Source organism: Trichomycterus rosablanca, chromosome 25 (assembly GCF_030014385.1).
Source record: "Trichomycterus rosablanca isolate fTriRos1 chromosome 25, fTriRos1.hap1, whole genome shotgun sequence".
Classification (NCBI taxonomy): Eukaryota; Metazoa; Chordata; class Actinopteri; order Siluriformes; family Trichomycteridae; genus Trichomycterus; species Trichomycterus rosablanca.
Genome location: NC_086012.1, coordinates 9498472 through 9642500, shown reverse-complemented (window position 1 = coordinate 9642500; position 144029 = coordinate 9498472). Strand labels below are relative to the sequence as shown.

At 41.1% G+C, this 144029-nt stretch overlaps 1 protein-coding gene and 1 long non-coding RNA gene across 3 annotated transcripts; one reads left to right on the top strand and one right to left on the bottom strand.

The window, feature by feature from the left end:
* Positions 1–19362: 19362 nt before the first annotated feature.
* Positions 19363–20288, bottom strand: LOC134302746 (uncharacterized). Its single transcript, XR_010007577.1, has 2 exons — positions 20048–20288; positions 19363–19761 (listed from the first exon to the last, which is right to left on the bottom strand). It is a non-coding gene; the product is annotated as an uncharacterized LOC134302746 (long non-coding RNA).
* A 26629-nt stretch (positions 20289–46917) lies between these two features.
* Positions 46918–129135, top strand: camsap2b (calmodulin regulated spectrin-associated protein family, member 2b). 2 transcript variants are annotated; one of them, XM_062987448.1, is made up of 19 exons: positions 46918–47424; positions 64203–64462; positions 80735–80896; positions 82695–82775; positions 84188–84329; positions 87072–87211; positions 95334–95424; positions 97704–97788; positions 97893–97915; positions 101629–101698; positions 107660–107905; positions 108001–109840; positions 113946–114082; positions 114384–114604; positions 121076–121172; positions 122037–122102; positions 125936–126045; positions 126363–126481; positions 128263–129135. In XM_062987448.1, exons 1-19 carry the CDS (start codon positions 47286–47288, stop codon positions 128557–128559), a joined length of 4326 nt encoding a protein of 1441 aa, XP_062843518.1. In that variant the 5' UTR covers positions 46918–47285; the 3' UTR covers positions 128560–129135. The 2 variants fall into 2 exon arrangements, with proteins under 2 accessions (XP_062843518.1, XP_062843519.1); XM_062987449.1 differs by lacking the exon at positions 122037–122102.
* Positions 129136–144029: the final 14894 nt, after the last annotated feature.

The window sequence follows — 144029 nt, the reverse complement described above, 5'->3', positions numbered from 1 at the left end:
AAACCTCACACCATTAGAATTTCCAATAAGTCTCTGAAAGCCCTTTATTATTAGACACAACGTAGGAATTACGTGGACGTTCCAGGTTAGTAGAACTAAACAAAGAAACGACATGCGATGCAATTGATTTGTTTAACTGACTGGCATAATATAAATTTAATAATAAATCAATTGTATGGACAAAGACTGGAAGACGTTACAATACAAATTAAATAGTGACTGTTAATCATGATTATCATTTTTAGCCTGAAGACTATACCTTGCTGTAAGCTGTAATTTATATATATATATATATATATATATACATTTCTGCAAATATTTTATTATATCTTTTCATGGGACAACACTATAGAAATAAAACTTGGATATAACTTAGAGTAGTCAGTGTACAACTTGTATAGCAGTGTAGATTTACTGTCTTCTGAAAATAACTCAACACACAGCCATTAATGTCTAAACAGCTGGCAACATAAGTGAGTACACCCCACAGTGAACATGTCCAAATTGTGCCCAAAGTGTCAATATTTTGTGTGACCACCATTATTATCCAGCACTGCCTTAACCCTCCTGGGCATGGAATTCACCAGAGCTGCACAGGTTGCTACTGGAATCCTCTTCCACTCCTCCATGATGACATCACGGAGCTGGTGGATGTTAGACACCTTGAACTCCTCCACCTTCCACTTGAGGATGCGCCACAGGTGCTCAATTGGGTTTAGTCCATCACCTTTACCTTCAGCTTCCTCAGCAAGGCAGTTGTCATCTTGGAGGTTGTGTTTGGGGTCGTTATCCCATTTTCGAAGGCAGGGGATCATGCTCTGTTTCAGAATGTCACAGTACATGTTGGAATTCATGTTTCCCTCAATGAACTGCAGCTCCCCAGTGCCAGCAACACTCATGCAGCCCAAGACCATGATGCTACCACCACCATGCTTGACTGTAGGCAAGATACAATTGTCTTGGTACTTCTCACCAGGGCGCCGCCACACATGCTGGACACCATCTGAGCCAAACAAGTTTATCTTGGTCTCGTCAGACCACAGGGCATTCCAGTAATCCATGTTCTTGGACTGCTTGTCTTCAGCAAACTGTTTGCGGGCTTTCTTGTGCGTCAGCTTCCTTCTGGGATGACGACCATGCAGACCGAGTTGATGCAGTGTGCGGCTTATGGTCTGAGCACTGACAGGCTGACCTCCCACGTCTTCAACCTCTGCAGCAATGCTGGCAGCACTCATGTGTCTATTTTTTAAAGCCAACCTCTGGATATGACGCCGAACACATGGACTCAACTTCTTTGGTCGACCCTGGCGAAGCCTGTTCCGAGTGGAACCTGTCCTGGAAAACCTCTGTATGACCTTGGCCACCATGCTGTAGCTCAGTTTCAGGGTGTTAGCAATCTTCTTATAGCCCAGGCCATCTTTGTGGAGAGCAACAATTCTATTTCTCACATCCTCAGAGAGTTCTTTGCCATGAGGTGCCATGTTGAATATCCAGTGGCCAGTATGAGAGAATTGTACCCAAAACACCAAATTTAACAGCCCTGCTCCCCATTTACACCTGGGACCTTGACACATGACACCAGGGAGGGACAACGACACATTTGGGCACAATTTGGACATGTTCACTGTGGGGTGTACTCACTTATGTTGCCAGCTATTTAGACATTAATGGCTGTGTGTTGAGTTATTTTCAGAAGACAGTAAATCTACACTGCTATACAAGCTGTACACTGACTACTCTAAGTTATATCCAAGTTTCATGTCTATAGTGTTGTCCCATGAAAAGATATAATGAAATATTTGCAGAAATGTGAGGGGTGTACTTACTTTTGTGATACACTGTATATACTGATCAGCCATAACATTAAAACCACCTCCTTGTTTCTACACTCACTGTCCATTTTATCAGTTCTACAATTACTGAATGTAGTCCATCTGTTTCTCTACTTTTTTTTTTAACCTGCTTTCACCCTGTTCTTCAATGGTCAGAACCCCCACAGGACCACTACAGAGCAGGTATTATTTAGGTGGTGGATCATTCTCAGCACTGCAGTGACACTGACATGGTGATGGTGTGTTAGTGTGTGTTGTGCTGGTATGAGTGGATCAGACACAGCAGCGCTGCTGGAGTTTTTAAAAACCGTGTCCACTCACTGTCCACTCTATTAGACACTCCTACCTAGTTGGTCCACCTTGTAGATGTAAAATCAGAGACGATCACTCATCTATTGCTGCTGTTTGAGTTGGTCATCTTTGAGATCTTCATCAGTGGTCACAGGACACTGAACACACACTAACAGTTACAAGGAAAAATAATTTAACCAGAAGAGCAAAAAGGGTTCAAGCTGAAGAAACAATGAAGGAAGTGGATGTGTTTAACTTTCATATGCTTATCATATGCATCTTTTCTATTCTTCAAGCTATCAAGAACAAGGAGTGTCATGAAATAAAAAGTAATTAAAAGAAACTGAAAGCTGAGGTGGACTGGGAAAAATGAAAGGGGAAAAGGGGGAAAAGAACATTCTAAATGTGGCGTATGGTTAAATTAGAGAATATTTTAATAAAGGAGATTTGAGCAATCAGCTCACTTGATACTGTATGGGAGCAATGGTAACTATGATTAAGATCATCAGAAGTTTGAGGGTTATCCCAGATCCACCAAGCAACCGCTGTTGAGCATTTAACCAAAGCCCTTAAACCTTTCTGCTTCAGGAATGACATAGAATGACTGACCTCATGTTCTGACCTCAACCTCAGAACAAGCTGGGATACGCAGAAAAGGGTATTCATCTTCTACAACACATGTGAAACTCAAGGCCCGCGGGCCAAATCCGGCCCGCCACGTCATTTTATGTGGCTCGCGAGAGTTTAAAAGACGTATGATTGTTTTTTTTTTTAACCCCTTTTTCTCCCACTTTTTAGCGCATCCAATTTCTGCCCGTCAATCATCCTCTCACTAATGCTGGTCCCTGCTCCTGATTGGGGAGGACGAGGCTGCTCCACGCCCCCCCCCCCGAAACGTGCACAGCAATCGAACATCTCATCACCTACACTTGACGAGCGCAGTGCGGAACAGCACTGTGCAAGGAGGGCCACACCCCCTACCACACTCATTCCCCATCGCCGTGCAGGCGCCACCAACCAGCCAGCAGAGGTCGTAATCGCACTAGTCTGAGAGAGAGTCTCCATCCGGCTTTAGTCCCGCCCCTTATCTGAACAACAGGCCAGTCGTTGTTCATGTAACCACTCAGCCTCAGCCGGCAAGGCAGCGCCGAGATTCGATACGATGTATTCGAGATCTCAGCTCTGGTGAACAGCGTGTGTTTGACCGCTGCGCCACCTGAGCAGCTAAAAGACGTATGACTGTTGTGATGGTTCGAGTAGTTACAGAGACATACTTATAATCTAATGGGACACTTGCGCCTTTAAGCGGCAACTGTTGACATCGTAGTCATGGCAACTAAGCCATGTCACTTTTACGTTTTAGCAGCAAAAGAATGCGGGGTGAAGGAGTCAGTTTGTTTGTTTGTTTATTTTATTGTTTAACGCCATGTTAACACATTGGTTACATTAATGGCAGGAACATTGAAGTTTTTTATTTATTTATTTATTTTTCCAAGTCATAGTCTTTCTTGTTTCATTTTTGTTTTATTTATCTTCGTATGCGAGTCCTCAGTTTTATATTCGTGAATGATTGGTTGACTGAAGGGTAGTCAGTAGCGTAAAAAATAATAAATAGAAGTTAATTCTCTTGCAATCCAATACAGAAGCATCGCCTGTAAGTAGTAGACGTTTATATTCTCAGTTGTTTGTAAATGTTTAGCGAGTATGTCACAGCGTTTCAGTTACAAATTTACTGTAATTTCGCAATTAAATACGTTTGTTACTGTTACTATAGCAACAGGTACAGGTATTTTTACACACAATGCTAACTCGTTACGGCTATTTTATGTTTGGTTAAATTTCACATTGTACAAGATGTAACACTTAACTACAGCTATGTGCATGTACTGTATTAAGTTTTTTATGTTGTTTGTAATTTGTAGTTTTACTCCATTCTGATGCACACAGTGTACAGATGGGAAGCAAAAGAAACCGAGGTAACTGTATTTTGGAGGGAGTCGTCTGTCTGAGAAAGGGGGAAAAATTCTTAGCGAGGGCAGAACAATTGTCTTAAAATACACTGTAAAATACCCAAAATGTACAAGAAGAGATTGAAGCAGAAGGAGGTAATTTAATGAAAGATGGGAAAGTGAATGAAGTTTGTGCTTCAAGAAGAGAAACCGGTACGTCTCATGTGTTATGAGGCCGTGTCTGTGGTAAAGGAGTACAATATAAATGTAGATATACATTATAAATATACAGTATAAACACCAGTATGACACCAAACACAGAATTTAGCCTCCAAGAAAAACAACAAACTGTCCAAGACTTAAGTCAAACTGCAATCACAGCAAGATACAGTAGACCCTTGACTTACGAATTTAATTGGTTCTGAAGGGCTGTTCTTAAGTCAAAATGTTTGTTAGTTAAACCTATTTTTCCCATAAGAAATAATCTAAATAGAATTAATCTGTGCCAGACAACCCAAAACCCCCCCTTACCTAACCTTTCTAATGTCTTAGAGTCTTTTTTGTTATAAATACAAGTATATTTTCCCTTAATCCTAAATTATAGAATACACATTACTGTAATAAACAATAATGAACAATACACAGTAGTACTGTACTGTACATAAACACACATCACATTTAAGTACAGTACGTGTGCTGTACCATCCACCATAATAAATTTCCTTCTTTTTTTATAAAATTTATCTACCAAAAAACGAACGGTTTACCATACAAACATTTTGGGTTTCGAACGATCTTTTTCAACTTAGTGTACGAACAAAATTCAGATTGCGAAGAGAAATTTGCGAAACGAGAGAGAGAGAGAGAGAGAGAGAGAGAGAGAGAGAGAGAGGTGACCCCCCTTTGCAGCAATAACTGCACCTAAACGTTTCCGGCAACTTTTCCAGTCCTGCACACCGGCTTGGAGGAATTTTAGCCCATTCCTCTGTACAGAACAGCTTCAAATCTGGGATGTTGGTGGGTTTCCTCACATTAACTGCTCGCTTCAGGTCCTTCCACAACATTTCGATTTTATTAAGGTCAGGACTTTGACTTGGCCATTGCAAAACATTAACTTTATTCTTCTTTAACCATTCTTTGTAGAACGACTTGTGTGCTTAGGGTCGTTGTCTTGCTGCATGACCCACCAGCTCTTGAGATTCAGTTCATGGACAGATGTCCTGACATTTTCCTTTAGAATTGTCTGATATAATTTTAGAATTCATTGTTCCATCAATGATGGCAAGCCGTCCTGGCCCAGATGCAGCAAAACAGGCCCAAACCATGATACTACCACCACCATGTTTCACAGATGGGATAAGGTTCTTATGCTGAAATGCAGTGTCTTCCTTTCTCCAAACATAACGCTTTTCATTTAAACCAAAAAGTTCTATTTTTGTCTCATCTGTCCACAAAACATTCTTCCAATAGCCTTCTGGCTTGTTCACGTGATCTGTAGCAAACTGCAGACGAGCAGCAATGTTCTTTTTGGAGAGCAGTGGCTTTCTCCTTGCAACCCTGCCATGCACACCATTGTTGTTCAGTGTTCTCCTGATGGTGGACTCATGAACATTAACATTATCCAATGTGAGAGAGGCCTTCAGTTGCTTAGAAGTTACCCTGGGGTCCTTTGTGACCTCCCCGACTATTACACGCCTTGCTCTTGGAGTGATCTTTGTTGGTCGACCACTCCTGGGCAGGGTAACAATGGTCTTGAATTTCCTCCATTTGTACACAATCTGTCTACTTTTAGGACTCGTGTGAAAATCTGATGATGTTTTAGGTCATATTTATGCAGAAATATAGAAAATTCTAAAGGTTTCACAAACAGTGCTACCCACCTAGCCACCGTGCCGCCCTCATATTACCATGTAATGTCTTATAATATCATACAATCATATTAAATAGTGTTGTTCTTATATCTTGAGTTTCTATTGCTGTAGAGAATATGTAACGAAAACGACAAAGTTGTAAAGCTTATTTACAAACCTCACATTTATCCCTCAAGCTATGCAGAACAAGAAGTGCCTCGAAACTGAAAAAGAAAGTAGTAAAAAGAAAGGTAGATGTAAGAATAAAGAAAACAAGAAGTACTTTTTAAGAGTTAAATTTTATAACAGAAGCAAAAAAGAAAAAACAAGAAATTTATTTTATTCAACAAGAAATGACACACAAAAAAGTGTAACAAAAAGAAAAGTAAACAAGAAAAGTAATGTTAAAAGTAAAAAAAAAAATTTTTTAAAGGATTTAAATGCTTTAAAGGACAAAACCACGAAAAATTTAATATATTTAAAGATTAAATAGTAAACAAAAAACAGTAAGAGGAATTATGGAAATTGACACAAAACGTAATGGTAAATGAAAAATAATAAAAAGACAAATTAAAGTATTATTAAAACCATCCGATTTAATCGGATAAATTAAATTAGATTATGACTTTCTCAATTAAGTTATATTTACACTATATTACATTATGAACTACTTTAAGCTACATGCTATTATTTATTTTCCGACTGTTTAACTGAATGGCAGTTCCCGTCCTATTTGACAACTAAGCTTACAAACAATATATTGATAAAACGATATAAAATTGTAACTGTTCATATAAAAACACTAATAGGAACAAACGTATTTTATGTGTATTTTAAGTGTTGTTGAAATTAGTCGGTTTTTGTGTTCTGGTTCGAAAGTCGGTGCGTTTAAAAAAGTTTGAACCGGTAAACAAGGTACTTACTCAATTCAGTCCTTTCCGCTTAAAGCTGAAGAAAACTTGACTCAGAAAAGCAGAGTCCATTGTTTAGTAAATAAAGGCTTTAATTTCTTCATTCCTTTTCTATTTTATTCTGCAGCACCTGAGCTTTCACTTTACGGCAGAGTTGCTCCTCACGGCTCGACAGCTCTCTGACTACTCACTGCTTTGCTTCTCTCCGCCCATTATCATATATCGTAGGGCGGGATGATGTGTCACATGACCAAATCAAGTCGTCCTATTGGATGGAAGTGTGTCTGTCGGTGAATGGTGAATGCGGTATTAAAAGCTGGACAGGAATGTATGGAGGAGCTGTTCTACTGTTGTTGTGTAGAGGCTACAGCTCTAGTTCCATTCACATTTAGGGCATCTTTATTAACATTTACCCCCTTCACAGCGGCCTAACATTCTATTGACTTTTTTCAGTAAATTCTACTATGTATGTACGATTTGAAGGTAATTCATTAATTCCATTAATTCATTCATTCGTTGTATGTTTTACCACCACTTTAACCCAGGGGTGTCAAACTCATTTTCACCAAGGGCCACATCAGCATTATGGTGTCCCTCAAAGAACCAATTGTATCGTATCCTGCTGTGATTGCAGTCTGCCTTTTAAGCCCTGGACAATTTGTTGTTTTTCTTGGAGGCAAAATTCCATGTTTGGTGTCAAAATGGCAAATTTATACTGTATATTTATAATGTATATCTAAATTTATATTGTACTCCTTTACCACAGACACGGCCTCATAACACAAGAGACGTACCGGTTGTTCTTCTTGAAGCACAATCTTGTACTCACTTTCTCATCTTTCATTAAATTCTCTTCTTTCTGCTTCAATTTTCACTTCTTGTACATTTTGGGCTTATTTGTAAATAATTCTCAACATCACTTGTTGGGCAGTGATAGCTCAGTGGTTAAGGTACTGAACTAGTAAACAGAAGGTTGCCGGTTCAAGTCCTGCCACCACCAAGTTGCCACTGTCAGGTCCTTGAGCAAGGCCCTTAACCCTCAATTGCTCATCGTGTTCAGCTCATTGTGTAAGTCGCTTTGGATAAAAAGCGTCTGGAAAATGTAAATGTAAATGTTGGAAAAGTACCTCAGTTAAACACTGATGTGGAAACACTTTCATCTAGTGGCGGGATGCGGTCACTTTCTGGGTCACAAAATCGGCATGCATTGTGGGAAATGCAGTTTATGTACGATTTTACAGTGTATTTTAAGACAATCATACGTCTTTTAAGCTCTCGCGGGCCTTGAGTTTGACACATGTGTTTTAACATATTCAGGGTCACAGTGGGTACAATTTACCAGGCAAAAGACAGGAAAACACCCTGGTCAGGTCACCAGTCTATCACAGGACCAGCACCTGCAATTTACCTGACTGCATGTCTTTGGACTGTGGTACGAATCCTGGGAGATCATGCAAACTCCACACAGAAAGGACCTGGACTGCTCCACCTGGAAATTTAATCCAGGATGTTCTTGATGTGAGGCGACAGTGCTACCCACCAAGCAACTCTTCTTTTTAATAACGAATGTCAATATTTATGCCTGACCTTTATCCAGGTCAGGGGCCCAGGGTGCCCGGTGCCATTTGCAAACAGTGGCCTTGACCTGTGCTAAGTAAAAATTAAGACCCATACCAAAGGTTTATTTATTTATAAAGGGGGAAATTTTTATATATTTTGGTTTTCAATAACTGGTCACTGGGGAATGAGGGCAGCATGAGGCAGATGGGGGCCTGCATTGGGTGAGTGGTTGGGGCTGATGGGGTTCAAGTAAGTAGTGCATTCATGACTATCTGCATGTATGTAGGATAGAACATTGACACACCTTCAGAACCATGCCACATTCTAATTTTCCCCTAATTTAGTTAACCTATAAATTATTTAAAAATTAAATTTTAAACAGTTTAAAATGCTCATCATTTAAGTCATTAAAACCAACTAGTCTCAGTTTCTTGTTTGCACATGTATAATTTCTAAGATCTTCCTGCAGGCCTTAATTCTGAATCAAGTAGGCAGAAAGTCTTTGCTAGATGTGTTTACAATTGTACCCCAGTGACAAGCAATTTTAGTACATTTGATTCTAAGAGTGTACATTATTTTAGCTATATTAAAAAATTATGTGAAGAAGTTAATCTCTATTCAGTTCTTCCCCAGTCTTCTGCTGCTGGGGGATCCCTGATTGCAGCAGAGGTGGGTATATTGCTGCTCACACCTCTTCCGACCCACGCACAGCCCTAAGCGGAACCCCTTTTCACCTATGCACTCTGCACAGGCGCCTCTCTATCTGCCAATCACGGTCCTTACCCAGCATTTGAAGACCCCACCCACATAGTCTGCTCATTCCGCCCTAGCAGAGACATGTCTGCTGCAGGCACTGCCAATTATGCCCTCTAGATGGCAACTGGTGGCAGCGTCGAGTTTCGAACCGAGGAGTCCAGAATCTCGGCACTGGTGTGCAAGCGAAATATCCCGCTGCGCCACCTGGGCACCCAGATTATATTTCTTGATGCATCAGTGGACAGTGTTAAGTCACAATGGGTTTCTGAAGTACTCCAGAGCCCATGTGGCTATATTTAACACAGTAGCATTATAGTTTCTCATGCAACAGGGTTTAAACAGTGATTTATGGCCTTGCCATACACAGACTGATTCTGGATTCCCTGAATGTTTTCACTATATTATGTATGGTAGATGGTATCTACTAAACTTTCTCCTCAACCAAACACAACCCAGGCTCTACACATTCAAGTCTAACTCGAGTGGTACCTCCATCAGAAAGTACAGAGTAAAGATGATAATAGAGTCCTCTATTTACTGGCACCATAGATGCAGAACCTGGAGGCAATGACAAGGGATAGTTAGAACATTGTTGCACCCTACAGAGCACCAAATGGTGTTGTTGATGAAAGCAATTACATTGGGATGTCACCGTAGGCACCAGGAGGCATATTGGAGACAGGCAGGGTAAAACCCTCACCAGCGGTGTGGTGTAAACTTGTGGGATGCAGTCAAGACTCTCCTGGAGCTGCTGATTACTGGAGCACTTTATTTAATTTCCTAAGCTTGATGAGTTTACCTAAAGCAGCAGCTCTAACAAATATAAAAAAAGACACAGACAAAAGTAAAAGATATACACCGATTAGACATAACATTATGACCACCTCCTTGTTTCTACACTCACTGTCCATTTTATCAGCTCCACTTACAATAGAGGAGCACTTTGTAGTTCTACAATTACTGACTGTAGTCATCTGTTTCTCTACATACTTTTTTTAGCCTGCTTTCACCCTGTTCTTCAACGGTCAGGACCCCTACAGAACCACTACATAGTAGGTATTATTTGGGTGGTGGGTCACTCTCAGCACTGCAGTGACACTAACATGGTTGTGGTGTGTTAGTGTGTGTTGTGCTGGTATGAGTAGATCAGACACAGCAGTGCTGCTGAAGGTCTAGAAGATGACCAACTCAGCAATAGATGAGCGATCGTCTCTGACTTTACATCTACAAGGTGGACCAACTAGGTAGGAGTGTCTAATAGATTGGACAGTGAGTGGACATGGTATTTAAAAACTCCAGCAGCGCTGCTGTGTCTGATCTACTCATACCAGCACAACACACACTAACACACCACCACCATGTCATTGTCACTGCAGTGCTGAGAATGATCCACCACCTAAATAATACCTGCTCTGTAGTGGTCCTGTGGGGGTCCTGACCATTAAAAAACAGGGAGAAAGCAGGCTAAAAAGGTATGTAGAGAAATAGATGGACTACAGTCAGTAACTACAACTTTAAAGTGCTCCTATATGGTAAGTGGAGCTGATAAAATGGACAGTGAGTGTAGAAACCAGGAGGTGGTTTTAATGTTATGGCTGATCGGTGTATATCAAAGCTCAATGTGGATGTACAGGGCCATTTACCAGCTAAAGAACATGCAAGATGCTTCCTTAGCGGTGAAGGCAATACCAGCATTCAGTGCGGCACAACTTTTCTCACAAAAAAATAACAAATATGCCGGACGATACGGGGCAACGAACGCAGTTCTTTTCAAATGTAAATGAATTTTTATTGATTTTTAATTTGTATAAACATGTACAAATGTTTTATTTGCAAATTCGAGCTTGTCAGTGATAATTTAACCGTTTTCGGTACACGGAGAGAGACGTTATTTGACATGCTAGCGCGTTGTGCCACCTCATCCCATTGGTTTGAATGGCATGATGCTAACTGTGTTAGCTTAGTAAGCGAAAACCGATTATCACTGTCTAAGTAGTGCGTTCGAATAACCTGACTTATAAGTCGATGACTTATTAGAATCCTCTCTACTTAGGAAGCTGCCTATGTAGACAGTAAGACAGCAAGGCAGCTCACTAGGTTTTCGAACAGACCCTTTGTCATTGTGTATAGTACAACAAACCTCTGTATCCAAGCTGATCCATGGACTTCTGACTAAGTCAAGATTGTGTAATTTACATTTTTTTACATTTACAGCATGCAGCAGATGCTTTTATCCAAAGTACCTTACAATTGTAACTGCAGGGCAGTTGTAGCCTAGTGTTTGAGGTACAGGACTAGTAAGCATAAGGTCACTGGGGCAAGGGGCAAGCATTAGCCTAGTGATTAAGGTACAGGACTAGTAAGCATAAGGTCGCTGGTTCAAGCCCCACCACTGCAAGGTTGCTGCTGTTGGGCCCTTGAGCAAGGCCCTTAACCCTCAATTGCTCAGACTGTATACTGTAACTGTAATATAAGTTGCTTTGGATAAAGGCGTCTGCTAAATGCCGAAAATGTAAATGTAAATGTCACTGGTTCAAACCCCACCACTGCCAGATTGCCACTGTTGGGCCCTTGAGCAAGGCCCTAATCCTCAATTGCTTAGACTGTACGTCACTTTGGATAAAAGTGTCTGGCAAATGCCAAAAATGTAAATACAATGCAAGCAACTGAGAGTTAAGGGCTTTGCTCAGGGGTCCAAGCGGTGGCGATGGGTCTTGAACCAGGAACCTTCTGGTCACTCCTTCTTTTGTATTTGGTAAGATTTCCCCTTATTGGCCACTGTTCAACAGACATGATGCCATCCCTGGGTGGTAGGTTTTGCTGAAAGCAATCCACTAAAACATCTTTCTACAGCTGTTATAAGATCTTGGATAGGTTAAAGAAGTGCGGGCTGTACGGTGACGCCCCAGTCTATTGCTCAGTTTATCCTCAGGCTAAGGTATCTCCTACTGTGATCATTGCTCAGACTTTAAGAGTGAGAGAGCCAAAGTGAAAGAGCCAGAAAGAAAGAAACAAAAAGAAAAAAGAGAAGAGGAAGTCACCACAAATGACATTGTTTATGAAAAATCATCCTCCAGAAGAGGCTTCCTGTAACACTGCGGTGTCATTTTATCTTATTTTAACTGATAATACTCGCCATTGACTCAACTAACACAAACACAAAACATCTATAGGAAAATGGCCATGATTTAGCGTTTCAGGTCTAATTTTGTCCAATTCTTCCTGCAAACACGTCTTAAGATGTGCAACAGTACGGGGTCGTCGTTGTCATATTTTTTGTTTTTAAATTCTCCACACATTCTCTATTGGAGACAGGTCAGGACTGCAGGCAGGTCAGTCCAGTACCCGTACCCTCTTCTTCCACAGCCATGCCTTTGTAATGTGTGCAGCATGTGGTTTTGCATTGTCTTGTTGAAAAATGCATGGACGTCCCTGGAAAAGATGATGTCCTGAGGGCAGCACATGTTGCTCTAAGATCTGAATGTACTTTTCTGCATTAATGCTGCCATCACAGAAGTGTAAATGACCTTTGCCAAGGGCACTGACACACCCCATACCATGACAGACCCTGGCTTTTGGACTTGTTCCTGATAACAGTCTGGATGGTCCTTTTTCGCCTTTGGTTCAGAGCACATGGCGTCTATTTTTTCCAAAAAATACCTGGAATGCTGATTCATCTGACCACAATACACGTTTCCACTGTGTGATGGTCCATCCTAGATGCCTCCGAGCCCAGAGAAGTCGACGCCTCTTCTGGAAATGGTTACATAAGGCTTCTTTTTTGCACAGTAAAGTTTTAAGTGGCATTTGTGCATGTAACTCTGTATTGTAGTGCTTGACCAAGGTTTGCCAAAGTAATAACTTGCCCATGTGGTTATATCAGCTATTGTTGAGTGGCGGTTCTTGATGCAGTGCCGTCTGAGGGATGGAAGATCACGGGCGTTCAGCTTAAGCTTGAGCCATTGGCCTTTACACACTGAAATTACTCTCAATTCCTTGAATCATTTAATGATATTCTGCACTGTAGAGGGAGAAATATGCAAATCCCTCCCAATCTTTCTTTGAGGTACATTGTTTTTAAATATTTAAATAATTTTCTCACACATTTGTTGACAAACTGGAGATCCTCTGATCATCTTTGCTCATCAAAGACTGAGTAGCATTACTGGTGGCACACTTCTCTGGAGGTTAGTCGTAAATGTGTTTTGGCGGTATTTTGTTAAAGCTCTGGCATTAAACAACATCTTCCAATTTAAAAATAGTTAAATATGTAGATGCTTCTTTAAGAAAGCTTTTTATGCCATCAACATTAAATAAAGTCGTAAATCTGTCGGGTGCAACCTTTTTTTTTTCATTCGAATCCATCATAATAAATATTCCAGTATCAACTGTGGGGGAGTAAAGAGATTAACGCACTGAGGCAGAAGTGCCCGGGTGAAGCCTACGCTCTCATTTAGCTGCCGTCTTCAATTGAATGTGAGACCAGCTGGAGACAGAGACCAGCTGTTTGTTAATTGGTGTGATTAACTCTTAACGAGGGACAGGATTTCAACAAAGCCCCTGCTGTTTTAGAAAATTGCACATCATTCATGTCATCGGCTGAATACAAATCCTGCTACGTTCTCGCAGGGACCACGGCACAACAGATTGCGAGTGTGATCGCTTTGACGATTTGAAACTCTAAATCTCTAGCTGGATAACCTAACCCCTGCGAGCACCACAGGAAAATTTAACCGGTTGCCACAATAGATGTTTTTTATATAGCGTCCCTTTATTTAAAGCAAAACAAGCGAGTTTTAATTTATCAAAGCATAGTAACACGACTAAGAGGTGAATTAAATGCTCTAATGACACCATCCATCTATCATTACCCACATTGTATTTACACTTTTTACTACAACCCCAAATCAGAAAAAGTTGGGACAGTATGGAAATTGCAAATAAAATAAAAATGCAGTGTTCCTTACATTTACTTTGACTTTTATTTAATCGCAGACAGTTTGAACCCAAGATATTTCATGTTTTGTTTGCTCAACTTCATTTCATTTGTTAATATACCTCCATTCCTGCATTTCAGGCCTGCAACACATTCCAAAAAAAGTTAATTATGTGATTCTAAACAGGCGATTGTAATCATGGTTTGGTACAAAAGCAGCATCCAGGAAAGGCTGAGTCTTTGATGAGCAAAGATGATCAGAGGATTGAGAAAAGGATTGAAATATTTAAAAACAATGTACCTCAAAGAAAGATGGGAATGGATTTGCATATTTCTCCCTCTACAGTGCATAATATAATTAAATTTTTCAAGGAATTGGGAGTAATTTCAGAGCATAAATGCCAGGGACGCAAGCTTAAGCTGTGATCTTTGATCCCTCAGACGGCACTGCATCAAGAACCACCACTCAACAATAGCTGATATAACCACATGGGTGAGGGATTACTTTGGCAAACCTTTGTCGAGCACTACAATACAGAGTTACATGCACAAATGCCACTTAAAACTTTACTGTGCAAAAATGAAGCCTTATCTTAACCATTTCCAGAAGCGGTGTCGACTTCTCTGAGCTCGGAGGCATCTAGGATGGACCATCACACAGTGGAAACTGTGATCAGATGAATCAGCATTCCAGCTCTTTTTTGGAAAAAATAGATGGCGTGTGCTCCGGACCAAAGATGAAAAGGACCATCCAGACTGTTATCAGCAACAAGTCCAAAAGCCAGGGTCTGTCATGTGCAGCATTAATGCAGAAAAGTACATTGAGATCTTAGAGCAACATGTGCTGCCTTCAAGACGTCATCTTTTCCAGGGACGTCCATGCATTTTTCAACAAGACAATGTAAAACCACATGCTGCACACATTACAAAGGCATGGCTGTGGAAGAAGAGGGAATGGGTACTGGACTGGCCTGCCTACATTCCTGACCTGTCCCCAATAGAGAATTTTGAAATGAAAAATGCAACAACGACGACCCCGTACTGTTGCACATCTTAAGACGTTTTTGCAGGAAGAATGGGACAAAATAAAAGCTGAAACACTAAATCACTTGGTATCCTCGGTGCCAAAACGTCTTTTAAGTGTGGTGAAAAGGAATGGCAACATTACAAAGTGGTAAATGCTTTACTATCCCAACTTTTTTGGAATGTGTTGCAGGTCTGAAATGCAGAAATGGATGTTTATTAATAAATGAAATGAAGTCGAGCAGATAAAACATGAAATATCTCAGGTTCATCCTGTCTGCAATCAAATAGTTTTTTTTATTATTGGCATTTTCCATGCTGTCCCAACTTTTTCTGATTTGGTGTTGTATTTAAGGACTACTACTTAAGGAGTTTTACACAGGGTATGTGTTTCTAATAATGAGGCCAGTAAGTTTAAACAGATTTCTGAGATCCTAGCAAGACTGCTCCATCTGATACACCCACCCACCCACACACCCACACACACACACACACAGCTTACCATGTTATTACTACGTTAGTGTCACTGCAGTGCTGAGAATAGTCCAACACCCAAATATCATCTTGTCAGTATGGGTCCTAAGGTTGTCCTTTTCTATTAATAAATAGGGTACAGGGCCAGGTGGCGCTGCGGGATATTCCGCTAGCACAACAGATCTGAGTCATCTAGCGGGCACAATTGGCAGTGCCTGCAGCAGACACAGATTGGACACCGTGTCTGCTGGGTGGGGAAATGACCCACACTAGTGAGTGGGGTCTTCAAACGCTGTGCAAGAACATGGTTGGTGTGATATGACCCTAATAGTAAAAGAGCTTCAGCTATCATAAACATCTAAGAAAAATTACTGGACCATAAAGAACATCCTACAACTATGCATGTGTTTCTAACTGTGTGTAAATGAATTAGTCTTACGATGAGCATGTGCAAATTTTTTGCATGCTTTCTGAGCATTTGCAAGGTTGCACATTATCTGCATTGGTTTGAGTTAGCCTTTGTTTTAGGGCGCTAAAAATCTGTAAAAAAAAAAACGCGAATTGCTAGAAAGGAACATGCTGATTTTGATTATGACAGTATGTGTTTTTTACCAGCTGATCTATAAAACATTGTGTATAGGCTCTATGCACGCAAGCTCTGTGACGCGTTTCCGTTTAGCGTTAGTCGGGCAGTCTAGCTTCCGGTTTGTTATAAACACCGGCAAATTTCTAATCACAACGTGTCGTATAGCGGCGAATATACGAGTTTGAGTTCTAAAATTAGTAAGAAGGTTTTGTGTTTTCAAAAACAAGATCGGGGTGGATCGGTACATTCTCAGGGTTCATGTTGAACGCTGCATCCGACGGGTTAAAAAGAATAAGTTGTTTGACACAGTGATCGCTATCAGAGCATAAATCAGCTGTTTACTGTATCGTGAGATTGGACCACTTGTCAAGGGATGGAGCTAAACATTCGTTTTTGACTGTAATTTTTTAAAGAACGTGCACATTTAAATATTGTAAATATATATATTATAGTTTATACTGTTTTTAAACAAAAGCATAAAAAGCCAACAAAAGCCTCTTCATTATGTAAACATACCTCTTGTCTACACTCTTTGATTATTTTATTAGTTCTACAATTACAAACTGTAGTTAATTTGTTTCTTTCTATACTGTTAGCCTCCTTTCTGTTCTTGATGACCAGGACCCCCACAGAGCAGGTATTATTTAGGTGGTGGATGATTCTCAGCACTGCAGTGACAATGACATGCTGGTGGTGTGTTAGTGTGTGTTGTGCTGGTATGAGTGGATCAGACACAGCAGTGCTGCTGGAGTTTTTAAACACCGTGTCCACTCACTGTCCACTCTATTAAACACTCCTACCTTGTTGGTCCACCTTGTAGGCATAAAGTCAGAGACGATCACTCATCTATTGCTGCTGTTTCAATTGGTCATCTTCTAGACCATCAGTGGTCACAGGACGCTGCCCATGAGGCGCTGTTGGCTGGATGTTATTGGTTGGTGGACGATTCTCAGTCCAGCAGTGACAGTGAGGTGTTTAAAAACTGCAGCAGCGCTGCTGTGTCTGATCCACTCATACCAGCACAACACACACTAACACACCAGCACCATGTCCGTGTCACTGCAGTGCTGAGAATCATCCACCACCTAAATAATACCTGCTCTGTGGGGGTCCTGGGAGAGTCATTGAAGAACAGCATGAAAGGGGGCTAACAAAGCATGTAGAGAAACAGATGGACTACAGTCAGTAATTGTAGAACTACAAAGTGCTTCTATATTGAGTGTGTAAAACAGTTTTTGCTGTTTCTTACGTTTTGTGAATCTGGCAGTTGTTTAACATTCATTTCACAATGAATAGACCACTTGAATGGCGTTAAAAAGACTTGAAATAAAATCTTTTTACATTTAACTTCAAATGGACGTTTTTTTTTTTTCTCTTTTGTAACATGATACAAGGTTTTGAACTGAACAGCATATACAGTGCCTTGCAAAAGTATTCAGCCCCCTTGAACTTTTCAACCTTTTGCCACATTTCAGGCTTCAAACATAACGATATGAAATTGTAATTTTTTGTGAAGAATCAACAACAAGTGGGACACAATCGTGAAGTGGAACGAAATTTATTGGATATTTTAAACTTTTTTTAGAAATAAAAAACTGAAAAGTGGGGCGTGCAATATTATTCAGCCCCCTTGCGTTAATACTTTGTAGCGCCACCTTTTGCTGCGATTACAGCTGCAAGTCGCTTGGGGTATGTCTCTATCAGTTTTGCACATCGAGAGACAGAAATTTTTGCCCATTCTTCCTTGCAAAACAGCTCGAGCTCAGTGAGGTTGGATGGAGAGCGTTTGTGAACAGCAGTTTTCAGCTCTTTCCACAGATTCTCGATGGGATTCAGGTCTGGACTTTGACTTGGCCATTCTAACACCTGGATACGTTTATTTGTGAACCATTCCATTGTAGATTTTGCTTTATGTTTTGGATCATTGTCTTGTTGGAAGATAAATCTCCGTCCCAGTCTCAGGTCTTTTGCAGACTGCAACAGGTTTTCTTCCAGAATGGTCCTGTATTTGGCTCCATCCATCTTCCCATCAATTTTAACCATCTTCCCTGTCCCTGCTGAAGAAAAGCAGGCCCAAACCATGATGCTGCCACCACCATGTTTGACAGTGGGGATGGTGTGTTCAGGGTGATGAGCTGTGTTGCTTTTACGCCAAACATAACGTTTTGCATTGTGGCCAAAAAGTTCGATTTTGGTTTCATCTGACCAGAGCACCTTCTTCCACATGTTTGGTGTGTCTCCCAGGTGACTTTTTATAGATATCTTTGAGAAATGGCTTTCTTCTTGCCACTCTTCCATAAAGGCCAGATTTGTGCAGTGTACGACTGATTGTGTCCTATGGACAGAGTCTCCCACCTCAGCTGTAGATCTCTGCAGTTCATTCAGAGTGATCATGGGCCTCTTGGCTGCATCCCTGATCAGTCTTCTCCTTGTTTGAGCTGAAAGTTTAGGGGGACGGCCGGGTCTTGGTAGATTTGCAGTGGTCTGATACTCCTTCCATTTCAATATGATCGCTTGCACAGTGCTCCTTGAGATGTTTAAAGCTTGGGAAATCTTTTTGTATCCAAATCCGGCTTTAAACTTCTCCACAACAGTATCTCGGACCTGCCTGGTGTGTTCCTTGGTCTTCATGATGCTCTCTGCGCTTTAAACAGAACTCGGAGACTGTCACAGAGCAGGTGCATTTATACGGAGACTTGATTACACACAGGTGGATTCTATTTATCACCATCAGTCATTTAGGTCAACATTGGATCATTCAGAGATCCTCACTGAACTTCTGGAGTGAGTTTGCTGCACTGAAAGTAAAGGGGCTGAATAATATTGCACGCCCCACTTTTTAGTTTTTTATTTCTAAAAAAAGTTTAAAATATCCAATAAATTTCGTTCTACTTCACGATTGTGTCCCACTTGTTGTTGATTCTTCACAAAAAATTACAATTCCATATCGTTATGTTTGAAGCCTGAAATGTGGCAAAAGGTTGAAAAGTTCAAGGGGGCTGAATACTTTTGCAAGGCACTGTATATTTGATACCCCATTGCTGCCAGCTTGACACTGATAAATTCTGTAATGACTTTAATTCTTGATAACCTGCTGTAATAAACATAAGAATAAAAAAATCAAAGTTCCTCCTCGCATTTACAACAAATATGTTTTTGGAGAAAGACATGTTAATACTGTAACATCAAATTAATCAATTGACAGGAAATTTATTATGGTCTGACATATAACATTTGATAATGAATAAAAGATAACTCATTCATATATTGGTGAACAAAACTTTTTACACTTAATCAAAAGATTGAGGGTAAATTGCTAATATATCCAGTCAGATATGTTTAGTTTGTTTTATGTTGTATTAGGATTTTAACATCATGTTTTACACTTTGGTTACATTCATGACAGAAATGGTAGTTACTCATTACACAAAATTCATCAGTTCAAGTTTTAATATCAAACAATTTTGTATCTCCAATTCACCTCACTTGCACGTCTATGGACTGTGGGAGGAAACAGGAGCTGCCGGAGGAAACCCACGCAGATACAGGGAGAACATGCAAACCTCACACAGAAAGAACCTGGACCACTCCACCTGGGAATTGAACACACAAAGATATATATATTTATTGTTGTTTGAACATCATTAATACATGGGATTTGACACTATCTTAAAGCTTGCCTAACCTGGCACTGTGCAAGCAGAATATGCATAAAAATGAAATTGTAATGGTATGCTTCAAAGCTAACTAAAACATGAATCTTAATACTGGTCTGTCAAGCTAGATGTAGTGTTTGTCTAGTCTAGCAAAACAACCACTAACCAGTTTACAACTACCCTACTTGCATGGTTCTAAGGAAATGTTTGCTAACGTACTTACCTTCATATTTGTCAATGTCGCTGGAGTTGTACATTTAAAATCCTTTTTCCCGCTTGTTAGAAGAAGCAGTACAAACCATGCGTCGGTCGGTCTAAATCGTTCACTGTCAGACGAGGTTAATCTTGAAGACAACAAGTGTAAAAGAGAGCCATGCCTAACGTTATCTGCTTGTTGACGACCGGCAAATGAATACCGGAAGTTGATCTGCCAGTATACGAGAACCCGGAAGACAGTCGTGCATAGAGCCTATTGTGCCATTTTAAATAATGTATATAATGAAATATATATAATTATGTATAATTCTAAATAGAATTCTCTCTTGTAAACTGTACAATTATGAATGTCAGTTGTGCTACATGTGATGGCTATCCATGGATGGATGGATGGATGGATGGATGGATGGATGGAGACAGAATCTCAACAAAAAATCCAGAAAAAAAACATTAAATAAAAGTTATAAAATAATTTGTATTTAATTAAGGGAAATAAGTATTTGATCCCCTACCAACCAGCAAGAATTCTGACCCCCATGAGGCACACAAATTAGTCCTGTCCCTGTATAAAAGACTCCTGTCACAGAATCAGTTTCTTCCGTTCAAATCTCTTGACCACCATGGGCAAGACCAAAGAGCTATCAAAGGACGTCAGGGACAAGATTGTAGACCTGCACAAGGCTGGAATGGGCTACAAGACCATCAGTAAGAAGCTTGGTGAGAAAGAGACCACTCTTGGTGCGATAATTCGAAAATGGAAGAAATACAAGATCACAGTCAATCACCCTCGCTCTGGAGCTCCATGCAAGATCTCACCTGGTGGGGTAAGAATGATTCTGAGAAAGGTGAGGTCAGTCCAGAATTACACGGGAGGAGCTTGTCAATGATCTCAAGGGAGCTGGGAGCACAGTCACCAAGAAAACCATTAGTAACACACTTCGCCGTAATGGATTGAGATCCTGCAGTGCCCGCAAAGTCCCTTTGCTCAAGAAGGCTCATGTACAGGCCCGTCTGAAGTTTGCCAATGAACACCTGAATGATTCAGAGAAAGCTTGGGAGAATATGATATGGTCAGATGAGACCAAAATTGAGCTCTTTGGCATCAACTCCATTCGCCGTGTTTGGAGGCAAAGAAATGCCCGGTGGGGATGGTGTTCTTGGGGTCTTATCCAGCATTTCTCTGCTCCCAGCTCCCTTGAGATCATTGATCCTTTGATAGCTCTTTGGTCTTGCCCATGGTGGTCAAGAGATTTGAACGGAAGAAACTGATTCTGTGACAGGAGTCTTTTATACAGGGACAGGACTAATTTGTGTGCCTCATGGGCACATAACCGGTCTGTGGGGGTCAGAATTCTTGCTGATTGGTAGGGGATCAAATACTTATTTCCCTTAATTAAATACAAATTAATTTATAACTTTTATTTAATGTTTTTTTTCTGGATTTTTTGTTGATATTCTGTCTCTCTCTGTTAAAATAAACCTTCCATAAAAATTATAGACTGTTCAAGTCTTTGTAAGGGGGTAAACTATATATATATATACAAATACTTATTTCCCCCACTGTATATATATACAGTGTATCACAAAAGTGAGTACACCCCTCACATTTCTGCAAATATTTGATTATATCTTTTCATGGGACAACACTATAGACATGAAACTTGGATATAACTTAGAGTAGTCAGTGTACAGCTTGTATAGCAGTTTAGATTTACTGTCTTCTGAAAATAACTCAACACACAGCCATTAATGTCTAAATAGCTGGCAACATAAGTGAGTACACCCCACAGTGAACATGTCCAAATTGTGCCCAAATGTGTCGTTGTCCCTCCCTGGTGTCATGTGTCAAGGTCCCAGGTGTAAATGGGGAGCAGGGCTGTTAAATTTGGTGTTTTGGGTACAATTCTCTCATACTGGCCGCTGGATATTCAACATGGCACCTCATGGCAAAGAACTCTCTGAGGATGTGAGAAATAGAATTGTTGCTCTCCACAAAGATGGCCTGGGCTATAAGAAGATTGCTAACACCCTGAAACTGAGCTACAGCATGGTGGCCAAGGTCATACAGCGGTTTTCCAGGACAGGTTCCACTCGGAACAGGCTTCGCCAGGGTCGACCAAAGAAGTTGAGTCCACATGTTCGGCGTCATATCCAGAGGTTGGCTTTAAAAAATAGACACATGAGTGCTGCCAGCATTGCTGCAGAGGTTGAAGACGTGGGAGGTCAGCCTGTCAGTGCTCAGACGATACGCCGCACACTGCATCAACTCGGTCTGCATGGTCGTCATCCCAGAAGGAAGCTGACGCACAAGAAAGCCAGCAAACAGTTTGCTGAAGACAAGCAGTCCAAGAACATGGATTACTGGAATGCCCTGTGGTCTGACGAGACCAAGATAAACTTGTTTGGCTCAGATGGTGTCCAGCATGTGTGGCGGCGCCCTGGTGAGAAGTACCAAGACAACTGTATCTTGCCTACAGTCAAGCATGGTGGTGGTAGCATCATGGTCTTGGGCTGCATGAGTGTTGCTGGCACTGGGGAGCTGCAGTTCATTGAGGGAAACATGAATTCCAACATGTACTGTGACATTCTGAAACAGAGCATGATCCCCTCCCTTCGAAAACTGGGCCTCATGGCAGTTTTCCAACAGGATAACGACCCCAAACACAACCTCCAAGATGACAACTGCCTTGCTGAGGAAGCTGAAGGTAAAGGTGATGGACTAAACCCAATTGAGCACCTGTGGCGCATCCTCAAGTGGAAGGTGGAGGAGTTCAAGGTGTCTAACATCCACCAGCTCCGTGATGTCATCATGGAGGAGTGGAAGAGGATTCCAGTAGCAACCTGTGCAGCTCTGGTGAATTCCATGCCCAGGAGGGTTAAGACAGTGCTAATAATGGTGGTCACACAAAATATTGACACTTTGGGCACAATTTGGACATGTTCACTGTGGGGTGTACTCACTTATGTTGCCAGCCATTTAGACATTAATGGCTGTGTGTTGAGTTATTTTCAGAAGACAGTAAATCTACACTGCTATACAAGTTGTACACTGACTACTCTAAGTTATATCCAAGTTTCATGTCTATAGTGTTGTCCCATGAAAAGATATAATGAAATATTTGCAGAAATGTGAGGGGTGTACTCACTTTTGTGATACACTGTATATATATATATATATATATATATATATATATATATATATATATATATATATATATATACAGTATATATATATATATATATATATATATATATATATACAGTATATATATATATATATATATATATATATATAATATATATATGATCAGCCATAACATTAAAACCACCTCCTTGTTTCTACACTCGCTGTCTATTTTATCAGCTCCACTTACCATATAGAAGCACTTTGTAGTTCTACAATTACTGACTTTAGTCCATCTATTTCTCTACATACTGTTTTAACCTGCTTTCACATGGTTCTTCAATGGTCAGGACTCTCACAGGACCACCACATAGCAGGTATTATTTAGGTGGTGGATCATTCTCAGCACGGCAGTGACACTGACATGGTGGTGGTGTGTTAGTGTGTGTTGTGCTGGTATGAGTGGATCAGACACAGCAGCACTGCTGGAGTTTTTAAATACCGTGTCCACTCACTGTCCACTCTGTTAGACACTCCTACCTAGTTGGTCCACCTTGTAGATGTAAAGTCAGAGACGATCGCTCATCTATTGCTGCTGTTTGAGTTGGTCATCTTCTAGACCTTCATCAGTGGTCACAGGACGCTGCAGACGGGGCGATGTTGGCTGGATATTTTTGGTTGGTGGACTATTTTCAGTCCAGCAGTGACAGTGAGGTGTTTAAAAACTCCATCAGCACTCATACCAGCTCAACACACACTAACACACCACCACTATGTCAGTGTCACTGCAATGCTGAGAATGATCCACCACCTAAATAATACCTGCTCTGTGGTGGTCCTGGGAGAGTCCTGACCATTGAAGAACAGCATGAAAGAGGGTAACAAAGCATGCAGTAATTGTAAAACTACAAAGTGCTTCTATATGGTAAGTGGAGCTGATAAAATGGACAGTGAGTGTAGAAACAATGAGGTGGTTTTAATGTTATGGCTGATCAGTGTATATTCAGCAACATGCACATCTCCAATGCCAACTTTTCTTTTAGAAAGAAAAAAGAGGCGTTCATAATTTAAGAGGGTGCATTAGGGAAAATAACTGCAAGCTGAAAATGTAGGGCACATTAAACACGGTAAGGATTTGGAGCAGCACAAACATGCACACTAACACTCAAGGCTGAACTTCTAATTGGCAAGTTAAAACGGTGATGCATGCATTGTGCATAAAGAAAGAAAATATAATTCTAAAAAGAATAAACAACAACCGTGCAATTCTTTTCTTTATTTCTATTAGCTCAGTGTAAGACTGTTGCCAGCCATCAAAAAATTACCACAGCACTACTGCAAACCTTTTTACTCACGGCAGCACTGTAAAGAATATCACTCGAGACAACATGAGCGTATTCTCCCACTGCCAGAATCTATTTTTAATAGTCTGAAGGAACTGGTATGGGATTTTAATTTAAGGCTGGGTGGGAACAAAGGCTTTTAGACTGAGACTATTTTATAAGCCTATTTCTCTTTCCTAAAGGCATAGTGTAACGGTTTGTGGGCTAGACGGACAGGAGGGGCGGACACAAACGCGGAGATGTGTGACAGAAACTATATTTAATAATAATAAAGACAAGACAGGGTAAACTGACAGAACAGGACTGAACAGGACTAACGGACAGGCGAAACAAAGACTAAACCGGCTAAACCGACTAAACAGGCTAACGGACAGGCTAAACAGGCTAACGGGGCTAAACAGGCTAACGGACAGGCTAAACAGGCTAACGGGGCTAAACAGGCTAACGGGGCAAACAAACAGGCTAAACAGACTAAACAGGTTAACGGACAGGCTAAACAGGCTAACGGGGCTAAACAGGCTAACGGACCGGCTAAACAAAGACTAAACAGGCAAAACAGACTAAACAGGCTAACGGACAGGCTAAACAAAGTCTAAACAGGCTAAACAGGCTAACGGACAGGCTAAACAAAGACTAAACGGGCAAACAGAGCAAACAGAGCAAACAGAGCAAACAGAGCAAACGGAGCAAACGGACAGAGTACCAGGAGCAGAGCAAACAGACGCAAACAGAGTTACCATGAACAAACAGACAGAGTTACCAGGAGCAAACAGACAGAGTTACTAGGAGCAAACAGACAGAGTTACCAGGAGCAAACAGACAGAGTTACCAGGAGCAAACAGACAGAGTTACCAGGAGCAAACAGACAGAGTTACTAGGAGCAAACAGACAGAGTTACCAGGAGCAAACAGACAGAGTTACCAGGAGCAAACAGACAGAGTTACCAGGAGCAAACAGACAGAGTTACCAGGAGCAAACAGACAGAGTTACACTCAATAATCTCCAACCAGCCTTTCCCTGAGCCTCTCCTAAATAGTAGCAGCTGGGGCTAATTAGCCCCAGCTAACCAATCAGGAGAGGGAGGCTGGCTGGAGACTGGGGAGAGAAGGGCGTGGCACACTGGAGCACAGGATCACCCTGAGGCTCCAAGCGTGACAGTAGGCCCCTCCCCGAAGGCACGACTCCTGGCGTGCCCAAATACAAAAAACAAAAACAAAAAGGAGGTCCTGGACCCTGAGGGGCAAATTTGAAGTCATTTAATATGCCTTGCGGTAGGCATGATAGGAGACCAGAAGCGCTGTCGGGGAGCGCTGACGAGAGTTCAAAAGCGCCGTCGGGGGGCGCCATCGTGGGAACAGAAGTACCATCGGGGGGCGCCAACACGGAAACAGGAGCGCCATCTGGGGGCGTCATCTCGGAAACAGGAGCGCCATCTGGGAGTGCCGACGAGGAAACAGAAGCACCTTCGAAGGACACCAACTCTGGAACAGAAGTGCCGTCGGAGGACACCAACTCAGGAACAGGAGTGCCGTCGGAGGACACCAACTCTGGAACAGGAGTGCCGTCGGAGGACACCAACTCTGGAACAGGAGTGCCGTCGGAGGACACCAACTCTGGAACAGGAGTGCCGTCGGAGGACACCAACTCTGGAACAGGAGTGCCGTCGGAGGACACCAACTCTGGAACAGGAGTGCCGTCGGAGGACACCAACTCAGGAACAGAAGTGCCGTCGGAGGACACCAACTCAGGAACAGAAGTGCCGTCGGAGGACACCAACTCAGGAACAGAAGTGCCGTCGGAGGACACCAACTCAGGAACAGAAGTGCCGTCGGGATGCGCCAACTCAGGAACAGAAATCAACTGCGGTGAGCCTGGCGAAGAGGCTTCGGGAGTCAGCTGCGGTGAGCCTGGCGAAGAGGCTTCGGGAGTCAGCTGCGGTGAGCCTGGCGAAGAGGCTTCGGGAGTCAGCTGCGGTGAGCCTGGCGAAGAGGCTTCGGGAGTCAGCTGCGGTGAGCCTGGCGAAGAGGCTTCGGGAGCCAGCTGCGGTGAGCCTGGCGAAGAGGCTTCGGGAGTCAGCTGCGGTGAGCCTGGCGAAGAGGCTTCGGGAGCCAGCTGCGTCGAGCCTGGCGAAGAGGCTTCGGGAGCCAGCTGCGTCGAGCCTGGCGAAGAGGCTTCGGGATTCAGCTGCGTCGAGCCTGGCGAAGAGGCTTCGGGAGTCAGCTGCGTAGACCCTTGAGAAGAGGCGTCCGGAGTCAGCTGCGAGGACCCTTGAGAAGAGGCGTCCGGAGTCAGCTGTGAGGACCCTTGAAAAGAGGCGTCCGGAGTCAGCTGTGAGGACCCTTGAAAAGACGCGTCCGGAGTCAGCTGCGAGGACCCTTGAGAAGAGGCGTCCGGAGTCAGCTGCGAAAACACTGGAGAAACATCACTCAGCTGCACAAATCCTTGAGAATCTCCTTGATTCAGCTGTGAGGACCCTGGAGAGGCGTCCGCAGTCAGCTGCGAAAACACTGGAGAAACATCACTCAGCTGCACAAATCCTTGAGAATCTCCTTGATTCAGCTGTGAGGACCCTGGAGAGGTGTCCGGAATCAGCTGCAAAAACCCTTGAGAAACTCCTTGAGTCAGCTGTGAGAACCCTGGAGAGGTATCCAAAGTCACTTGCGAAAACACTGGAGAAACATCATTCAGCTGCGAGGACCCTGGAGAAGCGTCCGAAGTCACTTGGGAAAACACTGGAGAAACGTCATTCAGCTGCGAGGACCCTGGAGAGGCGTCCAAAGTCAGCTGCGAAAACACTAGAGAAACATCACTCAGCTGTGAGGACCCTGGAAAGGCGTCCAAAGTCACTTGGGAAAACACTGGAGAAACATTCAGCTGCGAAAACACTGGAGAGGTGTCCGGAATCAGCTGCTTGGACCCTGGAGAGGCGTCAAAAGTCAGCTGTTTGGACCCTGGAGAAACTGGACTCAGCTGCGAAAACACTGGAGAGGACTTGGAACTGTCACGAGCTTTATAATCGGGCACTGGCACCCGGACCACATCCTCAGTGGGCACTGGGGGAATTTTAACCTCCCCAGTGGGCACTGGATGCCGGGTATAAGCTGCAGTGGGCGCTTTGCTGCGTGAAACCTTGGCTCTCATGAGGCCCTCAAAATCCCTCACCGAGTTCAGCACAACTCCCCTGTCAGACCAAAGCTGCTTAGCCCACTCACGAGCAGCACCCCTCAGTCTAGACATCATAAATCGTACCTTGTCGATTTCAGTTGGCTGGGGGTCCAGAAGGTTCTGCAGGTAGAGCTGGCTCTGTAGAAGGAAGCCTTCAACACTATGGTTGCTTCCATCATAAGGAGCCGGCCTACTAAGCGGGAAGACCAGAGGAAATCTTATAGAGCCAAAGTCTGGGAATGAATAAACTAGCAACATCTCGCTGTGTCCTATCGGGGAGACTATTCTGTAACGGTTTGTGGGCTAGACGGACAGGAGGGGCGGACACAAACGCGGAGATGTGTGACAGAAACTATATTTAATAATAATAAAGACAAGACAGGGTAAACTGACAGAACAGGACTGAACAGGACTAACGGACAGGCGAAACAAAGACTAAACCGGCTAAACCGACTAAACAGGCTAACGGACAGGCTAAACAGGCTAACGGGGCTAAACAGGCTAACGGACAGGCTAAACAGGCTAACGGGGCTAAACAGGCTAACGGGGCAAACAAACAGGCTAAACAGACTAAACAGGTTAACGGACAGGCTAAACAGGCTAACGGGGCTAAACAGGCTAACGGACCGGCTAAACAAAGACTAAACAGGCAAAACAGACTAAACAGGCTAACGGACAGGCTAAACAAAGTCTAAACAGGCTAAACAGGCTAACGGACAGGCTAAACAAAGACTAAACGGGCAAACAGAGCAAACAGAGCAAACAGAGCAAACGGACAGAGTACCAGGAGCAGAGCAAACAGACGCAAACAGAGTTACCAGGAGCAAACAGACAGAGTTACCAGGAGCAAACAGACAGAGTTACCAGGAGCAAACAGACAGAGTTACCAGGAGCAAACAGACAGAGTTACCAGGAGCAAACAGACAGAGTTACCAGGAGCAAACAGACAGAGTTACACTCAATAATCTCCAACCAGCCTTTCCCTGAGCCTCTCCTAAATAGTAGCAGCTGGGGCTAATTAGCCCCAGCTAACCAATCAGGAGAGGGAGGCTGGCTGGAGACTGGGGAGAGAAGGGCGTGGCACACTGGAGCACAGGATCACCCTGAGGCTCCAAGCGTGACACATAGTCTCAAAAAATGTTGGTATTTAGGGCAGGCTACATTCATACATCAGGATGTTAATTTTTGCTGCCAAAACAGCCCCGACCCATCAAAGCATGGACTCCACTAGACCCCTGAAGGTGTGCTGTGGTATCTGCCACCAAGATGTTAGCAGCAGATCCTTTAACTTGTTTGTCCAGCACATCCCACAGATGCTCCATTGGATTGAGATCTGGGGAATTTGGAAGCCAAGTCAACACCTCAAACTCGCTGTGCTCCTCAAACCGTTTCTGAACCATTTTTGCTGTGTGGCAGGGTGCATCATTCCGCTGAAAGAGGCCACAGCCATCAGGGAATACCGTTACCATGAAAGGGTGTACATGGTCTGCAACAATGCTTAGGTAGGTGGTACGTGTCAAAGTAACATCCACATGGATGGCAGGACCCAAGGTTTCCCAGCAGAACATTGCCCAAAGCATCACACTGCCTCCGCTGGCATAGTGCATCCTGGTGCCATGTGTTCCCCAGGTAAGCGTCGCACACGCACCCGGCCATCCACGTGATGTAAAAGAAAACGTGATTCATCAGAACAGGCCACCTTCTTCCATTGCTCCGTGTTCCAGTTCCGATGCTCACGTGCCCAATGTTGGCACTTTCGGCGGTGAACAGTATGGGGTTGCAACGAGTGCATCCAAGGGCAATGCATCTTTTGCAAGTTTTTGGAAGGTAAGAGGACACTGGGAGAACCCAAGCAGATGCAAAGAACCCAAGAGCATCAAACATTTGCACAGACAATGACCAAGAGCCGGCTTAAACCTAGATTCTCTGAACCCAGGTTCTAATGTGTCACCATGCTGACAATCCATACAAGTTCTATTGCTTTTTTTTGTTTATATCACTTGCCACAATAGTAGAAGCAAAACAAGCTTAGCGCAGACCCCCTAATCTTGGCATGTGCCTTACCCCATTCCTTAGGGGCTTTTTAATGTGTAGAACTCACACAATGTGGAACTGAGGCGAGCCGAATAATAACAGGCTGCAGGCACCATGTTTAAAGAAGATGACAGTAAATCCCCCCTTAGACTGTGGTTCTTTAGTACGTAAAAAGAAAATAACCAGATTATATATAAAACCCTCTCCCCCTCCCCAAATGGGAAACCTTATTCCATAACCACAACTCTGTTTGTTCAGTATTGAAGCATAGTTCAACCTCAAGCTGGTGTGACCCCACCCTAGTGGTACAATCCTGAGGTCTGCAGATGTCAAAAATAACCCAGGAAAAAGCAAACAGCACAAATCTTTGCGTTCACTGCAAGCTTGACCAATATGTACTTTATTTTTTATTACTTGTGCATATAAACTTTATATATACTGTAAAATATAGTGTCCTGATTCATTCCTTTATTTTCTGTAGCCGCTCATCCTGATCAGGGCGCAAGACATAAATATCCTATCCATGCCCTATCCATTTCAGGACATCACATGGTCACTCATTCACTCACGACAAGGGGTTAATTTAGAGCAGACAGTCTAAATAATGGCTGTTTTAGTGGGAATGATGGCAACAGGAGTGCCCAAAATAAAGCCATGGGTATGTGAGAAGAAATTGAAGTTTTTGGTACAACCCCAAATCAGAAAAAGTTGGGACAGTATGGAAATTGCAAATAAAATAAAAATGCAGTGTTCCTTACATTTACTTTGACTTTTATTTAATTGCAGACAGTTTGAAGATATGTCATGTTTTATCTACTCAACTTCATTTCATTTATTAGAATTAATGCACAAATGTCACTTAAAACTTTACTGTGCATAAAAGAAGATTTATGATAACCATGTCCAGAAGCAACGTCGACTTCTCTGGGCTCGGAGGCATCCAGAATGGACCATCACTCAGTGGAAACGTGTATTGTGGTCAGATGAATCAGCATTCCAGGTCTTTTTTTGAAAAAAATGGATGCCGAAGACGAAAAGGACCATCCAGACTGTTATCAGCAACAAGTCCAAAAGCCAGGGTCTGTCATGGTATGGCGCTGTGTCAGTTCCCTTGGTAAAGGTCATTTACACTTCTGTGATGGCAGCATTAATGCAGAAAAGTACATTGAGACCTTAGAGCAACATGTGCTGCCTTCAAGACGTCATCTTTTCCAGAAACGTCCATGCATTTTTCAACAAAACAGTGCAAAACCACATGCTGCACACATTACAAAGGCATGGCTGTGGAAGAAGAGGGTACGGGTACTGGACGGGTACCTGCCTGCAGTCCTGACCTGTCCCTAATAGAGAACGTGTGGAGAATTTTAAAACAAAAAATGCGGCAACGACGACCCCGTACTGTTGCACATCTTAAAAACTCCATCAGCGCTACCAGCACAACACACACTAACACACCACCACCATGTCAGTGTCACTGCAGTGCTTAGAATGACCCACCACCCAAATAATACCTACTCTGTAGTGGTCCTGGGAGAGTCCTGACCATTGAAGAACAGCATGAAAGGGGGCTAACAAAGCTGATAAAATGGACAGTGAGTGTAGAAACAAGGAGGTGGTTTTAATGTTATGGTTGATCGGTGTATATCTGCATAAATTGGGTTAAAAACAATTAAGTAAGCTATGGACCGGTCGTTGGACCAGTTCATGTCTTTATACGCCTAAAAATGCTTCTTTTTACAAGCCTGAGCACATTTCTAACACAGGGCTGGATTTGTGTTCTACGTTGGGTCATTATGGGTTTAAAATATTTAAGTGGATAGCCATCTGTAATCCCAAAAATACAGTTTCTTTTTCTATTGGTTAACAAAACAGCCTTTTCTGTTCAGAATTTCTACTTTATTTAAAATAACAGTTTGGTCCATTTGGCTACATTTTAGCATTTAAATAAATAAATAAATAAAATACATTAATAATGTTTCTTTTTACTGGTTAACACAACAGCTTTCTATGTTCTAAATATCTACTTTATTTAAAATAACAGTTTGGTCCACTGGGTCACATTTCTAGCATTTAAATAAATACATAAATAAAATAAATAATGTTTCTTTTTTACTGGTTAACACAGCAGCTTCCTATGTTCTAAATTTCTACTTCATTTAAAATGACTTTTTGGTCCATTTGGTAAATTGTCTAGCATTTAAATAAATAAATAAAAATAAATAAATACATAAATAAATAAAGTTTCTTTTTGTTGGTTAACACAACAGATTTCTATGTTCAGAATTTTACTTTATTTAAAATAACAATAAAATAAATAAATAATAAAACAATAAAATAAATAAATAATACAATAAACAAGGTTTCTTTTTATTGGTTAACACAACAGCTTTATATGTTCAGAATTTCTACCCTTTTTAAAAACAGTTTGATTTATTCTGTCACATTTCTAGCATTTAAATAAATAAATAAAATAAAAAATGTTTCTTTTTTTTATTGGTTAACAAACAGCTTTTTTCTGTTCTAATAATAAATACATAAATAAATAATGTTTTTTTGTTGGTTAACACAACAGATTTCTATGCTCTAAATTTCTGCTTTATTTAAAATTTATTTTGTTCTGAATTTTACTTTTAGAATTTTAAAATGACAGTTTGGTCAATTTGTAACATTATTGGCATTTAAATAAATAAATAAATAATACAATAAATAATGTTTCTTTTTATTTGTTAACAAAACAGCTTTCTATGTTCTGAATTTCTACTTTATTTAAAATTACATTTTGGTCCATTTGGCTACATTTTTAGCATTTAAAAAAATAAATAAAATACAATTAACAATGTTTCTTTTTTATTGTGTAATAAAACAGCTTTTTATGTTCTGAATTTCTACTTTTAGAGTTTACAATAACAGTTTGGTCCATTCGGTTACATTTTTAGCATTTAAATAAATAAATAAATAAAATAAACAATTTTGTTCTGATTTTCTACCCTATTTTAAAAAACAGTTTGATTAATTGTCACATTTCTATCATTTAAATAAAAATATATAAATAAATAATTTTTCTTTTTTTATTGGTTAACAAAACAACTTTTTTTGTTCTAAATTTTACTTTTAGAATTTTAAAATTACAATTTGGTCAATTTGTCACATTTTTGGCATTTAAAAAAATAAATAATACAATAAACGAGGTTTCTTTTAATTGGTTAACACAACAGCTTTTTCTATTTTGAATTTCTACTTTATTTAAAATTACATTTTGGTCCATTTGGTCAGATTTGTAGCATTTAAATAAATAAATATTGCATTGCTCATTTTAAGAAACTTTATGTGATCCTAAAAATCCTAAAAAGGTCCTTTTACGCTAAAAGTGCACATAAAATCAACTATTTTAATAGGACATTTGAGAAAAACATCAGAATCTACACTACATGCCCAAAAGCATGTTGACACCCAAATATCACAACCATGTTAAGCATTTCTGAGGTCAGGGTGTTGTTCAGGGCAGTCAAATTCTTTTACACAAAACTCAGCAAACTGTTTCAAGATGAAGCAACCAGTTCTCCTAAATGTGTTTCTTTTATTGGAATTAAGGGGCCCATTCCAAACCTTTTAAATAATTGATTCCTACTCAAACTGTACAGTAAGCAAAGTCAGATCCAGCGTTCACTAGTGGTGTGCTTTACACCAGTCAAGATGCATCTGATGTTTTTGGGATTTTGCTCAGCCATGAAAACCCAATCAGTGAAGTGAGCTGTACTCATACTGATTTTAAGTTTTTAGTGTGACAGTAAATGTTGTAACCTTCAACCCAGAATGAGGTTTAAATTAATATCTATATTCAATTAATAATACTATTAATAATTATTATATTAATATATAACAATCAAGCTTTCCACCACTGAAATGCAGGTTCAAATCTTAGCTGTGCTATTGGCTGGCCGGGCATCTACACAGATATTATTGGCTATGTCTGGGGAAAGGATGGGGGTGGCCAAAGCTCTGCGATGGATTTTAACCCTAGCCAGGGTATTCTTAACTTGGAACTGAAACTGTAGCAACCCTGACCATAACAAAGTGGATAATAATAATAATAGTGCTAGGGTCTATTAACCTAGCCCTCCCAGATTGAACCCGTATTGTAGCGGTGCTATTGGATGGTGGGGCATCTACACAGATATGATTGGCTATGTCTGGGAGGGGGGGAAAGACCAAAGCCAGAGTATTCTTGCCTTGGAACTGAAATTGTAGCATCCCAGACTGTACTGCACTGTGCTGATTAACCTTGTAAATGATTGTGAAAGAACAACAATAGTTTCGGTCCTGAATCACGACTGCCTGCTATATAATGCTGACGCAGTACTGGAGGAGTGTTGTGGTTTAAGACAGAGAGAAAATAAGGAACAGAAATCGCCATATCCACACATCATTTATGTCTAGGTCTGCACAGGCATGTAAAGAATGTGTGTCGAGTGTGTGTATGAAGAGGGAGTAAAGAAAGACCTGACACACACACACACACTGCCTTATTGTACGCTCAGCAAAGACATCTTTGTAAAAGATCTGTGTGCTCTTTGTGTGAGAGTGTGTGTTTTGGGGGATACTTGGACAGGCAGCTTTCAGTCTTTTGCATAATAATACAGCATGTTGTGAATTGTGCATCATATGAATAATCATAGCCATGCCTTGTCTCAGCCCAACCAACCCCTCTTTATATTAAATAAAGGGAAGAATACGAACAAGCTTCGTGTCACGCATTTTGAAAACCCAGTGAAATGTCGTCAGTGTTGTTTTTTGCTTGAGTACTTTGTTTTTTGGCCGAAAGCTGAGGACATCTCATTTTAAAACAGTAGACATGGCCTTTCCTTTGTGTTTATCAACCAGCGTACTGTTTCATTATTGGACTGTCGACTTATCAGCTGTTTAGCTATTAAATAAACCGCTTTGTCCTGGACAGGCACGTGGGGGAAGTACTGAGCGCAAAGCAGGAATACCTAGGATAGGGCCCCAGTCTATCTTAAGGCTTCGGCCACTCCTCAGACATAGTAAATCATGTCCATGTAGACGTCCGTCTGGCTGACCGTCTGGATTCAAACCCGGAATAGAATGCTGCACAACCCGAGTGTACCTTGTCTGAACCAATGCATATTTACTAGCAATTAGTTTGCCAGCAGTGAGCAACCTCACTCTTTGTTATAGGTAGAACCACCCTGGTAAAAAAAAAAGTAGACTTTCTTACTAATCTTTAATATGCTACAGTGCACTATAGTGTATTGTTGTCACACTAATGATCAATGCATCTAAACTATTTTTGTACTTATTATACTTTTATTGTACAAAATTAAAGTACATTATAAAAAGCTCAACTTTAATTGTATTAAGTGTACTAAACTATACTAAATAGAGACTATTTTAAGTATATTTAATTCAACTCAAGTATACTACATGTGTATTTAACTCCATGTTTCATATACACTTAAAGTAAATTTAAAGCACATTTAGCCAGTATTCCAAGTGCACTTGGAGTACATTAAAATATCTTAAAAATAGACTTCAAATATATTTACTTTTGAGTACTTTCACTTCCTAGACTCATTTCTTTGTAGTGCATAGCAATAAATTTATCAGCCAAGCACTGATCTCTGTTATTCGTTTCTTGTTAGTTTTGCATGTAGAAACTATCAACCAGCAGGGGTTGTAATTGCTTTAGTTTTGACTTTATTTCTGCGCTGCGTCACCTGAGCGCTGCAAGTATAATTACAGTATAATTAATAATAAAAAATACATAACATAGTATTTAAAAAAGTACCTGAATATGTTAAATATGATTAATTTGTTTTCCATATTAGAATTAAAATATATATATAAAATTTTAATATACTGTAATAAAAATTGTAAACTGGTACTATTGTACCAGTAAGTCACTTTCTGAAATACACGTAAGTAAACTTTTGTATAATGTGTTAAAAGTGTGCTTTAAGTGAAATACTATAGCAGTTGTTTAACATACTTTACAAAAATATACATATATAAACATCAATGTCATTTATTAAAGCATGACAATAATATGACTTTTTTCACTAGGGCAGCTTCATCAACACACAAAACCCATCAGCTCACAAAATCGGCCTGACCAGCTAAAAGCAGCTTGGCCAACAATCAATATCTAAAATCACAAAATAAGCATGACCAGCTAGAAACAGCATTTAAAACTTGTCTAAAACCATCAAACTAGACCCGCCTGACCAGCATTACTAGCTGCGGCTGGTTACCAGTTTGTTCCGCTTGTTTGGCCTGGCGTACATAATGTTTTGTGGTGTAAATATTTTAGAATAAATAATAAAATTTAAGACATAGATTTGGGTGAGATGTGGGTTTAAATACTGCCTCTGTGTGTGTGTGTGTGTGTGTGTGTGTGTGTGTCCAACAAATGGAATGTCCAACAAGCTTATGGTCACGTGTCTACATACTTTTGGCAATAAAGTAGTAATAAAGTAGGTCTCTCTCTCTCTCTCTCTCTCTCTCTCTCTCACACACACACACACACACACATTTTACAGCAGTTATGGACACTTTTTTGCCAAAAGTATGTGGACACGTGGCCATAACCTTGTTGGACATTCCATTTCAAAACCATTGGCATAGTATTTGGTCGACACCACCCAACCCCCTGTGACTATATTTTGGATGGCGTCCATAGAAGGTTGGAAATGTCAATCAAATATTAGATGACAAGGTCTGGCTCACATTTGACGTTCCAATACATCTCAAAAGTGTTTACTGCATTGCATCCTTCTACTGTACACCAAAACTACCAACAGAAAAAGGTGAATTATTAAAAAATGCTGCCCCCTGGTGGTATTGATTTGTTTGGGCATTTTATTAGGAACACGTAGCACATAGACGCATGTATACAACTACTGGTTGTAGTATTTTTGTAACTATAATTAGTTTACTATGGAAATAGACCAACCAATCCCTGACCTAATAATGATAAAGAAGACGTTACAGATCATTCTGACCACACTGAGTTGTTATGTATGAATTCAATTTGAAAATAAGATGTAAGGTTAATACCATGTCACGCTAAAACAGTACTTAACTTACACCACGCTACTGCAACCAAACAGTAGGAGTCACTGTTACAGCAGCAAGGAAGTGACACCCTTCAAAAAAAAGCTGAAGCTGATGACCCAATGATCCAAAAACCCATAAGCAACCGAGTGGCAAAACAATAAGTTTTAAAGTGGCATAAGCAAAGTCCTGACTTGCAGTATGAAATTATAAATAGTAGCCTATAGAAAGTGGCTCAAGAAGGTCCTAGGTTCGATTCACAGGTAGAGTGGTCTGGGTCCTTTCTGTGTGGAGCTTGCATGTTCTCCCTGTGTCTGCGTGGGTTTCATCTGGGTGCTTCGGTTTCCTCCCACAGTCCAAAACCATGCAGTCAGGTTAATTGGAGACACTGAATTGCCCTATAGGTGAATGGGTGTGTGTGTATATGTGTGTCTGCCATGCGATGAACTGGCGCCCTGTCCGGCGTGTTACTGTGTGCCTTGCGCCCATTGAAAAGCTGGGATAGTCTCCAGCACCACCCAGCGACCCTAATTGGATAAGCAGTTAAGAAAGTGACTCGCTTATAGTGACTCGTGGGTAGCACAGTCGCCCCACAGCAAGGCGGTCCTGGTTTTGATTCTCAGGTGGAGTAGTCTGGGTCCCTTCTGTGTGGAGTTTGCATGTTCTCCCCGTTTCTCTGTGGGTTTCCTTCGTGTGCTCTGGTTTCCTCCCACAGTCCAAAGACATGCAGTCAGGATAATTGGAGCTTGCAGAATAGCAGTGTGTGTTTGCCCTGTGATAGACCACAGACATGTCTGGGGTGTTTTCTACCTTCTGCCCAGTGATTTGGACCCACCCAGGATAAAATACTGGTAAAACAGGGTAAATGAAAGAATGAGCTTATTTACTGTGATTGGACAAGAAGGTCCTGGGTTCGATTCCCAAGGTGGAGCGGTCCTTTCTGTGTGGAGTTTGCATGTTCTCCCAGTGTCTGCGTGGGTTTCCTGCGTGAACTTTCATTCTTGTTCCACATGGTGGAGTCAAAACACAGCATTATTCTTATAGACATATTCTATACATCACACATTTTACAGCAGTTAGTGAGAGTGCCTAACACTAGTGCTTTGTGCATTTTATTGCCAAAAGTATGTGGACACCTGACCATAAGCTTATTGGACAACCTATTCTAAAACCATTGGCATAATACAGTATTTGGTTGACATCCCTCAACCCACTGTGACTATTACTATAAGCTTTCCTTAAGGTTTCGGAGCGTGTCTGTGGGAGGCTGGGGGTGTCAATCAAATGGATGAGAAGGTCTGGCTCACATTTGATGCTCCAATACATCTCAAAAGTGTTCACTGGTGTTAAGTGGCCCTGTGTTCTTTAACACCAAGTTCACATATCATTTATTGTACATAACTTCTTACTGACTTAGAATTAATCCACCTGATGAGCATAACTGTAATGTAGGGATAAAAAATTATTGATCCATTCAGTCATTCCTTCTTTCATTCATTTTTATTTAATGGCATCATCCTGAAAGGCAACAACAAGGTGCAGTTGGTGCAGTGGGTGTCACATAGCAACATGGATCCTAAGAATACAAAATTAATTGTCTTTGGTCACTGTCTTGCAGGAGGTAGATTAGCTACTCTAAACTTTTAGGTGTGAGTGATTGTGTTGCCTTGTGCACCAGAGGTTTCACCCTAAACAGGATAAAGGGGCTGTAGAAAATCAATACATTAGTGAACCTCTTCATCCTAATCAAGGATGTGGCAGGTCCAAAGCCAATTCTGAAAACCCATTGCACAAGACATGATCTCATTGTGGACCAGGCATCTCTTTATTACATGGAATTATGCACTCAGTTGTTTTTTTAAATGATTCAGCCAAAAGTAACAGCCTCCATGCTTTTAGGAAGGCTTTTTAATATATGTTGGAGAGCGTCTTTGGGAATCTGTGCTTATTCTGTAAAAAAAAAAAGGATTTTTGAAGTCAGACACTAATTTTGGATGAGAATGCCTTGATTGCAATTTACATTCTAATTCATTTCAAAGGTGTTCAGTGGTGTTGGCGTCAGGACTCCCTCACACAACTTGTCAACCTTTGTCTAAATGGACCTTGTTTTGGGCTGTTAATACTAAATACTAAATTTTAAAATATTTTAGCAACTTTTGATCATATAGTATACGTAAGGATTCAGTGTCCAATCACTCACTTGCAGTTTTTGGTAGTGGTAAAAACACATATGCCTGATGGGAGATGCAGCAGTCTAGTATTCCAGTCCACTGAAAAGTGCCAGAAAAACTGGGCAGCTGGTGGTGGCTTCATAACGGTATTGGGTTTGTTTAGTTGGCATTCCATGGAACCCTTTGTACGTCTACAAATGTCTCTGACAAATGAGGGTGGCACGGTGGCTAAGCGGGTAGCACTGTCGCCTCACAGCAAGAAGGTCCTGGGTTCGATCCCCAGACGGAGCGGTCCGGGTCCTTTCTGTGTGAAGTTTGCATGTTCTCCCCGTGTCTGCGTGGGTTTACTCCGGGAGCTCCGGTTTCCTTCCACAGTCCAAAAACATGCAAGTGAGGTAAATTGGAGACACTAAAATTGTCCATGACTGTGTTCGATATAACCTTGTGAAGTGATGAATCTTGTGTGAAGATAAACTGTCATGAATGTAACCAAACCATGAATGTTCCTGTCATGAATGTAACCAAAAGTGTAAAACATTAAAATCCTAATAAACTAAACTAAACCAAACTGACAAATGAATGCTAGGTCAACTAACTGCTCCAACAGGACAATGCGCTGCCACACACGTCTAAAGATGCCAAAATATGGTTACAGGAAGACTCATCTGAGTTTGGGGTTTTGCTATTCCCACCTATATTCTCACCAGATCTCACAGGAATCCCGGAGTTTGCTCATTCTGGAACAAAGAAGTCCTAGTTCATGGAGTCCATGCCCCATTGTATTTCTGGAGTCCTGTGCTCTCGTGGGGGACCTACCAAGTATTGGGCTCGGCCCCTTAGTTCCAGTGAATGGAACTCTTTTTGGACAATTTCATGCTCCCAACGTTCTTCCCAGAAGAGTTGAAGCTGTTATAGCTGCAAAGGGTGGGTCGACATTATATTAAACCCTATGGATTAAGAATGGGATGTCACTCAAATTCATATGAGTATGGAGGCAGACGAGCGAATACTTTTGGCAATATAGTGTATGTGTGCATCAGTAAGAACAGTCAATTTGTGCAGTCAAGCTCCCCCCTCTCTTTCTCTTTGATGACAGGGTTGGGTTCAGGATAGTGCACAGTAATTACAGCCATTCCACAGTTCTTTGGTAACCAGATAAGCCTATTTTTTTTCTACATTCCCTGATGTATGGCTGAACTAGTATGGCACATGCGTACTATATGGCCAAAAGTTCACATACACTTGGCCATATAGTCTACATAGTGAGTAAACCTACCATTGGTAGTGCATACAGTAGAGACGCTAGTTAATTTACTACGGGTTGGAACCACAGCTATGCGAATGACTATCTGTATTTTTGCACTCAGCCTGTAGGTAGGGGGCATATTTCATCCACCACTGCTCAAATTCCACGTTCTGGAATATGGTCAATTTTTAAATAACAAAAAAGAAGTGCAAATCCCATTTCTAAAAAAAGTTGGGATATTTGTCAAATGTAGTGAAAACAAGAATCCGCAATTCGTTAATTCTCTCGAATCATAACATTAAACATCGCCATAACATTAAAACCACCTCCTTGTTTCTACACTCACTGTCCATTTTATCAGCTCCACTTACCATATAGAAGCACTTTGTAGTTCTACAATTACTGACTGTAGTCCATCTGTTTCTCTGCATGTTTGTTAGCCCCATTTCATGCTGTTCTTCGATGGTCAGGACTCTCCCAGGACCACCACAGAGCAGGTATTATTTAGGTGGTGGATCATTCTCAGCACTGCAGTGACAATGACATGGTGGTGGTGTGTTAGTGTGTGTTGTGCTTTTAAATACCGTGTCCACTCACTGTCCACTCTATTACCATACCTGTCAAGTCTCCCGTTTTGGCTGGGAAACTACCGTATTTTACCCCTCTTTCCCGCCGTCCTCCCGTATTAGTATTTTCCCGTAAATTTCCCGTATTATATTATAATTAGTGATGGGTCGGTCGCGAACGATCCGGCTCTAAGAGTCGGCTCTTTAAAGTGAACGACGGGATACGGCTCCTGATCGGGAGCCGATTCGTTTATTTTTTCCAGGTTTTTTTTCTTTTAAAGCCGGTCAAGATGCGTAGCGGTGTGCACACGAACAGGAGAGCGAGAGAGAGAGAGAGAGAGAGAGAGAGAGAGAGAGAGAGAGAACTTGATGAAGTTTGACATTGCGCTTTACATACGCAGACATTACACGCTGGAAAGGTGAGGAACATGAGTGAGAGGAAACAGTAAAGTTTGGACACGAGGAGCCCCTTTTACAGACCCACTGAACTGGTGTATTCAGTCTACCCACATCTTATACATGTGATGGCACATAGATGTGATGTAATGTAGCAACATCTGTCCCCTCAAAGAGAATCTTTTCAAAAAAACAGGGGAGATGAAAACAGAAGGAGAAACAGGATCTTCGCTAAAGACTTACAAATACCTGGATGCTGCTTTTTTTTGTTGTTTTTTTTGTTTGTTTTTTGCACATTTTCATTTATACTTTGTTGAGTGATGCTTTGTTGATGTGTTCTTTTACTCTAGATGCAAATGTACAAATAATATACACAATCAGACCTTTTTGTTTAATTGAGATGGGTCTTTGTTTTTGTATTTTATAATTTATTGTTGTAGCACTCTTCCATGTTGAGTATATAAATAAAACAATTTAAATAATAAACATTTGATACAATGTTTTTACATTAGTAATTAATTTTACATGTAATTTGGTAATAAATTAATTTAAGGAACAAAAAAATCTAAGGAGCCACTTGGGAGCCGAAAGAGCCGGCTCTTTTCAGTGAGCCGAGCCAAAAGAACCGGCTCTCTAAAAAGAGCCGGAATTCCCATCACTAATTATAATTTTAAAAAACATTCCTGTGCCTCTCCAAACTGAAATGTCACTAACCTCGTGAGAACTGCCACCCAGGCTGCTGCAAGTGGCAGTTCTCACGAGGTTAGTGCGGACAGCGGGAACAAACCTGGAACAGGGAGAGATGGATGGATGCAAGGAGAGAGAGGGCATTCCTGCCAAAAAAGTAAAGACTGCATGTAAATATCTAGAGAAATGGGACATCGAATTTACCTTTCTAAAGAGGAGCAGGATGGGGCAGAGTTATGCATTCTGTAAGGTTTGTAACTGTGTTTTCATTTAGGCTGTATTATAAGAATTACATATGTAGGAATGTCCACAGCATTTCAGTGTCAAGAAAGGTAGGCCTATCAGATTCTGATCATCTAATTGTAGTTTGTAAGTGGTTCACAGGTGGTTATTTTAGATTTCTTGTAAACCTGTCTTAAAATGTAAGGGATACTGAACCTCGGTTGGGCTGGTGGGACGGCTCGAAGCGCGCGGCGGAAAATTTCCCTTATTTTTAAATCCAAAACTTGACAGGTATGTCTATTACACACTCCTACCTAGTTGGTCCACTTTGTAGATGTAAAGTCAGAGACGATCGCTCATCTATTGCTGCTGTTTGAGTTGTTCATCTTTGAGATCTTCATCAGTGGTCACAGGACGCTGCCCACTGGGCGCTGTTGGCTGGATATTTTTGGTTGGTAAACTATTCTTAATCCAGCAGTGACAGTGCAGTGTTTAAAAACTCCAGCAGTGCTGCTGTGTCTGATCCACTCATACCAGCACAACACACACTAACACACCAGCAGTGTCACTGCAGTGCTGAGAATCATCCACCACCTAAATAATACCTGCTCTGTGGGGGTCCTGTGTTGGTCCTGACATTAAAGAACAGGGTGAAAACAGATGGACTACAGTCAGTAATTGTAAAACTACAAAGTGCATCTATATGGTAAGTGGAGCTGATACTGTCTGTAACACTCCAAAAAAGTTGGGACAGAGACAAAATAAGAAGAAAAAGTTCATAAAGTTTTCAAGTTACAGTGTTTTGATAACAGGTGAGAGTATCATGATTGAGAATGAAAGTAGGATTCACCAAAGGATCACAAGCAATGATGGGTCGTGGTTTACCACTGTGTTCCAAACTTCATAAGGAAATTCAATGGTTTTAAAAAGAACATTTCTTAATTTAGGTCTTTTAGCACCTATCTTACATATTGTGAAAAGAATCAGGGAATCTGGATACATTTTAGTCCATTTTGAGCAAGAATGGAAACCATTTATTTATGCACAATAAATGTGCATGACCTTCGAGCCCTCAGACAATGCATAAAAAAACTGTCATGCTACTGTAATAAATATAACCACATGGGCTCAGGAGTACCTCAGAAAAATGTTGTCACTAAACACAGTTCACCACTGCATTAAGAAATGCAACCTGAAAGTCTATTATGCGAAGAGAAAGCCATACATGAATTATACATAAGAAACACCACCAAGTTCTCTGGGCCGATGCTCATCTCAGATGGACTGAAGTATCTGTGTCAGATGAGTCAATTTTTTAGCTTGTTTTCTGGAAGTTAAAAAGAACAATACAGACTGTTATCAGCAAAGCTGCAAAAGCCAACATCAAGGTATAGGGGTACATCAGTGCCCTTAGCATGGGTGAAGCATGTGTGTGAAGACATCAATGATTGGGTGTTGTATCCTTTGATTTTAGAGATATTTTCCTGGGAAGTCTGTGGTTATTTTAACAAGACAGTACCAGGTCTCATTCTGTATGAGCGTGACAACAGCATGACTATATAGACAAAAAGTGCAAGTGCTTGACTGGCCTGCCTGCAGTCCAGATCTGTCTCCTGTTGAAAATAGACAATCAGACAACGGCGACTACAGGCTGTTGAGCAGCTGAAGTCTCATATTAAGCTTAAATGAAGAAAATTTTCACTTTTGAAACAACAATTAGTGTCATCAGGCCAGTTTTCAAACCTTTGATAGGTTTTAATAATAGGAAAACTGATTAAACACAGTGCTAAACACGCCTTTGTCCCAACTTTTTTTGAGTGTGTTGCAGGCATCAGATTGTAAATGTGTTTATATTTACAAATTATTAGCCTTTTGGATCAGCCTTTTGGAGCACAGCCCTATGTCTTTATTTAACATTCCAAAACTATGGAATTGGTTTATCGTTTGCTGATATGACAGTTGCCACTCTAGATTTTGGAACATGGCTATAGAGACAGGCTTCTATTAAGCAACAAAAACATAAACAGAGCCTGCTGATAAGGCCTGGTTCCCATAGTGTTAGTTTATTCCTGATAAATCGAAATAGATCCTTTGTGAGGACGTCAATAAATTAATTAATTGACAATCTCTTTAGACAATTTGCTTTGTGCACGGCCAATTGTCATGAGGACACAGACAAGTCCTTAAAAGGTAAGATACAATCATGGAGAAAAGTTTGTGGACAGGAGAATATAATTGTCATCCCCATACCCCCACTTTACAAAATACCAGGGATGTAACGATGCACCACAAGACAGTTAAAAATCGATTCACATGTGTAACGATTCAAATCGATTTACATGTATAATGAATCGATATTCACTTTAAACAGCAGAGGGCACTGGCACTATTCACCTCGCCTGGTTGACGTCACTACAGTGTTGCCAGGTTCGGAATTTTCCAGCCAAATTTATTTATGTGAGGATACTTTCTTTATTTGTATTATTCATTTATGTATTTAATGTGAGATTTATTTCATTTCAGTTTTTTTACACAAAAAGGGAAATGTGCAGCATTGTTTTGCATAGTTTGTACCTACCTCAAAAATAAAAGGGTATTCATTATTTAGATAAATAAAAGATAAGCACAAATACAGTATTTTATTTATTTTTTAAAAAAAGAGAAATAATTGTCAAAAAATCGGGAAAAACTTGTGAACCCGTGAATCACATCGCATCGCGGGTAGAGTGTATCGTTACATCCCTACAAAATACAATGACGTTGATTAGTGTAAACGTATAAAAGCTTTTCTTTGTACCTTTGTCAGTAAAATTAAAATTCAAGAGGAATAACATCACAGATTCTTCTTTTTATTGTCTCAATGTTCAAGTCTAGATTGAAAACATATTTATTTACTCAGGCTTTTAATTAGTGTTTTCAAACTAAACAAGCAAACTTAGTTATGCTGTAATAATTAGGGTGCCGGAGTCTAAAGCTACTCTCTGTAAAACTGACATTTTACTTTTAACGATTTCACATTGTAACTACATCTTCTGTTGTTTTACCCCGAGGTGGTTCTCATGGAACCTGTTCACCCTCTCGAGGTTAAAGACTGTGTGTCGAGACTGCAGTGCCAACAATGCTGCTTCTACTAGATGTGATAGGTACCTGGTGTGTCCAGAACCTACAACGGACTTTATCACAGACTGGACTGAACAATGAAGAACTCCAATTATTTTGTTTGATAGTTATAACTTTCAGTTCAATTTAATTTTGTGTTTGTATGATTTGTGTAAATCCTATTTATTTAAAGTATCCTCCAGGACTCCCAAGAAGGATGGGCCCTGCTGAGTCTGGTTCATCTCAAGGTTTCCTTCTGTAATTTTAAGGGAGTTTTTCCTTCCCACTGTCGCCCACGGCTTGCTCAATAGGGGTTTTTGGTCTGTTGGTCCTGGATTCTGTAAAGTTGCTTTGAGACAATGTTCATTGTAAAAAGCGATATATACGTAAATGGGTGATTCTTCAATTGCGGGCTCTTTTTACCATCTTAACTTTTGAAAAAAAAAATTAGTAATAATTTAGTTTTAGTTATGTCAAGATAATGCTTACATGCTTTAGAGCAAAGACTTAATGATGGCTACAATTGAGCTTATATAGAATTTTTATATTTCATATTTATTTGAGAAGTGGCATAGCAAAATGTCATTATGTGTCGGTAATGACGTGTTGCGGTAATGACAATTTTTACTTTTTTAAAGAAAAAAACTAGCTAGGCCATGGATTTGCTAAAGCTAGTCAACAGCTAGTACAAGATGCACTTTAAATACATATAAATAATGTGTAAATTTCTTTTTTTTTGGTAAAGTACTGCCATATTGATGTAAATGGTAATGACGCTGAATAAATATACTCTATGATCAGGAGGAATACATGATTAAATTACTCACATTTCCAGACATTAAAATGTCAATCTTCTCTCATGGCTGGCATGTGCTTCCTTGCGAGTCTTTGTTTCCATGGTTACAACATAAACAAGTGTTACCTTCAAATGATTCCCTACAGAAACCATACACTGTTGCGGTAATGACAATAATGCTGGGGACAGTAATATATTGCTCAAAAATATGCATAGGTTGTACAAATATGAAAAAAACTATTACATTTTGTTTCTTTTTAAGTTATTATAAAACTCATATTGTGATTTAAATAATGAATTGATCACTTTTTAGCATTTTATTAGAGCAGAGAAGTTTTAAAGTCTGGGTTGGGGACAAGGCCAAAGTAGCAAAATATTGATGTTTAAATCATCATAAAAAATGGAAATCATAATTATTTTGGTATGTAATTTTTTTAGTGATGCAATGAATGATCTTTTTATTATGTAAAATATTTGTTTTGTAATAAAGTATTTTTAACACAAATTTATAACCTAGGGACGTAAAAGTTCCCCCAATTAAAGAATCACCCAAATACATTTGACTTGACTTGATTGCATTTTACAAAATGTCCCAACTTTTCTGGAAATTTGTGTAGTTCAGTAGGAGTTTTTCTTAACTGTAAATCTACAGTTTGTGGCTAAAATGATTAAAAATCGATTTATTTTTTTTAAAAAGGTGTCGTCCTGAGGTAAAATGACCTGAGAAACACTGCAGCTAATGTAAATACAAACAGAGCTAGGTGCTAAACGGATGGGAAAGGCAGCCAGTCTGCGTTTGGGCGTATCGCGCATGCGCGGTGTAGCTCTTGTATTTTTTTTTTTCAGGCCAGTGCGGCAGGCGGACCCGCAAAGAGAGAGAGAGAGAAAGAGAGAGAGAGGAAGGGTGAGAGATTTCTAGAGGGCGCAGCCTTAAACTTGGAAGGAAAATAACATGGGAAATGGTTAACCTCTCTGTGAGTAATTTTCAGGTTGGCTGTTATAAGGAGTTTAGCGTGTTCCGCTGCAGTAGACAGGAAAGGAGAATGCAGGCAAAGGAAGAGCTGAAACTAGCGCAGTTGGATTTGCTGTTGAATCTGGGTTGTGGGTAGATGTGGCCGCTCAGTGGAGGAGAAAACAGCGCAATGATTTTGTTAGGCAGAGGGGAACATCTTACTGTGCGCGTTTCCGATTACCAGAACGCTCGGGTTTAAAACTCCAGGATTGTACCGAAGGGAATTTTGCGCATTTATTGGAGAATATGCCACCACCCGGTTTTGGTCCATAGTTCCGCACGATCAAAAGCGCAGTTGCGCAATCACGAAGTGATGGAGGGAGCCGGAGGATCCAAACTCAGCAGGAGGACCTTCATCGTCCCTGCCATCAAATCCTTCGATCACTATGACTTCACTAGAGCCAAAATATCATGCAGTCTAACATGGCTGGTGGCAAAAGCCTTTGGATCAGGTAGGTGTTTCCACACACCATTATAGAGCGTAAGAACCAGTGATGATACACTACACCACATCAACATTCCAAAACTATTGACATATGGAACTGGTTTGCTGCTAAGACAGTGTACACTATGACTAGATTTTGGAACTTGACTGTAGGGACAGGCTTCCGTTCAGCCAAGAAGGCATAAAAAGGGCCAGATGACGAGGCCTGATGAGGTTCCCATAGTGTCAATTTATTCCAGGTGTTGTCCTGGATAACCAGCTGACCTTCTCTCCTCATGTAGCCAACATCATGCCATGACATCATGGAAGCCACTCAGATTCTTGTCTGGTCACTCGTAATCTCACGGTTGGACTACTACAACTCCCTCCTGGAAGGTGCTCCTATAGGATATGTCCACTAAGAAGGTCCTGGGTTCGATCCCCTTTCTGTGTGGAGTTTGCATGTTCTCCCGGTGTCTGCGTGGGTTTCCTCCAGGTGCTCCGTGTTTCCTCCCACAGTCCAAAGACATGCAAGTGAGGTGAACTGGAGACACTAAATTGTCCATGACTGTGTTTAATATAACCATGTGAACTGATGAACCTTGTGTAATGAGTAACTACCGTTCCTGTCATGAATGTAACCAAAGTGTAAAACATGACGTTAAAACCCTAATAAACAAACAAACAAACGTATGTCTACTATTAAACCCCTGCAACTCATCCAGAATGCAGTTGCTCGTCTGGTCTTTAACATCATCACCCCACTGCTGTGTTCTTTGCACTGGCTTCCTGTAGCTGCTTGCATTCAGTTTAAAACACTGATGCTCGCCTACAAAGCCAAAAACGGACCAGCCCCAAGCTACCTTCAAGGTCTAATAAAACCCTGCTGTACCACGCAACCTCTGAGCCACTAGAACTCAAGGAAGACAAGCATCAAGGCTCTTCTCTGTACTTGCACCCAAGTGGTGGATCAAGGTTCCCTTGTCTGTCCGAACATCAGAGTCTCTCGTTGTCTTTAAAAGATGATTAAAAACCCACCTCTTTACTAAGTACTTAAGTTTAGTAATGCTCTTTATTTCTTGCATTAAAACACCTTTGGTTCTAACAGGGTTTTTAGCAGATTTGTATTCTTGGACTGTTGTCTTTTTAAACTAGAGTAAAGTAATGTTCACTATGGAAACACTTTTGTAAGTCGCTCTGGATAAGAGCATCTGCTAAATGATGGAAATGTAAATGTAAATGAAAGAGATGGACTTTATTCCTCTGTGAGGACCAGTCAATAACATCCTTAACAGACCATCTCTTAGAAGTAGAATTTGCTTTGTGCATGGCACATTGTCATGAGCACACAGGAAAGGTCCTTCCCCAAATTCTTGCCACATGCCTTTACAGTGAGAAAGATACAAACATGGAGAAAAGTTTGTGGACAAAAGGATATAATGGTCATCCCTATGCACAGCTATGCAATTGTTTAATCTTTTAAAATATACACATGCCGAGTTGGTTTCCCAGTTTGCTGCTATAAGCTGTAATAATGGCCACTTGGTAGGAAGGCTTTCCACTAAATTTGGAAACATGACTGCTGGGGTTTTCTCTGTCTCATATTTTGTAGGATCAGACAAGGCCTTGTTCCCATAGTTGCTGTTCATCTCAGTTGTATTGGATGGGGTTTAATTCTTCCGTGAAGTTTGTAAAGTCCTATCTTATTCATTTCCTTATTGACCTTGCGTTGTGTATTGTAGGTATTCTAATGCTAAATCAAAAAAGGCCCTTCCTCAAACTGTTGGCACAGGGCTGGACGCTCACAGAATTTTGGAATGTCATTGTCTACACTAGTGTTAAGATTTTTATTGATTGGAACTACATACAGTTGAAGTCAAAAGCTTAAGTCCAATTTTTACCCGATTGCGTTATGCTTCCTCTCTACTGGTGCTGACCCCCACCCCTGACTTAGGAGAGCGAACTGACACATTCCCCCTCCAACACGTGAGCAGTACCCGACTGCATCTTTTCACCTGCACAAGGCGAGTTCTCATGCCAGTCAGCCTTGTGCATGGAGAGCCACACCCTGATCAGCGTTATTCCTCAACTCTGCGCAGACGCCATCAATTAGCCAGCAGAGGTCGTAATTGCATCAGTTATGAGGTCCCTATCCGGCTCCCTACCTGGATGAACAACAGCCAAACTTTGTTCATATTGCCGCCCAGCACAGCCGGATGGCAGAGCCGAGACTCGATACGATATATTTGAAATCCCAGCTCTGGTGTGCTAGCGTATTTTACCGCTACGCCACATGAGTGGCCAAATTTGAGAGTTGAGAGCATTTTTTTTTGTAGAATGTCACATGGTCTACTAATTCCCCATTAGTAAATATGATTGACATCAGGTGACTACACTTATGGCTGTATAAATAAGTCTAGTTTAACTGCATCCAATTGGACTAATTAACAAGCATTAAACAGGAAATTCTGGAAAGAGCTTTTATGTCACGTGGAGCTATTTTAAGCAAATTCAGGTCACAAAATACAAACAATTCTCTTTACCAAGGCCAGAAAATTGTCACCATGTGCTGAGGAAATATGTCTAGATGGATTAAAAGCTATTGTCCCCAGTCAGACGAGCACAACATTGCCGTGGGCGTAGAGGCTGCCAGGCCAGAAAGAAACTCCTGCTTCAAAACCTGCTCCTCAAAGTACAGTTTGTTGCTATTCCCAACCAAAGCCTGCTCTGTGGTGGTCTGGAGGAGAGTTTTGTGGTCAGATTAAGTCATTCTGCCACATTGACCTGGTATTTTTAAAGAATAAAGGTGAATAATTCAACAACCACTGTCCAACAATGACCGTACCTACTGTCAAGCATGGTAATGTTTGTGTTATGTTCTGGGACCATTTTGCTGCCAGTGGAAGTTGTTTTTGCATGAGCCATAACATTAAAACCACCTTTTTGTTTCTACACATATTGTCCATTTTATCAGCTCCACTTACCATATAGAAGCACTTTGTAGTTCTACAATTACTGACTGTAGTCCATCTGTCTCTCTACATGCTTTGTTAGCCCCCTTTTATGCTGTTCTTCAATGCTCAGGACTCTCCCAGGACCACCACAGAGCAGGTATTATTTGGGTGTTGGATCATTCTCAGCACTGCAGTGACACTGACATGGTGGTGGTGTGTTAGTGTGTGTTGTGCTGGTATGAGTGGATCAGACTCAGCAGCGCTGATGAAGTTTTTAAACACCTCACTGTCACTGCTGGACTGAGTATAGTCCACCAACCAAAAATATCCAGCCAACAGCACCCTGTGATCAATGATGAAGGTCTAGATTATTACCAACTCAAACAGCAGCAATAGATGAGCGATCGTCTCTGACTTTACATCTACAAGGTGGACCAACTAGGTAGGAGTGTCTAATAGAGTGGACAGTGAGTGGACACGGTATTTAAAAACTCCAGCACCATAGCTGTGTTTGATCCACCATGTCAGTATCACTGCAGTGCTAAGAATGATCCACCACCTAAATAATACCTGCTCTGTAGTGGTCCTGTGGGGGTCCTGACCATTGAGGAAAAGGGTAAAAGCAGGCTAAAAAAGTATGTAGAGAAACAGACGGACTACAGTCAGTAATAGTAGAACTACAAAGTGCTTCTATATGGTAAGTAGAGCTGATGAAATGGACAATGAGTGTAGAAACAAGGAGGTGGTTTTAATGTTATGGCTGATCAGTGTAGTGCACTGCATATTTAAATACTGACTGCTATTGGGTGTTCCAGTCAGTCACTGACCCAAAACACACAATCAGAACTAGCTAAAATAAAGTTTCTGGTTCCAGCCTCAACCCAGCTGAATCAAAACAACCGATGAAGGTGTTAAAAAGTTTCCATGTGCCATATATATATATATTTGTTTTTCTTGTTCCTATTTCACCACTTCAGCAAATAAAAAAGACTTGTTAAGTAAAATATGCAGAAAAATGTGTAGTATTTGAATTAAACAGCTTTTTTTTAGCAACATCACAACACAGATTAGTCATACCCAGCACATTTAGAAAAAGTAGCTGAAGCTGAATAGTACATTGGTATCTTGTAACTCGACGATCCTAAACTCAAAATCTTTGAAACTTAACGCCCTTTGTCGAGAAATGTATTCCCTTAAACTCCTTAAATGTATCTCCTGTTTCACTTTTAAACTTGTGTTATAGCTCGGAGTTCTGAGAAATTGTAAGAATTTGTGAGAATTGTAAGCTTTTCTGAGAGAGTCTAATTGTCGCTTATTGTTAAAAAAAGCTTATAACGTGACAATGTCGTAAGAACGACATTTAAGAACCTCTTTTACTTATTACTGCTCATAAGTTCTCACCACTAAAAAAATGTCTTGCTTATTTTAGTACAATAAGTCACGTTAAGCTTTGTGCAGTGGCACACTCCATAGGAAATTATGGCACAGTTGGCGCAAAAGCTATTGTGCCGCTTTTCATGTGAATGCACCTTCACTGAACAAAATACGGTATTCCAAGATCAAGCATCTCCACGATTAAGAAGCATAAGGAAACAATAAAGAAGTAAACTGTTTTTAATTGTATTTCAGTGTTTTTATATAATATTTGTGTTATTTTCAGTGTGTAAGTGTCAAAATCATCCCCATTATTTTACATTAGCCTACAATATATGCAGTTCCACAAGACCATGGAATGCATTAACAGGTTCCCATACATCCTTATGGGAAAAAATACCTTGAAACTCAACATATTTTAAACTCAACGCCACTCTCAGAACCAACTGACACTGAGTTTCAAGTTACCACTGTATATAGACGATGAAACACATGTTTCTCACAGAAAACAAGGTCATATTTTGCATGGCCTTAGTGTTGTTTACAGTTATCTTTAATAAGATAAATGTCATATATGTGTGAATGAATTACAAGCCCAAATCAGAAAAAGTTGGGACAGCATGGAAAATGCAAATAACAAAAAACACAGAGTTTCTCACATTGACTGACTTTTATTTGATTGCAGACAGGATGAACCTGAAATATTTCTTGTTTTATCTGCTCAACTTCATTTCATTTATTAATAAACATCCATTCCTGCATTTCAGGCCTGCAACACATTCCAAAACATTTGGGACAGTAAAGCATTTACCACTTTGTAATGTTGCCAATTCTTTTCACCACACTTAAAAGACGTTTTGGCACCGAGGATACCAAGTGATTTAGTGTTTCAGCTTTTATTTTGAACCCTTTTGCCTGCTAACACGTCTTAAGATGTGCAACAGTACGGGATCGTCGTTGTCACATTTTTCATTTCAAAACTCTCAACACATTCTCTATTGGGGACAGATCAGGACTGCAGCCAGGCCAGTCCAGTACCCATACCCTCTTCTTCCGCAGCCATGCCTTTGTAATGTGTGCAGCATGTGGTTTTGCATTGTCTTGTTGAAAAATGCATGGACGTCCCTGGAAAAGATGACATCTTGAAGACAGCACATGTTGCTCTAAGATCTCAATGTACTTTTCTGCATTAATGCTGCCATCACAGAAGTGTAAATGACCTTTTCCAAGGGCACTGACACAGCCTCATACCATGACAGACCCTGACTTTTAGACTTGTTGCTGATAACAGTCTGGATGGTCCTTTTTGTCTTTGGTCTGGTTTGCCAAAGTAATCCCTCACCCATGTGGTTATATCAGCTATTGTTGAGTGGCGGTTCTTGATGCAGTGCTGCATATTTTTTGTACTGTACCAATCAAATAAGACTCAACACACGTTTGCTTACAGGAGTAGTAGTATGAGAAGCAAAACTATTCAAAAACTAAGCAGAACAAAAATTTTAATTATGGAAATTTGATGTAAAATAAAGCCTCACTGGCATTGTGTGAATATTCATAAACACTTCCATCATCTTCTTTCAGACAGGGGGTTAATATTAAAATAGATAGAAATGTATTTCAGACATTAGGTTTATTTTATAATGTATATATATAGTCCTGATGAGTACAAAAAATTTGTTCAATCTTAAAATGAAAAGAATCCAACCTTTAATTAAAGTAAACTTAAAGAGTAAAGAAGAAAAGAAAAAACAACTTATACCAAAACACCTATGACTCAATTATTGGCACCACTGTGATTAATACATTAGTCATTTATAACATCATACAGGATTGGAGAATACAGAGCAAGGAAATTTGATACCATTCCAATTTCTGAAATCTCCTTAGATCATCCATGGCGTTACGTCTTCTCTTAGGCACTCTCCTCTTTAGCTCGCCCCACAGGTCTTCTATGATCAGAGGATGAAGATGGTCATGGCAGAAGCTTGATTTTGTGTAAATTCAATGTTGTGGATATTTGGCATAATATTCCAGTACAGGAATAAAACTCTGCATAACATCTTATAATACATACACTAATAATGTGAAGTTAAGCTTTAATACACTGATCAGACACAACATTATGACCACCTTCCTAATATTGTATTGGTCCTCCTTTTGCTGCCAAAACAGCCCTGACCCTTCGAGGCATGGACTCCACTAAACCCCTGAAGGTGTGCTGTGGTATCTGGCACCACCATGTTAGCAGCAGATCATTCAACTCCTGTAAGTTGAGCTACAGTGGATCAGACCTGACAGGCCAGCCTTTTCTCCAAATGTGCATCAATGAGCCTTGGCTGCCCATGACCCTGTCGGCGGTTTACCACTGTTCCTTTCTTGGACCACTTTTGATAGATACTGACCTCTGCAGACCGGGAACACCCCTCAAGAGCTGCAGTTTTGGAGCCATCACAATTTGGCCCTTGTCAAACTTGCTCAAATCCTCACGCTCACCCATTTTTCCTGCTTCTAACACATCTACTTTGAGGATAAAATGTTCACTTGGCCTAAAATATCCCACCCACTATCAGGTGCCGTGATGAAGAGATAATCAGTGTTATTCACTTCACCTGTCAGTGGTCATAATGCTATGCCTGGTCAGTATATTTCAACTGAATCTTTATTAATTATGATTAGCATGTTTACTTAACAGCTGTGGTAAACTATTCTACCGACTCTTTACATTTTAAAAGCTGAACTGGTTTCATTATATATATCTGTTCTACATAACTTAGATTCACTACATTATGCTGTTTTTTTCTATTAAGTAAAGCATTAATAAAGACTTGTTAATATGTAACTATGATGTGTTTTTGTAAAATTTGCATCTTAGATACAGTACAAAAGGTTTTGCTGATCATTGCTGTCTATTTGTATCTTGATTTTTACTACTGCCCCGTCTTTTTTTTTTTTTTTTTTAGTAATTAACATTAATAATCAAGATTTATATTACAAACAGGCGCTCAGATGAAATAGCGCTAGCCCACTAACACTGGGATCCAGGGTTTAAATCTCCAGCGGTACTGTCGGCTGGTTGGCCGTCCACATACAGATATGATTGGCTAAATCTGTAGAGATTGGATTCAATACCGCTGTAAGCTCTGTGAATGAGCACATTCAGTATATTCCTACATATCAGAATTATAAATATGTTTAAAATGAAAGAATTAATACTTATTAGGTTCGAAGACCCAGTTATCGTCTTTTTTAAGCAGAGGATGATTAATTTCCAGTGGCAACTGTGTTGGAATTTGCCAGTTTTGGGCTTGTTTGCCAAGGGATAGACGTTTTGAATTTCAGTTCTTTCAGATGTATGCTGGAATTTAAACACTCTTACACTCAGGGTGGTGTCCTGTGCTGAAGCAGCCCAGTTAACCACAACACAGAGAACTCTTATGGAGTGTGCTGTAACAGGAAGGCTGGTGTGTGTGTGTGTGTGTGTGTGTGTGAGGTCATTACAGGAGCTGCCTCAGATTCTTCCATCCATTCTGGGTTGAGTTTATATGACAAATGTTATGTGGGTGTAAGTAATAACATTAAACATTTTCAATAAGAAAAAAATCTCCCAGACTCAGAAATACACTGATCAGCCATAACATTAAAACCACCTTCTTGTTTCTACACTCACTGTCCATTTTACCAGCTTCACTTACCATATAGAAGCACTTTGTAGTTCTACAATTACTGACTGTAGTTCATCTGTTTCTGTGCATGCAGTTAGCCCCCTTTCACCCTGTTCTTCAATGCTCAGGACTCTCCCAGGAGCACTACAGAGTAGGTATTATTTGGGTGGTGGATCATTCTCAGCACTGCAATGACACTGACACGGTGGTGGTGTGTTAGTGTGTGTTGTGCTGGTATGAGTGGATCAGACACAGCAGCGCTGATGGAGTTTTTAAACACCTCACTGTCACTGCTGGACTGAGAATAGTCCACCAACCAATATCCAGCCAACAGCGCATTGTAGGCAGTGTCCTCAGACCACAGATGAAGGTCTAGATTATTACCAATTCAAACAGCAGCAATAGATGAGCGATCATCTCTGACTTTACATCTACAAGGTGGACCAACTAGGTAGGAGTGTCTAATAGAGTGGACAGTGAGTGGACTATTGAGTGTGCTGGTGCACAAACCTTAACGTGACTTATTGTACTAAAACAACAAGTGAGGAATTTCATTAGTGGAGAGAATGTATGAGCAGTAATAATTAAGGTTTAGTGTTTTTTTTTTTTTTTTTAAGTGTTTCTTTGTTGTTCTCTTAATACATTGTCATGTTAAACTACAAAGCCGATTCTCACCATTTCTCAGCACCCTGAGCTATAACGCAAATTTAAAAGTGAAACAGGAGAAAAATACAGCTAAACACAGATACATGTGGTAAGAAATGCTTTCAGAGTGAATTTGACACAATTTATGAATGTAACTCTGCATTGTAGTGCTTGACAAAGGTTTGCCAAAGTAATCCCTTGCCCACGTGGTTGTACCAGTTATTGATGGATGATGGTTCTTGATGCAGTGCTGTCGGAGGGATCGAAGATCACAGGTGTTCAGCTTGGCTTGCGCTCTTGCCCTTTACACACTGGAATTGCTTCAGAAAGAGAGGGAGAAATATGCAAACATTTTAATAATTTGATAACATATTTACCACCTGAAAATGCTTTGTGTATCGTTGCTCCTCAAAAACTCTAGGAAATGACGCTGGTCAGAGGAAAAATCTTGGGTTTATATTGTCTGCAATGAAATATAGGTCAAAGTAAATGTAAGAAACGTTTTTATTTTGTACTTTTTAAATGTATGGACATTTGGGGTTAAAAGATTCAAGGCCTTTGATGAATTTTACAATATTTAAGTACATTTTACTGTTTAACTTTACTTAGTTACTTTATGATCTTGTTTAAAATTTATAAGACCAGATGCCTTTTGATCTGTCTGTTTTGAAATCCAAGGTCCTCTATGAATCCCAGAGCCGCCCAATTATTTGTCCCAGTTGACGTGGCATGCAGCTTCAAATACAGTTTCCAAATTGTTTAAATTTGCCTAGTTTAGTAAGTGAGAATGCCTAAAAAGCAGAGCAAAGAACTGTTTCCTTATTCAAGTCTGATACACTATTTAGCCAAAAGTATCTGGACACCCCTCCTAATTTAGATGCTTCATATAGACCAATTGGTAAAACCTGTATAAATTAATTATTTCAAATAAATAAAATGCTTTCAACTTTGTGTCATCATTCTGGGAAAAAAGTCACTTCCTGTTTTAGTAATACTTTGTACAAAGCCAGATCTATAAAGACATGGTTTGATAAGTCTGGTTTAGAAAAACTCCATAAGCCATCTTCCATTCATTCAAAGTTTTAGATGCATTTGGAAAAGTGACCGAATCTACTTTACAGGTGTCTTATCATAAGATATGAATACACACCTTGCAGCCAATCAGAATAACTTATATTTCTTGTGGCCATGGTATGATTACTGATAAAAGAGGTTTTGATCTGCACTCAAGGGCTAACATACACAAACAATTGTTATTCTTGTCACTATCAACACAGCCATTTACAGTTTAGATTTTTATAGTATAGGGTTCTTTAGGCTAAAATCTCCAACCTTTATGTAGGTTTAGATATTGTCATTAATTGGTATTAATACAGGGCAGTGATAGCTCAGTGGTCAAGGTACTGGACTAGTAATCATAAGGTTGCTGGTTCAAGCCCCACCATTGCCAAGTTGTCACTTTTGGGCCCTTGAGCATGGCCCTTAACCCCTAATCGCTTGAAATGTAAGTAGCTTTGGGTAAACGTGTCTGCTAAATGCCTTAAATGTAAATTATTGAGATGAGATCGGAAAGGTTTAAGGTGTCTGCCCTATAGTAAAGTCAGAGAAAGTTATTTAACACATAACATTTATTAAAAATTTTTTTATAAATATATATATATATATATATATATATACTGTATATATATATATATATTTATGCAATAGAACACGAGAGGGAGTGTGCCTGCAACCAAATCACAGCCGTGATGTTATTCGCGATAACACACGACCTCAAGTGTTCTATTGCTTTTATACAACAGTTTTTACAAAATTAAGAAAGAAAATAAATCAAAGAAGCCCTGAATTTCATATTAAATATGCTTTAATATTGACGATACCTTCCGCCAAAAAGTAGTTCCACAACGAATATAAAGTTTAACACTACAAAGCAGACATCCCAAGTTGCAAAAACTCATTTTAGGGAGGTAAGAACAACAAGAAGAAGAAGGCAAGAACCTCCGAAGGGAACAAAAGAAATAAAAAACCTCTCACACACACACCAAAGGATATGGGTGATAACAGAACTTTTAGGAGCTGCTAACTGGGCTATTAAGCTAACTGTTCGCGTTACAAACACACTAAAGTTCACTACATAGTGCACTAGATTGTGTATCAGATCGCAGATTTATGTTCCCTACACAGTGCGCTAGATTGTGTATCTAATAACGGATTTAAAACGTGATCGGGAATAAGGTCTGTGTCGCCTGCGTGCGCGTTTGTGTGCATTTTGTATATATATATAAATCTGTGTCACTGAAGTCTGCAAAAGTAGTTAAGGTGATGAACTTGCTGGGTATAAATATGGAGGAATGGTTCTGGATTCTTAGTGATATACATTTTTTCAAGTACAACTCCAAATCAGAAAAAGTTGGGACAGTATGGAAAGTGCAAGTAAAATAAAAAATGCTGTGTTTCTTACATTTACTTTGACTTTTATTTGATTGCAGACAGTTTGAACACAAGATATTTCATGCTTTATCTGTTCGACTTCATTTCATTTATTAATAAACAACCATTGCTGCATTTCAGGCCTGCAACACATTCCAAAAAAAAGTTTGGAAAAGTACTAGTAATGAGGTGAAAAAACTAAATAATGATGTGATGTCAACAGGTGATTGTAATCATGGTTTGGTACAAAAGCAGCATCCAGGAAAGGCTGAGTCTTTGATGAGCAAAGATGATCAGAGGATCTCCAGTTTGTCAACAAATGTGTGAGAAAATGATTGAAATGTTAAGGTACTGGACTAGTAATCGGAAGGTTGCTGATATAAGCACCACTTGCCACTGTTGGCCCTTAACCCTTGATTCCTTGACTGTATAGGGTCAGAGTTGTAAGTTGCTTTGATTAAAAGCATTTGCTAAATGTCATGAATGATCACTAGCTGACTCTGTAAAGTAAGTATGAAGGGATTTGGGACATTGATCATTTTTTTATTCTTGATAATTAGCCCTGTAATGCATGTGCATATGTAAATGGATCAAACACTTCTGAAACTATATCCTTTATTCACTACAAAGAACTAAACCTTTACACAGCTGCAAAGAATAACCAGTGTGTGATTTGTAGCATGAATATTCTGAATTTCTTTGAAGTGTTTTATCCGTTTTTTTAACATCAAGCAAATTTTATTAATATCATGATCTCCATCTGCTGTGTCCATGGTTTAGCGGTGCAATGGAAAGAATGCTGCTGCAGGCTGATTCCTCTCTTCCTTTGTATGTTCCTTCTTCCGGACTGAACCATTTCCTGTCCCTCTCCTCTCCCAAGGTTTACCCACACAAAGGGAAAACGCATTTTAGGAGCAAGTACAGGAAATGTGTGTGGTTTTCTATTAGAGTTTTTGGTTTTAGATAGTATAGTACCACCAAAAGATAATCTTAACATGGTGTGATTATTATTATTATATTATTATTATTTCTTTGATTTAATCAGAAGAACAGCTATAATACACTGGTTTTGCAACTCCTTTGCTGCGAGCAGCTTACCCATTCTTCCCTAATAGGGCTGCAAACTAGCACACACATTCTCTAACACATGTGAAGTCACTTATTGGTGCAAGACAGTAAACGAGAGCAGTAACGTGAATATAAGTACCATACGCAGAGTCAGTTCAGCATTAAGAACATACACTGATCAACCATAACATTAAATTAAATTACCTCCTTATTTCTACACTCACTGTCCATTTCATTAGCTCTACTTACCATATAGAAGCACTTTGTAATTCTACAATTACTGACTGTATTTCATCTGTTTCTCTGCATGCTTTGTTAGCACCCTTTCAAGCTGTTCTTCAATGGTCAGGACTTTCCCAGGACCACCACAGAGTAGGTATTATCAGAGTAGGTGGTGGATCATTCTCAGCACTGCAGTGACACTGACATGGTGGTGGTGTGTTAGTGTGTGTTGTGCTGGTATGAGTGGATAAGACGCAGCAGCGCTGCTGGAGTTTAAACACCTCACTGTCACTGCTGGACTGAGAATAGTCCACCAACCAAAAATATATAAAGCCAACAGCGCCCTGATGAAGGTCTAGAAGATGACCAACTCAAACAGCAGCAATAGATTTGCGATCGTCTCTGACTTTACATCTACAAGGTGAACCAACTAGGTAGGAGTGTTTAATAGAGTGGACAGTGAGTGGACATGGTATTTTAAAAACTCCAGCAGCGCTGCTGTGTCTGATCCACTCATACCAGCACAACACACACTAACACACCACCACCATGACAGTGTCACTGCAGTGCTGAGAATGATCCACCACCCAAATAATACCTGCTCTGTGGTGGTCCTGGGAGAGTCCTGACCATTGAAGAACAACATGAAAGGGGGCTAACAAAGCATGCAGAAAAACAGAAAGACTACAGTCAGTAATTGTAGAACTACAAAGTGCTCCTACATGGTAAGTGAAGCTGATAAAATGGACAATATGAGTAGAAACAAGGGGATGGTTTTAATGTTATGGCTGATCTGTGTATATTGTACTACTACTACTACTAACAGATTAAGTACTAAGGGGGTCAGATACTTTTTCTTAAGAGTGATATGAGCAGATTGAACTAAACCATTCCTTGGTGTGAGTGACTGGTAATGTGTAAGTGTAAGTCCACCTTCTGCATTTTTTAAGAGGTAAGAGGAAACTGAACTGGAGGGAAGGATTGAACTTAGGTCTTTAGAACCCATGTTTCTTCACCTACTCTGCGTCCATTATTTGGATCTTTATGTTGGATCTTTACAGAATTTTTACTCTTGTTATTATTCTTAAGTGTAAATGGATGTCTGTGTGTTTACACTAAAAGCCATTAGCTTGCAGCCAGTGCTTACGTATCAGCGTAAATGTTACATCTCCAGTTAATGATGGAGTTGTGCAAGCTAGTTGTTTTGCTCGGCTCTGAGGCTTTCCAGTAGCCTGTGCCTCGTGGATTGCAAGGCCATAAATTCTGACTCATTATGTCTAAGTAATTACTGATGTGTGCTCACTTGCCCCTCGTAAATTTGTACAGTTAACTCTCTTTTGTAGTCAGTTTTGCACCTCAGCTCAACAGCTGTGAAACAAAGGGTCCCTAGTACCTTTTTATGCATAAATATACCTAGTGCATAAATATATTCATAGTCAATCATTAGTCTTGAGTCACCTGAGTGACATCCCATTCTTAATCCATAGGGTGTAATATGATGTCAACCCACCTTTTGTAGCTATAACAGCTTCAACTCTTCTGGGAGTGTGTTTATGGGAATTTTTGACCATTCTTTCAGAAGTGAGGTCAGACATTTGTGAGGTCAGACACTGATGTCGGACGAGAAGGCCTGGCTCGCAGTCTCCGCTCTAATTCACCCCAAAGGTGTTCTATCGGGTTGAGGTCAGGAAAGTTCTTCAACACCAAACTCGCTCATCCATGTCTTTATGGACCTTGCTTTGTGCACTGGTGCGCAGTCATGTTGGAACATTAAGGGACCATCCCCAAACTGTTCCCACAAAGTTGGGAGCATGAAATTGCCCAAAATCTCTTGGTATGCTGAAGCATTAGGAGTTCCTTTCACTGGAACTAAGGGGCCGAGCCCAACTCCTGAAAAACAACCCCACACCATAATCCCCCCTCCACCAAACTTTACACTCGGCACAATGCAGTCAGACAAGTACCGTTCTCCTGGCAACCGCCAAACCCAGACTCGTCCATCGGATTGCCAGACGGAGAAGCGTGATTCATCACTCCAGAGAACACATATCCACTGCTCTAGAGTCCAGTGGCGGCGTGCTTTACACCACTGCATCCGACACAGGCTTGGATGCAGCTGCTCGGCCATGGAAACCCATTCCATGAAGCTCTCTACACACTGATCTTGAGCTAATCTGAAGGTCACATGAAGTTTGGAGGTCTGTAGCGATCGAGTCTGCAGAAAGTTGGCGACCTCTGTGCACTATGCGCCTCAGCATCCGCTGACCCCGCTCTGTCATTTTACGTGCTGTCATTCCCAATCACTTCCACTTTGTTATAATACCACTGACAGTTGACTGTGGAATATTTAGTATTGAGGAAATTCCACGACTGGACTTCCTTGCCACAGTCGCCCTCGGCTTGCTCAACAGGGGTTTTTGTATCTGTTGGTCCTGGATTTTGTAAAGTTGCTTTGAGACAATGTATATTGTAAAAAGCGCTATATAAATAAAGTTGACTTGACTTGACTTGACTTGACAGGTGGCATCCTATCACGGTACCACGCTGGAATTCACTGAGCTCCAGAGAGTGACCCATTCTTTCACAAACGTCTGCATGCCTAGGTGCTTGGTTTAATACACCTGTGGCCATGGAAGTGATTGGAACACCTGAATTCAATGATTTGGATAGGTGAGTGAATACTTTAGGCAATATAGTGTATATGAACACCTGCAATAAGCTTATTGGACATTCGATTTTGAGAATCTAGGGGACTGTAATTATTAATTGAGTTTAATAAAGATGTAAACATTCAATTGCTCGTGTTTGTAGTTTAGGTTACATACAGTCAAGCTGAAAAGTCTGCACACCCCTTTCACCTTCTCAACATTTTATTACATTACAGACTCATTCTACTGTATAATACAACCCCAAATCAGACAATGTTGAGACAGCATGGAAAATGCAAATAATAAAAAACACAGAGTTTCTTACATTTACTTTGACTTTTATTTGATTGCAGACAGGATGACCCTGAGATATTTCATGTTTTATCTGCTCAACTTTATTTAATTTATTAATAAACATTAAATTCTGCATTTCAGGCCTGCAACACATTCCAAAAAAAGTTGGGACAGTAAAGCATTTACCACTTTGTAATGTTGCCAATACTTTTCACCACACTTTTATTTTGTCCCGTTCTTCCTGCAGGCCAGTCCAGTACCCGTACCCTCTTCTTCCGCTGCCATGCCTTTGTAATGTGTGCAGCATGTGGTTTTGCATTGTCCTGTTATAAAATGCATGAACGTCCCTGGAAAAGATGACGTCTTGAAGGCAGCATATGTTGCTCTAAGATCTCAATGTACTTTTCTGCATTAATGCTGCCATCACAGGAGTGTAAATTAATTTTACCAGGGGCACTGACACAGCCCCATACCATGACAGACCCTGGCTTTTGGACTTGTTGCTGATAACAGTCTGGATGGTCCTTTTCGTCTTTGGTCTGGTGCACACAGCGTCCATTTTTTCCAAAAAAGACCTGGAATGCTGACCACAATACACGTTTCCACTGTGTGATGGTCCATCCTAGATGCCTCCAAGCCCAGAGAAGTCGACGCCACTTCTGGACATGGTTAACATAAGGCTTCTGTTTTGCACAGTTTTAAGTTTTAAGTGGCATTTGTGCATGTAACTCTGTATTGTAGAGCTTGATAAAGGTTTGCCAAAGTAATCCCTCACCCATGTGGTTATATCAGCTATTGTTGAGTGGCGGTTCTTGATGCAGTGCCGTCTGAGGGATGGAAGATCACAGGCGTTCAGCTTAAGCTTGGTCCTTGGCCTTTACTCAATGAAATTCCTCTCGATTCCTTGAATCGTTTAATGAACTTATGCACTGTAGAGGGAGAAATTTGCAAATCCCTTCCAATCTTTCTTTGAGGTTCATTGTTTTTAAACATTTCAATCATTTTCTCACGTATTTGTTGACAAACTGGAGATCCTCTGATCATCTTTGCTCATCAAAGACTTTCCTGGATGCTGCTTTTGTACCAAACCATGATTACAATCACCTGTTGACATCACCTGTTTGGAATCACATCATTATTTAGCTTTTTTCACCTCATTACTAACCCAAAATTTTGAAGTATAGTCACAGACGATTTCACTTTGTGTTTTAAGTAATAATTTGTGTTTGTTTGATATAATGGGGAAACCAGCATGGGGTTATTCACTTTTCCGCTGTCTTATGTCTTCTTTTAGGTGAACTGTTTGTAAAAACAGCTATACAAACCTCTGTATTAGCATTACTAGTGTATAAAAGAATTCACATTTACCTGTGTGTTCATTGCCAGCAGCACACATGGAACCCAGCTGTGGTGCTTTTGGTGTGGACGCACTGCTTACTTGAAGCTGGAAAACATTCTGGCCTCTGTCCTGCTCTCTTTCTTATTGCCTTTTTATTTGTGTTTACGTAGACTGTATTCCTGTGGAGCTGGAGAATCCGTTTTATAAGGATCAGTATGAGCAAGAACACCTGAAGCCTCCAGTCGCGTCCCTGCTTCTGTCAGCTGAGCTCTACTGCAGAGCCGGCAGTCTGATCCTGCGCAGCGATGCAGCACGACCCCTTCTGGGTCACAACGGGGTCATTCAGGCCCTCGCTCAGAAAGGCCTGTATGTGACGGACCAGGAGAGGCTTGTTACAGAGAGAGACCTCTGCAAAACCCCCATTCAAATGGTATGTTTTGTTCCTCCAGCTGTTTTCTACATGGTAAAGGTTAATAGCAAAATGTCAATTGAAAATTGTTACAGTACTATGACAGTATATTGTCTTAGCAATTGGGGGTTAAGGCTCTTGCTCAAGGGCTCAACAGTGGCAACCTGGCAGTGGTGGGGATGGAATCAGTGACCTTTCGATTACTAGTCCAGTACCTTAAACCACTAGGCTATAACTGGCCCTCACTGTATGTACAGTATGTAGTCATTCATGCACAGCTATATATTTTTGTAGATACACTGATCAGCCATAACATTAAAACCACCTACTTGTTTCTACACTCTGTTCATTTTATCAGCTCCACTTACCATATAGAAGCACTTTGTAGTTTTACAATTACTGATTGTAGTCCATTTATTTCTCTACATACTTTTTTAACCTGCTTTTACTCTGTTCTTCAATGGTCAGGACCCCACAGGTATTATTTGGGTGGTGGATCATTCTCAGCACTGCATTGACTGACATGGTGCTGGTGTGTTAGTGTGTGTTGTGCTGGTATGAGTGGATCAGACACAGCAGCGCTGCTGGCGTTTTTAAATACCATGTCCACTCACTGTCCACTCTATTAGACACCCCTATTTAATTGGTCCACCTTGTAGATGTAAAGTCAGAGACGATCGCTCGTTGGTCATCTTCATCAGTGGTCACAGGACGCTTCCCACGGGGCGCTGTTGGCTGGATATTTTTGGTTGGTGGACTGTTCTCAGTCCAGCAGTGACAGTAAGGTGTTTAGAAACTTCATCAGCGCTGCTGTGTCTTATCCACTCATACCAGCACAACACACACTAACACACCACCACCATGTCAGTGTCACTGCAGTGCTGAGAATGATCCACCACCCAAATAATACCTGCTCTGTAGTGGTCCTGGGAGAGTCCTGACCATTGAAGAACAGCATGAAAGGGGGCTAACAAAGTATGTAAAGAAACAGATGGACTACAGTCAGTAATTGTAGAACTACAAAGTGCTTCTATATGGTTAAAATGATAAATGAGCTGATAAAATAAGTGTAAAATGATTTAAGCCCAACCTTAACATTAGGCTGTTAAACTTGGTACCCTCTGGTGTTATGTAATTAATAAAGAACTCTTATTATAAATAAATAAAAACAGATGACGTTTAAAATGTTTTTCTGCTCCTCTGGTTCTCTGTTTATATTTCGATAACAAGGACACTTCAGTACTTTCTGACGTCTATCATCAGGTGACTTTAAAATAAATAAATGCTCTCACACAGGAATTACACATTACAGAACTGTGTTTACACTCTAACTCTGAACATCAGGCATGTTTTTTCCCCTTTTCTCCCAACTTAGCTTAGCCAATCCACTGCTAGGGACCCCGATGGTGTCCAAGGAGGGCGTATATTCGCCTGACACACACTCCCTCCGATGTGTCCTCTCTTACTCACCCATACTTCAGTGGATTTGCGTGAGAGGTCTGCTTCGTGTACAGAGACTTTCTGTACAGGCGCACTGGGGAACCAAGGTCCTTACACAGCATTGGTAACCCCACTCCTTAGTCCGTTTTTTTTCCACCCAGCAGACTGAAGGCCAATTTTGTCTGATGCAGGCAGCCCAGCCGACCGGTAGCAGAGCCGAGATTTGAACCGGGGAGCTCAATATCTCTGCACTGGTGTGTTAGCACAGTGTTTCCCAACCTTTTTTGCACCATGGACCGGTTTCATATAAGATATAATCTCACTGACCAGCGGGGATGGGAGGATTTAATAATATTGTTCACAAACGATGTAAAATAAGCTTTTTTCGCTGCAACGACACACTGCTTCCACCTAGGGGTGACAATAAGACAATAACCCGAAATAGATCTCTAATCTCTAATTATTTATTCTTTCTGTGCGGCCCGGTAATAAATGACACACAGACCGGTACCGGTGGTTGGGGACCACTGTGCTAGCGGATTATTCCACTGTGCCACCTGGGTGCCATGTTTTAAGTATTAAAAACCAGCATTAACCGTGTAAGAACCTGTGTAGTAGCCTGAGGCGCCTGTACAGAAGTTGAGGAACGCAGAGATCAGTGTGTGACTCTCCATGCGCGAGAATGACCATACACTTGAATCCACCGAAGTATGGGTATGGGGTCGTGGCATGTGTCAGAGGGAGCGTTTGACCTGAGCACCTTTTAAACTATTAAAGATCATAGTTATTAGCTTTCTTAACCTAATGGGTTATGATAGAAATCAGCTCAAACTACATCGATCAGCCATAACATTAAAACCACCTCCTTGTTTCTACACTCACTGTCCATTTTATCAGCTCCACTTACCATATAGAAGCACTTTGTAGTTCTACAATTACTGACTGTAGTCCATCTGTTTCTCTGCATGCTTTTTTGGCCCCAACATGGTGGTGGTGTGTTAGTGTGTGTTGTGCTGGTATGAGTGGATAAGACACAGCAATGCTGATGGAGTTTTTAAACACCTCACTGTCACTGCTGGACTGAGAATAGTCCACCAACCAAAAATATCCAGACAACAACGCCCCGTGGGCAGCGTCCTGTGACCACTGATGAAGGTCTAGAAGACGACCGACTCAAACAGCAGCAATAGACGAGCGATCGTCTCTGACTTCACATCTACAAGGTGGACCAACTAGGTAGGAGTGTGTAATAGAGTGGACAGTGAGTGGACACGGTATTTAAAAACTCCAGGAGCGCTGCTGTGTCTGATCCACTCATACCAGCACAATACACACTAACACACCACCACCATGTCAGTGTCACTGCAGTGCTTAAAATGATCCACCACCTAAATAATACCTGCTCTGTAGTGGTCCTGACCATTGAAGAACCGGGTAAAAGCAGGCTTAAAAGGCAAGTAGAGAAACATATGGACTACAGTCAGTAATTGTAGAACTACAAAGTGCTTCTATATGGTAAGTGGAGCTGATAAAATGGACAGTGAGTGTATAAACAAGGAGGTGGTTTTAATGTTATGGCTGATCAGTGTATATTTATGTTGCTATTTTTGACAAGAAAAACTTATTTATACATACTTAGATGTGGTATTATAACTGACGTTCTTACAAACCAGTGTACAGCACATACTGGCATTTATTAATTGCCAGATCATGACTGGAAGATCTCTCATTAATATGCCTTTAAAAACAAACAGCAATGTAATATTTTAACAGACACCAACAATGCCCTTGGAACTGCAACCTAACTGTTCTTTCCCCATTACTGCTCAGTGCATGTGCATTGCATCACGATTAGCACTGCGACAGACATGTGGCGTGTGTGTGTGTGGGTTCAGTATGGTGTTCTATGAAATGCTCACATAAGCATTATTTTTATGGCTTGTGTGCCAGTGGGGTTGTGAATTTTCAGACTGGCTGCTACTCGAGGATGCCAGGAGAATGAGAGCCTGTGATGGTGTGTCAGAAGGCAGCATCCCAAATGGCAAAGATCTGTAATAAATGCTGGTTTAGTTAGTGCACTATTAATGCTGTCTGAACTGTTTAGTAAACAGCTGATAAGTAAGATGGATGAAGTAATTTTCACATTAAAAAACACTTGCAGCACGTTTAAGTTTATTTTCTAACATGTGGTGTGTGTTTATGTGTGATTAACACTGCAGCAGGCAAATGTATGAGTGTGTGTGTGAGTTATTAACACTGCGGCAGACAAATATATATTATATATATACAGTGGGGCCAAAAAGTATTTAGTCAGCCACTGATTGTGCAAGTTATTCTACTTAGAAAGATGAGAGAGGTCTGTAATTTTGATCATAGGTACACTTCAACTATGAGAGACAAAATGAGAAAAAAAAATCCAGGAATTCACATTGTAGGATTTTTAAAGAATTTATTTGTAAATTATGGTGGAAAATAAGTATTTGGTCAATAACAAACAAGCAAGATTTCTGGCTCTCACAGACCTGTAACTTATTCTTTAAGAAGCTCTTCTGTCCTCCACTCGTTACCTGTATTAATGGCACCTGTTTGACCTCGTTATCTGTATAAAAGACACCTGTCCACAGCCTCAAACAGTCAGACTCCAAACTCAACCATGGCCAAGACCAAAGAGCTGTCGAAGGACACCAGGAAGAAAATTGTAGACCTGCACCAGGCTGGGAAGAGTGAATCTACAATAGGCAAGCAGGTTGGTGTGCATAAATCAACTGTGGGAGCAATTGTAAGAAAATGGAAGACATACAAGACCATTGATAATCTCCCTTGGGGTCAAGATCTCATCCCATGGGGTCAAAATGATCATGAGAACGGTGAGCAAAAATCCCAGAACTACACGGAGGGACCTGATGAATGACCTGCAGAGAGCTGGGACCAAAGTACAAAGGCTACCATCAGTAACACACTACGCAGAGAGGGACTCAAATCCTGCAGTGCCAGGCGTGTCCCCCTGCTTAAGCCAGTACATGTCCAGGCCCATCTGAAGTTTGCCAGCGAGCATATGGATGATCCAGAAGAGGATTGGGAGAATATCATGTGGTCAGATGAAACCAAAATGGAACTTTTTGGTAAAAACTCAACTCGTCGTGTTTGGAGGAAGAAGAAAAACCCAAGAACACCATACCTACTGTGAAGCATGGGGGTGGAAACATCATGCTTTGGGGCTGTTTTTCTGCAAAGGGGACAGGACGACTGATCCGTGTTAAGGGAAGAATGAACGGGGCCATGTATCGTGAGATTTTAAGCCAAAACCTCCTTCCATCAGTGAAAGCATTGAAGATGGAACGTGGCTGGGTCTTCCAGCATGACAATGATCCCAAACACACTGCTCGGGCAACGAAGGAGTGGCTCCGTAAAAAGCATTTCAAGGTCCTGGAGTGGCCTAGCCAGTCTCCAGACCTCCACCCCATAGAAAATTTGTGGAGTCCGTGTTGCCCAGCGACAGCCCCAAAACATCACTGCTCTAGAGGAGATCTGCATGGAGGAATGGGCCAAAATACCAGCTACAGTGTGTGCAAACCTGGTGAAGACTTACAGGAAACGTTTGACCTCTGTCATTGCCAACAAAGGTTATGTTACAAAGTATTGAGTTGAACTTTTGTTATTGACCAAATACTTATTTTCCACCATAATTTACAAATAAATTCTTTAAAAATCCTACAATGTGATTTCCTGGATTTTTTTTTCTCATTTTGTCTCTCATAGTTGAAGTGTACCTATGATGAAAATTACAGACCTCTCTCATCTTTCTAAGTAGGAGAACCTGCACAATCAGTGGCTGACTAAATACTTTTTGGCCCCACTGTATGTGTGTGTGTGTCTGTGTTATTAACACTGGCAGGTGAAGGTGTGCTACATTGTGTGTGTGTTATTAACACTGTGGCATGTCAAGGTGTTTTACATTGTGTGTATGTGTGTCTGTGTTATTAACACTGTGGCAGGGGAAGATGTGCTACATTGTGTGTGTGTGTTATTAACACTGGCATGTCAAGGTGTTTTACATTATGTGTATGTGTGTGTTATTAACACTGTGGCAGGTGAAGGTGTGCTACATTGTGTGTGTGTTATTAACACTGGCATGTCAAGGTGTTTTACATTATGTGTATGTGTGTGTGTGTTATTAACACTGGCAGGTGAAGGTGTGCTACATTGTGTGTGTGTGTGTTATTAACACTGTGGTAGGTGCAGGTGTGGTACATTGTGTGTGTGTGTGTGTGTGTGTGTGTGTGTTATTAACACTATGGCATGTCAAGGTGTTTTACATTGTGTGTGTGTGTGTGTGTGTGTGTGTTATTAACACTGCGGTAGGCAAAGATGTGCTACATATATGTGTGTGTTGGTGATTAACACTGGCAGGTGAAGGTGTGCTACACTGTGTGTGTGTGTGTGTGTGTGTAATTAACACTGCGGCAGACAAAGATATGCTACATGTATGAGTGTGTGTGAGTTATCAATACTGCAGCAGGTGAAGGTGTGCTACAATGTGTGTGTGTGTGTCTGTGTGTGATTAACACTGCAGCAGGCAAAGATGTGCTACATGTATGTGTGTGTGTGAGTTATTAATAATGCAGCAGGTAAAGGTGTGCTACATTGTGTGTGTGTGTTTGCAGATGTATGAGTGATTAATGCTTATGCTATATAATACATATATGAGTGTGTGAGCATGATTTTAACACTGGCAGGTGAAGGTGTTTTACATTGTGTATGTGTGTGTGTGTGCGTGAGAGTGATTAACACTGCGGCAGGTGAATGTGTTCTACATTGTGAGTGTGTGTGTGTGTGTGTGATTGTGATCGGCACTGATTGTGGTCACACTTGTAAGTGCATAAAATTATAATAATGATGGACGTCTACACACTTTTGGCCATACTGTGTATTGGCCCATTTCATTTGAAGTCTGTCATCTACAGCTTACAAAAACATGTAATGCGTAAACAAAATGATTAGGACAGATGAAGTTATTTGCATTTTATTTCAGTGGATGCTGGACCAGTTGAGGCTCGGTAATTAGGGTATTGAACTATTGATCAGAGGGGCATCACTCAAACTTATGGTCAATTTAGTGCTGCCTAATACTTTGACCAGTGATAGAAAACCATTGATATAATAATATATTATTATTATTACTACTATATAGGAAATTACTGTATTAATAATGTAATAAGAGAAAAGGAAGTCAAGACTAAATGAAATTAAAAACCAAATTAATTTCTAATAAAGTTATTTCCACTCTGTAATGGTCCATTTTAGATGCCTAAGAGCCTAACAACTTGATTGAGTATCATTTGTAAATGTTACTCAGTATTGTAGTACTTGTCAAAGGTTTGCCAACCTGAGGGATCAGAGATCATGAGTGTTCATCTTAAGCTTGCGCCCTTGGCCTTTACACACTGAAATTCCTTCAAATTCCTTGAATTGTTTAATGATATTATGCACTGTAGAGGGAGAAATATGTAAATTTCTTCCAATTGTTCTTTGAGGTTCATTGTTTTTAAACATTTCAATAATTTTCTCACACATTTATTGACAAACTGTAGATCCTCTGATCATCTTTGCCTTTTAGAGACTGTCGTGGATCCTGCTTTTGTACCAGATCAAGATTACAATCACCTGTTGAGATCAACTGTTTAAAATGACATCATTACTTAGTTCATTTTTTTACCTCAATGCTAGAACTACATTCCCTCCGTTCCATGTTCTCTGAAATGTGTGATACATGAAATGAAACACAGAAGTAGATGTATGATAACAAATGAAAAGAAGTTGACCAGACAAGACAAAACATGAAATATCTCGGGTTCATCCTGTCTGCAATTAAATCAAAATCAATGTAAATGTAAGAAACTCAGTGTTTTTTATTAGTATTTTCCAAACTGTCTCAACTTTTTATGATTTGTAGCTGTATTTAAGTCTACACATATCACCATAGGTTTCAGTTCAAACCTCTAAATACATAAGAAAAGATAAGAGAATGCAGTAAACACTTCAGATTAGTATCTGTTAGGTTACTGCTTTTAGAGAATTTTACATAGCAACACAAACAATTCTTTTGTTTAAATTACTGAACTAAAGTTTGTTGTAAAGATACGTTTCGTCACTCAATCCAAGTGATTCTTCAGTCTGAGCTGGTGGTGGATACCCCAACTTTATTTGCAGCCGATTTGCATAACAACCGATCACCGCCCATTACATAACAATTGCCAGGAACTAGACAGCCACTGTCTAAACGGATGGCCCAACATAAAAGATCGACCTCTTCTGGCCAGGATTCAGGGGTTTACACTCACCTGCAAGCCAGCGGCCACTCATTTAATGATGACGATGTGCAGACCCTTGACAAGGAGGAACGCTGGTTTGAACGGGGAGTCAAAGAGGCCATCTATGTGAAGAGGTAACGACCATCTCTGAACCGGGGAGGGGGCGTGAGAGTACATCTCTCACTATCTTACAACGCCGTAATAGGAGCTATACCCCAATCATGTGTGAAAGGCACACATGGCCATTGTAATTAATGGTCATTGTGATTTGCATATGGACCTGATCACCAGTTCCATTGTTATGCAGTGGGCGGTGATCGGTCGTTATGCAAATCGGCTGCATATAAGGTTGGGGTATTCACCACCAGCTCAGACTGAAGAAGTCACTTGGATTAAGTGATGAAACGTATCTCTACAACAAACTTGTGTCCAGATGAACTGATTCAACTTTGTGGATTTGTGTACCTGGATTATTGAGCATGCATCAAGATATTATGTTGTATAGCAGGGGTGCCCAATATGTTGATCTACCAGTTGATCGCACTGTGCACGCTGGTAGATCGCGCCTCATTCAAACAGGTCAACGTGATTGTCATGAAATGTGTCCACTGTTTCTTTAATTTGTGGTTTGTTACTATAGCTACACCTCAGCCCACCTAAAGCACGGTTAATCTGAAAAGATTTAATTCATCAGCACTATTTTTGAATTTTTCCTTTTGTAACCTACACTGTTTGTGAGATGAGTGCACAACCAAGCACAAAGAAACCAAAAGCGGTTCGATTCGGGCAAGAACACTGCAAAGACGGCTGTTTTGTTTATACGTGATAATAAAAATAATCAAATAAAAATAATCAAATAATCACGTTTGTATCATGACTCAGGACCCATTTTCTTTTTTTCTCAACATTTTCCAAATCTCTATCTGTTTATACCCAGTATGACTCCACCCTTCTGTATTTTACTAACAGCTGGAACGAAGGACAAAGACACTGGCTTTTTATGTACTTAAACTTAGAGAGCTACTATTTTAAAGAGACAGAACAAGATAATGGGTTCCTTTGAACTAAACAAACAGTTGACTGAATAGAACGGAATTAGCTGAGTATTTGTGTCTTTGTGTATTTTGTTTTGGATCTCTGTCTATTGCTTTAAAAGAGCTGCTTTCAGAAGCCATCTGTGCTTTATAAAACACAGCTAGAATGACCTGACACTAATAAGATAGCTGCTGTTCTAAATCGCTGCCCATTTGATCATTGTTTACAGTTGAGCCTGTAAAAGTGAGAGGAAACGGTCTGTTTTACTTCTTTAGCTTAGTTTGTGTTAGCCTAGCAAGGTAAGTTGTACCTAAATGTCTAAATAGGTGCTCATCTCCTGACTTTGAAAAAGAGTCTGAAGACAATTTACCAAGAGTAACAGTGCAAAAAGATTGCATTTCTTACAGATATCTTCGTGTTTACTACAACCCCAAATCAGAAAAAGTTGGGACAGTATGGAAAATGCAAATACAATAAAAATGCAGTGTTACTTACATTTCATTTGACTTTTATTTGATTGCAGGCAGTTTGAACCCAAGATATCTCATGCTTTGTCTGCTCAACTTCATTTCAATTGTTAATATACATCCATTCCATAATGAGGTGAAAAAAACTAAATAATGATGTGATTCCAAACAGGTGATTGTGATCATGGTTTGGTACAAAAGCAGCATCCAGGAAAGGCCGAGTCTCTGATGAGCAAAGATGATCAGAGGATCTCTAGTTTGTCAACAAATGTGTTAGAAAATTATTGAAATGTTTAAAAACAATGTACCTCAAAGGGAAGATTGGGAGGGATTTGCATATTTCTCCCTCTACAGTGCATAATATCATAAAATCATTAAATGATTCAAGGAATTGGGAGGAATTTCAGTGCGTAAAGGCCAAGGTCGCAAGCTTAAGCTAAACGCCTGTGATCTACATCAAGAACCGCCACTCAACAATAGCTGATATAACCACATGGGTGAGGGATTACTTTGGCAAACCTTTGTCAAGCACTACAATACAGAGTTACATGCACAAATGTCACTTTACTGTGCAAAAAAGAAGCCTTATGTCAGGGGTGAGGAACATTTTACCTACTGAGGGCCAGATTAATAATTACATATCTGGTCATGGGCCACAGACTACAATGATGCAACATACAGCCAAATAATATAGGCTTTATAAATACATGATGCTGCTGGTATGCAGTGTTTATATTTAATCCGCCGTTATTCCACGTACAAAAAATGCCAACCGGCTCGTATTTTTTATGTCTGTCGTCTCGTCTAAAGCCAGCAAGTAAAACTGGAAATCTGTGATAGAATTTTTCAGAGAGTTTTTAATATCCTCTGCCATATCACCAATACGGTCAGTCACTGTCCGACAGGAAAGGCTGACGTTCTGAAACACTTTTAACTTTTCTGGAGCTAATATTTTAGCGGCAGAAACCATGCAGTCCTTTATAAACTTGCCATCAGAATCGTCATTAGTCATTTTGCGATCAGTTCACTCACCACATAACTCAGCTCAGTTACACTGTCCAGTTCCTTTTTGGGTCGTGTAAAAGAAGTTTGCTGTGCAATCAAATTATTTTTGAGCACCTTTATTTTCTCCGCTCGTTCCGGTCCTTGCAGAGTGGTATACTTTGGTATTGGTGGTATGATGTCTTTCAATATTATTTTTTTTGAGAACAGCGAGAGATTCTCCACAAATTAAACATAAACTGGCTTTCCTTTCACTTCAACAAAAAAAAGAAATCTGTTGTCCATTTTTCTTGAAAGACACAACATTCATCATTAACTTTCCTGCACTTCAACATTTTTACAAACTTGAACAAACCTCGACGCCAGAAAGACGCAGCTAATTGGACGAACCTACAGTCACGGTTGTCGCAGCTAATTGGTTCATTTGATATACGCGTCATCATTAATTGCTGGGACTGCTTGGCTGCTTTGCTTGCCTTGGTGCTACCGCGACCCTGAAATGGATTATGCGGTTCCCCATCCTTGCCATATGTTTACCATGTCCAGAAGCGGCGTCGACTTCTCTGGGCTCAAAGGCATCTAAGATGGACCATTACACAGTGGAAACGTGTATTGTGGTCAGATGAATCAGCATTCCAGGTCTTTTTTTTTAGGTAAAATGAATGCCGTGTGCTCCGGACCAAAGACAAAAAGGACCATCCAGACTGTTATCAGCAACAAGTCCAAAAGCCAGGGACTGTCATGGTATGGGGTGTGTCAGTGCCCTTGGCAAAGGTCATTTACACTTCTGTGATGGCAGCATTAATGCAGAAAAGTACATTGAGATCTTAGAGCAACATGTGCTGCCTTAAAGATCATCTTTTCCAGGGACGTTTATGCATTTTTCAACAAGACAATGCAAAACCACATGCTGCACAAAAGCATAGCTGTGGAAGAAGAGGGTACGGGTAGTGGACTGGCCTGCCTGCAGTCCTGACCTGTCCCCAATAGAGAATGTGTGGAGAAAAATATGACAACGACGACCCCGTACTGTTGCACATCTTAAGACGTGTTTGCAGGAAGAACGGGACAAAATAAAAGCTGAAACACTAAATCACTTGGTATCCTCGGTGCCAAAACGTTGTTTAAGTGTGGTGAAAAGGAATAGCAACATTACAAAGTGGTAAATGCTTTACTGTCCCAACTTTTTTTAGAATGTGTTGCAGGCCTGAAATGCAGGAATGGATGTTTATTAATAAATGACATGAAGTTGAGCAGATAAAACATGAAATATCTCAAGTTCATCCTGTCTGCAATCAAATAAAGGTCAAAGTAAATGTAAGAAACTCTGTGTTTTTTTATTAATTGTATTTTCCATGCTGTCCCAACTTTTTCTGAATTGGGGTTGTAGAGACGCTTCAAATCTTTTTAGATTTAGTAATCAAAAGTATCTGTAGCCCACTTACCGTTAACTGGCAAAGTTGCTGCTAGTGACGGTCAGTAACGTTGTCTCATGTGATGACACAATGCCTTATACGGCATTCCTGCCAGTCGTGCTGCAGTGATGTGAGCTGTGTGTTTTATATACATCACTGCCATGTATGGTATATGCTGTAAATCAGGATTAGACCACAAAGCCTTTTTAACACTTTACAGACTGAGCCCCTCTTAAGAGTGGAGGGGAAGGAATGGGTTTTAGTGTTTTAGTTTTTATGCTTAATGTTTTTATAAAGACCAAATTTTACCATTTGTACTACAGTAAAAGTCTGCATTTATGTGTAAGGCTTTATTTAACTGGAGGGGTATACACCTTATCAACAGTATTAAAATGATTAGCAATTTGAGTCACAGTAGCTCTGTTGTTGGTATGTACCAGACGCCAGAGCCATCATAACCTTTGCCATTTTGAGTTTGGTGCCACCAATCTGCGGACAGTTCAAGACGTATCCCTTTAGTTCTATTCCTCCTGTAAACAAGTCCTAAGGGGTGCAAAAGTATGGGGTGGTTGTCACATTATTTGTTTTAAAATTCTCCAAACATTCTCTTTTGGGGGCAGATCGGGACTGCAGGCAGGCCAGTCTAATACTTGCTGACTTTATTTAACTGAAGGAGTATACATACATTACTATAGTTACAATCAGGAGTTAGTGATCAAAATGCAGGTGCATAACCAATAAAATGTAATAGAAACAGTACTGAAAGACATGGGATTTTAGAATTTTATAGACCTTAAACAGTAAACTGACAACATTACTGCTTACTTCTATGTTTGGTATTGGTTAATCGGTTATTCATTACCATTTTTAATTAGAAAACACATGACTTGGTATAAAAAGCACAAAACCTAGACAACTAAGCAGGTAATTTGGTGTAATAAGACAGTTTTTCGAACATGTTCCACATCTGGATGTTTTTTTTATTTATGATGAAAGGAAGCCAAATGATACCTTAAACCGGGGGTGCCCACACTTTCGTAGCTTGAGATCTACTGTTTCAGTCGACAGGTCATTGCGAACTACTTTTTAAGGTTGGCCATAACATTAAAACCACCTCCTTGTTTCTACACTCACTGTCCATTTTATCAGCTCCACTTACCATATAGAAGCACTTTGTAGTTCTACAATTACTGACTGTAGTCCATCTGTTTCTCTGCATCCTTTGTTAGCCTCCTTTCATGCTGTTCTTCAATGGTCAGGACTCTCCCAGGACCACTACAGAGTAGGTATTATTTAGGTGGTGGATCATTCTCAGCACTGCAGTGACACTGACATGGTGGTGGTGTGTTAGTGTGTGGTGTGCTGGTATGAGTGGATCAGACACAGAAATGCTGCTATAGTTTTTAAATACCTCACTGTCACTGCTGGACTGAGAATAGTCCACCAACTAAAAATATCCAGCCAACAGCGCCCCGTGGGCAGCGTCCTGTGACCACTGATGAAGGTCTAGAAGATCTGCTCTGAAGACCTAGAAGGTCTAGAAGACCTGCTCTGTGGTGGTCCTGTGGGGGTCCTGACCATTTAGGAACAGGGTGAAAGGAGGCTAAAAAGATATGCAGAGCTCCCATGCTTCTATATGATAAGTAGAGCTGATAAAATGAACAGTGAGTGTAGAAACAAGGAGGTGGTTTTAATGTTATGGCTGATCAGTGTATATTTTATGCCCATCCGACAATTGCAGAAATAGGGCTATAGAAAACAGTTGCTTAACATTTTCAAAAATGGTAAAATAAACACTAAATCAATATAAATCAACTCATGAGTTATTTCTGTGCAGTTTCTTTATTTAATGGGTGTTAATAGGGCAGTGTAAATCACACTGAGTCATCTTTTAAAAGCTTCTTTACCACACTTGGAACTGGAACTGTAATGATTGGTTGCTATTTAAAAAATGTTTAGTACAGCTCTGATTCAGTCATGGTGTGAATAAATAAAGCACGGACAAGTTAAGCACAAATTAAATTCATTCTGTTTCTGAAAGATTTCCTTGTACCAGCATGTAAGTCTGAGCATTCAGCTGTAGAACAAGACTGTGGCTTTATTGAGTCGGGTGGTTTATTGTACAACCCCAAATCAGAAAAAGATGGGACAGTATGGAAAATGCAAATAATACAAAAAACACAGAGTTTCTTACATTTACTTTGACTTTTATTTCATTGCAGACAGTTTGAACCCAAGATATTTCATGTTTTGTCTGGTCAACTTCATTTCATTTATTAATAAACATCCATTCGTGCACAGTCCCATACCATGACAGACCCTGGCTTTTGGACTTGTTGCTAATAGCACACAGCATCCATTTTTTCCCAAAAAAGACCTGGAATGCTGATTCATCTGACCACGATATACATTTCCACTGTGTGATGGTCCATCCTAGATGCCTCCGAGCCCAGAGAAGTTGACGCCGCTTCTGGACATGGTTAACATAAGGCTTCTGTTTTGCACAGTAAAGTTTTAAGTGGCATTTGTGCATGTAACTCTGTATTGTAGGTTTGTCAGAGTAATCCCTCACCCATGTGGTTATATCAGCTATTGTTGAGTGGCGGTTCTTGATGCAGTGCCGTCTGAGGGATCGAAGATCACGGACGTTCAGCTTAAGCTTGCGCCCTTGGCCTTTACGCACCAAAATTCCTCCCGATTGCTTGAATCATTTAATGATATTATGCACTGTAGAGGGAGAATTATGCAAATCCCTTCCAATCTTTCTTTGAGGTACATTGTTTTTAAACATTTCAATCTTTTTCTCACACATTTGTTGACAAGCTGGAGATCCTCTGATCATCTTTGCTCATCAAAGATTCCACCTTTCCTGGATGCTGCTTTTGTACCAAACCATGATTACAATCACCTGTTGACATCACCTGCTTGGAATCACATCATTATTTAGTTTTATCACCTCACTAAATTGCCCCGTGCCAACTTTTTTAGAATGTGTTGCAGGCCTGAAATGCAGGAATGGAGGTATATTAACAAATGAAATGAAGTTGAGCCATGCCCATGCATAAATATATTGGAAAAATAGGCCCTTAGTCATGAGTTGCATGGCTGCAGGTTGAGACAATGGGCAGGAGGAGGTGGGATTTTAATGTCTGGAAGAAAGGGCATCTGAAAGGTCAGATGGTTATGCATTCCATGACAATACACTTAACACACACATTGTAATAAACACAGGATGTGTGACTTTTATGTTCCAGTCTAGGACTTCCAGGTACTCAGTGTTGGAACTTTATTAATCGCTAGTCCCATTGCCTTTTGAAAGTAATGCTAAACTCTGATTTATGATTTAACCCTTGTGTGGTGTTCAGGTCTGTGGGACCCGTTTTCATTTCATGTTTACCAAAATAAAAATTATGCTATTTATTATTATTTTAACCTCAGACTCTTTGAAATTGACTCATTTTGTGTGAAGAACATATAAAACAACACAGTTCACATTGTACACCCCTTCTACACAATTATATTACAAATGTATTACTCTGTCCTACTACAACTTTGAGTGTGTGTGTCTGTGTGTGTGTGAGAGAGAGACAGACCGCCTTGCTGACGGGCCCAACAGCAGCAACCTGGCAGTGGTGGGGCTTGAACCAGCAAGCCTCTGATCACCGGTCCAGTACCAGAACCACTAGGCTACAGCAGGCCCCAGAGAGAAACAGACAGACAGACAGAGAGACAGAGAGAAACAGACAGACAGACAGACAGACAGACAGACAGGCAGGCAGTCAGAGAGAGAGAGAGAGACATACAGAGAGACATTGTTACAGACAGAGACAGACAGAGAGAGAAACAGATGGACAGACAGATAGATAAAAACAGACAGACAGTCAGAGACAGACAGAGAGAGAAACAGACAGACAGAAAAAAAACAGACAGACAGGCAGAGACAGACAGGAAGGCAGGCAGTTAGACAAAGACAGACATACAGAGAAACATACTGATACAGACAGAGAGACAGACAGACAGCATACATGCATCAAATGAATGTATGCAACACACACACAGTAAAGCTGACCCTCACGTGTTGTATACGCTGGCATGAATAGACTGTGTTCAATGGGACTGATGTGTAGACTGATATAAATACTGTATCTGTTCAGGCCGGTCCCTCCGACGCATGTGTATCTTTTCACCTGCACGAGTGCGAGTTCATGTGCGGAACAGCTTTGTGTATGGAGAGTCACACCCTGATCAATGCATTATCCCTCGTCTCTGTGCAGGCGCCATCAATCCAATCAAGCCAGCAGAGGTCAGAATTGCATCAGTTATCAGGAATCCCCTCCGACACCTCTCCTTGAATAGACTTGGACATAGACAACAAGAATAGAATAACAAGCCACTCGTTGTTCATGTAGGCTCTCAGCCTGCCGAGTGGCAGAGCTGATTTGAACTGACGAGATTGAGATGTCAGCTCTGGTGTGGTAGCGTTTTACCGCTGCGCCACCTGAGCACAGAATCATATTTAACTAGCAAATTGTCAGTATTAAACAGTAATACTAATATAGTTATACACTGTTTAATATTCCTGTACAGTCGAGTTCATTTCTCTGAATTATTTTTTCATCGCAGAGCTCTCATCTGGCAATGATCGACACGCTGATGATGGCGTATACAGTGGAGATGATCAGTGTGGAAAGAGTGTTAAGCTGTCTGCAGAAATACTCCCCATTCTTCCCAGAGGAAGATTTCCCATACGATGCTGAAGAGGCAGTGACAACCTGGATTAACAAGGTGAGATTCTTTTTTGAACCACACTTAGGATGAAGATACAGTAGTACCTTAAAACTCGACGTCAACTGGTTCTGGGAGTGGCGTTGAGTTTAAAAGGTGTTGAGTTTTAGGGTATTTTTTTCCCATAAGGATGTATGGGAAACTTGTTAATGCGTTCCATGGTCATGTGGAACTGTGAATATTTTAGGCTAATGTAAAATAATAGGGTTGTTTTTGACACTTATACACTGAAAATAACACAAATATAATATAAAAACACTGAAATACAATTAAAAAACAGTTAAATACAATAAAACCTGCTCTTTACCTCTTTATTGTTTCCTTATGCTTCTTAATCATGGAGATGCTCGATCTTGGAATACTGTATTCCATTCAGTAAAGGTGTATTCACATGAGAAGCGGCAAAACTGCTTTTGTGCTGGCTGTGCTGTTATTTCCTATGGAGTGTGGCAGTGCACAGAACTAAACGTGAATTATCGTACTAAAACAATGAGCGAGGAATTTCATCAGTAAAGAGAGGTTATGAGCAATAATAATTAAGAGAGGTTTAGTGTTCCTGTGTTGTTCTTTTAATACATTGAGTCACATTAAGCTTTTTTTTTTAACGATAAGTGCCTTGGAAAAGCTGATTCTGACCATTTCTCAGAACCCCGAGCTATAACACAAGTTTAAAAGTGAAACAGGAGGAAAATCCAGCTAAACACAGATACATGTGGAGCTTTCAGAGTAAATGTGACGAATATTCCAAACAAATGCAAATTCGTCTCATATTCGCACTTTGATGACGTTTTACAGCACCGCTCAAGCCAAGCGCTGAACAAAACGGTAGTCACACCACATTTAAGGTTTAAGGTAAGTTTAGGGTAAACATCGAGTTTAAGGGTTTCGACTAGGGCTGTCAAACGATTAAAAATTTTAATCGCGATTAATCTCAGAATTTCATATAATTAATCACGATTCATCGCATAAAAAAAAAATCTGTGTAAATGTTATAGAAAACAAGGATTTTTAAGTGAAATGTTACAATTAAAATGGTGAACACATTTTATGCTAAATGTACTTATGTTAAAAACTGCTGGGACAAGAGAAAACTGTAAGGGAGTTTTATTCACTCACATACTAGGCAGTAATACTATCCAGCAGAGACCCTTGACTTCGTATAAATGTCAGATTGTAGGTAAAAATTTCTCCATCAGCAAATGTGAGTGTGTTTTGACCCTTTGGGGCTTCCATAGTGCATGGAATAGCATGCTTGGCTAACGGTATGACTCTAGCTGTTTGCTATTCGTTACCGTAACAGAAGAAGTAATAAAGTGTTCTGCTCCCGACAACTTGTGAATATACCGTGTATTTATTTCTTTATTAAGCAAGTGCATCACTACAATGCTCGGTTACATTATGTTAACAAACCGCAAATGAAACAAACGGTGGCAAGTCCGGCGTTAAAACGTTGGTGCACGGTCAAGTCTCAACATGAACTACGGATGACTCGCAGGGCCAAATAGAATTTGCGTTAACGGCACTATTTTTTTTAATCGCGTTAAATTGAGATTGCGTTAATGAGTTATTATCGCGTTAACTTCGACAGCCCTAGTTTTGACACACCACTACCTTTCACACCGCTTGGTTTTATACACCTGATTGGAACACCTAAATCCAATTATTTGGATGGGTGAGTGAATACTTTTGGCAATATAGTGTATATCAAGAACTAAATTCAGTGATCAGGAGTGGTGGATACATACTTTTGTACATATAGGCAGTACTCTCAAGTGTGAGTGTATGTGTTTTATTGCAGGTAAATGAATATTTGAGAGAGAGCTTGGCACAAGAACAGACAGCAAGAAATGCACTAGACACCAGACCTGCAGGCCAGAAGGTACGTGTTTGTACAAATCTGATGGTTTACCAAGATTACAAGTGTGATCTTATATGTAAATAAGGTTGTTCTAAGGAATCAGTGTGTTTAGGCATATCAAATCAGTATTTGTCATTATTATCCTCTAATGCATTTGCAGACCTCGTACCCCCCCCCCCCCCCTCTTTAGGCACGACCAACTGTGCCTGTTAGGTGCCCAGCCAGGTAGATAGCACTGCTGTGATTTTGAACTTGAGAACCCAACCTCTTAGCTTGCCAAGTGCCAAACAAGACCTAGACTTTGAAATGCCCAAATCTTAATTTCAAACACAGCTGCTTTATTTACTCAATATCAAATATTAGCATGCGTCAAGGGTAAAAGCATTTTTAAAAGCAGGAACAATATTTTAAATATGGCACTTCAACAGCAGGCACACCAGTCACTAAAGGTGAAAAAGAAGGATCTGAGCAAGCCTACATCCACAGAAGATCTGTGGTTAGGTCTCCAAGATGTTGTTGTAGAGTTCCTTTAAAACTGTGTGCAACTGTATCTAGAAGAAGTGATGCTGTTTTAAAGGCAGGGTGGGCATCAATTAATAAATATATCTTGAAACTCATGCGCATAACATTATGACCACCTTCCTAATATTGTGCTGGTCCCCCTTTTTCTGCCCCATATGCAACAAACTGTGATGAACTGTGTATTCTGACACCTTTCTATCAGACCCAGCATTAACTTCTTTAGCAATTTGAGCTACAGTAGCTCGTCTGTTGGATTGGACCACACTGGCCAGCCTTCGGTGCTCACGTGCATCAATGAGCCTTGGCCGCCCATGACACTGTCGCCGGTTTCCCACTGTTTCTTCCTTGGACCAGTTTTGATAGATACTGACCACTGCAGACCAGGAACACCCCACAAGAGCTGCAGTTTTGGAGATGCTCTGACCCAGTCGTCTGGCCATCACGATTTGGCCTTTGTCGAACTGGCTCGAATCCTTTTCGTTGTCCATTTCTCCTGCTTCTAACACATCAACTTTGAGAATAAAATGTTCACTTGGTGCCTAATATATCCCACCTACTAAGAGGTGCCATGATGAAGAGATAACCAGTGTTATTCAGTTCACCTGTCAGTGGTCATAATGTTAAGACTGGTCAGTGTATGTATAGATATTAGGGATACATATTGCTACTGTAATTCAATTATTTCAGGTCCTTGGAATGGAATGTCTAATTCTTAAATGTCGTCAATGGGCTGGTGGTAGTAACTCAAGAGTTTAAGTGTTGCATGAGGCAGATATGATGAGGCATAAAAATCTGAGTGTCTTTAATAAGGGCCAAATAGTTATATACAGACAGTTGTTGACTTTTTGAGTCCATTGATGTACATATATGTGTATTAAATTCATTTTTATGGGGATTTTCTACTCCCACAGGCGCAGTACAGAAGAGAGGACAACAAAACACAGTCTGTACTCTGTCTCCCTTTGGTGGACAACTTGCTAAAGGACAACACAGACGGTTGCGCTCTGGCAGCGCTGGTGCATTTCTACTGCCCAAATGCAGTGCCACTGAAAGGTACTGGTCTCAGAATTACATACACACTGGATTGAGAAAGTATTTATTGACTTCTTTGACACTTTTTTGACACTTTGTGGTGTGGATTTTATTTTGAATGGTTTCTGATTCTAACTTTACCCATCAATCTACAATTAATCACAAAGATGCAGTAGCCGACTGCATCTGTTCACCTGCACAAGGTGAGTTCATATGCTGATCAGCTTTGTGTACAGAGAGCCACACCCTGATTCACTGACAAGCATGTTTTTAGAAAATTATTAAAAAAGAAAAACTGAAATCTCCTCTTAGAAAGAGCATTCAGACCCTTTAATACTTTGTAGAAAGTTTTCTTTGATACATGTGTCCAAGCTTTGCACACTTGGATTTGGGCATTTAATCTGTGGGTACGATTTTCTGGGCAAAAGGTAGGAAACACCCTGGATAGGTCACCTGTCCATCACAGGGCAAACACACACACACTCATACCTACAGCAATTTTGTATCTCCAATTAACCTGACTGCATGTCTTTGGACTGTGGGTGGAAACTGGAGCTCCCAGAAGAAACCCAAACAGACACAGGAAGAACATGCAATCTCCACAGTGAAAGGACCCGGACCGGTCCACCTGGGAATCAAACCCAGGACCCACTGAGCCACCAGTTTGCAAATAATCATTTAATAAATTTTAGTCAATTTGTCTTCCGCTGCTGGGGATCCCCAATTTTTTGCAGTCGAGGTGGGTATATTGCTGCTCATGCCTCCTCCGACCCGCGCACAGCCCTTAACGGAACCCTTTTTCCACCCATGCACCCTGCACAGGCGCCTCAATCCACCAATCAGGGTCCTTTGAAGACCCCGCCCACATAGTCTGGTCATCCCACCCTGCAGGCACTGCCAATTATGACCGCTAGATGGCGCCCAGCCGATCTGTGGCAACGCCGAGTTTCGAACCGAGGAGCTCAGAATCTCAGTGCTGGTGTGCTCGCGGAATAATCTGCTATGCCACCTGGCCGCCAAATTATGATTTTTTTGAAGATTGACAGACAGTTTAAAGTCTTTCTACAACATCTCAGTGGTGTTCTCAAGTCAGGACATTAACAAGGACACTCAAAAATCTGACCAGGGCAGAGATGGGGACTCGAGTCGACTCGGACTCGTTTCAAATGACTCGGACTCGGCTCATGACTCAATAACTCGTAAACAACAAGAGTCCCTATTTTTGTTTTTGGTGGATTGTGCAGTGTTACTCCCTACACAGTTTGAAGTTCACTTCATTTGAACGTTTTCGTCACCTTTGGATTGGAATCTCACTTAAAATGGTGGAATACCCTACTTAGTGCACTTCACAGGAACAACTGGGCTGAATGGAACGCTCCTACAGAATTGGTGCTAATGGTTGAAAGACCGCTTTTGGAACCAATCAGACCTTCTGATTTTACTTGTTAGGATGAAATGCTGTTATTTGCATTTATTCAGTTTGCGTCACAGAGATGATTGTCAATAAAACGCTTGATTGGCTTTCTAACGAGTTCGTGTTTTACTTCACAAACAGGAAAAGTTTGGAGGTTTTTAATTATAAGCACATTTACAAAATAATGGATTGTATTCTTAATGGGACACACGCTTATAAATTTAATAGCATCTGAAAGAACATAAGCTAAGGTAAGCAGTGGTTATGATTTTTTTTGCTGTGTTTTGGATTTTGGCCGCTGTGCCGTGATTTATCACCCGCTTTTGTTTTGCAATGAAAACAAAACGTATCAGTTTAAGCTTTTAACTGGTACCTTCTTGTTACGGAAATTACATTCATTTGCACAATGACTTGGAAAGTAAAGGCACTAAGTAAAACAGTAAAATACAGTTGCTAGTCTGTTGTTGTTTTTTATCTGAACTTACGTGTTATTTGTTTATTTCTATGCTACATTTCCCATATATGTTTTGTGTATATTATATTGACTCATGACTTTACTCGGTCTCTAGCCTAAAGACTCGTGACTTGATTCGGACTCTAGTCTAAAGACTCGTGACTTGACTCGGACTCTAGCCTAAAGACTCGTGACTTGATTCGGACTCTAGTCTAAAGACTCGTGACTTGACTCGGACTCCAGCCTAAAGACTTGTGACTTGACTCGGACTCTAGCCTAAAGACTTGTGACTTGACTCGGACTCTAGCCTAAAGACTTGTGACTTGACTCAGACTCTAGCCTAAAGACTTGTGACTTGACTCGGACTCTAGCCTAAAGACTTGTGACTTGACTCGGACTCTAGCCTAAAGACTTGTGACTTGACTCGGACTCTAGTCTAAAGACTTGTGACTTGACTCAGACTGTAGTCTAAAGACTTGTGACTTGACTCGGACTCTAGTCTAAAGACTTGTGACTTGACTCAGGCTCTAGTCTAAAGACTCGTGACTTGACTCTGACTCGTATTTTGTGACTTGTGAACATCTCTGTACCAGGGTCTCAGACACTTATAGTGAGTGAAACAAATAGCAATAGAAAGACAGAAGACTATATATAAAAATAGCAGCAAACCAATGGGTGCAGAAAAGAGAGAAGAGTGGGGCAGTTATTCAAACCTAAACACTTCTCCACCCCGTGACTCCAGCATTCCACTCATGACAGTGCACTTTCTTTTACCCCCACCCCGATCTCTCTCTCTCTACACACACACACACACACACACACACACACACACACACATACACACATATCTGTGATCTTTTATTGGCTGAGACCGCTCTGTTCCCACCCCATGCAGATATCTGTGTGAAGGAGACAATGTCATTGGCTGACAGTCTGTACAATCTGCAGCTCATCCAGAACTTCTGCAGGGACAACCTAAACAACTGCTGCCACTTCACCCTGGAGGACATGCTCTACGCCTCCAGCTCTTTTAAGGTAAGAACCAAAGAAATCCCACCGAATGTTTGTCAGTCAGTTAAGTTTGATTTCTTTTTCATTCTATATGAGGTATGTGTGGTTGCATTTGTGCTTTTGTGCTACAGGGGCACCTGTCAGGGACCCAGTAACTGTGTTTCTTCTGATAGCACATCTTCAAAACTGCACTGTGCTGATAATGTAAATACTGCATTCTTTAGTGTGTAGTGTGTGTAGGATGAAATAAATGTATAGTAAAAAGGTATGCATACTTTATTTAAATAAATTAATCTGTTTTATTTAGGTTTATATTTTTGTCATTTTAGTCCGGGATTCTATTTATTAGCTTTTGGATCTTTACCCTACCTCTTTTTCCTACACAGCAGACTAGTGGCCTGTTTTGTCTGCTGCAGGCCAGTTACACCTGCTAGGGGGTGCCCAGCCGATCGGTAGCAAAGCTGCGATTCAAAAAAATTTTAAACATTATTATTTTTTAGCTTTTGGATCTTTACCCCACTCCCTTTTTAGTTTGGTCTTTTCCCACCCAGCAAACAATTGGTTTATTTTGTCTGCTGTAGGCATCATTTTTTCCCACCCAGCAGACAATCCCACATTTTGTCTGCTGCAGGCGCTCTTCTCCCAGCCCCCTCAGTACCCTAGCTGCTCAGCTCCCAGTCCTTTTACTACCAGTGGCTAAGCTCATGGTCCTTTCAGTACCAGCAGATCAGCCTTCAGCCCCTTAAGGTTCATCAACTCTTCTCCAAGCACCTTTAGTACCATAGCATCACTGCTTCCAGCTTCTTCAGTAACACAGCTGCTCACCACCAGGTCCAGTTAGTAGCAGCTGCTTTGCTCCCAGTCCCTTCAGTATTAACAACTCTAAGGGTTGTTATTTAAAATCAAATCCAAAGCACAAAGTGTGCAAAAAGTCAAGGCTTCTGAAAAAATTCTGGCTCCTCTTTATGTGACTCTCTGACTTTGACTGTACAGCAATATTTTGGCCTCTGGCATCTAACAAAATGTCAACAGGTTGGAAAAACTGGTGCTTGATTTTACTATATTAAACATACACTGATCAGCCATAACATTAAAACCACCTTCTTGTTTCTACACTCACTGTCCATTTTATCAGCTAGAAGCACTTTGTAGTTCTACAATTACAGACTGTAGTACATCTGTTGCTCTACATACCTTTTTAGCCTGCTTTCACCCTGTTCTTCAATGGTCAGGACTCCCACAGGACCACCACAGAGCAGGTATTATTTAGGTGGTGGATCATTCTCAGCACTGCAGTGACACTGACATGGTGGTGGTGTGTTAGTGTGTGTTGTGCTGGTATGAGTGGATCAGACACAGCAGCGCTGCTGGAGTTTTTAAATACCGTGTCCACTCACTGTCCACTCTATTAGACACTCCTACCTAGTTGGTCCACCTTGTAGTTGTAAAGTCAGAGACGGTCGCTCATCTGTTGCTGCTGTTTGAAATGTTCATGTTCTAGATTTTCATCAGTGGTCACAGGACTCTGCCCACGAGGCGCTGTTGGCTGGATATATTTTTGGTTGGTGGACTATTCTCAGTCCAGCAGTGACAGTGAGGTGTTTAAATACTCCAGCAGCGTTGCTGTGTCTGATCCACTCATACCAGCACAACACACACTAACACACCACCACCATGTCAGTGTCACAGCAGTGCTGAGAATGATCCACCACCTAAATAATACCTGCTCTGTGGTGGTCCTGGGAAAGTCCTGACTATTGAAGAACAGCATGAAATGGGAGCTAACAAAGCATGCAGAGAAACAGATGGATTACAGTTAATAATTGTGTATGGTAAGTGGAGCTCATAAAATGGACAGTGAGTGTAGAAACAAGGAGGTGGTTTTAATGTTATGGCTGATCGGTGTATTTCTTATAGTCTCCTTCTTGAAGCAATTACTGTTGCAATTGTGCAACAGATTAATACCTGCCCTTCCATCAAATAAAGACAACTTCTCAGCACACTCTGAAAGATTTTCAAGCTTGACACATTATAAAATTGATTGTGCCCTGTATTCTCCTCCCTTTAAGCAAAACAGCCCTAAATTGCATACTAGGTCAAGTGTGTAAAACACGTTAATCACGTTATGTTGCTTATTTGAAACAAGTTCCTGCAAAAACCAGTTTTTAATAACAGCATTTAGTGCAGTTTTTGCTGTCATTAAATTTCTTGTTGTGGTCATTAGTCATGAAGTACGTTCAGCTTTGAAAGAAAGTGCAATTACAAGTAAAAACGTCAAACAGATAAAGGTGGCAAGCAGAATTTAACCAATCAGAATAGAGAGGTGTTCTACTTGCCAGTCAGTCATGATGAAAAAGTGTAACAAAATAATGCTTCTGTAATAGTAGGGGTACAGGAAACATTAAATTGGCTTGGCAGTGTTATGTGGGAGAAGGTAGGACTCAAACGCAGATTTTAAATAAAAAGAATAATTTTATTTATTTATCTTTTAAAGCAAAATACAAAAAAAGGTAAAAACTGGAACAACCAAAAACAATTGGAAACTCCGATAATGTCGCTGACACTGCGGACAATGGAAACTGAGAAAGAGAAGAAAAATATAAACATGAGGTGAGACGCGAACCAGGGTCGTGCCGGTGCACGCCGGGTGCGTTACCACCGCGCTATTCGAGCGCGGGTTTTTAATTAAACAAAAAGCGCTGCTAAGCGCTGCGGTAGGACCGCAATAGGAGAAGAACGCTCGCCGTAGACCAACCCAGGAAGCGGTGGTCAAGGCGGAGCACAATCGGCGAACACTCTAACTGGCTTCTCCAAGAGAAAAGCACGCCGATCTGAAAAAGAGAGAAATAGAATCAGTGACGACAGACACAGCTATGGTCGGGATTCGAACCGGGGAAGTAGGCTCGCCAGCCGAGTGCTTAACGGCGTCGCCACCCAGCGGTTACGAGATCGGGACACAATAACGGTAATGCGTTTATTAGAAAAGGACTTTCACCGGTGTCTGATGCTAGCGGTTAGCAAAGCCGCTAGCGCAAGCCCGGCAAGATAAAAACAAAAGCAGTTCGCGGACTGCACGGCGTCGCACCACACTGGCCCTAGAGGAAATAAAACAAGCTATTTACCTCGACCTTTCAGTCTACACACCCGACTGGCCTAGCTGCCACCCGGGGATACCTGCTGACCCTAAAAAGGAGCATGGACGAACTGCCACTGAGAGAGAAAAGAACAAAAGGTGCGACACCCACTGCTGCGCAGAGCTGGCTTAAATAAGCCAGCTCCCAGCTGCGGGCAATCAGCCCTAATTAGAAGGCTTTCTATTTACAGCCTTTGTTTCCTGAGCTCTGTAACGCCTGCTTCGCCGGGAACCCGGGAGTCGTTCACCAGCTACCGCAGGCATCCTAATAGGCAGAAGTGTTTTCTGTAGGAGAAAGTAGTGTGGGTGGAAGAGATGACCAGTGCCTTGTTTAAATCTGTATGGAGGAACTGAATCATGGACAATATTACAGCTAGAGAGCTATGAGTGTATAAACCAGGGGTGGGCAATTACATTTTGCAAGGGGCGACATGAGAGACTGGGACTGTTCTGGAGGGCCTGAACAATAGGCTGAACTTAATGTTAATTTCTGCTCAATATTAATTTTATCTCTTCATAAAAAAGGGCAGTAAATTGTACAGTTTTGATAAGATGGTACTGGTAAGAGTAGATGTTACAGTCAGGCAATAAAAATGAGAAGCAGGCCGAGTAAAAACATCACCATTATGGTCTGGACTGCTCCAGTCATGGCCAGTCAGGGACAGCCAAAGGGCCAGATGTGGCCCGTGGGCAGTACAATGCTCAACTGTGGTCTAGACCGTACACAAAGATGCTGTATGCTGTTCTTTTTTACTCTGGATTATTTGGGCCTAACTGCAGCATAACCAAATTGCTCCTCAACTTGAGCTCACAGACAGATGACCTTGAATGATTGTTCTCTCAATATGCCAATTCAGTCCTATTATACTATGCCAGCCCATCAGCACAGAGATCCGGGTTCAAATCTTACCGGTGTTATCAGCCAGCCAAGCATCCATACATGCATGACTGGCTTTGTTGGGGGGATGGCTGAAGTCCTGCAATGGATTGGCACCCTGTCCAGTATATTCCTCCTGGCACATTCACACCTACGGCAATTTTGGTTGCATGTCTTTGGACTGTGGGAGGAAATCAGAGCTACTGGAGGAAACCCCCACAGACATGGGTAGAACATGCAAACGCCACCTAAGAATGGAACCCAAGACCTTCTTGCTGTGAGGCGACAGTGCCACCCACCGAGCCATACATTCTACAAATGTTTGGGTACAGTTTGAGTAGGTCTGCAAAGTGTTTTAGAACAATATGTATTAGTTCAAACCATGCATAGTTTAATCCATATCATCTATATTAGGGCCAACATGGTTTTAACCTCTTTGACACTGGTTTAGTCATTTGTATGTTTACACTGGTGCAAGTACAGACATCTTTTTACATTGGCGGCCTAGTAGTAAAATTTGTTTATGACTTGTTTATGCTTATGGCACAATATAAACATCTGTTTATGCTGATAACATAGTACAGAAGTCAGTTTCTGACCAAAGCTTATTTGTTGGGACATACACCGATCAGCCATAACATTAAAACCACCTCCTTGTTTCTACACTCACTGTCCATTTTATCAGCTCCTATTACCATATAGAAGCACTTTGAAGTTCTACAATTACAGACTGTAGTACATCTATTTCTCTACATACCTTTTTAGCCTGCTTTCACCCTGTTTTCAATGGTCAGGACCCCCACAGGACCACCACAGTGTAGGTACTATTTAGGTGGTGGATCATTCTCAGCACTGCAGTGACACTGACATGGTGGTGGTGTGTTAGTGTGTGTTGTGCTGGTATGAGTGGATCAGACACAGCAGCGACGCTGGAGTTTTTAAATACAGCGTCCACTCACTGTCCACTTTATTAGACACTCCTACCTAGTTGGTCTACCTTGTAGATGTAAAGTCAGAGACGATCGCTCATCTGTTGCTGCTGTTTGAGTTGTTCATCTTCTAGACTTTCATCAGTGGTCACAGGATGCTGCCCATGGGGCGCTGTTGGCTGGATATATTTTTGTATGGTGGACTATTCTCAATCCAGCAGTGACAGTGAGGTGTTTAAAAAGTCCAGCAGCGCTGCTGTGTCTGATTCACTCATACCAGCACACCACACACTAACACACCACCACCATGTCAGTGTCACAGCAGTGCTGAGAATGATCCACCACCTAAATAATACCTGCTCTGTGGTGGTCCTGGGAGAGTCCTGACCATTGAGGAACAGCATGAAAGGAGGCTAATAAAGCATGCAGAGAAACAGATGGACTACAGTCTGTAATTGTAGAACTACAAAGTGCTTCTATATGGTAATAGGAGCTGATAAAATGCACAGTGAGTGTAGAAACAAGGAGGTGGTTTTATGTTATGGCTGATCGGTGTATTTTTATAATGCAAAGCTTTTCAGCTATTTGTTTAAATATGCCTACCGGGTAAACGTGTAGCTGTATGAATAATCTGATTGGTATCAATATGAGAATTAATATTATAAATGGAATAAGATTAGGATTCTGGTAAAAATAAACTGGATACAGACATCTTAAGCAGTTTTTGTATATGAGTAATGGATTTTATTGGAGATTTCAATTTGTCCAGTGTCCTGTTAGGCTGAATGTATGAATAACTCACTGTGCAGTAAGGGTACAAGAATGTGTGCGAGATAAATGTGTGTGAGAGGGTGAGTGCATTCTAATGGTGTCAGGATGTGCTGGCGGCTTTGACACAGTACAAGACTCAACTGTCACAAGGGTGAAAATGACGGGGATAGAAAAAATAATCATAATTACAATAAATTCTGCAGTAATTTCTTCTTGGTGTGTTGCCATGTACACAACACAGCATGTTTTTCAGCAGAATGTGGCACATTTGTGTACAAAATGCTTGGTGCATTTAACTCTTAGTACTGTATTACTGTAAGTGATGTCTGTAACTTGGTAAGCTCGACTGTCAAAGACATTGTCACCTTGATCATTGTCATGAATCTTGGGTAAGAGAGGGGTAAAGTGCGTGAGAGACATACACTGATGAGCCAAAACATTGGAACCATCCCTAAATATGCACGTAATTAATGTCTATTTCATAACAGTTGTGCGTGCGCCTGTCAGGATTATCCTAAAAGTTGCTCTGATGGTACTTACTCATACTATATGTGTCGACTGCAGCAGATATGATCAGCAAAAATGCCTGAGTGACTTTGATAAGGGCCAAACTGTAGTTTCTATCCAGAACAAGAGCTTCTTTTGCAATCAGCACAACACACAGCTAAAAATGTACAGTCTGACCTAAAAGTACAACCCCAAATCAAAAAAAGTTGGGACAGTATGGAGTTTCTTACATTTACTTTGACTTTAATTTGATTGCAGACAGGATAAACCTGAGATATTTTATGTTTTATCTGCTCAACTTTATTTTACTTATTAATAAACATCCATTCCTGTGTTTCAGGCCTGCAACACATTAAAGCATTTACCACTTTATAATGTTGCCATTACTTTTCACCACACTTAAAAGACATTTTGGCACCAAGGATACCAAGTGATTTATTGTTTATTTTGTCTCATTTTTCCTGCAAACACGTCTTAAGATGTGCAACAGTACGGGTCGTTGTTGTCACATTTTTCGTTTCAAAATTCTTCACACATTCTCTATTGGGGACAGGTCAGGACTGCAGGCAGGCCAGTCCAGTACCCGTACCCTCTTCCTCCATGCCTTTGTAATGTGTGCAGCATGTGGTTTTGCATTGTCTTGTTGAAAAATGCATGGACGTCCCTGGAAAAGATGACGTCTTGCAGGCAGCATGTGTTGCTCTAAGCTCTCAATGTACTTTTCTGCATTAATGCTGCCATCACAGATGTGTTAATTACTTTTGCCAAGGGCACTGACTCAGCCCCATACCATAACATACTCTAGCTTTTGGACTTGTTGCTGATAACAGTCTGGATGGTCCTTTTAGTCGTTGGTCCGGAGCACACGGTGTCCATTTTTTCCAAAAAAGACCTGAAATGCTGATTCATCAGACCACAATACACGTTTCCACTGTGTGATGGTCCATCCTAGATGCCTCCGAGCCCAGAGAAGTCGACGCCACTTCTGGACATGGTTAACATAAGGCTTCTTTTTTGCACAGTAAAGTTTTAAGTGGCATTTGTGCATGTAACTCTGTATTTTAGTGCCTGACAAAGGTTTGCCAAAGTAATCCCTCATCCAAGTGGTTATATCAGCTATTGTTGAGTGGCGGTTCTTGATGCAGTGCCATCTGAGGGATTGAAGATCACAGACGTCTTTGGCCTTTATGCACTGAAATTCCTCTCGATTCCTTGAATGGTTTAATGATATTATGCACTGTAGAGGGAGAAATATGCAAATCCTTTCCAATCTTTCTTTGAGGTACATTGTTTTTAAACATTTTAATAATTTTCTCACGCATTTGTTGACAAACTGGAGATGCTCTGATCATCTTTGCTCATCAGAGACGCAGCCTTTTTTGGATGCTGCATTTGTACCAAACCATGATTACAATCACCTGTTGACATCACCTGTTTGAAATCACCTCATTATTATCTAGCCCTAAATTGCCCCCGTCCCAACTTTTTTTGGAATGTGTTGCAGGCCTGAAATGCAGGAATGAAGGTATATTAACAAATGAAGTTGAGCAGACAAAACATAAAATATCTTGGGTTCAAACTGTCTGCAATCAAATAAAAGTCAAAATAAATGTAAGGAACACTGTGTTTTTATTTTACTTGCATTTTCCATACTGTCCCAACTTTTTCTGATTTGGGGTTGTAAAAAATGTTAGCAGTGTTTGTGGAAGGATCTTAAATATTCAATATTCTGAATGGGTGTTCTCCTACTTTTAGCCATATAGTATATTTACCACCGTGAAATGTTTTAGCCACATTTGAAACACTTATTTCACAGCCATGCATGTTACAAAAAGAATTAAATGTATTAGTAACATACATATTCATAAATAGAATTCTCTCCTACATTATTTTTGTTTTAATGTAGTTGTATATGTATGTTTCTTTTAGAGTAACTACCTTGTGTTTATGGCAGAGCTGTTTTGGTGGTTTGAAGTGGTCAAACCCTCCTTTGTTCAGCCCCGAATGCTTGAAGCCAAAGGTAGGCATGAAGCCTCAGACCGAACTTTTATAATCTACCGTGGATTCAGAAAGTACTCAGACCCCCTGATTATATTTGCACACTTTATTCTGTTGTGGATTTTAATTGGATATAAATCAATTATACACTGATCAGCCATAACATTAAAACCACCTCCTTGTTTCTACACTCACTGTCCATTTTATCAGCTCCACTTACCATATAGAAGCACTTTGTAATTCTACAATTACTGACTGTAGTCCATCTGTTTCTCTGCATGCTTTGTTAGCCCCCATTCTTCAATGGTCAGGACCCCCACAGAACCACCACAGAGTAGGTATTATTTGGGTGGTGGATCATTCTCAGTACTGCAGTGACACTGACATGGTAGTGGTGTGTTAGTGTGTGTTGTGCTGGTATGAGTGGATCAGACACAGCAGTGCTTCTGGAGTTTTTAAATATCGTGTCCACTTACTGTCCACTTTATTAGACACTCCTACCTAGTTGGTCCACCTTGTAGATGTAAAGTCAGAGACGATTGCTCATCTATTGCTGCTGTTTGAGTTGGTCATCTTCTAGACCTTCATCAGTGGTCACAGGACGCTGCCCATGGGGCGCTGTTGGCTGAATATATTTTTGGTTGGTGGACTATTATCAGTCCAGCAGGGACAGTGAGGTGTTTAAAAACTCCATCAGCACTGCTATGTCTTATCCACTCATACCAGCACAACACACACTAACACACCATCACCATGTGTCATTGCAATGCTGACAGTGATCCACCACTCAAATAATACCTGCTCTGTGGTAATCCTGTGGGGTCCTGACCATTGAAAACAGCATGAAAGGGGGCTAACAAAGCATGCAGAGAAATAGATGGACAGTCAGTAATTGTAGAACTACAAAGTGCTTCTATATGGTAAGTGGAGCTGATATAATGGACAGTGAGTGTAGAAACAAGGAGGTGGTTTTAATGTTATGGTTGATCGTTGTAGTTTGGAAAGGCACACAGCTGGGTCTATACCAGACCAAAATTTACACTGAATTTTCAGGACCAACAACAAGCCATGAAGTCCAAGGAACTGTCTGTGGACCTCTGTGATCAAATTGTGGTAAAGCATAGATCAGGGCAGGGGTATAAAACAATTTCTAAGGCTTTAAGTGTCCCCAGAGAGTGTCCCTATAGTGGCTGCAGTTGAACCTTGCTAGAGTTGGCTGTCTGGCCAAATTGAGCAACTGGGCAAGAATGAAACCAATGGTCAATCCAAAATTGCTCCAAATATCCTGCTCAGAGATGGTAGAACATGTTGGATGGACAACCATTTTTTGCAGCACTACATAATTAATGCCAAAAACTTAGAAACATTAGAAAAAAATATTTTCTGGACTGATGAGATGAATTCAAAACTCTAACCATTAACCAAACACTTAACAGAAGATAGAAGATATACTTTATTTGTTATATATACATATACACATGTACAGTACAATGAAATTCTTTCTTCGCATATTCCAGCTTGTTTTGGAAGCTGGGGTCAGAGCGCAGGGTCAGCCATCATACGCCACCCCTGGAGCAGACAGGGTTAATGGCCTTGCTCAAGGACCCAACATTGGCTGCATAGCAGAGCCTGGATTTGATCTGCCAATCTTCTGGTTGATAGCCCAAAGCTCTACCCACTAGGCTACCACTGTCCCAGGCACTGCCCATAAACTGGCTGATACTATCCCTATGCTAAGGCAAAGTGTTGTTGGCATCGTGAAGTTAGGATGCTTCTCAACAGCGAAGACAAGAGGTCTTGGTAAGAATTGAGGGTTGGGTGAATGCAGACAAATATAAGAATACAAATTCAGCCTGGGGTAACAGTTCACTTTTCAGCACAAAAATGACTCCCTGAATGTCCTTGAGTGGCTCAGCCAACGCCCAGACTTAAACCCCATCAAGCATCCATAGTGAGACCTTAAGATGACAATACACAGACTCTTATCTGCCAAACTTTATGTGTGAAAAGTTTGTAGACACATCTAAAAACTCTAAAATTATAAAACTATATATATATATGTAGATTTAAATCCAAGACACAATAAAGTGCACAGAACCTCAAGGGCTTTGAATACTTTATGAATCCACTCTTATTCTGTGGTGCACTGAACCAGTTTATATGTTTCGTCTTTCCTAGTTTCAACACAACTATGCTAGACAATTGACTATTACTACTTAGTTTAGCAATGCTTGATGCCACATTAAGACTATAGATGTACACTGTTCTATAAAATGTTGTTTTTAATTATGTTTCCTCCAGTTTTCAGCCCAGTTGAATCAACTAAAATGGCTCCCATTACCAGACACAACCTGATCCACAGGCCAAACAGCCCTGACTCACAGAGGTTTGTTGGTCATCCATTTCTTCTCTTTAAATCTGCAATTGATTGTTTATAAACATGACATTTATTTTCTGATTTTTGTATGCATTCTGTATTCTTCGCTTTAGGTCACCGAGCAGCAACGAGTCAGGTAAAAGTTGCCTCTTGGCATTAAATAGAATGTATACTGTAAATATAATATATAATAGTTTGTATCCATTCTGATAAAAAAAAAAAAAAGACAAACATATCTAAAATACAATAAATATTATTAAATAAAAAATAAAATGTTTGTGTATCCTGTAACTAAACAACAATCCAAAACAAGAGTTCAACAGTTTTTTTTTAAAATTTATTTATATTTTTTCCCCTCTTTTTCCCCCCAATTTTTATCCCCCAGTCTAGTCGTGTCTAATTACCCTGATTGCGTCCTCTATACTGATTCGACCCTTCACCGCTGACTGAGGACGCCTCTCAACTGACATGCGCCCCCTCCGGTACGCACAGTCAGTACAGATAGTGCATTTTTCACCTGCACGAGTCGAGTTCATACACTTGACAGACACTGTGTACGGAGGGCCACACCCCCATCAGCATTATTCCTCAGCCCTATGCAGGCACTAGTCAGTCAGCAGGGGCCGCAGTCGCACCAGTTATGAGGACCTATGCTTCGACTTTCTTACCCTCTAACCCTGAACAACAGCCAATCGTTGTTCATGCAGCCGCCCAGCCTAGTCGGAAAGGCAGAGCTGAGATTCGATACGATGTATTCGAAACCCCAACTCTGGTGAGCTAGCGTACTTGACCGCTGCGCCACCTGAGCGGCCAGTTCAACAGTTTTTAAGAAACTGAAGAAAACATTGACCTGTAAATTTGGCAAATATTACAATTTAGACAATAAAAGTAGGATACACTATGTCTGGGAGGGGTTAGAAATTTAAATGGTAAGCATACACGTTACTAAGACATATCTATATCTACAATAGATCATAGATCACAGAATCAACTTTGAAGTGATGTCAGGTCAAATTTATTCGTATAGCACTTTTTTACAAAAGACTTTAGACTTTATAGCATCCAGGACCGACAGACCAAAAACCTCAGTTGAGCAAGCGGAAGGTGACAGTGACAAAACAGGAAGAAACCTTGAGAGGAACCAGACTCAGCAGGGACCCATCCTCCCTAGGTGGCCTAGAGAATCATTTAAATGAATATTTAAAACTATCAGGTACCAGTGTTCAATTCACTAAAGCTGTTGCTCATCACTCTAATTGCACATGGTACTGCTACTACTTGAGTTTTAAGAGCTTTTTTTTTATGTTAAAAGTGGTCACCAAGTGCCAAAAAGCTTTAGATTAAATATTACTTTTTCATTTTCATGCATAATGTTGTGTACATAGGCTCAAATCCCTTTTTACAACAATTCACTTGAATTGTACCTAAAAACCCTGCACTTATTTAGTCTTCTGTGTTAAAGCAGGAAACACAAACGCACATAATAATGGGTTGATTTGGATAACAGTTAAAATCAAGGTTTGAATTACAGGGGGATGGGGGGGGAGGGATGTCTGACCCTCCTAATTAATACTTGGATCCCCCAAAAAGAGGCCAAAACAAGTCAAGTCAAATGTATTTGTATAGCGCTTTTTACAATAGACATCGTCTCAAAGAATCCAGGACCGACAGACCAAAAACCACTATTGAGCAAGCCAAGGGCGACAGTGGCAAGTAAATACTCCCTTAAAATTACAAGAAGAAACCTTGAGAGGAACCAAACTCAGCACTGACCCATCTTCCTTGGGTGGCCTGGGGAATAATTTGAATGAATTAGACTTATTAAGTCCTGGAAGGTCATTATCAATGTGGACAAACTAATTTAGAAACTCAAGAGAGCAATAAATGTATTAAACAAGCTAGTTAGCTGGTATTTATTAACATATATTAACATACAGAGCCTCCTTTGACTTGCAACTCCAATGAAGACACGACCAATAATGAGAGTGAAAGCAGGCAGACGAGACAAGAAATGGTATGGTCCACTTTAGGGTGTGTGAAATTGTATTATTCTAGGCATGAATGTGGGAAATAAATACATTACTAGTAATGCCCTACCTAATTTACGGCTGTGAAAACAGCATCAGGAACCGTGAAATGAGTCTTTTCCTTGTAACAGAAAATTTGCCAATTTGAAATTCATGTGCCTCACGTTTACTGGTTAATTTGCACTATGAGGCGGCCCTAGCAATCCTACTGCAATTCAGTTAGCAGTCGGTTTGTCAAAATGTCTAAAAAATTTGCTTAAAACACTACTCAAGAGGACAGGATAACTGAGTTTGGATGAAACGAAACTGCCTGTCGATCCCAACCAATTATGTGGACGCAGAGTGGGCTGTGTCGAAACACAGACGAGTATTTTCATCTTTGAGACAAAGCATGAAGCCTTGCACCATTGCTGGATGTTCTAGATTTACATTCGAAATTAAAGTTTGGCTGTTCTGTGTATTATAGCTTCCATTTATTCTATTATTCAATTTATGAGTGTTATTTAATAAAATCTTTGAAATCTGTGATTTTTGCAAAAAGCGAGGTCTGTAAAATTTGCAGAGGTGGAAAGAGTACTAAAATATTGTACTCAAGTAAAAGTACTATTACTTTGATGATTTTTTACTTAAGTAAAAGTAAAATTACTAGTCTAAAAATCTACTTGAGTAAAAAGTGAAAAGTAACTCATTTAAAATGTACTTAGAGTAAACGTTACTTAGTTACTTTTTTAACAGAAGGAGGGATATAATTTTCCAACATAAGTTCATAGATTAATTATACAGCAGACTACACACAGCTCACCAGCCATGCAGCATATTAGCAGTTCATGTATGGATTTAGCCACTCAGATTTTTACATGGGGGGGGGGTTGTCTTACACCATCATAGGAACATTATCAAAATGTTTTATTTAGGGTGTTTAACATCTATTATTTTCATTCTTTATAATAATACATCTGAACCATATTTTAGGCAAAACAACATAAAGAACATCATGTAAAATTTTTTCTCAATAGTGCAAACAACATTTTTACATAATCCAGTGACACTGACACACTGTTATGCAGTCCTGGTTCTGGCTGTGTTGCTTAGGTGGGTAGTGAGAAATCTGAAAATCATAGCGCCGGCCCTGCTTGTGTTACTTTAGTTTCGCCCTAAGCTGGACTCGAATATAGGGCAGAAAAATACGCGCTCTGCCCACCGCGCTACCTAAACAGCGGAGTAATAACAGGTTATGCTGATATAATCAGGCACACACGACATTACTAACACTAAAAGTGAACACTACTTAAAATAATAACCAAACGCTTTCTAATTCCCACTGTAGCAGCAGTTTCCTTCTGTTTCATACATATCGTCCTGTCTCAGTCTAATCTGCAGCATTTCTCTCCCATTGATAAAAATACGGAACAAGGCACGTCACGTATCAGTTCAATTGCGACTACGACTGCAACGGTACAGTATTATTTAACCTCTACATGTTTGTGCAGGTTTGATGTCAAGTTTTTTTTTTATTGTTTAGTTTTTTTTTACTCAGTAACGGAAGTTATTTAAAATGTAATGAATTACAATTCTTAATACAAAACATACTTAAGTAAAAGTAAAATTACTGGTTGTAAAATCTACTTTAAAAAGTACAAGTACACAAAAAAACTAGTAAATGAGTAAAACGAGTAAATGTAATTTGTTACTTTCCACCTCTGAAAATTTGACACCCCCCAAATAGTCACTGTATAATTCACAATATTTTAAAATGATCATGTCATCTGGATTGTTTGCAACATTTACTGTTTAATTCCAAGTGTCTTTGTTTCTCTTGCAGCTTTGTTAAAGAGATCAAACTCAATGTCGTATGTGGATGGGTGTGTGGGGACGTGGCCCATAGAGAAACGGTCAGTGCTCTTTAACCCCCCTCACTGAAGCTTTTAAGTTATATTTAGACTGCTTTAGTCAAAACATCTGCCAGGTGGATGGTTTTTGTTTTGTCTGGGCTGTATCATAAATCACCACAGATGTCTTTGTTTTTGTCAGTTCTGTTTGATCAGTTTGAAGCTGATAGGGTAATAGTTTTGGATTAATTATGATGAGCGGCGCTCGGGTGACGCAGCTGTCTAATGTGCTAGACCACTTTTGCTGAAGTCTGAATCTCAACTGTGCTATCAACTGGCTAATAAAAGGTTGAAAAGTCCTTGTGACTGGTTGAGGAACCTGCACAAGTAGTACAACCTCAGATCAGAAAAAGTTGGGGCAGTATTTACTTATATTTCTTACATTTACTTTGACTTTTATTTGATTGCAGACAGGATGAACCTGAGATGTTTCATGTTTTGTCTGGTCAACTTCATTACATTTATTAATAAACATCCATTCCTACATTTAATGTCTGCAACACGTTCCAAAAAAAGTTGGGACAGTAAAGCATTTACCACTTTATAATGTTGCCATTCCTTTTCACCACACTTAAAAGACGTTTTGGCACCGAAGATACCAAGTGATTTAGTGTTTTAGGTTTTATTTTGTCTAATTCTTCCTGCAAACACGTCTTAACATGTGCAACAGTACGGGGTCGTGTGCAGCATGTGGTTTTGCATTGTCTTGTTGAAAAATGCATGGACGTCCCCGGAAAAGATGACGTCTTGAAGGCAGCATATGTTGCTCTAAGATCTCAATGTACTTTTCTGCATTAATGCTGCCATCACAGAAGTGTAAATGACCTTTGCCAAGGGCACTGACACGACCCCATACCATGACAGACCCTGGCTTTTGGACTTGTTGCTGATAACAGTCTGGATGGTCCTTTTCATCTTTGGTCCGGAGCACACAGCATCCATTATTTCAAAAAAAGACCTGGAATGTAGATTCATCTGACCACAATACACGTTTCCACTGTGTGATGGTCCATCCTAGATGCCTCCGAGCCCAGAGAAGTCGACGCCGCTTCCGGACATGGTTAACATAAGGCTGCTTTTTGCACAGTAAAGTTTTAAGTGGTATTTGTGCATGTAACTCCGTATTGTAGTGCTTGACAAAGGTTTGCCAAAGTAATCCCTCACCCATGTGGTTATATCAGCTATTGTTGAGTGACGGTTCTTGATGCAGTACCGTCTGAGGGATGGAAGATCACGAGCGTTCAGAAAATTCCTCCCAATTTCTTGAATCCTTTAATGATATTATGCACTGTAGAGGGAGAAATATGCAAATCCCTTTCCATCTTTCTTTGAGGTACATTGTTTTTAAACATTTCAATCATTTTTTCACACATTTGTTGACAGACTGGAGATCCTCTGATCATCTTTGCTTATAAAAGATTCGGCCTTTCCTGGATGCTGCTTTTTCTACCAAACCATGATTACAATCACCTGTTGACATCACCTGTTTGGAATCACATCATTATGTAGTTTTTTCACCTATTTACTAGCCCTAAATTGCCCCTGTCTCAACTTTTTTTGAAATGTGTTGCAGGCCTGAAATGCAGGAATGGAGGTATATTAACAAATGAAATGAAGTTGAGCAGACAAAACATGAAATATCTCAGGTGCAAACTGTCTGCAATTAAATAAAAGTCAAAGTGAATGTAAGGAACAATGCATTCTTATTTTATTTGCATTGTCCATACTTTCCCAACTTTTTCTGATTTGGGGTTGTTGATGATTTCTAAGACTCCAATGTGGACAGATAAAAAGGAGGGGGCACATTTCAGCCCATCTTGGCAATATTATATATAACAATATTAATCGCATGATTCCTATGCAGTAAATGTGATGCAGAGAAACTTAATTGGTCTTCAAAATGCTCTGACAGCTTTAAGATGAGCTGGAATGTGCCAGAAATATCAAAAGTATGAACAATAAAGAATATTTTTTTACAGTCTATATTATGTTTGTGTTTACCAAGAAAGTTAATATCATTGAAGGGAACTGTATAGCATGATTGATTGCTAATGTGGTTAAATGTTTGCAAATATTTTATGCCAACATGTATGTGCCAAACCTGTTTCATAGATCAAACATTGATCTAAGTGTTAGTGAGCTTAAGCAATGAGTTTGTGCAAGTCCTGGTTCATAGGCATCATTCCAATTTATCTTTATGATGTTGAAGGGCATCGAAGGCCAGTTACATTTACATCTTCAACATTTAGCAGATGCTTTATCCAAGGCAACTTACAGTACTGTGACAGTATATTGTCTAAGCAATTGAGGGTTAAGGACCTTGCTCAAGGGCCCAACAGTGGCAACCTGGCAGTGATAGGGCTTGAACCAGTGACATTTCGATAAGTAGTCCAAACCACTAGGCCACAACTGCTCTAGTGTTATGTTCCTCATTATCAAATTTACTAAACTATATAATGGTCTTTGCCTATCACAATTGTTAGCCTTATACAGTCAAGACGGAAAGTCTGCACACCCCTTTCACCTTCTCCACATTTTATTACATTACAGGCTCATTCTATAATAGATTGAGTTCTTTTTTTTGTCACAAAATTCTACACAAAATAGCCCATAATGACAAAGTGAAAGCAGGTTTTTAGACATTTGTGCGAATTTATTAAAAATCAAAATGTAAAATATGGTATGTACAAAAGTGTGCACACCCTTTGATATGACACCCAAAAGTGAGCTGAGGTGCATTTTGTTTTCACTGATACTGCTTGAGATGTTTCTACAATGTAATTGGAGTCCGCCTGTGGTAAATTCAATTGATTGGACATAATTGGGGATTGCCAACACCTGCCTATATAAGGTCCCACAGTTGACAGCGCATATCAGAGCAAACCCCAAGCCATGGGGCCAAAGGAATTATCTGCAGACCTCAGAAACAGGATTGTGTCAAGACATAGATCTGGAGAAGGGTACAGAATAATCGCTGCAGCTTTACAGGTCCCAAAGAGCACAGTGGCCACCATCATTCATAAATGGAGAACTCCAGCGTATCCTTGTGGAGATGGAAGAACCTATCAGAAGATCAACCATCCAGGCAGCACTCCACAAATCACACCTTTATGGTAGAGTGGCCAGACGGCACATGACAGCCCACTTGGAGTTTGCCAAAAGGCACCTAGAGGACTCTCAAACCACGAGAAACAAGATTCTCTGGTCTGATGAAACCAAAATTGAACTTTTTGGCCTGAATACCAAGCGTCACGTCTGGAGGAAACCAGGCACCGCTCATCACCTGGCTAATGCCATCCCTACAGTGAAGCATGGCGGTGGCAGCATCATGATGTGAGGATGTTTTTCAGCAGCAGGACCAGGGCGACTAGTCCTAATAGAGGGAAAGATGAATGCAGCTAAGTACACTGAGGTCCTTGAAGAAAACCTGCTCCAGAGCTCTCTGGACCTCAGACTGGAGCGAAGGTTTACCTTCCAACATGACAACGACCTGAAGCACACAGCCAAGAGAACAAAGGAGTGGCTTCTGAAAAAGTCTGTGAATGTCCATGAGTGGCTCAGCCAGAGCCCAGACCTAAATCTGTGGAAGGAGCTGAAAATGGAGTACCGATGCTCCTCATCCAACCTGACGGAGCTTGCAGGGATATGCCAAGAGAAATGGGCATAAATGTCCAGAAACAAGTGTGCCAAGCTTGTAGCTTCTTTCCCAAGTCGCCTTGAAGCTGTAATTGCTGCCAAAGGTGCATCAACCAAGTATTAGGATAAGATATGTAACCCCTAAATAAACCATTTTTGTTAGTAAAATAAAATTGCATATTTTCTAAACCCTGTTTTCACTTCATAATTATTGGTGATTGTGTGTAGATGTTTGAGGCAAAAAATGAACTCAATCTACAGTATTATACTGTAGAATGAGTCTGTAACGTAATAAAACGTGGAGAAGGTAAAAAGGGTGTGCAGACTTTCCGGCTTGACTGTACATCAAGTAATCTCAACAATGTAAGCTAACTGTAAATATGTAAGATGACAGTAATTAATCTTAAAGTTTTATAATTTTACATTTATATGCACTTTAAAAAGTCATGTAATCATTTTACTAGCTAGAAATAAATACTGTTTACACAGTTACACAATGCCCACATACTCTATTAATACTCATTGTGGGTGTTTAGTTGTATAGAGACTAGAGCTTCTTTTTTCATGTACAGTTACGTAACTGCTGCTGAAAAGGACACAATTAGCTTTGAGTTCTGTTTGCTATAACTAAAAGTGCTAACTTAACTTGTTAAAAACAACCCTAAACAAGTACTCTCTTTTACTGGTTTACTGTTGGCAGTACACATTGGGGGGAGCAACATTCATCTGACAGATTTGTTAATGAAATAGGAAACAGGTTTACACTTCTCCACAATCTAACCCTAACCCTAACCCTAAACCCTAACCCTAACCCTACTTTACATTGTCCTGCATACACTTGGCATTGCATGCCCATGGAAACTCAAATTATGAGGTTTGTAACAGTTCACGTGATTAGGTTACTTCCAGAAGCAGTTTGGAACCTGTTAGCATGTGTTGCAATTATGATATAGCTTTAACCATATCTGTTGCCAGTGTTTGTCTATGAAGATTTAATGGCTATATTTACTCACTTTGTACAGTAACCTTTACAGTGGTAAAATGTAGTAAACATTTTGTCACTACTGTTTATAACATAAAAGTCTATGAACACCAAGTTACTTCCTTCCACAAAAAAACATAATAATGTGTTAATTGATGTTAATAGTTATTGACTAACAGTATGTGGACACTTGACAAGAGATGGTTGGAGATGCTATTCTAAAATCATGATCATAAACCTGGTGCACCCATTTCCTCTTTGCATCACCTAACCCAGACTCCAACCCTGATGGCAATCCATCCAAGGTCTGGGTTGATGATGGGGAGCTAAATTGGACATACACAGAGATGGTCACAAGAATTCATGTTCGCACAAAGGACATCCATGATGGGCACGATGAAGAATCCTTAAAGGACTACTCTGATATGGGCCAAGATTACGAGGTGTGATCGTGTCCTACTTGATATTGGTGGCAGTTTCATAAACCTGGAGCACCCCATTCCTTTTTGCGACTATAACAGCCTTGACTCCTCTTGCAAGGCTTTCCACAAGATCTGAGTGTCTGTGGAAATTTGTTTATATGTGACATCAGGCACTAAAGTTAGGGCTATGGTACGCTCCCTGTGCAGGTCACTGGAGTTCATTGATGCCAAATCATTAAATCATCTCATAAAAGACACCGATTTGTGCACGGGGGCAAAGACATCACAAACTTTTGGAAGTATATAATCTATTTTAACTAAAACACCCGAGGTATCTATATACCTTAGCCATATACACCAATTAGGCATAACATTATGACCACCTTCCTAATATTGTGTTGGTCCCCCTTTTGCTGCCAAAACAGTCCTGACCTGTCGAGGCATGGAGTCTGACACCTTTCTATCAGAACCAGCATTAACTTCTTCAGCAATTTGAGCTACAGTAACTCGTCTGTTGGATCAGACCACACGGGCCAGCCTTCGCTCCCCATGTGCATTAGTAAGACTTGGCCGGCCGTGACCCTGTCGCTGGTTTACCACTGTTCTTTCCTTGGACCACTTTTAATTGATACTGACCACTGCAGACCGGGAACACCCCACAAGAGCTGCAGTTTTGGAAATGCTCTGACCCAGTCGTCTAGCCATCACAATTTGGCCCTTGTCAAACTCGCTCAAATCGCCCATTTTTCCTGCTTCTAGCACATCAACTTTGAGGATAAGATGTTCACTTGCTGCCTAATATATCCCACCCACTAACAGGTGCCGTGATGAAGCTATAATCAGTGTTATTCACTTCACCTGCCGGTGGTCATAATGTTATGCCTGGTCGGTGTAGTGTATCTAATCTCAGTCTTTCTGCTACAGGTCTTCAGCCCACGGCATATCATTTGAGATTCCATTTGATGACTCAGTTGCTGGTGCATCCGGTCGCGGGTTAAGTCGGTCTGCAAGCTCGGAGGGCCTGGGGTTCAAAGTTCACCACTCAGCATGGGGTATGCGGAGAAACCTCTCTTTCCAGCCTGTTAATGGTAGCGCGCACACACCGTTACAGGAGGAAAAAGATGATGAAGAAAAATCGTACCATCGACCCATCAGGCCTAACAACTCTAGGTATTTAGTTTTATACAGTTAATTTGTTCATTACAAAGAAATTACTGCTAATAAGTGAAATGAAGGAAAATTAAAACACTTATTCATTTCTGTAGGTATACAAATGGAGTTCATTCAGAGGTCACTAGTCCCAAACCTCCAGCTCCAACTATGGAGGAGGCACTAAAGATCATCCATGACTCAGAATGCCCCCACAGTCGTCTGCGTCCACCCGGTGAAGAAAACGCTTTCTTTCTGCATCCCCGTGACTCCCATGACCATGCTGCTGCTAACCCTGACTCTAACCCTGATGGCAATCCATCTAAAGTTGACGACAGAGAGCTAAATTCTACATCCACAGAGGTGGACACGGGAATTCATGTGCGCACAGAGGACATCCAGGATGGGCACGATGAAGACTCATCTCTAAAGGACTACTCTGACATGGACCAAGATTACGAGGCCCGATCGTGTCCTCTACCTGATACCGGTGGCAGTTTCAGCCCCGTACCGAGTCTGCTTGGGCAGCGCTCACTGGCTGCAAGCTCCACCTCCTCTATTGGGTCCTCCGCTGCCGTCCGGATGACAAGCTTCGCTGAGCAGAAGTTCCGCAAACTCAACCACGGAGAGGGTCGGAGCGGAGGAAATACGCCCGAAAGTGACACAAGCGTCACAAACGCTAGGGTGTTAGCGAGGTCCGTAACACCTGATGCTCGAAGCCCCAGTCTGATCAGCTCACCCCGTGACCCATCTAGCCTGTTAGTGTCTGAGATGGTGCAGTTAAAGATGAAGCTGGAGGAAAAACGCAGAGCTATCGAGGCTCAAAAAAAGAAAGTGGAAGCTGCTTTTACGCATCACAGACAACGGATGGGTCAAACGGCGTTTCTCAATGTGGTACGACGCAAAGAAACCACCTCGCCGCTACCAGGTGATGTGGGCGGTAGTTCAATTCCAGGTGAGAAGCAAAACAGTGAACCACAACCTTTAAATACAGACCAGAGCACCTCTCGATTGGAGAGGTGCAAACCAGATGGGGCACCATTGAAATCCACCCCAGATGAGGCAGGAATGGGCGAGGTTGTGGACCTGACGGAGTACACGCACTCAATAGAGCGACTGAATGCATCGCTGAGCTTTCTGCAGACGGAAATGCAGCGCCTGGCACAGCAGCAGGAGCACATCATGCATCTTCGTGACCAACAAAGCTGGGTGATCTCCCCCCCCCACACACACACCCATATGCAACCGCAGAAACACTTGCGAGAGCTGCGCAGTAGTAGTGTTGCTGGTCGCGGATCTGTTGGTTCCCTGTCCCCAAATCTGTCCTCCACTGGGTCACCCCGTGCCTCCAATCGTTCGCCCGCTCTTATAAAGAGGAAATCTGCATCGTTCCATGCCCGGACCCCACGCACTCCACGTCCTACTGAGCTGAAAGTCACCCCATTGAGTCGGATGCTGAACACTCCACAGTCAGTGGACAGTTTACCTAGGCTGCGCCGGTTCTCCCCTCGCCAAATGCAAACCAGTTCTTTTGCATACTTGGGGCATGATGAGGGTCCTGCAAGTAAGGACACAACTGAGAAAGTACATACAGCAGAAAAGAGGTCTGAAAATGAGCAACCCAAAACACTACAAGGGAATGCTGATGTAGCTGATTTATCCAGCCAAGATGAGATGGTGAACCAAGATGAGAAGGACAAGAAAGAGGACACAACTATGAAAGCAGAACCCAGTACGACAACAACAGAGGTGCAGATTCAATCCCAACCAGTAACTGCCAGTGTCACATCTGCAGCGGGCTCAGGACAAAGTCAGGACCAGAGTAGGAAGAACCTGACTGAGGTGCCCCTCTCAGAGCTGAAGTCTCTAGATGGCCTGGAAAGTGAGAAGACGGCAGAGGGCAGCGTGTACTCGCATAACCCGGATCAGAAGATGTGTTGTGGGTTCTTTTACAGGGTAAGACTCAAGTTCTGGTTTTTACTAGCTACATAAACACAACACTGAGCTCAATAGGGAAGTCCATGACTAATTTTAGAATAGAATAGAATACCTTTATTTGTCATATATACATATACAGATGAACAGTACCACAAAATTATTTCTTAGCATATACCAGCTTGTTTGGAAGCTTGGGTCAGAGCGCAGGGTCAGCCATCGAACGGTGCCCCTGGAGCAGAAAGGGTTAATGGCCTTGCTCAAGACCCCAACAGTGGCTGCAGGGCAGAGCTGGGATTCTAACTCTTAACCTTTAAGTTAATAGCCCAAAGCTCTACCTACTAGGCTACCACTGTTCCATTTTAAGATAGATCCAATTTAAGATAGCATCCAACTGCCCATTTGCGTCATGCTTCCTTTCCACCAATGCCGATACCCGCTCTGATTGAGTAGATCAAAGCTTCGACACGTGGGCATCAACCGTATGCATTTTTTCACCTACATTTTGACGAGTGCAATGCGGATCAGCACTGTGTATGGACAGACACACCCTGATCAATGCACTCTTTTCCCTGTCTCTGTGCAGGCGCCATCAATTAGTCAGCAGAGGTGGTAATTGCATTAACTATGAGAGAGCCGCTCAGGATCCCAGCTCTGGTGTTCTAGCATGTGTTTTACCTCTGCGCCACCTGAGCGGCCTAGTTTTGGCTTTTAAGGATAATTAAAAGCTATTAAAATTAGGGGTGGGTTTATAAAATCGATTTTTCGATTCGAATCGATCTTTATTTGAACGATCCGATATCGATTCATATAAACGCGAGATCGATCTTTTAAATACGCCCCTTTTTACGGTGCACACGGAAATCTATTACCCCCTTTAATGTCGCGTGACCAGCCAGTGTTTTTTCATGCAACGAGATCTGACCTGCACATCAGTTTAGCATGGCAGAAGCTCAAGTTATGACCACTACACAACTTTTTGCACTGATTTTCGCTCGGCGACGGGTCGGTGCTGGATTCAGGAGGAACTCGGTGTTCGCTCTGCGATCAAAACTCGGCTCTCAATCAATGTGTGAAACAGCGAGGGGAAACACAGGGGAGAGGTTGGAAACAGGTGGTGGAGCGCAATATAGTTTCTATCAGAATACATCAGCACACGCGAGTTTTACAGTATTTCTGACCTGATCGTTCTCTACAAAACAAAATATTTATTAACCTCCAACTCACCATAGAACAAGCCATGCTGCTCGTGTTGCCAAATCCACTCAGATTCATTTATTTCATCAGCGCACAAACTTTGATCTCTCGTTACTTGTTGATGTGCATGTTTGGACGTGGTATCATTAAACCTTTCATCACTTCTCACGTGTGTTTTCATGACAAAACGTAGTTTTGGAGACCAGAGAAGCTCACCTGTGATTCCCCCTGGTGATAGATGGTGTAGTGTAAAACCCCCCATCGCCGATCAGTCGTGTAGTGTGAACATTACAGCGACCAGGTGTTAATTAGAGTGTTGTGTAGTGTAAACTTGGCATAAGCTGTTCAACAGCCAGGTGTATGTTTACATTACATTTACAATGTTGTAGCGTGTCAGACATATAAAATAATAATAAAAAATGAATGTTACTGTTTTCTGTTTTGGATAAATTATTTATGTAAACAAAATACACAAATATTTTTAATAATGAGTGTTCTTTGTACAATTATCACATTCGTTCTCTGAACATCTTTACATATTTAAACAAAACCTGTTAATGTAACTCAAATATGCCTAAATGTGTTGAATCGAAATCGAATCGAATCGGAAATCGAATCGATCCAGGAAATTAGTGGCGATACCCAGCCCTAATTAAAATCAAATGTTGCAGTTTAATTATTGGAATGAAACTCTTTTTAATGACCCAGCTTGGTGATGTAAGTAAATCTGACATAATATGACATAATATGAAGTTGACCCCCCTTTTACCTATAACAGTCTCTATTGCTTTGGGAAAGCTTTCCACAAGGTTTCATTGTGTGTATGTGTGTTTGTGTGGGGGGCATTTATAAGGTCAAGTGCTGATTTTGGATGAGGAGGCTTTAGACTCGTAATTAATGTTAATTACGAGTCTAAAGCCTCCTAATCCAAAAACAGCACTTGACCTTATAAATGCCCCCCACACAAACACATTTATCCCAAAGCTTCCCACTGGAGTTCCTCCACATCAGACATCATAAACCATTTTTTGTAGACTTCTTTACCAAAATGGTGCCACAAACTTGAAAGCATATCATTCATTTTATGTTATTTTTAGACGTTAGCAGCGTGTCTTGCTTAAGCAAATTATGTGAAATTACACGTTTCTGGTTACAAACAAAGAATTGGTGAACCTGTAGTGGTTTCTCTGTCATTCTTATTTATTAATGTAGATTAAAAAAGTTGTTACTCGTGATGTAAAACATTAATCCATTCAGTTATTTTATAACAGATATCTTTTTTTGTTTAAATTTATTTATAACATATTTATTTTTTTGACAACTGATATTTTAACAAAAAGAGGAGCACACCTCAGCACCACCCACCTCTGGTGCTTTAATGAAATCTGACTTGACAGAAATTCAACACCCACTTAGTGCTCATATGCAGAAGTGCTACTCAACAGTGCTAAAATGTGCATGTCTGCTATCAGGTGTGTCTCCTGACAGAAATAAATTATTTGCACACACCAATCAGGAATAACATTATGACCACCTTCCTAATATTGTGTTGACCCCCCTTTTGCTGCCAAAACAGTCCTGACCTGTCGAGGCATGGAGTCTGACACCTTTCTATCATAACCAGCATTAACTTCATCAGCAATTTGAGCTACAGTAGCTCGTCTGTTAGATCAGACCACACGGTCCAGCCTTCGTTCCCCACGTGCATTAACGACCCTTGGCCGCCCATGACCCTGTCGCCAGTTTACCACTGTTCCTTCCTTGGACCACTTTTGATAGATACTGACCACAGGAAAAATGGACAAGTGTAAGGATTTGAGCGAGTTTGACAAGGGCCAAGTTGTGATGGCTAGAAGACTGGGTCAGAGCATCTCCAAAACTGCAGCTCTTGTGGGGTGTTCCCGGTCTGCAGTGGTCAGTATCTTTAAAAGTGGTGACAGGGTCATGGGCAGCCAAGGCTCATTAATACACGTGGGGAGCGAAGGCTGGCCCGTGTGGTCCGATCCAACAGACGAGCTACTGTAGCTCAAATTGCTGAAGAAGTTAATGCTGGTTCTGATAGAAAGATGTCAGAATACACAGTGCATCACAGTTTGTTGCATATGGGGCTGCATTGCCGCATACCAATCAGGGTGTCCATGCTGGCCCCGGTCCACTGCTGAAAGCACCAACAATGGGCAAGTGAGCATCGGAACTGGACCACGGAGCAATGGAAGAAGATGTTTATATAGTTCTGGTCTTGATATTTATAATCATGTTACCGTTCGGCATTACTGTCAGGTTACAGTATTTTTTATAATTATTTTATTTAAACAGCGTCAACATGAAACTCTTGTGAAAGTCATGTGTATGATATTTAAATAGATCTCTAAAAGATTGCTTAACTGTAAACCATCAACAAACAATGGCCAATTGCCAGTTTAAAAAAAATAGCATTCCTGGTTATCCCTGAGTCCCTGGTCACTTTTTTGGTTTGTTTGTTTTCCCCCCACATTGTTCTTTCAGATCTTGTTTTCTGTTCTAAAGTTGGCTTAAAGTTACTGTGGGTGCACCCTTAAATACTAACTGGTGCCTTCTTTATTCCTTCCTTTTACATCCTTCAGACCATGACCTGAAATCGATGAATCACCTTTAAGTACATTTCATTTCTTTAAATGCTCTCTGAGGAATTGAAGAACTAGGACGATGCTAGAGCGATGATACATTGTTGAGTTCTTGCTCATAACCTGGCTGTTGAACAGTGTATTTATTAATGCCAGTGGTATTCAATACAGTCTATAAGAAGTCATTAATATGACATCGCTGTAAAGTAATGCTTTAGTAAGTGAGGTGTCTCATTTCACAAATATGCTCTGCCCTGTTTCTTGTGACATTTCCTTTCCTCAAACCTGAGGAGGTATATTTAAACTGCTTACATGTTTATCTTCAGGATGATGAGAAAGCTGAGGAAGACATTGCACAGAAGAGGGCTGCTCTGCTGGAGAAGAGACTGAGAAGAGAGAAGGAGATGCAGATGAAAAAACAGCAGCAAGAACAAGAGATGCAGCAGAAAAAGGAAATGACAAGGTTAGCTTTCCAAGCAGCAACCTGACAACTTTTTAGACTATTAATTTCATTTAGTGGTTCTATTGTGAACAACAACACAAGACAAGCAAAAAGGCTTGCTCAGGCGCCCAACAGCGGCAACTTGGCTCTGGTGGGGCTTGAACCAACAACGTTAACCACTGAGCTACCACTGACCAAACTGTAACTGAGGGTTAAGAGCCTTGCTCAAAGGCCCAACACTGACAACCAGCGACCTTCCTTAGTCCAGAAAGCAACTTAAGTAAGTAACTAGAGCTTTTTTACAAATCTTTTTTACCCTCAGATTGAAAGCAGAGGAGGATCGACAGAAGAAAGAGGAGGAGAAGGAGAAACGAGAGTTCATTAAAAACGAGTATTTGAGGAGGAGGCAGCTCAAACTGATGGAGGACATGGACAGTGTCATTAAGCCCCGTCCTCCGAGCATCAAACACAAGAAACCCCGTCCAAAGTCTATGCACAGAGACATTATGGAGTCTCCTAAACCACCAGCACAGACAAACACAGGTACAACAGCTAGTCAATTAAAGCTAGGAAATGAATGGAGCCAAAATACTCGGATGTACAAGCATGGGAATTATTATAGATCTAGTATTATTATATTAATATCATATTATCCTCGTTATAAGGGCACCCAAAGGTTTTTTTTTTTTAATTCACTTGTCTGAAAATGCATTTTTACAATGTTAAGGCCTTAAAAGGATGAAATTGCATTTCCATAGTATTAAATTTAGTTGTCTAAGAGACATTTAACCAAAGCTTAGGCATGCTGCATCTATTTATTGATGCTTGCTCAATAATCCAGGTACACAAATCCACAAAGTTGAATCAGTTCATCTGGACACTGTGGAGATACTAACAACACTCATCCAACTGACTTCTTCAGTGTGAGCTGGTGGTGAAAACCCCAAGCTTATATGCAGCCGATTTGCATAACAACCAAAACCGGCCCACTGCATAAAAATGGAATAGATGATCAGGTCCATATGCAAATCATAATCAAAAATTAATTACAGTGGCCATGTGTGCCGTTCACATATACAGGGGTTGGACAAAATAACTGAAACACCTGGTTTTAGACCACAATAATTTATTAGTATGGTGTAGGGCCTCCTTTTGCGGCCAATACAGCGTCAATTCGTCTTGGAAATGACATATACAAGTCCTGCACAGTGGTCAGAGGGATTTTAAGCCATTCTTCTTGCAGGATAGTGGCCAGGTCACTACGTGATGCTGGTGGAGGAAAACGTTTCCTGACTCGCTTCTCCAAAACACCCCAAAGTGGCTCAATAATATTTAGATCTGGTGACTGTGCAGGCCATGGGAGATGTTCAACTTCACTTTCATGTTCATCAAAACAATCTTTCACCAGTCTTGCTGTGTGTATTGGTGCATTGTCATCCTGATACACGGCACCGCCATTGGATGCACATGGTCCTCCAGAATGGTTCGGTAGTCCTTGGCAGTGACGCGCCCATCTAGCACAAGTATTGGGCCAAGGGAATGCCATGATATGGCAGCCCAAACCATCACTGATCCACCCCCATGCTTCACTCTGGGCATGCAACAGTCTGGGTGGTACGCTTCTTTGGGGCTTCTCCACACCGTAACTCTCTCGGATGTGGGGAAAACAGTAAAGGTGGACTCATCAGAGAACAATACATGTTTCACATTGTCCACAGCCCAAGATTTGCGCTCCTTGCACCATTGAAACCGACGTTTGGCATTGGCACGAGTGACCAAAGGTTTGGCTATAGCAGCCCGGCCGTGTATATTGACCCTGTGGAGCTCCCGACGGACAGTTCTGGTGGAAACAGGAGAGTTGAGGTGCACATTTAATTCTGCCGTGATTTGGGCAGCCGTGGTTTTATGTTTTTTGGATACAATCCGGGTTAGCACCCGAACATCCCTTTCAGACAGCTTTCTCTTGCGTCCACAGTTAATTCTGTTGGATGTGGTTTGTCCTTCTTGGTGGTATGCTGACATTACCCTGGATACCGTGGCTCTTGATACATCACAAAGACTTGCTGTCTTGGTCACAGATGCGCCAGCAAGACGTGCACCAACAATTTGTCCTCTTTTGAACTCTGGTATGTCACCCATAATGTTGTGTGCATTGCAATATTTTGAGCAAAACTGTGCTCTTACCCTGCTAATTGAACCTTCACACTCTGCTCTTACTGGTGCAATGTGCAATTAATGAAGATTGGCCACCAGACTGGTCCAATTTAGCCATGAAACCTCCCACACTAAAATGACAGGTGTTTCAGTTATTTTGTCCAACCCCTGTAACTGGTGTATAGCTGCAGTCACGGCATTGTAAGATAGTTAAAGATAGATGGCCTCTTGCACTCCCTGTTTAAACCAGCGTTCTTCTTTATCAAGGATCTGCACAAAGCTGTGCCATCCGTTTCACCAGCGGCAGTTTAGTTTCCCTGATGAAAGCTCAGACTGAAAAAGTGGACACACCCAGGCTTCATTTTTGTTCAATCTTAACATCTCTTAAATAAAACCTCCTAGCAATATAAAGAAGACTAAATGGTTGAAAGGTTGTGTACTTACAAAACCATTTTATAAAGCTCAGAGACTCCAGTGAACCACATTGATAGTGGTTGGAGATCTAGTTAGATTAACATGCAAACAGTCAAATCAGGTGGTAGTTATTTGATCATGTAGTGCTTTTCCTCCAAATTGATATGAAAAATTGATCTTCAGTTATTAAAGAGGACTGGTAACAGTCTGGTTATTGAGTTTATGTGTTATTCTTTTTCTAAAGGTGTTGTGTGTTTTATTTCATCAATAAATGAAACAATCCAGATTATGAATTTAAATCTCAGCTCTGCTACTGGCAGGCTGGGTGTCTACATGGACCATGATTGGCACATCAGTTGGGATTCCTCATAACTGATGCAATTACGACCTCTGCTGGCTGATTGATGGTCCTTGCACAGGGAATACAGATAATCAGGGCCTATATGCGATACCGAGCCCCATATGAACTCGCCTCGTGCAGGTGGAAAGAAGCAGTCGGCTGCTGCACATGTGCCAGAGGGGGCGTGTATCATTCGTGGCTTCTCTTGTTCATGAGTGGTAGTCAGCAGCTGTAGAGAGGAAGCAAAATGCAGTTGGGTAATTGAATACGACTAGATTGCGAAGAAAATTTGGGAAACAATTTTTTTTTTTAAATGAATAGGGCCGCTCAGGTGGCGCAGCTGTAAAAACACACGCTAGAACACCAGAGCTGGGATCTCGAATACATTGTATAGAGTCTCAACTCTGCCTGCCGGCTGTGCTGAGCAGCCACATGAACAACGATTGGCCTGTTGTTCATATAGGGGTGGGGTATTGACCCAGATAGGGACTCTTTCATAACTAATGCAACTACGACTTCTGCTGGCTGATTGATGGCGCCTGCACAGAGGCGGGGAGAGGGTGCGGATCAGGGTGTGTCTCTCCCTACACAAGACTGGTCTGAGGCTGGTCTCGTCTGGTGTAGATGACAAAATGCATACGGCTGCTGCCCACGTGTCGGAGAGGGCATGGGTTAGCTTCGTTCTCCTCAAATCCGAGCGGCACAATCGGGCAATTGGACGCGCTAAAAGTCAGGAGGAAATACATAAACAAAATATTTTCAAAAATGAATAAAATAAATCAACAAAATAATTATTTATAAAATGTATTTTATGTTTTCACAGGTTAGTTTGGCTCATAAATTCAAATTTAAGTTTAAAATTAAGATCTGAAATAAACAAATTTGACAAATTGGCAGAACTATTACAAATAAATGGGGCACTCCTACTTTTTTGTTCTGTTTTTATATATATATATATATATATATATATATATATACAGTGTATCACAAAAGTGAGTACACCCCTCACATTTCTGCAGATATTTAAGTATATCTTTTCATGGGACAACACTGACAAAATGACACTTTGACACAATGAAAAGTAGTCTGTGTGCAGCTTATATAACAGTGTAAATTTATTCTTCCCTCAAAATAACTCAATATACAGCCATTAATGTCTAAACCACCGGCAACAAAATTGAGTACACCCCTAAGAGACTACACCCCTAAATGTCCAAATTGAGCACTGCTTGTAATTTTCCCTCCAAAATGTCATGTGATTTGTTAGTGTTACTAGGTCTCAGGTGTGCATAGGGAGCAGGTGTGTTCAATTTAGTAGTACAGCTCTCACACTCTCTCATACTGGTCACTGAAAGTTCCAACATGGCACCTCATGGCAAAGAACTCTCTGAGGATCTTAAAAGACGAATTGTTGCGCTACATGAAGATGGCCAAGGCTACAAGAAGATTGCCAACACCCTGAAACTGAGCTGCAGCACAGTGGACAAGATCATCCAGCGTTTTAAAAGAGCAGGGTCCACTCAGAACAGACCTCGCGTTGGTCGTCCAAAGAAGCAGAGTGCACGTGCTCAGCGTCACATCCAACTGCTGTTTTTGAAAGATAGGCGCAGGAGTGCTGTCAGCATTGCTGCAGAGATTGAAAAGGTGGGGGGTCAGCCGGTCAGTGCTCAGACCATACGCCGCACACTACATCAAATTGGTCTGCATGGCTGTCACCCCAGAAGGAAGCCTCTTCTGAAGTCTCTACACAAGAAAGCCCGCAAACAGTTTGCTGAAGACATGTCAACAAAGGACATGGATTACTGGAACCATGTCCTATGGTCTGATGAGACCAAGATTAATTTGTTTGGTTCAGATGGTCTCAAGCATGTGTGGCGGCAATCAGGTGAGGAGTACAAAGATAAGTGTGTCATGCCTACAGTCAAGCATGGTGGTGGGAATGCCATGGTCTGGGGCTGCATGAGTGCAGCAGGTGTTGGGGAGTTACATTTCATTGAGGGACACATGAACTCCAATATGTACTGTGAAATACTAAGCAGAGCATGATCCCCTCCCTCCGGAAACTGGCAGGGCAGTGTTCCAGCATGATAATGACCCCAAACACACCTCTAAGACGACCACTGCTTTATTGAAGAGGCTGAGGGTAAAGGTGATGGACTGGCCAAGCATGTCTCCAGACCTAAACCCAATAGAACATCTTTGGGGCATCCTCAAGCGGAAGGTGGAGGAGCACAAAGTCTCGAATATCCGCCAGCTCCGTGATGTCGTCATGGAGGAGTGGAAAAGCATTCCAGTGGCAACCTGTGAAGCTCTGGTAAACTCCATGCCCAGGAGAGTTAAGGCAGTTCTGGGAAATAATGGTGGCCACACAAAATATTGACACTTCAGGAACTTTCACTAAGGGGTGTACTCACTTTTGTTGCCGGTGGTTTAGACATTAATGGCTGTATATTGAGTTATTTTGAGGGAAGAATAAATTTACACTGTTATATAAGCTGCACACAGACTACTTTTCATTGTGTCAAAGTGTCATTTTGTCAGTGTTGTCCCATGAAAAGATATACTTAAATATCTGCAGAAATGTGAGGGGTGTACTCACTTTTGTGATACACTGTATATATATATATATATTTATTAATTTTTTTATTTTTTATTTTTCCTTCCCTTTTTCCCCCCAATTTTTATCCCTCAGTCTAGTCGTGTCCAATTACCCTGATTGCGTCCTCTATACTGATTCGATCCTTCACCGCTGACTGAGGACGCCTCAACTGACATGCGCCCCCTCCGGTACGCACAGTCAGTACAGATTGTGCATTTTTCACCTGCACGAGTCGAGTTCATACACTTGACGGGCACTGGGTACGGAGGGCCACACCCCCATCAGCATTATTCCTCAGCCCTGTGCAGGCGCCAGCAGGGGCCGCAGTCGCACCAGTTATGAGGACCTATGATCCGACCAAGTTCCCTGTGCAGCTCACACATCCCCAAAACATCAGCGATCCACCTCCGTGTTTCACAGTAGGGATGGTGTACTTTTCATCATAGGCCTTGTTGACTCCTCTCCAAATGTAGCGTTTATGGTTATGGCCAAAAAGTTACATTTTGGTCTCTTTACTCCAAATAACTTTGTTCCAGAATTTTTGAGGCTCGTCTCTGTGCTGTTTAGCATATTGTAAGCGGGATGCTTTGTGGCATTGGCGTAGTAATGGCTTTCTTTTGGCGACTCGACCATGTAGCCCATTTTTCTTCAAGTGCCTCCTTATTGTGCATCTTGAAACAGCCACACCACTTCTTTTCAGAGAGTCCTGTATGTCAGCTGACGTTATTTGTGGGTTTTTCTTTGCATCCCAAACAATTTTCCTGGCAGTTGTGGCTGAAATTTTTGTTGGTCTATCTGACATTGGCTTGGTTTCAACAGAATCCCTTATTTTCCACTTCTTAATTAGAGTTTGAACACTATTGATTGGCATTCTCAATCCCTTGGATATCTTTTTATATCCTTTTCCTGTCTTATAAAGTTCAACTATCTTCTCCCGCAGATCCTTTGATAATTCTTTTGCTTTCCCCATGGCTCCTTTAACATCAGTGGCAGCACTGGATGAAATATGCAGCGGCCTGTCAGGAGCCCAGAAACTCACTGACTTTTTGTAAACACTAATTACAAGCAAACTGATCACCGGTGAGGATGGTTACCTTTAGTAGCCATTTAAACTCGTGCGTGTCAACTTGTGTGTATGTTATCATGTCAAAACTTTCAGGGTATGTAAACTTTTGATCAGGGTCTTTTGGGTAGTTTCTGTTGTCATTATGATTTAAAAAGGGCAAACACAATTGTTTGATAATAAATGGCTTCACCCAACCATTAACCATGAATAAAAGAAAAGTTTTTGTATTATCATTCATATTCTCTGAAAAATGGCCAAAAAAAATCACAAATTCTGCCAGGGTATGTAAACTTATGAGCACAACTGTAAAAGTTTATGTTTGCAGACAATCTTTCATACTGGTTAGTACTGGTTTCAAAAAAAAAAAAAAAAATTGTTGGGCTGTTTGAGACAACTATCTTGTGTTTTTTGTTTATGTGTATTCCTTCTCTATTCGTGCAGGCTCACGTCCACGAGGAAACTCAGTCTCTAGCATATCACTGGCCTCACTTAACCTGGCTGACAATGACAGTGTCCAGTCAGACAAGAGGATGTCCAGGTGAGCTATATTAATGTGATTACATAATTACACAATTAAATACAGTGGTACCTTGAAACTCAACGTCAGTTGGTTCTGGGAGTGGCATTGAGTTTAAAAGGCGTTGAGTTTCAAGATATTTTTTCCCAAAAGGATGTATGGGAAACCTGTTATTATGATTTCCATGGTCCCGTGGAACTGCATATATTTTAGGCTTATGTAAAATAATGGGGTTGTTTTTGACACTTGTACACTGAAAATAACACAAATATAATATAAAAATATTGAAATAAAAAGCTGATTCTTACAAATTCTCAGAACCCTGAGCTCTAACATAAGTTTAAAAGTGAAACAGGAGAAAAATCCAGCTGAACACAGATACATGTGGACACTTTCAGAATGAATGTGACAGTTATTCCACACAAATGTAGTTTCGTCTCTAAGTTAAGTTATTAAGTTATGAGTTCAAGGGTACAAATTTCTCAACAAAGGGCATTGAGTTTTAAAGATTCTGAGTTTAGGGGACGTTGAGTTACAAGGTACCACTGTATAACAAATTTAATGTAATTAAACATAATTAAAGTATGGTGTTTTGTGCGTTCAGTGCTTCGTACAGTATATCGTCAAGGACCAAATCTGCTTTAAGATATAGACACTTCCCCTACATAACTTAGGGTTATATAGGGCCTAAAAACTTTTCTCTTTTTCTATAAAAAATTGATAGAAAAAAGGTTATTTTCCCCTCATGTCCAGTTAGTAAACATCTCTTTCCTCTGACCGTCTGTTTGATGTCACTTTTCACTTATATCTTGCGTAATGTGTCCGTCCTCTTACTATGTGATGCTTGTTTTCTTGTTTTTACTATTCCTTTCTACGCTGTGCCAGACGCAGCAAACTTTCTCCTGCCAATCTGTGTTTCTTTTTGAGCTCCGCAAAAGGGGCAAAAGCCAGGTCAGTTCTCTGAGATCCGATCAAACTATCATATCATGGGCTAATGCGCTTCAGTCAAGCAAGCTATCAAATATTTTTTGTTATTATTATTATCATTATTAAAGCACATTTATTCATGTCGATTGTACCTTTTGGGTTATCAGTGATACTTTTAATGCACAGAACTTTCTTTCAGCAAACAAACCATCATCAGCTGTTGTGCAACATCTGCTTTTTATCACACCTTCATGCACCGTTCACTTTGTTGTGCCTGCAACAAAAACCTGCAACATGACATTAATGCATGGACTTTACAGTGAAACAGCTGATTTTGGTTATTACATTATCACCTTTTAACACATGCACTTAATGACTGCCTACGATGCATAATTGGGGAGGGTGTTGGAAAAAAAGAAAGCAAATGGGTAGTTAGAGGGTGGCAGCAGTCAGTTTTGGGTCAGAATTGTCTTTTCTTGGCCGGTATCAACATCAGATATTATTAAAGAACTTTGGGTGTAGTTTCAAGGATTAACACTAGATGGTGCCAAAATGTGATGTTTATTTATTTATTTATTTATTTATGTATATAGTTCAGGGGTGCACAACTTATTTTTACCAAGGGCCGACTTCACATAAACACCTACACCAGAGGGCCACTAATTTCATTTTTACAGACCTGTCCACATTACAAGAAATGTCATGGTCAATGGGAGATATTGCAGTGTCTTTATTGACACCAACTGATTAGTGTCAGGCTCCAGTGAGGTGGTTGCAAGTCTTTTAGTGCTTCAATCTTTTGCTTTCTATACTCACCTCGGAGATCGCTGAGTTTTGGGTGTTCTGTTTTGTAATGCCTTTATAAATTATATTCCTTTGCCAGTGCCATGCATTCCAAGCACACCAGACATGAGAAAACGCCATGGCCCGTTTCATAAAAAATACTTGTACTCCATTCAGAGTTAAATTTCCTATGCTCGAGATCCACTTTACTTTTTTTACTCGTACTTGGTTTGGACATGGTACCGCTGAAGTAACTTGTATTTACCTAATTTAGCAGTCACTTTTCAGTCGCAATTTCATGGAATTACCCGGTGAATTTAAACATGACAGCATCATTTATTTAAAAATGCATCAGCACTTCATTTGGTGGGCCGGATTGAGAGGTTTGCCGGGCCGTGTCTGGTTCGCGGGCCGTATGTTGTGCACCTTTGATATAGTTATTTATTGAGTTATTTGTTAAACTTCCAGCAAGACATCCAGAGGTAAAGATAGATAGATAGATAGATAGATAGATAGATAGATAGATAGATAGACAGACAGACAGACAGACAGACAGACAGACAGACAGACAGATGACTGGATAGATGTATAGATGGATGGATGGATGGATAGATAGATAGATAGATAGATGCACTATATTGCCAAAAGTATTCGCTCGTCTGCCTTCACATGCATATTAACTTGAGTGACATCACATTCTTAATCCATAGGGTTTAATATGATGTCAGCCCACCCTTTGCAGCTATAACAGCTTCAACTCGTTTGGGAAGGCTTTCCACAAGGTTTAGGAGTGTGTTTATGGGAATTTTTCCAGATTCTTCCAGAAGCACATTTGTGAGGTCAGTCACTGATATTGGATGAGAAGGCCTGGCTCACAGTCTCTGCTCTAGTTCATCCCAAAGGTGTTCTATCGGGTTGAGGTCTGGACTCTGTGCAGGCCAGTCAAGTTCTTCCACACCAAACTCGCTCATCCATGTCTTTATGGACCTTGCTTTGTGCACTGGTGCGCAGTCATGTTGGAACAGGAAGGGACCATCCCCAAACTGTTCCCACAAAGTTGGGAGCATGAAATTGTCCAAAATCTCTTTGTATACTGAAGCATTAAGAGTTCCTTTCACTGGAACTAAGGGGCCGAGCCCAACTCCTGAAAAACAACCCCACACCGTAATCCCCCCTTCACCAAACTTTAAAAGGCTTGGATGCAGCTGCTCAGCCATGGAAACCCATTCCATGAAGCTCTCTATGCACTGTTCCTGAGCTAATCTGAAGGCCACATGAAGTTTGGAGGTCTGTAGCGATCGACTCTGCAGAAAGTTGGCGACCTCTGCACACTATGCGCCACCCGCTCTGTCATTTTACGTGGCCTACTACTTCTTGGCGGAGTTGCTGTCATTCCCAATCGCTTCCACTTTGTTATAATAGCACTGACAGTTGACTGTGGAATATTTAGTAGTGAGGAAATTTCACGACTGGACTTGTTGCACAGGTGGCATCTAGGGGTGGGTTTATAAAATCGATTTTTCGATTTTAATCGATCTTTATTTGAACGATCCGATATCGATTCATATAAATGCGAGATCGATTTTTTAAATACGCCCCTTTTTACGGTGCACACGGAAATCTATTACTATTGTTACCCTCTTTAATTTCGCGTGACCAGCCACTGTTTTTTCATGCAACGAGATCTGACCTGCACATCAGTTTAGCATGGCAGAAGCTCAAGTTAGGACCACTACACAACTTTTTGCACTGATTTTCGCTCGGCTCTGGATTCGGGAGGAACTCGGTGTTCGCTCTGCGATCAAAACTCGGCTCTCAATCAATGTGAGAAACAGCGAGGGGAAACACAGGGGAGAGGTTGGAAACAGGTGGTGGAGCGCAATATAGTTTCTATCAGAATACATCAGCACACGCGAGATCGTTCTCTACAAAACAAAATATTTATTAACCTCCAACTCACTACAGAACGATCCATGCTGCTCGTGTTGCCAAATCCACTCAGATTCATTTATTTCATCAGCGCACAAACTTTGATTGCTCGCTACTTGTTGATGTGCATGTTTGGACGTGGTATCATTAAACCTTTCATCACTTCTCACGTGTGTTTTCGTGACAAAACGTAGTTTTGGAGACCAGAGAAGCTCGCCTGTGATTCCCCCTGGTGATGGATGGTGTAGTGTAAAACTCCCCATCGCCGATCAGTCGTGTAGTGTGAACATTACAGCGACCAGGTGTTAATCAGAGTGTCGTGTAGTGTAAACTTGGCATAAGCTGTACAACAGCCAGGTGTATGTTTACATTACATTTACAATGTTGTAGCATGTCAGACAAATGGAAGAAAACAGTAACATTCATTTTTTATTATTATTTCATTTGTCTGACATGCTACAACATTGTAAATGTAATGTAAACATACACCTGGCTGTTGAATGTTACTGTTTTCTGTTTTGGATTAATTATTTATGTAAACAAAATACACAAATATTTTTAATAATGAGTGTTCTTTGTACAATTATCACATTCGTTCTCTGAACATCTGTACATATGTAAACAAAACCTGTTAATGTAACTCAAATATGCCTAAATGTGTTGAATCGAAATTGGATCGAAAATCGAATCGAAAATCGAAGATCGAATCGAATCGGGACCTGGTGAATCGGAATCGAATCGATCCAGGAAATTGGTGGCGATACCCAGCCCTAGTGGCATCCATATCACTGTACCACGTTGGAATTCACCAAGCTCCTGAGAGCGACCCATTCTTTCACTAATGTTTGTAGAAGCAGTCTGCATGCCTAGGTGCTTGGTTTTATACGCCTGTGGCCATGGAAGTGATTGGAACACTTGCAATATAGTGTAGGTAGATAGATAGACAGACGGACGGACAGACAGATTTTTGTTAATTTGTTAACATTTTGCTAGTTTACAGCCTCATTGTAAAGCTCCTTCTTTTATGTTAAGCTGTGATGGAGTATTATATGCTAAATGTATCAATCATTGTAGCTGCTTGCATTTTCCCACTCCATTTCCTAAATGAAAGATGCAGCATTTATCAGGTTTTTGTTCTTCCGCAGGCCCGAGACGGCTGTAGGTCAGTTGTCACCTGGTCCGTCAGTAAATCAGAATGGGGAGAACTGGGAGAACGAGTCATCATCGTCAGCAGCATCCAATACAGAATACACAGGTATCAGCAGTGTCTGTTCATCGCATAATTAGAGCATTTCATTTACAAGATTTATGATATTAAATATTGTTATGGACATTAAATATTGCTATTAATTTCATATTATATCATTTACAAATGCTTAAATAAAGTTAATTAATGTAAAAATGTAGCTGTTATTATTGTTTTTGTGTTTGTAGTCAGTTTTTCAGTCTAGCTACCACATAAATTATTTTTTTTTACATGTATGTTTATTATAAAGCTTAATTATTTAAACAGATGACATATTAAATACAACATTTTTACTTCACTGATATCTTACTATCTTTCAATAATAGGACCAAAGCTTTACAAGGAACCCAGTGCCAGGTCTAACAAGTACATCATCCAGAACGCACTGGCCCACTGCTGCCTGGCTGGCAAAGTCAACGAGGGGCAGAAGAACAAGATACTAGAGGTCAGGGCTAAAAATTTTAGGTTGATACTGCACAGTTTAGAATAGACAGTCTGCTCTACTCTTAATTCATTGTAGTATGAATTATACACTGATCAGCCATAACATTAAAACCACCTCCTTGTTTCTACACACATTGTCCATTTTATCAGCTTCACTTACCATATAGAAGCACTTTGTAGTTCTACAATTACTGACTGTAGTCCATCTGTTTCTCTGCATGCTTTGTTAGCCCCCTTTCATGCTGTTCTTCAATGGTCAGGACTCTCCCAGGACCCCCACAGAGCAGGTATTATTTGGGTGGTGGATCATTCAGAGCACTGCAGTAACACTGACATGGTGGTGGTGTGTTAGTGTGTGTTGTGCTGGTATGAGTGCTGATGGAGTTTTTAAACACCTCACTGTCCCTGCTGGACTGAAAATAGTCCACCAACCAAAATATCCAGCCAACGGCGCCCACCGGGGGCAGCGTCCAGTGACCACTGGTGAAGGTCTAGAAGATGACCAACTCAATCAGCAGCAACAGATAAGCGATCGCCTCTGACTTTAAATCTACAAGGTGAACCAGCTAGGTAGGAGTGTCTAATAGAGTGGACAGTGAGGGGACACGGTATTTAAAAACTCCAGCAGCGCTGCTGTGTCTGATCCACTCATACCAGCACAACACACACTAACACACCACCACCATGTCACCACCTAAATAATACCTAGCCCTGTGGTGGTCCTGTGGGGTTCTGACTATTGAATAACAGGCTAATAATAATAATAATAATAGCAGGCTAAGGAAGTGTGTAGGGAAACAGATGGACTACAGTCAGTAATTGTAGAACTACAAAGTGCTTCTATATGGTAAGTGGAGCTGATAAAATGGACAGTGAGTGTAGAAACAAGGAGGTGGTTTTAATGTTATGGCTGATCAGTGTAGAGATTGTTTAAATCAGTGTTGCTGTGTGCAGAAGTACAATACATTGAAGCACCAGCGTGTTAGTAAAGCTTTGATTAGTAACTCTAATTCTCTAGATTTAGCGTAGTCAATTTGTCTTCCGCTGCTGGGGATCCCTGACTGCATTCGTGGAGGGTATATTTTCTGCTCACGCCTCCTCCAACACATACGCAGTCCTTAGCGGACCCCTTCTTTTTGCCCATGCATTCTGCACAGGTGCCTCTATCTGCTAATCTGGGTCCTTTGAACACCCCACCCACACAGTCCGGTCATCCCACCCTAGCAAACACGGTGGCCAATTAGTGTCTGCTGCAGGCACTGCCAATTGTGTCCACTAGATGGTGCCGAGCCGACCGGTGGCAACGCCAAGGAGTTCAGAATCTCTGCGCTGGTGTGCTAGTGGAATATCCCACTGCGCCACCTGGGCGCCAACTCTTATTTGTTTCAATTAAAGAATCAAAGCACATTGTGTAAGTAAAGCACAACGGACACTGCATTGGTGGACGAGCGTATTAGCGTACTTCCAAATGATAGCCCAAAGCGCTACCGACTAGGCTACCACTGTCCTTCTTGGTCAGAGTTGCAGCATGTTTCACATGTCCATCCATTGCAGCGCTTTGGCCATCCCATCCCCCTTAGACATAGCCAATTATGTCTGTGTAGCCTGACCGGCTGATAGCACCACTAAAATTCAAACCTGAATTCGACCTGGTGGGCTAGCATAATAGACCACTTCACCACATAAACGCTGACATTACTTTATTTCTGTCTAAAGCAGACGTATTAGGATTTATTAATGCAATTTTAATGCATATAATCTTTTTTTTTCCCTGTCTTCCAGGAAATGGAGAAGACGGACTCAAACAACTTTTTGATCCTGTTCCGAGATTCCGGTTGCCAGTTCCGCGCACTCTACACATACTGTCCAGAGACTCAAGAGATCAGCAAGTTAACAGGCATCGGGCCAAAGTCCATCACTCCCAAGATGATCGAGAACCTGTATAAGTACAGCTCGGACAAAAAACAGTTTTGTCACATCCCGGCCAAGACCATGTCGGCCAGCATCGACGCTGTCACCATCTACGGCCACCTTTGGCAGACCAAGAAACAAAGCACGCCCAAAAAACTGCTCAAGTGAGGCAGACGGAGCGCTCAGAAACATGCACTACAGTACACACCTCACTGGAGTCTAAATTCTCTCTGTTTAGGTTTTTTTTTTGTTCTTTGATGGAAGTTGAGACACATTAGACACAGCTTGAATGTATAGATCGCAGTCTTGCAGTAAACGTGGCATCAGGATTAGCTATAAGCACACACACTATAGTTTGGCTGTGTGTGTGGGTGCCAAAGCTCAAGGGTTTATGACCTTGCATTATTCCTGTCTTGACATTTTGTTCTGCTTTTAAATCTCAAGGATATGATTTGTGAACGGGCTGATCAGCATATTAGGGCTATCAGATGTATGTTTGTGTAAATACTGAGGAAAGACGAGAGGACACATTATACTTGACGCTAATTTCCATTTGAAAAGTCACGTCTTGCGTTTACTGGAACCTAAGCACCTGACTCTCTGAATTTGCTGTCTACATTTATTTGTATTTTAGTGAAGATATTTAAGGTGCAAAACAGCTTCTGCTAAGGAGCACGTATGTAAATGTATGAGTCGTGTGTATATAATGGCTTTTATTTTGAAATGAATGTGGATTTCATCAGGCTTGTACACATCGTCATGTGGCCTTTGTGATTTTTAGGAAATCAGCACGGATCCACCAGTTTAAGCTGCTGAACTATAACACAATAGCATTCACAAAATCTAATTTACACTTTACTCAAACCCAATATCCTGACACCAACATGACAGATCATGGTCGTAACAGTTGATTCTAAGCATAAGAACAGTGATATATTACCAGTACCATTATTTAAATTAACAGCTTCAGTGAGACTACATGGACACCTTTCATAATCAGTGTGTTCAGGTGACTCATTGCTAACAGGTGCACTATATTGCCAAAAGTATTCGCTCGTCTGCCTTCACACACATATGAACTTGAGTGACATCCCATTCTTAATCCATAGGGTTTAATATGATGTCGGCCCACCCTTTGCCACTATAACAGCTTCAACTCTTCTGGGAAAACTTTCCATATAGTTTAGAGTTGTGTTTATGGGAATTCTTGACCATTGTTCTAGAAGCAGTGACTGACCTCTCGCATTTGTGAGGTCAGTCACTGATGTTGGACGAGAAGGCCTGGCTCGCAGTCTCTGCTTTAATTCATCCCAAAGGTGTTCTGTCGGGTTGAGGTCTGTCCAGTCAAGGTGCAGGCCAGTCAAGTTCTTCCACACCAAACTCGCTTATCCATGTCTTTATGGACCTTGCTTTGTGCACTGGTGTGCAGTCATGTTGGAACAGGAAGGGACCATCCCCAAAATACAAAGTTGGGAGCATTAAATTGTCCAAAATCTCTTGGTATGCTGAAGCATTAAGAGTTCCTTTCACTGGAACTAAGGGGCCGAGCCCAACTCCTGGATAACAACCCCACACCATAATCCCCCCTCCACCAAACTTTACAATTGGCACAATGCAGTCAGACAAGTACCGTTCTCCTGGCAACCGCCAAACCCAGACTCGTCCATTGGATCGCCAGACAGAGAAACGTGATTCGTCACTCCAGAGAGTCCAGTGGCGCCGTGCTTTACACCACTGCATCCTAGACTTTGCATTGCGCTTGATGATGTAAGGCTTGGATGCAGCTGCTCAGTCATGGAAACCCATACATAAAGCTCTCTACACACTGTTCTTGAGCTGATCTGAAGGCCACGTGAAGTTTGGAGGTCTGTAATGATTGACTCTGTAGAAAGTTGGTGACCTCTGCCTTAGTGTCCGCTGATCCCGCTCTGTCATTTTACTTGCTGTCATTCCCAATCGCTTCCACGTTGTTATAATACCACTGACAGTTGACTGTGGAATATTTAGTAGCGAGGAAATTTGTTGCACAGGTGGCATCACGGTACCACGCTGGAATTCACTGAGCTCCTGAGAGTGACCCATCCTTTCACAAATGTTTGTACTTCCATCATGACTGTGCCCCCCATGCACAAATCAAGGTTCATAAAGACAAAGGCTGCGTGCAAAATTACATACTTCCATACTGAACAGTATGTGAAAGCAGTACGCAAGAGTGGGTAGTGTCCGAATACGTAGTATTCATTAAACAGTATGCGAAAAATACCCGGATGACCTACTGCATGGGCAGCCATTTTCGAGTATGCAAACACAGCACACTGTGGTCCAAAAATCCATCCCATAATTTAAGTGGAGCTGCAAAGGTTTTAGTAGTGGAAGAAGAAAGATAGTGGAAAGCAAAGTAAGACAAAAATTAATTCTGTCCGATTTTAAAATAGTTATAACTGCAGCAATGTGACATCATGCATCATGTGACAATGGCAAGATGGCGGACGTAGTATGCGTACTGCCTTACCGGTCGAGCTATGAGCACTGACTCAAATTTAGTACGCACCGTTTAAGTATGTGATTTCGGACACAGACAAAGTTTGACTAATTCAGTGGGAGGAGAACTCCAATGGGGTGACATGGTGGCTCGGTGGGTAGCACTGTAGCCTTACAGCAAGAAGGTCTGGTTTGATTCCCAGGTGCTCCTCTCACAGTCCAAAGACATACAGGCAGGTTAATTGGAGATGTTTAAATGCCCTGTACAGGGTGTTTCCTACCTTTCGCCCAGAGAATTGGGCCCACTGTGACCCTAAATAGGATGAAGTGGTGGTAAAAGACAATGAATGAATAACTCCACTGGCCTTCACATTACCCTGACCTAAACTGCATTGATCTCATCTAGGGTGAATTGGAATTGCAATTGGTGATTGCAAGCCGTGACTTCTCATTATTGCCTGAAATCACAAATGATCCTTTGATTGAACAGGCACAAAATCTTATGGGAAGATCTTTCAGAAGAGTTAAGGCTGTTGTAGCTGCAAAAAAGGGGAAATTTCATATTTAATGCTCATGGTTTTGGAATTGGATGTCCAACTAACATGGTCAAGTGTGCACATTTTTGACGATATATTATATGTTATGCCATATCAGCTTAAGATACTGTCATGACCATTACTGGTACTGGTAAGACTTATAATAACTAATATCAACTGTAATGTTCATTCATGACAACTTACTTACTTACATCCAAAGTTGAATCAGTTCATCTGAACGTAAGTTTGTTGTAGAGATACGTTTCGTCACTCAATCCGAATGACTTCTTCAGTCTGAGCTGGTGTTGAATACCCCAACCTTATATGCAGCCGATTTGCATAACGACCGATCACCGCCCACTGCATAACAATGGAACCGGTGATCAGGTCCATATGCAAATCACAATAACCATTAATTACAATTGTCATGTGTGTCTTTCACATAGGATTGGGGTATAGCTCCTATTATGGCGTTGTAAGATAGTGAGAGATGTACTCTCAGGCCCCCTCCCCGGTTCAGAGATGGTCGTTCCCTCTTCACGTAAATGGCCTCTTTGACTCCCCGTTCAAACCAGCGTTCCTCCTTGTCAAGGATCTGCACATCGTCATCATTAAATGAGTGGCCGCTGGCTTGCAGGTGGTTGTAAATCACGGAGTCCTGGCATAGATCTTCTATGTTGGGCCATCCATTTCGCCAGTGGCTGTTTAGTTTCCCCGATGTACAGTTCCCGGCAATCCTCCCGGCACATAACAGCATACACTATGTTACTCTGTTTGTGTCGAGGAACCCGGTCCTAAGGGCCCTAAGGATCATTCCGATTGAGTGACGAAACGTATCTCTACAACAAACTTGTGTCCAGATGAACTGATTCAACTTTGTGGATTTGTGTACCTGGATTATTGAGCATGCATCAACAGTTACTTACAGATTCTGCCTATGTTGGCTTTAATAATTTACATAAGATATAGATTGTGTATACAAATTTGTGGGCACCCTTGGCCAGATCAAGTTGTTAGATTGAAAAGAAGCTTGTGCAATCATTTCAGACATTTGCAGACCTGCTGATTTAATAATGAAATGCTTTATTTATGGTATTTATGGTTAAGAAACAGTAGGTGTTTATATACAATGAATGGCCAAAGGCATTTGAACACCCCTCTTAGATATTAAGTTCTGGTGTTTGTCACACCTGTGGCTACCTGGTGCAAAAAAAGAGAGACCGAGAGACACTTATAGTCCGGATTTAGCGCCATCTGATTTCCACCTTTTTGGACGCTCAAAAAAGCTTTAAGGAGAAGAAGATTTTCATGTGATGATGTGAAAGCAGCGGTGCATCAGTGGTTATGCGCTCAACCAAAAACATGTTTCCTGATGGCATTAAAAAATTGGTACAGCCGCTCAGCGGCGCAGCAGTAAAATATGCTAGCACACCAGAGCTGGGATTTCGAATACATCGTATCGAATCTCAGCTCTGCCATCCGGCTGGGCTGACCTCTGCTGGCTGATTAGAGTAGAGAAATAATGCTGATCGGGGTGTGGCTCTCCGTGCACAAGGCTGATCGGCATATGAACTCACCTCGTGCAGGTGAAAAGATGGTCAGCATCTCGGGGGTCAGCACCTGTAGAGAGGAAGCATAACACAATTGGTCACAGCAAGAAGATCCTGGGTTCGATTCCCAGGTGGGGCTGCTCCGGTTTCCTCTCACAGTCCAAAGGCATGTGGTCAGGTTAATTGGAGATACAAAATTGCCCTGGGTATGAGTGTGTGTGTAAATGTGTGTGAGTGTGTTTGCCTTGTGATAGACTGGTGACCTATCCAGGGTGTTTCCAACCTATCGCCCATTGAATTGTACCCACCATGACCCTGAATAGGATAAAGCCACGGTAAAACAGACAATGAATGGATGAATGAATGAATAACCCAGTATAATATCATGTGAATAAATACCAGGACACATTCCTTTAAAAATTTGTGTTAATAAAATAAATGATATTTGGACATAATTGTACAATAGGTCGAATTGTAATCAGGTGATTATGTAATAACAGTAACAGCCCTAAGACCTCATCCTATAAGCTATGGCCCAGACTTTTGGTGGGTTATTTTTTTTTTTTTAATTTGTGGTAAGAATATTTTTCCCTGTATAGATTGCACAAGCGTCTTTTGCCCAGACTTTTGAACGCAACTTTCAACTTAATGTGAAAGGAATTGTTTAGGAAAAATATTTCACTTATGCTAAATGTAGCCGATCAGCCGAAACACCACCAAGTTTGGTGTCCTACGTTGGGTTCTGGTTTTGCACTAAAACAACGAGACCAATGTTACTTACAGCCTGTGTCGCCCGAGTAAGATTTTGGTAAATATTTTAATTTTGATTTCTCATTGAAAGTTTTCTTCTTTGAGCTGCTGCTTATTTACAGGCTTTGTTTCAGAATTGTTTTATATAATATCTTCAAATTTTTGGCTTTTTGTCCCTAAGAAAATCCTCCACTGAGTTTATTAAAGCTGTATATATTCTAGTTTTGCATATTAAGCATATTTTTTAAGCCATTGGATGTTAATGATATTTTCATATGTATAAACAAGAAAGTACTTTAAAGGTGAAAGTTGTTATGGGTCAGTGTTGCCAATATGTGACATTTTGTGGTGGTCAAATTGGGTGTTTCTTAATACAGAGACAGATAAAAATGTTTAAATAAATAATAATAAAAAAACGTATTCACTTAACAAATCTAGTTGTTCTTTGCCCAGTTTGGTCGTTGGCCAAAAACCAATACACCAAGTCTACTGTATTACACTTCCATTTCTTTAACTCCTTAACCTTAGTTTCCTGTCTTTCACCCAATCAGTCGGACCTTCCATGACCCTAATCTGAAAAAATCAGTGGTAAACACACCAGACAATGAAGGTGGCGTAGCAGTAGAACACGCTAGCACACCAGAGCTGACATTTTGAACTCGTCGGTTTAAAACTCCACTCTGCCATCAGGCTGGGCTTGGGCGGCTACATGAACAACGATTGGCTGTTGTTCATACAGGGAAGGAAAAGCCGGATAGGGACCTCATAACTGATGCAATTATGACCACTGCACAGAGTTGAGGGATAATGCTGATCAGGGTGTGGCTCTCCGTGCACAAAGCTGATCAACATATGAACACGCCTCTTGCAGGTGAAAAGGGCAGTCGGGTACTGCACACGTGTCGGAGGGGGCGTGTGTCAGTTTGGTCTCCTCAATCAGGGCGGTGGTCAGCACCAGTAGAGAGGAAGCATAACACAATTGGGTAAATTGGACGTGCTAAAATTGGGAGAAAAAGAGGAGAAATGCATAAACAAAAATAGGCAGTGGGCAGTGGTAGCTCAGTGGTTAAAGTATAGGACTAGTAACTGAAAGGTCACTGATTCAAGCCCCACATCTGCAAGCTTGCCACTGTTGGGCTCTTGAGCAAGGCCCTTAACCCTCAACTGCTTGCAATGTATACAGTCTCAATCAATATTTATTTACCTGTATTGGGCAGAGTCATTAGAAACATTGTATTCAGTTAAGCACTTATAGTAAAATCAAAAAATAATAACGTATATTGAGAAACACCCTAAGCCTACACCACCACCTGTATTTTACTGCACTAAGTAGTGTGTCAAAATAGTATGTTAGCTTAGGCCTGTCACAATTTTTACTGGTCATTATTTGTCACACTGTAGAACTGTCGCATCACAGCAAGAAGGTCCTGGGTTCGATTCCCAGGTGGAGCTGCTCCGGTTTCCTCTCACAGTCCAAAGACATGAGGTCAGGTTAATTGGAGATACAAAATTGCCCTGGGTATGAGTGTGTTTGTGAGGGTATTTCCAACCTTTACAATTGAATTGTACCCACCGTGACCCTGAATAGGATAAAGCCATGGTAAACCAGACAATAAATGGATGAATGAATGGATAACCCAGTATAATATCATGTGAATAACTACCAGGACACATTCATTTAAAAACCTGTATTAATAAAGTAAATGAAAATTGGACATAATTGTTGGATTGTGGAATTATTCCAAATTATTGTGGTCACCTAAACCACCAATAGGTCGAATTGTAATCAGGCGATTATGTAATAATTTTGACAGCTAGGCCACTCAGGTGGCACAGCGGTAAAACATGCTAGCACACCAGAGCTGGGATTTTGAATACATCGTATCGAATCTCAGCTCTGCTATCCGTCCGGGCTGGGCGTCTGCATGAACAACGATTTACAGCGTAACAGCGAATTACGACCTCTGCTGGCTGGTTGATGGCGTCTGCACAGAGTCAGCAATAATGCTGATCAGGGTGTGGCTCTCCATGCACAAAGCTGATTGGCATATGAACTTGCCTCGTGCAGGCGAAAAGATACAGTCGGCTACTGTGCACATGTCGGAGGGGGCGTGTGACAAAATAATAATAATAATTGTGACAGCTCTATGATAATAATAATAATAATAATAATAAGTTAAACTTATATAGCGCCTTTCTCAATGCTCAAGGACGCTTTACAACATTTTACAATACAATACAATACAATACAATACTTTTACAATACAATACAAAAACTATGAAAAATGCTCAGTAAAGAGAAGTGTTTTAAGCAAAGATTTGAAAATAGTGAGGGAAGACGCAGAGCGGAGAGCCGGAGGAAGGGAATTCCAGAGGCGAGGGGCAGCACAGGTGAATGAACGGCCACCCATAGAAGCCCGCTTGAACCTGGGTACAGCCAATAAGTCAGAGTCAGAGGACCTAAGACTGCGACAGGGAGAGTGATACGTTAGTAAGTCAGCTAAATATACCGGGGCCAGGCCATGTAGCGCTTTAAATGTAAGTATAAGTAATTTATATTTATATTTATTCTCAAAGAGATAGGTAACCAGTGCAGCTTAGCCAGTACAGGTGTAATATGGTCATATTTTTGGGAAAATGTAAGGATCCGAGCAGCAGTATTTTGGATACGTTGGAGAGGGCGGAGGGTTTTGGCAGGAAGCCCATATAAAATTGAATTGCAGTAGTCAAGCCGGGAGGTGACTAGAGCATGGACCAGAGTCTCAGCAGAGTCTTGTGAAAGCAAAGGACGAAGGCGAGAGATATTGCGCAAGTGAAAATAGGCAGATTTGGAGACCGATGCTAAGTGGGAGTCAAAGGAAAGGTGAGAATCGAAAAGGACACCAAGATTACGAGCACAATTTGAGGGACAGATGGCAGTGGAACCAATATTAAAAGTCACATCAGAGAGAGTAGAGACAGCAGATTTCGGACCAATAAAAAGAAACTCAGTTTTCAGAGCATTAAGCATTAAGTAATTATTATGAAGCCAGGAATGTAACTTTTGTATGCAACTGGTAAGCGAGGGGGGAGGCACAGGGTCAGAGGGTTTGAAGCTAATATATAGTTGAGTATCGTCAGCATAGCAATGAAAGCTCAGACCAAACTGGCGTACAAGGGGGCCAAGAGGGAGCATGTAGATGGTGAAGAGGAGGGGTCCAAGGACCGATCCTTGAGGAACACCTTGTGGAACCGGAACGGTAGCAGATGAGTGGTGACCAATACGAACAAATTGACACCTGCCGGTGAGATATGACTTAAACCAGGAGAGAGCCGTGTCCATGAGACCAATCTCAGACAGGCGTGCCAAGAGAATGTTATGATTAATTGTGTCGAATGCTGATGAGAGATCAAGTAGGAGGAGGATAGAGACAAGACCGTTGTCAGAGGCAAGAAGAAGATCATTTATAACACGAATTAGGGCAGTTTCAGTACTATGTTTAGAACGGAAACCTGACTGAAAGATTTCAGATAAATTATTAGCATCAAGGTAGTCGAGCAGCTGGGAGGCTACAACTCTTTCTAGAATTTTAGCGAGGAATGGAAGGTTGGAAATGGGTCTAAAATTGCTGAGAATGGACTGGTCTAAACCGGGTTTCTTAATGACAGGGGTGACAGCAGCAAGTTTCAAGCCATCAGGAACCAATCCAGAGCTAAGTGAAAGATTGACAATGTGGGAGATGGGAACAGATAAAGTAGCACAGCAGAGTTTGAGAAGGGCAGTAGGAGCAGGGTCAAGGAAAGAGGTGGCAGATTTCGATGTAGATATAATTCTCTCAATGGTACCAGCGTCAACAGTGGAGAAGCACGGAAATGAGCAAGAGGATAGAGAAATGTAAGAACCAGATATAGTGGAGATAGATTCCGAAGTGGAAAGTTCACTATATATGCCCGACACTTTATCTTGAAAGAAAGTGAGAAAAGAGTTACAGAGATCCGACGACGCAGTGACAGAGTTAGATGGGGGACACAGAATCTTTTTAACAATAGAAAAAAGTCTAGACGAGTTATTGCCAGCTTTTTTGAACTCAGAAGTAAGGTAGCTAGATCGAGCAGCATTTAAAGCTGCTTTATAATTGGCCAAGTGGTCCGCGAGCGCCAAGGCATGAACCTGCAGCGACGTTTTCTTAAACAGACGTTCAAGCCGTCGGCCCTGGGTTTTTAAGGTTCGAAGCTCAGGAGTATACCAGGGAGAGGAGTGAGAGGAGGGGACAACCCTAGTTTTAACAGGAGCAAGGACCTCAAAAGTATTTGTGAGAGCCTGATTATATATATTCACAGCCTGATTAACAGAGTGCTGAGACGTGACAGAGACAAAGTTCGAGGATAGTAGGGTAGCAGAGAAGGACAATGGGTTAACAGAGGAGAGGTCCCGATAGGTGATTACAGTCTTAGATGAACGAGCGAGGGCAGGCAGAGAGAGACTCGAAGTTATAAACAAATGATCCGAAACACCAATGTTGTGTCCTTGAAGATTACTGATATTATTAGTAGTGGAACAGATAAGGTCCAGGATGTGACCATGTTTATGAGTAGGAAAAGTTACATATTGTTGAAAATCAAAGCAGTTAATTAATGACAGAAATTCAGTAGAGTTTGAGGTTTTGGAGTCTAGGTGAATATTGAAGTCACCCAGCAAAACTACAGACGAAGTTTGACCACACACAGACGTCAAAACTTCAGACAAATCAGACAGAAAATCAGCAATGGGATTTTTAGGTGGCCGGTAGAGGAGTAAAAAGAGAGTAGGACTAGGGCACAAGATCTTAACCACCATGTATTCAAAAGAAGAAACCTTAGGGGAGTTACAGATACAGAGATTGATAGCCTGGGAGAAGAGCACAGCCAAGCCGCCACCTCTCCCAGAGGACCTAGGGGACGAAAGATGCTTAAATCCCGCCGGAGCAGCGGTGTTCAGATGGATATAATCATTAGGCTGTTGCCAGGTTTCAGTCAGAAAAAGAAGGTCAATGTTATTATGAATAATGTGATCACTGAGTAGAGCAGCCTTGTCAGTGAGTGAGCGACAGTTAAATAATGCCATGGTGAGCAAGCGATTATGAGAAGACCGAGTCAGAGCAGGTGGGCTGTTGGTACGAGGAATCGCACGTAGTACGCCAGGATCAGCGCCGCGAGGATGCCAGGTAGAACGTTTCCTGGGACGACGATCAGTAGACCAGATGACAGGGATTGCTAAGGCTGATGCTTGATAGATGAGAATAGGATGAGAAGGATGATGGGCATAACGCTGACTCCTGCGACCACGATGAACATACCGTGGACGACGAGAGATGCCAGCATTACGACAGAGGTTGTAAGTCACCGAGTCAAGATGATAAAAAGTTCTTAGGTCACGCAGATCAGCAGAAGTATAGTGTAGACAAGGGGATTTGGCATTATCCACGCCACGCGAGGGGCCACAAATAGCATCCATAGTCCCAATTAGACCAAAAATTACAGTACACAGGAGAAGAAAGCTGGAAAAGTTCATAATTGAAAGCTAGCTAAAGGAACACAACCACACACACCATCAAGGAGCAGTTAGCAGCAAGCTAAAAGCTATGCTATGCTAAGCTAAGCTATACTGTTCTGTCTATGACCTCATCCTATGAGCTATGGCCCATACTTTTGGTGGCGTATTATTTTGACGTACTGTTTAGTAACATGGTGCCTCAGACATAGCCAATGTGATGGTTTCATTCCTTCTTAATTACTGTTCTGTCATGTTTGTTAATGATGGCTATAAGCTGTATGTATATTTCTGTTTAAATATCTGTTCATCTGTACAGCCACACAAATACAAACTTTCATCTTAATGCTATTTTGGTGGTGGTATTATTAATAATTGGTAACACTTAGATACACTCTTTGGCCCCTTTATTGGTTCTACCTGTCTTGTAGGTACACTTCTTTGCCACTTGCAGCACCTACCATATAATTTGCCACCTTCCTCTAGTCTACCACACAGATTAATTACATTGGACCCCACAGCACCCATATTGACCAGATGTTTTTAAATGGTGGACCAGTCACAGCACTCAGCAAAAGTATAATAACATAGTAGTGCATGTTGTATGGGTGTTAAAGTAGCATGTCTGTGTTTTTAAATACTGTTTACACTTACTGGCCTCTTCAGTTGGAGCACATAGCCTGTCAACACATGTTTCAGGTGTATAATTAGTGACTATGAGTATTTTATATCTATTAGTTAGCACTTTTGATTTAAGGATGCTTTTCGCTGGAGCATTATACTCTTTCCAGCATTGACATTTAAAAAATACAATAAAACTGCCACCTGTCCATACCCCATTCTTTAATAGAAGGTACACTGATCAGCCATAACATTAAAACCACTTCATTGTTTTTACACTCACTGTCCATTTTATCAGCTCCACTTACCATATAGAAGCACTTTGTAGTTCTACAATTACTGACTGTAGTCAATCTGTTTCTCTACATACCTTTTTTTGCCTGCTTTCACCCTGTTCTTCAATGGTCAGGACCACCACAGAGCAGGTATTATTTAGTTGGTGGATCATTCTCAGCACTGCAGTGACACTGACATGGTGGTGGTGTGTTAGTGTGTGTTGTGCTGGTACGAGTAGATCAGACACAGCAGCACTGCTGGAGTTTTTACACACTCCTACCTAGTTGGTCCACCTTGTAGATGTAAAGTCAAAGACGATCGCTCATCTATTGCTGCTGTTTGAGTTGGTCATCTTCTAATCTAGACCTTCATCAGTGGTCACAGGACGCTGCCTATGGATATTTTTGGTTGGTGGACTATTCTCAGTCCAGCAGTGACAGTGAGGTGTTTAAAATCCCCATCAGTGCTGCTGTGTCTGATCCACTCATACCAGCACAACACACACTAACACACCATCACCATGTCAGTGTCACTGCAGTGCTGAGAATGATCCACCACCTAAATAATACCTACTGATTTTCAATGGTCAGGACTCCACACCACAGGGTGGTCCTGGGAGAGTCCTGACCATTGAAAATCAGCATGAAAGGGGGCTAACAAAGCATGCAGAGAAACAGATGGACTAAATTATGTTTGTGAGTATATAAGTGGACATACTCTATATTGACAGAAGTTTTGAGACACCTTTACATTACACCTACAGAAGCTTTTCTGTATTCTGCATTCTTAATCCATGGGCATTGATGTGAAGTTTGTCCACCTTGGCCGCTTTAACAGCTTCCACTTCTCTGGGAAGGCTTTCAACAAAATTTTTGGAGGGTGTCCTCAGAAATTTTTGCCCATTCATCCAGAATAGCATTTGTGAGGTCATGCATCAATGTTGGGTGAGAGGGCCCGGTTTGTAATCTCAGTTCTAGTTCATCCCAAAGGTGTGTAATGAAATTGAGGTCAGGGCTCTGTGCAGGCCAGTCAAGATATTCCAAACCACACTCACCACACTCTTTATGGACCTTGCTTTATGCACAGGGGCACAGTCATTTACATTTACATTTTGGGCATTTTCATTACTTACATTATCAGATGGTCTGATCTAGGAGTCATCAAGATAAATGACTAGGTCCTGGGTTGGAGATTGATCTCCAGGAATAAGTAACAGTTCTGTCTTGCTGGGATTGAGTTTTGATGATGAGCTGACATCCATTGTGAGAAAGCTTGCAGACATGCTGAGATGCAAGCTGAGACTTGTGTGTCTGAAGGAGGAAATGACAGAATGAGCTGGGTATCATCTGCATAGGAGTGGTAAGAGAAACTGGGCTATGACCTTACCCAGAGAGCTGGTGTAGATAGAGAATAGAAGTGGGCCAAGTACAGAGCCCTGAGGAACACCAGACACTCGGTAGGAGTGCCCTTCCAGGTAGGAAGCCATCCATTGCCATGTCGAACCAGTTACTCCAAGGTTGGAGAGAGTAGACAAGAGAATGCTGTGATTCACTGTGTCAAAGGCTGCAGAGAGGTCAAGAAAAATGAGGATTGATGACAGTTTGGCTGGAAACACCCCAGACAGGTTGTCAAGTCAAGTCAAGTCAATTTTATTTGTATAGCGCTTTTTACAATGAACATTGTCTCAAAGCAACTTTACAGAATCCAGGACCTACAGACCAAAAATCCCTGTTGAGCAAGCCGAGGGCCACAGTTGCAAGAAAAAACTCCCTTAAAATTACAGGAAGAAGCCGCTCAGGTAGCGCAGCGGTAAAAACACACGCTGGAACCAGAGCTGGGATCTCGAATACGTATCGAATCTCAGCTCTGCCTTGCCGGCAGAGCGGCCACATGAACAACGATTGGCCGGTTGTTCATATGGGCGGGACTAAGCCGGATAGGGTCTCTCTCTCATGACTGGTGCAATTACGACCTCTGCTGGCTGATTGATGGCGCCTGCACAGAGATGAGAAAAGAGTGCTCTCAGGGTGTGTCCCTCCGTACATGCAGCTAGGCTGCACTGCACTCATCAAAGTGTAGGTGATAAGATGCATGCTGCCCACGTGTCGGAGTGGGGCGTGAGTTAGCTTCGCTCTCCTCAATCAGAGCAGAGATCGGCATTGGTGGAGAGGAAGCATGATGCAATGGGGCAATTGGACGCGCTAAAAAGGGAGAAAAAGGGGAGAAAATGCATAAAGAAAAAAAATAAATAAATAAAAATAAATATATATATATATATATATATATATATATATATATATATATATATAAATATATATATATATAAATAAACAAACAAAAATTACAGGAAGAAACCTTGAGAGGAACCAGACTCAGCAGGGTGGCCTGGAGGATAATTTAAATAAATAGGATTTATGTTAGGGTGCCTGCGACGGCTGGTGAAAATACCATCAGCTCCCAGCGTCGCAGGCGTTACAGAACAACAAAGAGCTTGGCCTCAAATAGCAGGCCAGCTCGTTAGGGGCGAACGACCTGCACCTGCGATCTCCCTATTTAAGGGGGCGTCGCCTGCACCTTTATCTTTTGTTTCCACTCAATGACTGCACAAGTCGCTTCTTTTATAGGGACAGTTTCGGTTCCCCGGGCGCTAAATAGGGCGGTCGGGTGTGTAAGTCGTAAGACTGAGGTATTGTAGGGTTTTGGTTCTATTTTTAGGGAAAGATTGGTGCGACTTCGTGCAGCCCTCGCGCTGCCGTTTGTTTACGGCGTTTTGCATTAAAGCCCCTTCTGTGCGGTTAGCTTGTGGCTAATGGTAGCCCCGCAACCGCTTTTTCACAAGCCTTTTACAGCCTGAACTTTCAGGTGGGTTCAACACTGCCGGGTTGGCCGTGTGGACTAAGCCATAGCGTCATCCACTTTTACAGTCCCGGTTCGAATCCACGCTACAGTTAGCGTCCTCCCTTTTTCTAACTTCCGATCGGTTTCTTCCCAGCGGCATTAACTTACCGCTGGTGACAAAACCGGTTCGGCTGTAGTCCCAGTTCCTGATTAATTTCACTTTAGCGATCCCGGAAGATTATCCTGGGATCTGTCGCCCTCAGCGCTTCTTTTAAGCACGAGGGCTTCTTCGTTTACTCGCTGTGAAATAGCGCAGCGAGCAGCGCGAACGCCTCTCACTCAGGCGATCCAGGTTCGCGCCTCGCGCTTTTGCTTTCGTTTTTCCATTATTCTTTTTTCTCTTTTTCAGTTGCCTGCGACGCCAGCGGCTTCACTCGGGAATTCTGCCCGAGTTGTTTTCTGTGCCTGTTTTTGTGTTTTGATTATTATTTATTGTTAAATAAAAGAACACCTTTCTCCGCATCTTTGGGTCCCTAGTCTCTCTCATTATAACAATTTACACAAATCATACATACACAAAATTAAATTAAACTAAAATTTATAACTAGCAAAAATAATTGGATTGGATTTCTTCATCATTTGTCTGTGATAAAGTCCGTTGTGAGTTCTTGACACTTTTGGTGCAAACACGCCAGGTTTCCGTCACATCTAGCAGGAGCAGCATTGTTGACACAGCAGTCTCGACTTGCGGTCAAAACAACAGAATATGTAGCTAAAATGTGGAATCATTAAGATAAAATATCAGTTTTATCATGCAGAGAGTAGCTTTAGACTCCAGCACCCCTAATATTACAGCATAACTAAAATGGGGAGCGAGCGGGTAACAAGGTCATGAAGGCTTTCACAGGACATCAGTGCCCACCTCCCCCACCATCATCAAACCTGAGTGATCGGACAAGAGAGGCAGAACGACAGGTTGTCAGTCCACCACAGGGCAAACACACACACATACACACACACTTATACCTAAAAGGACTTTTAGTATCTCCTATTAGCCTGACTGCACAGTCTTTGGAC

What these genes read in the sequence shown, in the direction of transcription:
- camsap2b (XM_062987448.1), top strand. Translation starts at nt 47,286, where the DNA reads ATGGAGGGAGCCGGAGGATCCAAACTCAGCAGGAGGACCTTCATCGTC. An exon ending in TCAGACAAGAGGATGTCCAG is followed by an intron (nt 121,173 to 122,036) that starts GTGAGCTATATT and finishes ACGCTGTGCCAG; the next exon opens with ACGCAGCAAACTTTCTCCTG. An exon ending in ATCCAATACAGAATACACAG is followed by an intron (nt 126,046 to 126,362) that starts GTATCAGCAGTG and finishes TTTCAATAATAG; the next exon opens with GACCAAAGCTTTACAAGGAA.